The sequence below is a fragment of the Mustela erminea genome, chromosome 2 (assembly GCF_009829155.1).
Source record: "Mustela erminea isolate mMusErm1 chromosome 2, mMusErm1.Pri, whole genome shotgun sequence".
In the NCBI taxonomy this organism is placed as follows: Eukaryota; Metazoa; Chordata; class Mammalia; order Carnivora; family Mustelidae; genus Mustela; species Mustela erminea.
In genome coordinates this window covers 5,086,281-5,230,459 of record NC_045615.1, presented here as the reverse complement: position 1 = coordinate 5,230,459, position 144,179 = coordinate 5,086,281, and the positions used below count along the sequence as shown (strand labels likewise).

The window sequence follows — 144,179 nt, the reverse complement described above, 5'->3', positions numbered from 1 at the left end:
CTCCTCCTGCTACTCAGACTGCCCCTCGGTCTCCTGAAATGATTCTTTACTCTTCTTTCTGTACCTGAGGGCGCTTATTCCATTCTTATGACTTTAGTTGACATTGATACTCCATTGATTCTAGAATACGTAAGTTGTGTCTCAAAAGGATAACTACATTCTATTCCGTCAAAAAATAATGGGCTTAAAAAAAAAAAAAAAGTAATGGGCTAAATACCTACCTGTAGGAGATCCTGTTTGAAATGTGTGTATCTCCAGGTCAGTTTTCTTACCCAAAGCCCAGTGCTTAACTCCAAGAACCTATGAATTATTCCATTTGGAGTCTTCAGTTGTACCCCAGTCACATCAGACTGCATTCACTGCCTTTTCCACCAAACAGACCCAGTCTCTTTGGCCCCACTCTGTCCATGGTATCATCACTTTCAAGTTACTTAGATTTAATGATTTAAAACTGCCTATGATGTAATCCTCTTTGTCCTTCAAGTATCTCATGTCTCCTCCATTCCTGCCCTAATTCTTCAGGCTTCCTTACCACTTGCCCAGATTGCTGTGACTTCTGTGCTGGACGTGTCTTATCTGGACATGTCTATGTTTCTCTTCGTGTCACTTTCCTGGAAAGGAATTTTCAGGGTATCTGTATATATTATTGGTTCATTGCTTCATGTCCAAGCTTCTCAGTCCAATGTTTAAGGTCATCTGCCAACTTTTCTTTCTTTCTTTTTTTTTTTTTTTAAAGATTTTATTTATTTATTTGACAAAGAGAGCAATCACAAGTAGGCAGAGAGGCAGACAGAGACAGAGGGAGAAGCAGGCTCCCTGCTGAGCAGAGAGCCTGATTTGGGGCTCTATCCCAGGACCCTGAGATCATGACCTGAGCCGAAGGCAGAGGCTTACCCATTGAGCCACTCAGGCACCCCATCGACCAACTTTTCTAATGATGTTTTCCATTCTCCCTCAACTTGCATCACGCTACTTAATCAAATGGTCTTACTGTCCCACTAACTCCCCACACTCAGTTCTGCTTCCATGAATGTATACCATTATCTTCACCCAGAATGCCCTTTCTCTACCGTCCATCTAGCCAAATTATAGTTGTCATCTAAGATTTTGTTTGTGTGCAGCTTCTTCTATAAAATCTTTCATCCTTATCATCTAGAAAATCTGATTATTCCTACCCAATTTAGCATTGCTGCCACTGCAGTGAATCATGTAGTCATTCTCTGTCTTGTGTTAGGTAATCCTATCTTTCACTTTAGTTGCAGAATTATTATTTTTTTTAAGATTTTATTAATGTATTTGACAGAGAGAGAGAGACAGCAAGAGAGGGAATACAAGCAGATTGAGTGGGAGAGGGAGAAGCAGGCTTCCGGCTGAGCAGGGGACACCTCCCTCCCCCCCCCCCCCCCCCCCCCCCCCGCAATGCGGGCCTCTATCCCAGGACCCTGGGATCATGACCTGAGCTGAGCTGAAGAACGTAGAGGCTTAACGACTGACCTGTCCAGGTGCCCTTTGTTGTAGGACTCTTGTTGGAGGGATCTTTTACCTAGTTTCTACAGTCTCCGGGGAACTCAGCATTGTTTTGACAAATAACAGATATTCAATAAATACTACCTTGATTTACTCCTCCTTAATTTAGCAAATATTTATTTGAATAAATGTTTAGGTAAATAAATTAAAGATGGGCTGATTGATTGATTGTCTATTGATTTGGTTTGGTACTCAGCTCGCTTCTCTGAACTTTAATCTGAGTGATGAGGGACACCTAATATTTTATTCCCATCCACCTCCAATCAAATCCTGGAATAGACTCCATAAATAAACTGTTGGGATCAAGACATACCTTCAGTCACTTTCAGGTGCAATTATGGTGAAGAGAACGTTAGTATCTGAATGTTAATGACAAAATGAATCCCTGCCAAATGATTTTTTGCTTTGAAACATCAAAGAAACAATATAAATCTCATTTAAAAGGTAAATTAAACTGTGGTTCTTTTCCTAGAAGTGACACACTAAAAACAAGATTTTTCTTCCTAAATTAAAAAAAATAGTGTCTCAAAAATCATAACAAGAGGTACCTGAAATCTAGCTTCTATTTAGTACAAAGCATTTTTAGGGATTAAGTGAGACACGTAGTAACACTGTGGTTCTTACTCTGGAAGAATTCTGAGCACTAGCAAGTGTCAGTATCTTCTAGAACTCACTGTCCTTCAGTTAAATTTATACACCACTAATACATTTCAGCTTATCATTTAATTAGTTATATTATAATATAAGCATTGTTCTGGGCTGAATTGTGTCCTCCTCAAGTTCATCCGCTAAAGCCCTAACTCACCAGTAAATTTCAGAATGGGACTGTATTTGGAGGCTGGGTCTTTAAAGAGGTGATTATGAAAATGGGTCTGTTAAGGTGAGTCCTAATCCAATCTGCGTGGTGTCTTTGTAAGAAGAGGAAATTTGGACAAGAGGAGACACAAGGGACGCGTGCGCACAGAGGAACAACCACATGAAGAAACAACAAAGGGGTGAAAGGCAGAAAAGGCCCAGGGGAGGCCTCAGAGAAGACCAACCCTGTCAGCACCTTGATCTTGGACCTCTAGCCTCGAGAGCTGTGAGAAATAAATGTCTGCTGTTTAAGCCAACCAGTGGGTGATTTTTGCTATGGCAGCCGAAGCAAATGAACAGGCTATAAACTCCTTGAAAGCAGGGATCATATTTCATTCACAGTGTGATGCTTCAGACACAACTGATAATAAATGACCTTGCGCAGTGTCATGGAAATGAACTTGTAGTTTGTTTGCCTCATTAGGAAGCTCGTTCTTAGAATACTGGCTGAGTATCTACCGCGTGCTTAGTGCTGTTCTGGATATTCTGGTTGGTACTAAGATGAGTGAAGCAGAGACTATCTCTCCAATGAAAGCATTGGACCATTTGGCTCAAGAGACCATTATGGAAAGTCTGGAATTATCTGGAGACATGCCGCCATGACTATATGTACTGAGATGTGCAAATATTGCAAAATCCGTAAATGTTCAGTGGTTTGCCCCTTGTTCCATGCAACAGGTGTTTGCTTTATTCACTATTGTATCCCTAGGTCTTTTTTACCAGTTGGCATTAACTGATGCTTTTGTGTTTGAAAACCTTGGGCTCTGCTGGTGAAAGAAATGAAAAACATGAATTTTTCCTTCAAGACAATAAAAAAAAAATAGCCAGCCTTTCTTAATTTTCTTACCAGAGATTAGACTTAAATAGGCTATTACAGAATAAGCCTTTTTTTTTTTAAAGATTTTATTTATTTATTTGACAGACAGAGTTCACAAGTAGGCAGAGAGGCGGGCAGAGAGAGAGGAAGGGAAGCAGGCTCCCTGCTGAGCAGAGAGCCCGATGCGATGCAGGCCTCCATCCCAGAACCCTGGGATCATGACTTGAGCCGAAGGCAGAGGCTTTAACCCACTGAGCCACCCAGGTGCCCCCAGAATAAGCCTTTTAAAATTTGGTACAGTGCCATTAAACCATGGCTATTAGCAGTTATTGATATACTTGGTCCTAGGCTGGTCTTAACATATAGAGAATACTTCTAACATAATTTTGATTTTTAGGTGCTATGTGCAAAGAAAGTACTTTTAGAGAGACTTACCCAATGAAGTAAAGATTAAATTAAGGTACTAAGCACGTACCTTGCTCCCAAATCTCATGAAATTATTGAAAAGATGTATTTATCTGTCTACCTGTGCATCTGGCTGTCTTAACCTCTACAGGGAAACATAAATAATATAATCAATTGGCGAGAAATTTTGAAGAATTCTTAAAATATGGGAAGAGACAGAGAATCTGGTTGCAGAAAGTGAATATGTAGAACACAACAACAGCACGAAACACTGAAGGAGGAACTTTGTAGAGCTAAGGACAGTTTGGGGAAACTTAAGCTCAGACTAAGCAAGCAGAAGATCTAATGCCTGTGGAAATAGAATTCACAGAAGAGAAGGAAGAGCATTTTCGTGTATTTTTTAATTTATATTTTTAGAAAAATGTTGTATCTATGCTAACTAGAAACTCAACTAGACATTCACAAAAGAATATTTTAATCCTTTAATTAAAAATGTGAACAATTTTCTGGCTCCAGAGGTGTAGATGTAACTAACACCTTGCACTGCCTCATATAAAAAGCAGTTAAGGGCGCCTGGGTGGCTCAGTGGGTTAAGCCGCTGCCTTCGGCTCAGGTCATGATCTCAGGGTCCTGGGATCGAGTCCCGCATCGGGCTCTCTGCTCAGCAGGGAGCCTGCTTCTCTCTCTCTCTCTCTCTCTCTGCCTGCCTCTCTGCCTACTTGTGATCTCTCTGTGTCAAATGAATAAATAAAATCTTTAAAAAAAAAAAAAGCAGTTAATTTCTCCCTTGCTTATAAAAACCTGCTCTCGCACACTGGACCCACACTAGTTCAGGTTGCACTGGGCCATCATGGGTTGTTAACATTTGAACAATTCATAAACAATATTGGTAACATCACCTCTCCTTCTCTCCCCTCCCCCCAACATACAACCGCCACCATCACCACCACCAACTGTTAATGACTGACTGAATGGACATGTGAAAGACAAGTCGTGGAGTGCTGTTGGTGTGACAGTAATGGGAACATAAAGAAGGCAGAGTCTAAGAAGCAAACATGGGTGGCGTGTCTCTGGACTTGGAAGTGGAGGATAACAAGAGTGTCCAGTCTGTACTGGGGGTCATCTCTCCATCAGGCCATTTCAGCGTCATCACATGGGAGTCTTCCCACTGACACCCCCCTTCCTTCTAAGTATAATTTGACTTGCTGTGCAGCTTTGTTATCAGGGAAAGATACCCCTGTCATTTGCCTGGAATTTGAAAATTATAGGTTTTAGTGCAAATGAATCCATCAACAGTGTAGTTTTTACATACACATTTACATACACGTTTCTTTGATTTGGATTATCATCATCCAGAACTCCAGAGCCCCATCACCTCTGTGTGTACTAACCAGCAAATTTGCAAGCCTGTAGGACTCAGAGCCTCCTTCTGGAATGGGAGACTGAGCCCACTTTCCACGAGGACCTGTAAGAGATGCTCCTGAGGCAGAAACCTTTCCTGACTTAGCAGTTCCCTTCTGTAACCACTAGTTTAAACTAATGCCACTGACGAAAGGGGAAGCTTTGGATTCCATTTCTAGCATCTTCATCATCTAGGAAAAGTTGGTGGATTATCTCCCCTCATCTTATCTCCCTGCAATGAGGAACTGAAAAAGAAATATCATATGGAGTAAATAATCCCTAACCCATCTCTACTCCCACTGGATGGGGTCAGAAAATTGGTCTCTTGTGCCAAGAACTGAGTTAGTGACTAGCATATGAGGTGTACAGTCCAACTTTCAGTACTGAAGAAGGCTGAAGACAAGGTCCTTGATGAGAAATTGGAAGCTACATGGAGAATTAAGCCAAAACTCAGGGGAAAGTGGGGCAAACTTAGCAACTGGGTTGAGAACAAGGGCAGAGCAAGATGGGCATGTGAGTTCACCTAAGGCAGAATGGGCATCACTTTCAGGCTGGTGGATCCACATTGTTTGTAAATGCCTCTCCTGGTCTTGTCCATCTCAGGAATTGGAAGATCTAAGGATGCACAACTCTGCTTAGGGATCCAAGATCCAAAAGCTTAGATAATGGCATTTTAAGTCTAGGAAGTTAGAGAACTCCTAGCTAATTCTGGCACGAAAGAGTGGGAACCTAACATAGGTTGAAGGTTCTAGACCCCCAAAAAGCACAAGATCAGTAAAGTGTCACTGATGAGCAGAGACACCAAATTTTGATGCTAATATCGGCATATTAGCATCACTAATGGTGCTGTACCATTACCTAGCCAGGCTTTCTAGTACTGTTTAAGGATAATATATTTTGGGCTAATTTTGACCGAGATATCACCTGATCAGGGACTAGGGCTAGCCAGAAAGGACAGGATAAAAGACGCCTTAAGTAAAAGATAATAGAAATGATCAAGCAGGGGCGCCTGGGTGGCTCAGTGGGTTAAAGCCTCTGCCTTCTGCTCAGGTCATGATCTCAGGGTCCTGGGATCAAGCCCTGTGTTGGGCTCTCTGCTCAGCAGGTAGCCTGCTTCTTCCTATCTTTGCCTGCCTCTCTGCCTACTTGTGATCTCTGTCTGTCAAATAAATAAATAAAATCTTTAAAACAATTATATTAAAAAAAAGAAATGATCAAGCAATTACAGAAATTGGCATAAGTGGCATCTTTTGGATCTGATTTTATGATAACAATAATGATGGAATGATGATAATCATAACAGTGACAGTTACCACTTATGTTATTTATAATGTGCCAAAGTGTTGTACAGTGTTTTATATATATGATAATCCCTTAGACAAATATGATCAATAGGTATTATCATATCCATTTTACAGATGAAGAAATGAAGGTATAGAGAGATTATCTTGGCCAAAGTCATATAACTAATAAAAGGCAGAGGAAGCATATAAAACATATCTGATACATTACCTTCATTCATTCATTCATTCATTATGTTCAATTAGCCAGTATATAGTACATCATTTGTTTTTGATGTAGTGTTCAGTGCTTTATTAGTTGCATATAACACCCAGTGCTCATCACCATACACGCCCTCCTTAATACCCAACATACAATACCTATATTTTAAAATAAAGTTTTATTGGGACACAGTCACAGCCATTAGTTTTTGTACTGTCCATGGCTGCTCTCATTCTACCATGGCAGAGCTAAGTAGCTTGTGATAGAGACCACATGGTCCATAAAGTCCAAAGTATTTACAGTTGGACTTAAGCAGAAAGTTTGCTGTTCTCTGATTTAGACCATCAAAAGCCCATGCTCTTGACAATGCTGACTATAGGCTTCCAGGATCTCTGCTACCCTAATATAACAGTGCAGCTGTTGGTTATGTTCTACGGCTTTTCTGGCCACCATTTCAGACTATAGGCTTCCCATCTCCAATCTCCCCCCAAGAAAGACTTCTTATGACTCTAAGTCTGGGGCTAGACCAAGGCTCAGACATCACTAGTTACTACTATTGATGCTGACAGAAGGTGGGATGGCAAATAAAGAAGCTGATTTGGGGGATGAGGTGGAATTGGGAGACTGAAGCCAACCGAAAGGAAGGTGCATGGTAATGTGGGAGCTGGTCTCATACGCGGGTGGGGGGGGGGGGCGAACTGAGACTCCCAGAAGTGCTTACCTGAAAAGAGCAGAACACAGGAAAGGGGTTCTGGGATAAAACAGTCAAGGCCTTTCTCCCCCACTTCCTTTCCCAATTTAATTTAATTTCTTTAAAAAAATTTTAAAAAAATTATTGTGTTCAATTAGCCAGCATAGAGTAGATCATCAGTTTTTGATGTACTGTTCAAAGATTCATTAGTTGCATATAACACCCAGTGCTCATCACCCCATGTGCCCTCCTTAATATCCATCTCCAGGTTACTCCATCCCCCAGCCCCCTCCCTTCTGTAGCCAGTTTGGTTCCTGGAGTCCAGAGTTTCTCATGGTTTGTCTCCCTCTCTGATTTCTTCCCATTCAGTGTTCCCTCCCTTCCCCTGTGGTCCTCCAAGCTATTCCTTATGTTCCACCTATGAGGGAAACCATATGATAATTGTCTTTCTCTGCTTGACTCATTTCACTTAGCATAATCCCTTTCAGTTCTGTCCATGTCAATGCCAGTCAAGGCGTTTTGCTGGAGTTCAGTCAGAAGCCAAGAATCCAAAGAACAAGCAGAACAAATGGGCCGTAAATGGGCTTATCCCAGGCTTTGGCTTCCCTAGAAAAGCAATCCCACCACAGCCAGTTTTTTGGTCTATGGTTGGCTGCTGCTCTGATAGGGTGAGAATTCCTAGCTCTTGCTTCACCTCTACTCTCACCCTAAAATGCAGAAAAGCTTGGTTTCAAGATGCAATAGAGAGCCACATCTTCCCTTTGCTCATGGTAGCTTCTAAGAGGACACCCTCCATGCTTGCACACAGAAGAGCAGTTCTCAAACCCCTGATATACTGGGTCTGTAGCCTTAGCTCAGCTCATTAGCACATAGCATCATAATAGAAGTAAACATATCAGAACGTTCCCTGACCATATCATCCATTTTTATACATGGATCAGATCTATTTTCACTCTCTACAAACTGGAATATTGTTCCAGAGTTCTTGGCCTCTGGGGGAAAAAGAAAGAAGATTGTCCTCTTTTCTCTTTCTTTTTTCTTCAAAATTGCTTTGCAAAAACCTATGAATCTAATTTTCATTTCCCTTCCATTGTCTTCTTCAGCAAATAATTCCCAACAGACACAGAAATGTCAAGGTTACCTCATAAAGAAAGCAAAACTCTGGAAACCAAATAAATGAAAGCAAATATTTCTTGCAGCCTACCCAGTCTAGGACCAGGAGCTACGAGACTCGCTTTTGTTTAGGCTACATGCCATGTATGCTAGATCCTTTCCAAATATTTAAAACTCAGGGATGGAGATATTCATAAATAATGTATTTTATATAAGTCGCATCTGAATCAATGATGGAGGACAATGACTCTGTGATCCCCTGGTTGCAGAAAGTGCCCATGACTGGGATACAATCAACAGTCCCACATGGTGTGTGAGATAGCTCTTCTCTAATGTGAGCAGGAGCAGTAGCTCCAATAGGAAAGCATATGCCAAGTCCTCACTAATTTCACTCAAAACAGAAAGAAGTCCCAGGAATACGGCTTAGAGAGTGAGGGTATTTATAATGTGATCACATCTACACTGATTATGAGTCACGGTCAATGTCCAGGACACCATTCCATGTGGCTAAAACATCACTGAGAGTAATGAAACATATTTCCAGGGCTTCCAGGGAAATGCTAAAGCAACTGACATCCAGATCACAGGGTAGGAAACTGGTCCTTTGGAAGGAGGATACTATGAAGTGAGAACCAACTGTATCATGGTTTTGAATGGCATAAACCAAGCTTTTTAACCTCCCTTCCTTTTGGTAGAAACCTTAACTGAATGTCAAGAAGAAATAAAATACCTGAATTTGGGGGCGCCTGGGTGGCTCAGTGGGTTGAGGCCTCTGCCTTCGGCTCAGGTCATGATCCCAGGGTCCTGGGATCAAACCCCACATCGGGCTTTCTGCTCAGTGGGGAGCCTGCTTCCCCCTCTCTCTCTGCCTGCCTCTCTGCCTACTTGTGATCTCTGTAAAATGAATAAATAGAATCTTAAAAAAAAAAAAATAAAAAAATTGAAAAAAAAAAAAAAAACCCAACCCTGAATTTGTTTGTTAAAGGAAATAATCTAATTAACAACATCACAGAGAAACTGTAGGCTTTAGCCTTTTTTCTATAAACATAAATATATTGCCTTTACATAAAATGTTTTTACTGAAAAATTGTTTTAAAAATTAATGATAGAATACTACCAGTCTCAGAGAAATCATTTCAGAAGACAGAGGAAAATGGAATATTTCTCAATGCATTTTATGAGACCAGCACAATCCTGATATCAAAACCTGAGGAAGACATTGCAAGAAAATTAAAGTACCTCCCATGGATTTAGATTAAAAAAAAAAAAAAAAAAGGAGTTATCATCCAGTACTAGCAAATCAAGTCCATCAATAATATAAAGATAATACATGATGGTCAGATGAGGTTTATCTCAGGAATATAAATTGGCTTACCATTTGTAAATCAATCAATGTAATTTGCCATATCAACAGAATAAAGGGAAAGACATATGATCATCTTAATATGTGCAAGAAAATATGATAAAATTCAACAGATGTTCATCATTAAAATTCTTATCAAACAGGAAATAGAAGCTTCCTCAATCTGACAAAAAATGTCTATGAAAAACCTACAGTTAACATCTTAATAGTAAAATATTGAATGTTTTTCTCTAAGATCTAGAAAAAATAAATGATGTCTGCTGACAGTAGTTCTATTCAACATTGTATTAGAAGACCTAGCCAGTGGAAAAGTATAAAAAGAAATTTAAGGATCAATGGTTGAAAAGCAAGATGTAAAAATTATCTTTTACATGTCAGTTCAGATCTGACATGATGGCATGTTAGGAAGTCTCAAGGAATCTGCAAACTACTTTAACTAATACATAATTTAGGAAGGCTGAAGGAGGCACATTAATATCTACAAATCCATTATTTATTTACACTAGTAACAAAAAGTTAAAAAATGAAATTTAAAAAACAAACCATTTTAAAACTCCCCCATTATCTGGGACTACACTTAACAAAAGGAAGGCAAGACCTCTAGCTGAAAAGTACAAAACATTGTTGAGAGATAGTAAGGAAGATATAATAAGTGGAAAGACATAATCACTCACTGGAAACCTCAAATTGTTAAGATGTTAATTCTTATCAAATTGATTTACTGATGCATGCTATTCCAATTAAAATCAGTATTTGTAGAAGTTTATGAGCTGATTCCAAGATACATATGAAATGCAAAGGACATAAAATATTCAGGACAATCTTGAAGAAGAATGCAGTTAGAGGAATGAAAATTAGTGTAGCATGCATCCTAGACCTAGAAGTGGAAGTTAAATTTATATACTTTGTGGAAGAGAGCTTAGAAGAATATCTTCATGATCTATATGTAACAAAGATCACTTTGGACACAAAAAGCAGTAATCATTAAAAAAAAACAAATGATGAACTAGACTTCTCCAGACTTAGAAAACTTCTGCTTCTCAAAAAAAAAAAAAATGTTGGTGGCTGGTTGGCTCAGGTCTTGATCCTAGCTAGGGTCCTTGGATCGAGTCCTACATCGGGCTCCGTGCTCAGCAGAGAGCCTGCTTCTCCTTCTCCCCCTGCCTGCTGCTATGCCTGCTTGTGGTCTCTATCTCTCTGTCAAATAAATACATAAAATCTTAAAAAAAAATGCAACAAAAAACCAGACAGTGTTGGGAAAGTCAGATGGCAAGCCATAGACTGGGAGAAAATACTGAAATGCATATATTTAGCAAAAGATTTGTATTGAGAGTATATAAAGAATTCCTACAAGTCAAAAAACAACAATTCAATATGAAAATGAGCAAAATATTTGAAGAAATCCTCAACAAGTGAAGTCACCTGAAGGTAGACTGAGTATACAAATAGGTGTTTGGCATTCAACATCAGGTAAATCTCAAAGAAAAGCACAATGGATACATTTATTACTTTCAGGACAGCTAAAGAGGAAGACAATAGAAAAGTTGGTGAAGATGATGAGCAGCTGCTATACTTATATTTTCCGGGTGCAAGTATATGTTGGTACCACCAGTTTGGAAAACTCTTTGATGATTTCTAATAAAATTAAATATATACCTATACATACATATCTATGACCCAGCAATTCCACACCAAAATATTTCTGCAAGGGATAAAGGTATATGTCCACAAAATGACTTGCACAAAAATATGCAGCTGAATTTCAGTGACACCCAAATGTCCATCAGTAGGGAAATAAACAAGTTGTAGCATATTTCTACCATGGGATATTACACAAAAAGAACAGACTACTGATACATATAGCAACATGGACGAATCTCAAAAATATTACATTAAGTGAGAGAAGCCAAGCACAAAAGAGTATAGATACTGCATGATTTCATTCCAATAAATGAATCTGTTTCTGTGGGGTTAGGAATAGTCAAAATGGGGCACCTGGCTGGCTCAGGCAGGAGAGTGTATTACTACTCTTGATCTCGGGGTTGTGAGTTTGGGTCCCATGTTGGGTGTAGAGGTTACTTAAAAATAAAATCTTACAAAAAAAAAAGAATAGTCAAAATAATTTTTTTGAAGATTTCATTTATTTATTAGAGAGAGAGACAGCACAAGCAGGGGGAGGTGCAGGCGGAGGGAGAGGGAGAAGCAGTCTCCCCACTGAGCAGAGAGCTAGACGCAGGGCTCCATCCCAGGACCCTGAGATCATGACCTGAGTTGAAGGCAGCTGCTTAACTGACTAAGCCATCAAAGTGCCCCTAGTCAAAATAATTTTATGGTGTTTAGAATCAGAACAGTAGCTGCCAGGAGTGGGGGATGGATTAGACTGGGAAGGGGCAGGAAAGAGTTTATTGGGAAGATAAATGTTCTTTATGTTGATCAAAATATGATTACACATTTGTCAAAATTTATCAAATGATACACTTAAGGTTTATGAATTTTACTGTGTGTAGATGATGCCTCAGTAAAGTGCAAAACACAAAAAGCGGATAGTGAGTGGAACAAGACTGCTACAGACAGTGAGTGCTGCAGGAAATCGGAGGAGAGAAGCATGACTCACCAGGAAGGATGGATGAGTAAGCCCTCAGGGAGTAGGTAGAAAAGGAACTGAGCGCTGTTGGTTGGCCGGTATTCATAGGGAAGGGATGAAAGGGCTGCGGTGGGTGGTTTCACCTAGCCCAACCCCTGCAAAGAGCTTCTAGTAATTCCCTATCCCGGGTGCTCACACCAGCACTGTGGCTCCTGATGAGTCAGAATCACCAGAATGCGCCTTCATTAGAAGATCTCTTTTTGTAACTTACTGACAGATGGAAAGAAGGATAAGGCGTACTAAAAACTCTAGGCCAATCAAATAGCTTTGATGCTTGCAACAGCCCTACTCAATAATTTGTCAAGTTCTGAGCTTATTTTGAAATCATCTTTCTGCTTGGTTAAACAACACACAAAGTAATGAGTTGGGCAAACTGGAAACACCTCCAGAGCTTTTTGGAAGCTGATGAGCTATAAAATATAGATAGATAAGAAGGAAAATAAAACATCCCTCTTGGGTGTTAATTTTCTTATTTTAAAAAGAGACATTTGACATCATTTCCTAGGCCTCTTCTACTTCTAAGAACATTAAGGTAAAGCTATGATTTGCCGGGCGCCTGGGTGGCTCAGTAGGTTAAGCATCTGCCTTCGGCTCAGGACATGATCTCGGGGTCCTGGGATCCAGCCCTGCATCAGGCTCCCTGCTCCGTGGGGAGCCTGCTTCTCCCTCTCCATCTGCCTGATGCTCCCCCTGCTTGTACTCTCTGTCAAATAAATAACATCTTTAAAAATAAAACCCTATGATTTGCTAATTAACCTAATTATATTCTCTGTCAAATAAAATCTTTTAAAAACCGTATGATTTGGTAATTAATCTGATCATATTCTCTCTCTCTTTTTGTTTTAGAGAGAGAATGAGCTGGCGGGGGCGGGGGTGGCAGAGGGAGAGAGAGAATGTTAAGCAGGCTCCACACCAGTGCAGATCCCACCTCAGAGCTTGATCTCATGACCCTGACTCATGACTCAAGCTGAAATCAAAAGTCAGATCCACCCAGGCATTCCAATCTAATCATATTCTGAAATGGAAGGTCTTTTATAATATGACCCCAAGATCCTTTACCGTTGAAATCCTACCCAGACCCCCAATAACCACATCCTTCCTCAGACCTTGGTGCCTCTGAGCCCTCCTACTTCATTATGTCCTTCTGTGAAGAATGTGTTTCCATCCAAAATGCTCTGCCCACTGAATCCTTCCCACCCCTCCAGCCCACTTACTCAATAGCGATTCCTTTACTAGGGTTCCCCCTTCCCTGCATCCCTACAGTTTTTGGAATTACTATGATTTATTTGGCAAGTATCATCTTTTGCCTTGTGTTATCATTCACCCTTCAATGCATGTATGTTTTCTACCATCCCTAAATTTAAGGGGAATTAAGATAAAACTTACAAGGTATCTCTCCTCATCCCAATTTCCCATGGCCTCTAGATGTGTTATTTATAATAGATGTTCAACAAATACTAATGGTTAACCAGCTGGTTCATCCTGGTTAGGAAAGATCCCTCGGACACTACTCACATTTTAGAATTATATGATTTTGAAAAAACAGGAATCAAACATGTGCAAATGCCAGTCCCCCAAAGGGGGGCACATTTGCCTGGAAAGGAATGTTTTCACGAGAAGTCTGGGAAGCAGTGGCAGCTCCAGTCTCAAACCCTGAGACCTTATATTTCCAGTGAGGTTGATGAATTGGGATATGTTATCAACAAAGACAGACCAGCTAAATCACAGACGGAGAAGCATAATACACTTTGGCATCTAATACGCTTTGCTAAATTAAAGTTTAAAAAGGAAGACATGAATAAATAAAATAACTAGTTGAAGGCCAGACTATTAAATGAAAATGAATCCATGAAACCTCCAGAACAAACTATACGCCGCTTTGGATACCACTTAATCATGAGACTAAAAATATCCCTCAAACTCTCAGCTCACTTATAAGTTTGCTGAGGATGAATTAGACCGCAAGATGAGAGAATTGGTTGCAAAGGAAATTTGAAGTTCTTTAAAAATTCTAATCTGCTCATCATTACCAGGTAGGTGGAGACCACATAAATGGGGCGCTCTGGCGACATCAATACCCTCCTTATAACAGTTTAATGACTTTCCATGGCCCTTAATATAAAATTCAAAATCTCTCACACTCCACAAAGCCCTGCAAGTTAGGAGGACTTTCGTCCATATCTGCACTCTCATCCCGGTCAACTTGGGCTGCTAAAACAAAATCCCACAGGCTAGGTAGCTTATAAACAACAGGTACTTACTGCTCACAGTCGTGGAGACTGGGAAGTCCCAGATCAAGACATTAGAGCAGTCAGATGAAATCCCTCCTTCTGGGGCGCCTGGGTGGCTCAGTGCATTAAGCCTCTGCCTCTGGCTCAGGTTATGCTCTCAGGGTTCTGAGCCTGCATCGGGCTCTCTGCTTGGCAGGGCACCTGCTTCCCCTTCTCTCTCTCTGCCTGCCTCTCTGCCTACTGGTGATCTCTCTGTCAATTAAATAATAAATAAAGTCTTAAAAAAAAAAAAGGAAATCCCTCCTTTTGCCTGACAGCTGGTACCTTCTTGCTATGTCCTCATATGGTGGAAGGTTTGGGAACTCTCTGGAGCCTCTTTTACAAGAGCACTAATTCCATTCAGAAGAGCCCCGCCCTCATGATTTAAATGCCTCTCAAAGGCTCCACCCACTAATACTAGCACTTTTGGGGATTAGGATTTCAACATATGCATTCTAGGGAGACCCAAACATTCAGACCACAGCAACTCTCTTCTATTTCCCTCTTTCTCTGTACTCTAGTCCACTGGTTTTTTAGTTCTCCAAACACCGCACATTACTTTCTACCTCAGGGCCTTAGGACATGCATTTCTCTTCCACTTGGAGTACTCTCCCCTTCTTGCCTAGATACTTCCTGCTCATTCACTTCCCTCTGGCCTCATGGTTTTTTGTTGTTCGTTTGTTTTGTAGATTCATTTATTTATTTGAGAGAGAGAACATGAACAGAGGGGGAGAGTGAGTGGGAAAGGGAAAGAGAATCTTAAGCAGACTACCTCCTGAGTGGGAAGCCCGACACAGGGTTCAGTCTCATAACCCTGAGATCATAACCTGAGCCCAAATCGTAAGTTGGACGCTCAACTGACTGAGCCACTCAGGTGTCCCAGGCCTCATGTTTTCACGTAGAAGTGCTTGAACTGGAGTCATCCCCATGCCTGTCTATCTTTCCCTTCTGAGCTAGTTTCTTGGAGAGTTTCGGAGGAAGAACTAGGTATGCGTAGCTTAGCTCTTTGTTTTCCTGGTTTGCTGGCCAGAATGACATCTTGAACTGCTTGTGCCCTGGGTAAGAGACATATCCCTGAAGTAAGAAGGGAGGGCCTGCACTTGCCCAGCAGGGCCAGTGACTAAGTAACAGAAGATCCATGAAGATTAATCAATAATATTGCTGAAATTTTGATCTTTGTTTCTTTGCTTGCTATATTTAACTTGTAAAATACAAAACTCAAAAAGGGAAGAAAAAGATGCTGAAAATCCCTTTGGATTCTAAGCTTGTCTTATTCATCAAATATAACCCCAGCACGCAGCCCAGTTTCTGCAAATAGTGAATGTTCCATAAATATTTATCAAATGTATGAATTATTTAACCTCTCTGAGCCAGTTTTCTCAAATGTAAAATGATGATAAATCCTGCCAATCTGGCAACATTATATGAGTTTTCAAGATACTATGTTACAGCAATCAGTACAGTATCTGGAGCGTGGTTAAATGGGTAAATGAGCTGTGGCTGTTACTTTCTGGCTGCAACAATTGAGAATAATTCCTCTTTAAACTGTGCACTTCAAACAGCGTCAGTATAATATAGCCACAATGTCATTGTGGGGGCGCTGGGGTGACTCAGTGGGTTAAAGTCTCTGCCTTCGGCTCAGGTCATGATCCCAGGCTCCTGGGATTGAGGCCGGCATCGGGCTCCCTGCTCAGCGGGGAGCCTGATCCCCCCCACCCCCTCAACTCTCTCTCTCTGCCTGCCTCTCTGCCTACTTGTGATCTCTGTCTGTCAAATAAATAAATAAAATCTTTAAAAAAATCTTCACAATGTCATTGTGTCTACCTGACTGGTTCTGATATTGTTCATAAAAATAACATAAAGTTGGGGCACCTGGGTAGCTCAGTGGGTTAAGCCTCTGCCTTCGGTTCAAGTCATGGTCCCGGGGTCCTGGAATCAAGCCCCACATCGGGGACTCTCTGCTCAGCAGGGAACCTGCTTCCCCTCCTCTCTCTCGCTGCCTGCCTTTCTGCCGGCTTGTGATCTCTGTCAAATAAGTAAATAAAATCTTTAAAATTAAAAAAAATAACATAAAGTTGATTTTAACTTACATATACCAGAAAGATAATCTACAATATAGAATGGAATACCACTGATCTATTCAATGTGCACAGAGAGACTTAAAAGCAAATTACCCAAAATATGCAATAGTCTCCAATTATACTCTGATTCTGATGTCCCTTACAAATATTCCCAATCTAAGTTACTGAAAAAGCGCTTTTAAAATCATAGGGTAATACACCTTCTGGACCTAGTTTAAATCTGCTTCTTGTGTTATTCTGTGTGAACTGCACTGTCCACAGCATTCTGTCCCGGTCCATACCGCACCAGCCATTCTGGGTAACAAGACTGTTGTGCTAGCTGTGTCTAGCTGTCATTTTCTTGGTGTATGATTTCGCAGACCCAGTGCCTGCACATCGACCTTTTGTATCAGTTAAGCATTTCAGCAATACATGTGGTCAGGTGGTGCCTCCGGATGGAGATCAGAAGACAGGAAATGATGCATTATTACTGAGGGCCAGTGGGGTAAGAGAAAAAGACCTTTTGTATCTGATATCCGTTGGAAGTCACATTCTGATAAATATGGAGTGTCTCCAACTTCTTACATGACTTACTGATAATTTTGTCTCTTTGTATTAAAGATCTAAGTGACGTCTGCTTCCAGTTAGGATAGAGAAGAATGTGAAATACCTTTACTGCTGAGGTAACTACCAAAAAAAAAAAAAAAAAAAGAAACAGACCATAGAAAAATGATAGTTTGTTTAACGGAACTAGTGAAGGGCAGGAGACGCAAGCCAGGTAATTCTGATGAACTGATGTGTAGAGAAAAAACTCTCTTCTCACTGATGAGGGGGTAGAGTTTTCTCTACACATCAGTGAGAAGAGAGTTGTGGATCACCCATTCTTTTTTTTTTTTTTAAAGATTTTATTTATTTATTTGACAGACAGAGATCACAAGTAGGCAGAGAGGCAGGCAGAGAGTGAGAGAGGGAAGCAGGCTCCCCGCTGAGCAGAGAGCCCGATGTGGGACTCGATCCCAGGACTCTGAGATCATGACCTGAGCTGAAGGCAGCGGCTTAACCCACTGAGCCACCCAGGTGCCCTGGATCACCCATTCTTGAGGGTGGATGCCTGGTCCAGGGGAGATGAGAGCAGTCAGCCATGGATGAGAAGAAAGCACCAAAGTCTTGAACAATGGTGAGGGCTCACTGGATGAGCTGGACTTTGAAAGAGTCCCAAAGACGAAGTCAAATCACTTGGTCCAAAAAGCTACCTTGGCCCCCATTCCCCAACTAACACATTTGAACCCTGAATTTTGCAGAGAAAGCAGTAATGGCAAATGGATAGCAGAAAGATCACATTTGCAGAATTTTACTCTTATTCTGGGGCCCTGGGAAGCTGGAATTCAAAGATCAACCAAAATTATCTAAAACTGAAGTGCAACCTATTCCCAGTTCAAAATACTGATAAGAGGGCGCCTGGGTGGCTCAGTGGGTTAAGCCGCTGCCTTCGGCTCAGGTCATGATCTCAGGGTCCTGGGATCGAGTCCCGCATCGGGCTCTCTGCTCAGCAGGGAGCCTGCTTCCTCCTCTCTCTCTCTGCCTGCCTCTCTGCCTACTTGTGATCTCTGTCTGTCAAATAAATAAATAAAATCTTTAAAAAAAAAAAACAAAAAAAAAACAAAACAAAATACTGATAAGATCCAAAAGGATCATCCCTTGGGGGCAGTGGGCGTGGCACTGGAGGTTGGGCTCCTCAGCCTAGTTAAACATTTGGTCCTGCTCCAGCTCAGATGGATTCCAGGTGAAATCTAATGATCGGCAGTACCCTTCTTCCTCAACCTTACCCGCAGACAGAGGAGGATTTCCACTCTCTGGGGAGGAAAACAAAAATATAATACACCAATCTCTACTCTTTTTTATTTGTTTGTTTTTAATATACAACAAGACTGTTGGGTCTGCAGTTCTGGGAGTGCAGGAGAAACAATGGAAATGACTGCTGGCAGCAGACTTCCAGCCCCCTACCCACCCCCCCTTTCCTTAACCCTTGACTCTCCCGCCAAAAGGATGTATGCCCAGGTCACGTCTCCATAGGTAACCTGATACCTATGCAGGAAACAGAAGTATCAGGACCCCCACCCCATACCCTCTGATCACCAAATACCCTACCATATATGGATGTGAGCCCATGCCCTGCCTTGGCCTGATAAAAGATCCCACCCCCCAACTCCCTCCCAGTGCAACTTCCCCCACTTGTCGGAGGCAGGCCCCTGGCCAGGGCAGCCATTAAAAGATGGCGCCTGGCTAGTTGCCAGATGAGGATTGCCTCGTGAGACTAAGCGGAATGCCCAAAGAGGAAGTAAACAGCATTGGTTGCTAGCGAAGTTGTTCGTTTAGGTGCACAGCCTGATTCGCTCCCTCCTGTACCCTGCTCGCTGATTGGTCATGTAAGCGTATTTAAGTGTGTAGACTTGCGGAAATAAAGAGAGAGAAGATGCATCTGAACCAGGCTTCTTGTCATCCTTGCGGGGCGAGGGCGATACCCACTCCCCTTTCCGGAGTCGAGGAACCTCACCCAAGGGTGCCCACCTCCTCTGGGCACGTGATTTTCCTGGCTCCCCTTCTCCTGAGCCCTGAAACTTCGCCACAGAGTGCCTTTAATAAATCTTGCCTTGTGCCCACCTTGCCTGGTGTTGTCTTTACCTCGCCTGCCAAACTTTACAAAGAGTATCATAAAAAAATGTTCTGATACATTTCCTGAAGAAGCCAGAAAATGTGACCATTTATAAAGAGAAGGGCAGTCACAGGAAGCAAATCCAGTTAGAATTAACGATGACTTTAAACAACTTGAATCATTAAAACAACCATCAAACAAACATTAAGGAATTTCTAGGAAGAGATGGATGTAACAGGTAAAGAGATAGAGGCATTTTAGGAAAGAAATTGAAACTTTAAAAAAAGGACCAAAAGGGAATTGTGGAATTGAAAAATATAAAATCCAAAAGTAAAAAAAAAAAAAAAAAAAAACCAAAAAAACCCCATTACGAACAGATTGAAAGAACGTCTGGGTGGCTCAGTTGGTTAAGCATCTTCCTTTGGCTCAGGTCATGATCCGCGGGTTCCAGCCTCTAGGGAGCCCAGCATTATGCTCCCTGCTCAGTGCAGGGTCTGCTTCTCCTTCTGCCCCTCCCCCATCAAGTGCATGCGTTAATGACTTGTGGGGTAAGATAACGTGGTCCACGCGTAACTGGAATCCTGGAAGGAGAAACAAAGGAATGTCACCAGAAAAATCATTTGAAGAAATAAGGCCCAACATTTTCCCAAATTTGATGAAGAATATTAATTCACAGGTTCAAGAAGCTCAGCAAACCCTAATCAAAATCAGTACAAAGAGACCCACACCTGGGCATATTCAAACTATAGTCTAGCCCAGCTCAACTTCGCTCCAGAAGGAATCTGCTGGGTAGCAAGCCCCACCCCAACCTCACTAGCAAACCTTTGCTCTCTCAGAAATAAACAAAATGAAAAGATCATATCTAGTTATATTCCTAGTTTTCAAACTGCTGAAAATCAATAGTAATATCTTGAAATAGCCAGGGAGAAAAATAACTAGGAGAATTGTTATTCTGGACCTTAATCGAACAAATATATAGAGAGAGTAAATAATGGAAAGTTTGAGCAAAATGTTTATACAGTTTTGGAATCCATGAGAAACAGAAAAAATCTGGTGTGATTTTTGTTTCCAGAAGGTAGCAATGAAAATTGCAGGTAAGCATGGAAAAGAAGCTAACACGTGACGCTCTCACATGGGCATTTATGAATGTTCACTTGTGAGAAGTTTCCAGGAGGAAAGGTGTGTTTTTAAGAGAGACCAGAAGCCCACAATAGGTGAAAGAGACCCCCATTATGTTACAGGAGTACAAATCTTTTTGCCAAAAAACATTGTTTCCCAGAGCACTGAGAATACTTGCAAACTTTCCAAATTCCTATCCTGCAAGAATACATGGGCACTGCTGGTGTTTTTTATTAGTCTTGGAATCAGAAGAGCATAAGGATATTAGAGATGGACAAAATCTGTTTTGATTTTCAAAAGGGTAAAGAAGCTGCATTCTTAAAATGTTAGGTAAGTAGTTGGCATGGCCCTCCACAATTCAGAAATGTGGGATTACTTGATGAATCTTTGTTCTCACCTGGAAGTAGGAGCACTTAATTAAAAACATACAAAGCCGAGTTAACATCCCTTCCTTGAGGAGGGTAACAAGATTCATCAAATTGGAGCACAGCTGCTAACATAGTTCATCTGGAATTTAGCAAAGCATTCGGTAGTCTTTCATGAGGTTTTCGTGGAAACATTAGAGAAATATAGAATATATGTAAGAGTGAATAGGTAGGGGGCGCCTGGGTGGCTCAGTGGGTTAAAGCCTCTGCCTTCGGCTCAGGTCATGATCCCAGGGTCATGGGATCGAGCCCCGCATCGGGCTCTCTGCTCAGCAGGGAGCCTGCTTCTACTCCTCTCTCTCTCTGCCTACCTGTCTGCCTACTTGTAATCTCTGTCAAATAAATTAAATAAAAAAAAAAAAGAGTGACTAGGTAGTTTAGTAGCTGGTTGAAGAGTCATTCTCAGAATGGGATGATCCATGACAAATGTTAATCAGCATACAGAAATGTCTATGCCATCCATTCCCCTTCCTCACCTCTCAGTGCCACGTTAGCCCACGGTGACTCCGATCCTTCCCACATCACTCAATGGAACAACCCTTGCCAACTTTCCCAGTGACGGAGTAGTTTCTAAATACGATGAACATTTTATTTCATTTGCTTTCTCTGGGGCATTTGACACTTTGAATACATAATTCTTTTGAAAATCCTCCAAATTTGACTTTGAAGTTGCCACTACCCCTCGGTTTACATCCTATAGTTTTGCCCACCTCAACCTCACAGGGTTCTGACCCCCCACAAACCCTTCAAGGCTGGTGCCCTCCAGGGTTCTGTCCTAGACTCGCTGCTTTATTTTAATCATTTTCCTTGAGTTTTCTGATTCACATGGACTCACCCTATGTGCTCGCTGATAGTGCTCAGGTTTGTGTCTTCAGCCCAGCTCTGTCTGCGGGATGCCAGGCACATTCATCAGCCCTTGGATGTTCCACGGATGGCTCACAGTGTTGTAGACTGAACTTATGGCTGCTCTATCAAAAGCAGTCTTTGCCCCCTTCCTGTATTCTCGGTATCCGTGAATATACCCTGTCTGACTACGAGTGCAGTCTCATTCCTTCTTGCCGTATTCAGTGGGTCACGTTGTGCTCACCACCACACCCCCCTAACCCCTGTGCCCAATTCCTATGTTGAAGTCTCACGCTCCAATGTGACTACATTTGGAGATAGGGCTTATAGGAGGTGATTAAGGTTACGTGAGGTTAAGGGTTGTAAGGGTAGGGTCCTCATCTGATAAGATTGTTGACCTTAGATGAATGAGGAAGAGAAAGAAAGATTGTGTGAACCCGCAATGAGTAGGCAGTTGTCTATGAGCCAGGAAGGGGGCTCTAACCAGAACCCCACCATGCACACATCCCAATCTCAGACTGCCAGTCCCTACAACTGTGAGAAAATAAATTTCTCTTGTTTTTTTTTTTTTATTTTTTATTTTATTTATTTATTTATTTATTTATTTTATTTCCAGCATAACAGTATTCATTATTTTTGCACCACACCCCGTGCTCCATGCAATCCGTGCCCTCTATAATACCCACCACCTGGTACCCCAACCACCCAACCCCCGTCCCTTCAAAACCCTCAGATTGTTTTTCAGAGTCCATAGTCTCTCATGGTTCACCTCCGCTTCCAATTTCCCCCAACTCCCTTCTCCACTCTAAGTCCCCATGTCCTCCATGCTATTTGTTATGCTCCACAAATAAGTGAAACCATATGATAATTGACTCTCTCTGCTTGACTTATTTCACTCAGCATAGTCTCTTCCAGTCCCGTCCATGTTGCTACAAAAGTTGGGTATTCATCCTTTCTGATGGAGGCATAATACACTATCCCCAGGGGTACAGGTCTGTGAATCACCAGGTTTACACACTTCACAGCACTCACCAAAGCACATACCCTCCCCAATGTCCATAATCCCACCCCCTTCTCCCAAAACCCCTCCCCCCAGCAACCCTCAGTTTGTTTTGTGAGATTAAAAGTCACTTATGGTTTGTCTCCCTCCCAATCCCATCTTGTTTCATTGATTCTTCTCCTACCCACTTAAGCCCCCATGTTGCATCACCACTTCCTCATATCAGGGAGATCATATGATAGTTGTCTTTCTCTGCTTGACTTATTTCGCTAAGCATGATACGCTCTAGTTCCATCCATGTTGTCGCAAATGGCAAGATTTCATTTCTTTTGATGGCTGCATAGTATTCCATTGTGTATATATACCACATCTTCTTGATCCATTCATCTGTTGATGGACATCTAGGTTCTTTCCATAGTTTGGCTATTGTGGACATTGCTGCTATAAACATTCGGGTGCATGTGCCCCTTTGGATCACTACGTTTGTATCCTTAGGGTAAATACCCAATAGTGCAATTGCTGGGTCATAGGGCAGTTCTATTTTCAACATTTTGAGGAACCTCCATGCTGTTTTCCAGAGTGGCTGCACCAGCTTGCATTCCCACCAACAGTGTAGGAGGGTTCCCCTTTCTCCGCATCCTCGCCAGCATCTGTCATTTCCTGACTTGTTGATTTTAGCCATTCTGACTGGTGTGAGGTGATATCTCATTGTGGTTTTGATTTGTATTTCCCTGATGCCGAGTGATATGGAGCACTTTTTCATGTGTCTGTTGGCCATCTGGATGTCTTCTTTGCAGAAATGTCTGTTCATGTCCTCTGCCCATTTCTTGATTGGATTATTTGTTCTTTGGGTGTTGAGTTTGCTAAGTTCTTTATAGATTCTGGACACTAGTCCTTTATCTGATATGTCATTTGCAAATATCTTCTCCCATTCTGTCAGTTGTCTTTTGATTTTGTTAACTGTTTCCTTTGCTGTGCAAAAGCTTTTGATCTTGATGAAATCCCAATAGTTCATTTTTGCCCTTGCTTCCCTTGCTTTTTGCGTTGTTCCTAGGAAGATGTTGCTGCGGTTGAGTTCAAAGAGGTTGCTGCCTGTGTTCTCCTCAAGGATTTTGATGGATTCCTTTCGCACATTGAGGTCCTTCATCCATTTTGAGTCTATTTTTGTGTGTGGTGTAAGGAAATGGTCCAATTTCATTTTTCTGCATGTGGCTGTCCAATTTTCCCAGCACCATTTATTGAAGAGGCTGTCTTTTTGCCATTGGACATTCTTTCCTGCTTTGTCGAAGATTAGTTGACCATAGAGTTGAGGGTCTATTTCTGGGCTCTCTATTCTGTTCCATTGATCTATGTGTCTGTTTTTGTGCCAGTACCATGCTGTCTTGATGACGACAGCTTTGTAATAGAGCTTGAAGTCCGGAATTGTGATGCCACCAACGTTGGCTTTCTTTTTCAATATCCCTTTGGCTATTCGAGGTCTTTTCTGGTTCCATATAAATTTTAGCATTATTTGTTCCATTTCTTTGAAAAAGATGGATGGTACTTTGATAGGAATTGCATTAAATGTGTAGATTGCTTTAGGTAGCATAGACATTTTCACAATATTTATTCTTCCAATCCAGGAGCATGGAACATTTTTCCATTTCTTTGTGTCTTCCTCAATTTCTTTCATGAGTACTTTATAGTTTTCTGAGTATAGATTCTGTGTCTCTTTGGTTAGGTTTATTCCTAGGTATCTTATGGTTTTGGGTGCAATTGTAAATGGGATTGACTCCTTAATTTCTTTCTTCTGTCTTGCTGTTGGTGTAGAGAAATGCAACTGATTTCTGTGCATTGATTTTATATCCTGACACTTTACTGAATTCCTGTATAAGTTCTAGCAGTTTTGGAGTGGAGTCTTTTGGGTTTTCCACATATAGTATCATATCATCTGCGAAGAGTGATAATTTGACTTCTTCTTTGCCGATTTGGATGCCTTTAATTTCCTTTTGTTGTCTGATTGCTGAGGCTAGGACCTCTAGTACTATGTTGAATAGCAGTGGTGATAATGGACATCCTTGCCGTGTTCCTGACCTTAGCGGAAAAGCTTTCAGTTTTTCTCCATTGAGAATGATATTTGCGGTGGGTTTTTCATAGATGGCTTTGATGATATTGAGGTATGTGCCCTCTATCCCTACACTTTGAAGAGTTTTGATCAGGAAGGGATGCTGTACTTTGTCAAATGCTTTTTCAGCATCTATTGAGAGTATCATATGGTTCTTGTTCTTTCTTTTATTGATGTGTTGTATCACATTGACTGATTTGCGGATGTTGAACCAACCTTGCAGCCCTGGAATAAATCCCACTTGGTCGTGGTGAATAATCTTTTTAATGTACTGTTGAATCCTATTGGCTAGTATTTTGTTGAGTATTTTCGCATCTGTGTTCATCAAGGATATGGGTCTATAGCTCTCTTTTTTGGTGGGATCCTTGTCTGGTTTTGGGATCAAGGTGATGCTGGCCTCATAAAATGAGTTTGGAAGTTTTCCTTCCATTTCTATTATTTGGAACAGTTTCAGGAGAATAGGAATTAGTTCTTCTTTAAATGTTTGGTAGAATTCCCCCGGGAAGCCGTCTGGCCCTGGGCTTTTGTTTGTTTGGAGATTTTTAATGACTGTTTCAATCTCCTGACTGGTTATGGGTCTCTTCAGGCTTTCTATTTCTTCCTGGTTCAGTTGTGGTAGTTTATATGTTTCTAGGAATGCATCCATTTCTTCCAGATTGTCAAATTTATTGGCGTAGAGTTGCTCATAGTATGTTCTTATAATAGTTTGTATTTCTTTGGTGTTAGTTGTGATCTCTCCTCTTTCATTCATGATTTTATTTATTTGGGTCCTTTCTCTTTTCTTTTTGATAAGTCGGGCCAGGGGTTTATCAATTTTATTAATTCTTTCGAAGAACCAGCTCCTAGTTTCGTTGATTTGTTCTATTGTTTTTTTGGTTTCTATTTCATTGATTTCTGCTCTGATCTTTATGATTTCTCTCCTCCTGCTGGGCTTAGGGTTTCTTTCTTGTTCTTTCTCCAGCTCCTTTAGTTGTAGGGTTAGGTTGTGTACCTGAGACCTTTCTTGTTTCTTGAGAAAGGCTTGTACTGCTATATATTTTCCTCTCAGGACTGCCTTTGTTGTGTCCCACAGATTTTGAACCGTTGTATTTTCATTATCATTTGTTTCCATGATTTTTTTCAATTCTTCTTTAATTTCCCGGTTGACCCATTCATTCTTTAGAAGGATGCTGTTTAGTCTCCATGTATTTGGGTTCTTTCCAAACTTCCTTTTGTGGTTGAGTTCTAGCTTTAGAGCATTGTGGTCTGAAAATATGCAGGGAATGATCCCAATCTTTTGATACCGGTTGAGTCCTGATTTAGGACCGAGGATGTGATCTATTCTGGAGAATGTTCCATGTGCACTAGAGAAGAATGTGTATTCTGTTGCTTTGGGATGAAATATTCTGAAAATATCTGTGATGTCCATCTGGTCCAGTGTGTCGTTTAAGGCCTTTATTTCCTTGCTGATCTTTTGTTTGGATGATCTGTCCATTTCAGTGAGGGGAGTGTTAAAGTCCCCTACTATTATTGTATTATTGTTGATGTGTTTCTTTGATTTTGTTATTAATTGGTTTATATAGTTGGCTGCTCCCATGTTGGGGGCATAGATATTTAAAATTGTTAAATCTTCTTGTTGGACAGACCCTTTGAGTATGATATAGTGTCCTTCCTCATCTCTTATTATAGTCTTTGTCTTAAAATCTAATTGATCTGATATAAGGATTGCCACTCCTGCTTTCTTCTGATGTCCATTAGCATGGTAAATTCTTTTCCACCCCCTCACTTTAAATCTGGAGGTGTCTTCGGGCTTAAAATGAGTTTCTTGGAGGCAACATATAGATGGGTTTTGTTTTTTTATCCATTCTGATACCCTGTGTCTTTTGACAGGGGCATTTAGCCCATTAACATTCAGGGTAACTATTGAGAGATATGAATTTAGTGCCATTGTATTGCCTGTAAGTTGACTGTTACTGTATATGGTCTCTGTTCCTTTCTGATCTACCACTTGTAGGCTCTCTCTTTGCTTAGAGGACCCCTTTCAATATTTCCTGTAGAGCTGGTTTGGTATTTGCAAATTCTTTCAGTTTTTGTTTGTCCTGGAAGCTTTTAATCTCTCCTTCTATTTTCAATGATAGCCTAGCTGGATATAGTATTCTTGGCTGCATGTTTTTCTCGTTTAGTGCTCTGAAAATATCATGCCAGCTCTTTCTGGCCTGCCAGGTCTCTGTGGATAAGTCAGCTGCCAATCTAATATTTTTACCATTGTATGTTACAGACTTCTTTTCCCGGGCTGCTTTCAGGATTTTCTCTTTGTCACTGAGACTTGTAAATTTTACTATTAGGTGACGGGGTGTGGGCCTATTCCTATTGATTTTGAGGGGCGTTCTCTGAACCTCCTGAATTTTGATGCTCGTTCCCTTTGCCATATTGGGGAAATTCTCCCCAATAATTCTCTCCAGTATACCTTCTGCTCCCCTCTCTCTTTCTTCTTCTTCTGGAATCCCAATTATTCTAATGTTGTTTCGTCTTATGGTGTCACTTATCTCTCAAATTCTCCCCTCGTGGTCCAGTAGCTGTTTGTCCCTCTTTTGCTCAGCTTCTTTATTCTCTGTCATTTGGTCTTCTATATCACTAATTCTTTCTTCTGCCTCATTTATCCTAGCAGTGAGAGCCTCCATTTTTGATTGCACTTCATTAATAGCTTTTTTTATTTCAACTTGGTTAGATTTTAGTTCTTTTATTTCTCCAGAAAGGGCTTTTATATCTCTCGAGAGGGTTTCTCTAATATCTTCCATGCCTTTTTCGAGCCCGGCTAGAACCTTGAGAATTGTCATTCTGAACTCTAGATCTGACATATTACCAATGTCTGTATTGATTAGGTCCCTAGCCTTCGGTACTGCCTCTTGTTCTTTTTTTTGTGTTGAATTTTTCCGTCTTGTCATTTTGTCCAGATAAGAGTATATGAAGGGGCAAGTAAAATACTAAAAGGGTGGCAACAACCCCAGGAAAAAATGCTTTAACCAAATTAGAAGAGATCCAAAATCGTGAGGGGGGAGAAAGGGGATAAAAAGAGGTTAAAAAATGAACAAACAAAAAAAACAAAAAAAAAAAAAAGAAAACAAAAGAATTAAAAAAAAAAAGGAAAACACCTAAGAAAAATGTAAAAAAGAAAAAATATATATATTAGATAAACTAGTAAAAAATCGTTAAAAAAGAAAAAGGTAACAGTTAAAAAAAAAAAAGATTTTACCCGAAGGCGAGGAAAAAAAAATAAATGAAAAAGAAAAAAATTAAATTAACTGCAAGACTAAAAAAAAATCACAGGGAAAAAGCCATGAGTTCCGTGCTTGGCTTTCTCCTCCTCTGGAATTCTGCTGCTGTCCTTGGTATTGAAACCGCACTCCTTGGTAGGTGAACTTGGTCTCGGCTGGATTTCTTGTTGATCTTCTGGGGGAGGGGCCTGTTGTAGTGATTCTCAAGGGTCTTTGCCCCAGGCGGAATTACACCGCCCTTACCCGGGGCCGGGGTGAGTAATCCGCTCGGGTTTGCTTTCAGGAGCTTTTGTTCCCTGAGCGCTTTCCGTAGAGTTCCGGAGGACGGGAATACAAATGGCGGCCTCCTGGTCTCCGGCCCGGAGGAGCCGAGAGCCCGGGGCCCCACTCCTCAGCGCGCCCTTAGAGAACAGCGCCCGGTTACTCCTGTCTGCCTGACCTCCGGCCGCGCTCCGAGCTCTCCGAGCCTGCGGCCGGTTCAAGGTAACCCCGAGCTGCGAGCTTACTGTCGGCTCTGTCTCTGTAGCCGGCTTTCCCGTTCCAATACCCGCAAGCTCTGCGACAGTCAGACACCCCTGGTCCTTCTGTGACCCTGCGGGACCTGAGGCCACGCTGAACCCGCGTGGGCTTTGCCCGGGTTTAGCCTCTGGAGCGATGTCCCTCAGCGGAACAGACTTTTAAAAGTCCTGATTTTGTGCGCAGTTGCTCCGCCGCTTGCCGGGAGCCGGCCCCTCCCCCCCGGGGTCTATCTTCCCGTCGCTTTGGATTCACTTCTCCGCCGGTCCTACCTTTCAGAAAGTGGTTGTTTTTCTGTTTCCAGAATTGCTGTTCTTCTTCTCTTCGATCTGCCGATGGATTTTCAGGTGTTTGCAATCTTTAGATAAGCTATCTAGCTGATCTCCGGCTAGCTGAAGCAATCTCAGCCTGCTACTTCTCCGCCATCTTGACTCCTCCAGCCCTTTTTTTAAAGAATTTAATTATTTGACAGAGAAAGATCACAAGTAGGCAGAGAGGCAGGCAGAGAGAGAGAGAGAGAGGAGGAAGCAGGCTTTCTGCAGAGCAGAGAGCCCGATGTGGGACTCGATCCCAGGACCCTGAGATCATGACCTGAGCTAAAGGCAGTGGCTTAACCCACTGAGCCACCCAGGCGCCCCAAATTTCTCTTGTTTTAAGTCCACTAGCCTATGGTATTCTGTTCTGTCAGCCCCATCGGACTAAGATGCCATGAACAGAGTCAATGTCCTACCTACTCCATTTCCTTAACATATGCAGAATACTTTCCTACCTTAAAAATCTCAATCTCACTGACACAGAATCTCATTGTTTTTTGCCTTAATGACCTCCATGAGCTCTCCTGGTCTTCATTTTGTACCCACTTCCCTATTAATTCCTACCCTTAATGTCAGAACCACTCTTCTAAAAATATGAACGTGGCCATGTCATTCTCTGGCTTAAAATGTGTCATTTGATCTCAATTATTTTCAAGATAAAATCCAAATTTCTTAGCAACACAGCTGGGGTCCTTCCTGTTCTGACCCCTGTCTAATTCTCCATCCTTATCATCTCATTATTGACCCCTTCAGAGCTTACGTCCCATTCATACCCCCCAAAAGGTACATTTTCCCTAAACTTTAATATTCAAAATCTGGTATACTTTTCCACACTTTAATATCCCTGGGGACTCTGTTTCTTTGAGGAAATGGTAGGTTCAGACGAAGCATCCACTATAGGAGTTAGACAAGCTTCATACCCCTCTTATGAGGAAGACAAATAAATAGTTACATAATACAATATGATCAATTCATACTAGAGATTTGTTCAAAGGGTCATAGATCACAAAGGAAGAAAATAAGCAAAACAAAATATTGTGCCCAGTCCTCTGCCCAAGGCTGCAAGAGGCATTTTGCAAAGAGGAGCTGTTGCTTTTGCATGATAGAGATTCAACAGAATCTTCAAGGATGAGTAGAATTATCTCCTACCTGTTCTATACGCCTCTGTAAGAATAGCACCGTCATAGACGGGGCTGCACCCTCCCTACTGAATGTTTGATCATCTTAGTAAAAGTCTTGTCCACTTCCACCTAGCAAGGCCCTAGAACATCAGCGGGTACTGAGCATCCTTCCCCTTGACTAATGAACCATTTTATGAAAAAAACTGTAGGTGTGTCCCTGTATAGTAAGTGTCATTACAGTTCCGGCCAATAAAATAGCCATAACAGGAAGGATATTCACACAAGGCACTTTTAAATGACTGATCGTTGCACTTATGCAATGCCCTGAGAGGCCTATGCTGTGATTTCTTGGTAACAGTGTGGGAGACCGCAGACGCCGGGGATCATTTCTGTTGGGGATATTTGGGGGGAAAGGGTCTGATCTTCATCTGTGTGGTGATCTGTTTTTATCCACTGACACTGAAGGTTTTAAGCAATGGTTCTTTATGGTAATGGCTACACTGATGACGTTGGCGGTACTCCTGGGACCAAGACATCCCACAATGCTCTAGAAGGGGTCTTGATAATGGTAAACCGTGATTTTCATGCAGGCATCCTATTGATTTAATGGATGTTGTATAACGGTTGTTATATTTTGGCATAGGAAATCTATCCTAAATGTTAGAACTGGTTTGAGGGAACATAATAGGATATAGGATACATGTTCATGCTATTTTTGCTACCTTACTACAGGAGAAAAAAATACATCACTTACAAGATATCACCCCTTTCTTTCAAAACAGACCAAAAAAAAAAAAAATAGAGTAAGGGAAGTGAGAAAGGAGGAAGGTAACAAATATTCATCATCCGTGTCAGATATTTTTTACAAGTTATTGTGTGTAATCTTTTTTTTCAAAAATTATTTTTACTAACATATAATCTATTATTTGCCCCAGGGGTACATGTTTGTGAATTATCAGGCTTTGTGTAATCCTTTTTTAAAAAAAAGATTTTATTTATTTTAGAGAATGAGAGAGAGAAAGCGTGAGAGACAGAGAGAGTGAGGGCGCGCGGAAGCAGGGGGTGGGGAAGAGGGAGAGAAAGAAACAGGCTCCCCCCTGAGCAGGGAACCTGATGCAGGACTTAATCCCAGGACTCTGGGATCACGACCTGAGTCCAAGGCAGACACTTAACTGACTGAGCCACCCAGGCACCCCATATTTTGTGTAATCTTTTTGATAATTCTGCATGGTGAGGAAATTCTAGACGGAGAAACTGAGACTCAAAAAGGGAACTGGCCAGTGGCCAAACAGAGCTTAACTTGGCTGTGACACCAGGTCTGTGTACTTGCCAAACCCTCTACAAGCGTTGGTCCCTACTGCACCCAGACAGCAACGCACTGATAAGGCACAGGGCACACAGTTGAGGCAGCTTCGCTCTCCTCCGCCCCTCCGTCCTTCGGTGCTCCAGCCCTGCTCCCAAGCCTGTGTGCCTGTGTTCCGCAGGCAGGACAGCACAAAGGCGAAGTCATTAGGAAGGTCAGAATCAGGCCACCACCCCTCTTCCAGGCTCTGCAGCTCGCCAGAGGTAGGATCCGGAACAAGTATCCACACCTTCTTCCCCGGCCTCCTTTTTCCCTACGGCAAGATGAGTAAAGGAGCTTGGTTTCCGAGATTCCCACCAGCTCAGAACAGTCGGTGATTAGCAAGTGCCTGCTGGATTACGGATCCTCTTAGAGTCAATTACCCTAACAATGAGATCATTTACATAATCGGGGAGGTGGCCGGCTCCTGGCGAGCTAATGGCTGGCGCGTTGGCGGATGTACCTACCAACAGCCGCGAGCGGGCTCCTCGCTCCCGGGGACCGCGGAGCACGCTCAGCCGAGAGGACCTCACGCCGGCCGCAAGGACACCTGACTCCCAGCGGTCAGGACTGGGCTTCCCGGCCGAGGGCGGACCAAGCAGCCTCCAGATCAGGCTGCATTGAGCCGCCCGCTCCTTCTGTGCTTCTGATCCCCAAATAAACCACATTCCTGTTTCTCCTATTCATACAAAGTCAGGAAGGGAAATTTCCTTGGTTTTTTTTTTTTTTTTTGTTGTTGTTGTTGTTTTGTTTTTGTTGTTGTTGCTGTTTTGGTGTGGGAAAGAACAACAGTAAGAAAAACACCACTTGCAGCATAAATGGGAGAGAACGTTTGACCTTATAGAATCACCCAGTGCTGGGATGGAAGGTGATTTTTCACTAACTCCCTTGGTTGCAGATGGAGGGGCCAGGGGGCAGTGCCCCAGCCTAGACTAGAAGCCAGCTCCATGCCTCCTTTGCGAAAGATCTGGAAAGAGCATTTAGGAACTCTGTCTCCGCCTTGACACACTCCCCAGCTGTACCACCCCAGGGTCTCCCACCCCCCAAACTACCAGACATCTTTCCGGATGTACTGAGGAGGGGGTGTGGGAAATAAAAACGATAATTAAGACTCTGGAGGGTTTTTATGGTTTTGTTTGTTTGTTTTGGTTTGGTTGGTTTGGAAACTAAAGTTTTGAAAGTTATTTTTTGTGAAACAGTATAGAATGTTTACGATAGGTGAAAAGGAACACAGAAAATGAACAGCACTTTGTGCTTCTTAACAGTAAAAGAAAAACCCCTTGACCTCTTCTCTAAATTTCCCTTTAATCAATTTGCAAACCAAAATAAATGATGGAACTTGGAGGCATCCCATCCTCGGCTCTAAGGACGATTACAGTCCTCCCTGTTTTAGAAACAAGAGACTATTTATTAGTTGTATGTAGAAGGTTTGCCTTTAATGTGATTGCTCTGTCGGAGTACAAGCTATCTGACTGCTAATGTATAATTCTTCTTTTCTCAGAAACATGATTAGGCTTTTTATCTGGAATTTTTGCTCAAATTCCAGTAAATGCATATTCGCTTTTAAATTCTTTCAAAGAAGAAACAGGTATTATTAAAGGACCCTGGTCCCCATCATAAAACACTGAAATAAAGGCACAGTCATTGCCCAAAGGAGCAGTGGAAGAATTTTATATTGTTTTTCTTGCTCACTAGATGGTTTTGAACAGAAAGACCAGGGCTGGTTTTGAACAGAAAAACCATAGGAGTCTGATACACATGCTTATGAGGGTTATTAAATGGGAATCAACTGCAAGAAACAGCCATGTGTTACACGGTAAGAGGACACCCAGCTTCACGAAGTGCCTTTTCATTTTCGTGTTGCCTCTGAAGAGCCTTTTAATAAGCAAAGATCTTCTGTAAGAGCTTGAAAAGTAACTGAGAAGTTTTTTCCCTTACTGAGGAAGAATTTGCCCACCCTAGCCCTCCAGCTCCTGGGACTACGTGAGAACAAGGTTGGCCTCTGAGGTAGTGACCTTGGTTTCAGTCTGGGTGTAGCATTTCCTTTCAGTCAAGCTGGAATCATCCCAGCAGCTCTTTTGGTGGCGTAATAGGCCAGGGCATTTCTTTAGGATTCATGCTTTTGGAAAAATGTTAACCTTCAGGTAGTTGAATATTGACTCCAGGAGGCCATGGAGGGAATGAGAGAATGACCAAGTATTTCCTGCTGCAGCCACAGGTGGCACAGACAGGTGCAACCCACCAGTAAACCTCCCCCACCCCAGGCAGAAGAGGTGGGACTAGCCATCCACCCACAGCACCTCACCCTTCCATGATTTGCTCCACCCCTGTTCATAATGACCCCACCTCTTCTGGATGGATTAGGGAATAGGGTGAGGGTAGAGAGGTTAGGGAGAAGGGGTGTGGTTAACTCTGTGCGGGTACTGACAACAAGACTGTCTTCTCACCTTTTGTTCTTGGCTACATCTAAGTGAAAAGCAAAGAAATTCAACCTCCTCACTGTTGTACCTGCTGTCACAGTGGCTTCTGGGCCCCTTCTTACTCCTACCTTCTCACCATTTACAGGTTCACCCCCACCCTTGGTTTCTGGACGTAATCTGGACCTAACCTATAATCTAGGGTATTTAGGTCACTCTACCTCTGTGTTCTTGGACTCAGTACCAACCTTGGACCTCAAGGAGACAAACGACTTCTGCTGTCACTCCTGCCCCTATATTCCCATCTGTGCCGTCTGCTTGCAGAGCACCACATTCCTTTCTGAGGATGAATCCTACCTTACTTTTGCAGTTCCCTTTCCCAGCTGAACGGCCAGTGTCTGGTACACTGAACACTTCTCACTTTAGCCCAGTGGGTCTCAACAGGAGGCAGCATTTGGAAATCTGTTTCGGTGACGGGAAGAGGGGGGGCATTTTTGGTTGTCACAGGGACTGAAGAGTACTGCTAGCATTTAGAAGGTGGGGGACAGGGGCACTAAATAATTTGTCCTGCCTAAAATGCCAGGGGCACTGATGTTGAGGAACTGCTCCTGCCCCATGCGGATGCATGCCTGTCCTGCTCTGTCAAAGGTGCTTGAAGACCCTTAGTACCACCTGGAAACTTCTTGGTCTGCTTTCCCACTGTGGATCTTCTCTTCTCCCAACTTGGTTTTGTGAATTGGAAGTGCAATCAACTCCTTTATTCCCTCCTGGAAGATCAGCCTTTCCATGAGTTGGGCCTTAGAAAGGCCCAAATTTTCTTATCCTTGCCCACTGAAGCCTATTTCGCCAACTTGATATATATATATATATATATATATATATATATATATATATATATATATGAAATTTATTTGACAGAGACACAGTGAGAGAGGGAACACAAGGAGGAGGAGTGGGAGAGGGAGAAGCAGGCTTCCTACTGAGCAGGGAGCCTGATGTGGGGCTTGATCCCAGGACCCTGGGATCATGACCTGAGCCGAAGGCAGATGCTTAATGACTGAGCCATCCAGGTGCCCCCACAACTTGTTATATTAGCTTAAAGTATGTTTACTTTCCAGTTGCTAATTTTGACTCTACCCTCTTATTGAAATTCTGCTTTCTCTCTCTTGTTCTTGAGCCTGGGCAGGTGTGATCTTACAGGTATATGGTACCAACTCTAGCAACTCATCTGTCTTCTATCCTTATTTCCTTGGGCAGCCTGGCTTCAGGGGTCTTCCATACTAGTCAATGGAGAAAGACAACAAACAAATATTAGTTTGCTTGGGTTGCCATAACAAAGTACCACAAGCTGGATGACTTAAACAAGGAAATACATTGTCTAGCTATTACGGAGGCTAGAAGTCTGAGATCAAGCAGTGAGTGGGGCTGTGAGAGAAGATGTGTTCCATACTCCTCTCTTAACCTCTGGTGGCCTACCACCAATCTTTGGAGTTCCTTGGCCTACAGGACCATCACCCTGATCTCTGTCTTCATCTTGATGTGCATTTTCCTTGCACACAGGTCCCTCTATCCAAGTTTCCTCTTTTTATAAGGACACCAATCATATGGGATTAGGGACCATCCTATCTCAATATGACCTCATCTGAACTAATTTTATCCACAATGACCCTATTTTCAAATAAGGTCATATTCTGAGATAGTGGGGGCTAGGACTTCATATGAATTTGAAGAGGAACCTAAGTCAACTCATAAAAGTATATTAGATTGTGATAAGTACTAAGGAGAAGAGTAAAGCAGGGAAAGGGGTTTGGGGAGCATAGAAGCTGGGGAACATATTGTTTTTAAGGGGGGGTCAGGAAGAATGTCACTGATGAGATGATATTTGATCTGACCTGAAAGCAATGGAAGAGCCAGTTATCTGCATATTCGAGAGAAGAAAATTCTAGGCAGAAGGAAGGGCAAATGCAAAAGCCTTGGGGTGGGAGTGAGTGAACATGTCTGAGGAGCAGCAAGGTGGCCTTTGTGGCTGGATTGGAGAGTGACAGGACAGATGTAAAGAATGGGAGCAGAGCGAGCTAGGGGAACCAGACCATATGGGCCTTTGACGGCTTAGTAAGGCTCTTAAAACTATTTTCTCTTCAACTATCTGGACCTCTTATCCAGATAGTTTAGGCTGAATAAAATACCAATAGCTACCAGTTATTGAACATGTGCAAGTTACTAGCACCATGATGCGCTTATTTTAAATTTTTTAGCATATTTTTCCTCATTTCATCTTATTCTATAGATGAGAACACTAAGACTCAGAGAGATTCAGTGATCTGTCCGGTATCACATGCTCAAGTAAGTGAAGCAGATTGGACCCTTAGACTTCTTGGCTGTTTGACTTTAAAGTCCATGTACTTGACCTCCATGCTGTATGACTGTTATGGGTCAAACTGTATCCCACCCACATTCATAAGCTCAAGTCTTAACCTCCTAGCACCTCAAAATGTGACCTTATTGGAAATAGGGTCATTGCAGGTGTAATTAGCTAAGGTGAGCTCAAACTGGTGTGGGGTGGGCTCTTCATCTGGTACGACTATTGTCTTTATAAAGAAGGGATATTTGGACAAATGCAGACACAGATACACACGCAGGAAGAATGCCATGTGAAGATGAAGGTGGAGATTAGAGTGACGTTTCTATAAGCCAAAGAGTACCAAAGACCTCCAACAACCCACCAGGAGCTAGGTGAGGGGAATGGAACAGATTCTCTGCCACATCCCTCATAGGAACTAGCTTTGCTGACACATTGACCTTGGGCTTCTGGCCTCCAAAACTGTGGGATAATACATTTCTGTTGTTTAAGCCTCTTAGTTGGTGGGTGCTTTATTCTGGCAGCCCTAGCGGATGAAGGTAACGTCCATCCATGGTTATTTGTATTTACTCATTGTGGTGATTTATAGCTAAAGGCCTTTTCCATCTTCCACAAGACGTATGTTTCTAGAATATATCATCAGAGGTTTATGAATCAAAATTCCATAAATGTGGACTTACAAGTTTATAGATGTGGCTGGATCTTGGAGACAATCTTCTTGAAGATACAAAAATTGAGGCCCAGAGAGACGAAAGGACTCGCTCAAGGTCACAAAGGAAATTCCATTTGTTTGTTTCCTTACTCTTGCACTCTGTTCCAGGCCACCCCGACTTTTCTCCTTTTTGGCCTGTTTAGAGAAGCGTCTATCCTCCTCTCTTGCCAGGAGGCAGTATATGTTGGTCTTTGTGTTGGGACAAGCTCCTGCGCCCTTCTTCACCAGAATTTGCCAGAGTTCCTTGAGGTCAATAGACAACGCAGACCTCCTTATTCTAGCACCAGCTACAGTGGAGATTTGAAGATCACCGATCACATTTCCACACACTTTCCTCATCTGCTGTTCTAGGAGAAAACTCTCTGAACCTCTATGCTCTAAACCTTGAGGTCTGAAGGACTTTTGATTCTATGTGGTACCCGGTACACATTGCTTTACTCAGAATGTAGTAATTAGTCTTGGGGGAAGCATATGGAACTTCTTTGTCCAAGCATAACCTGAGAGTGTTTGATGATTTGCCTCCCTTCACCTTCTTGAGAATCTGCGAGCAGAACTAGTAGAGGTCTGGTTGTCTCCATCATGCAGTCCATCTTGCTGTGCTCTATTGAATATATCCAGGGGACTGGAGCAGCAGCTCTGTGGTCCTGGACTGCCAAAGTCAGCGAGCGGAGGTCCTAGAGGGAGAGTCAATCAATCTGGGATTGAGACACCTTGGGGAGCCTTGCTGGCTCCATGCTACCTTACAGGGTTACCTCACATGGTTGCCACATTACCAACAAATCATTTATGTAGGAGGAAGAGGAAATGGCTTCTCACAAGAGCTGATCACGCTTTTCCTCCTTTTCTACATCCCCTAGGGATAGCCTGGAACTCCAAATTTGAAGTCAAATATGTCATCCTGATTCAGCAAGATATGAACTGGGTGTGGGGGTTTAAAACTTCTTAAACATTGGCCTTGGATCAACAACTCATGGATTTCAGTTTATTTTTGAGACTCAGGAAAAACACATGTGCAAAAGCAAGCTTTTAGTCCAGTCTAGTGTAAGGAGGAACAGAGAGTCTTACTCGAAATTGTTGTCTGACTGTTGAAATGTCATCGTCATTGTTTCATCCATGTATTAAAAATGCACACACACTTACTTGGGGGAAAACCTTAATATCAGTTGCTACATCCTAATGTGATTCTGGGATCTGAGGGAGAGAAGGTTCTTTTAGCTGGAGCACAGCTAAGCCAGGCTGCTGCTGGGCCCATGCGTTCTGTTTAGTTCTCACTCCTGCATTCAACATTGATTTGGTGATAAGAGGCAACACGGACGAAGGGGATGTTGGAGGGTGAGAGATAATTATTTGCAATGGCACAACTTTACCACGGCCTGATGCGCAGTGAGAGGGAGGTGAGAAGTCTGGACCATCTCCCATCTCCCTACTGCCTCTCAAGCTTCAGGCCAACGAACCGGTGGGTTCTAGAACACAGGCCTAAGGACTATGTTCCATCAGTCATCAAATGTGCATTAAACATTGACACTGCACAGAACTCTATTACACAGTTTCGGTATAAGAATGAGTGTCTAGGGGCACCTGGGTGGCTCAGTGGGTTAAAGCCTCTGCCTTTGGCTCCGGTCATGATCTCAGGATCCTGGGATCGAGCCCCGCATCAGGCTCTCTGCTCAGCAGGGGGCCTGCTTCCCTTCCCCTCTCTCTGCCTACCTGTGATCTCTGTCAAATAAATAAATAAATAAGCTCTTTAAAAAAAAAAAAAAAGAATGAGCGTCCAATCTATGGTTTCTTCTCGTGAGGCACTTAGGCTCCAGTTAGGGAGATGGGATGTCTGCAGAAGGTCTCTCTCAGGTAACCTTCATGAAGCTGAGTGGTTCCTAGTGGCCCAAGAATGCATACATGTCTGGAAAGCCCTGGAATGGTCTCTACAGTGTCCCAAGTACTTTTCCAAACAAAGAAATCCCTAAGATCTGTCTGGAACTATCATCAGACTTGATCTGATGGATCATTCGATACCAAGGAACTCTAAAAAATTTTTTTCCATGTGGTCCAAACAAAGTTCTTCTCCGGCCCATCTACCCACTTAGAATGACCACATAATTTCTCTCTCCCTCCCCTTTTTTTTCTTTTGAGGGCTTGGTGGCTTGCAAATAAAGCCAGTTTGCTACTGATGTATGTTGGGAATTTTCTGTGCTTCTCTGAGTCCAGACTCTACCCAAAAGGGAAGAGACTCGGCTCCCTCCATGTGGCCTAGACACAGGTAGGAAAATTGAGAGACAGGAGCATGTCCAGAGCCAATGGGACTTCAGGCTGGCAAGGAGAATGCTGGACAGAGGAAGAAAGCTGAGAGATTGCTGCTTCACAGCTGGGCTCAACATCAGACCAAGACACATCCATTTCTACGCAGGCTGTCCATTCCCCATTTCCTTGGTATCATTTTTTCCCTGGTAACAAACTAATTATAACAGACCCATCACTCAGCAATTAAGAATAATTTATGTTCCTTTCTCAAGGGAGAATCAATCCAGTATCCCAGGCAGAATCCCTTAATCATTCTGTTAACTACAGAAGAAGCGGGAGCTCCTTTTATCCAAGCCACCTCCACTATTGTCTGGCCTGCTCTACCGCCGCAGGCAGTAAATACCCTGCATTTTGCACCAGATGCATTTTGAGTTCTCATTCTGTAATCTGAAAACAGAAAGAAAACAGAAAGAAATTTAATAGTAGCAGGAACAGACTGTGCTGCCCTTGCTTCACATTAAATTATTCCTTGCCTCCCGGCATTAAACAATAGCGGGCAATAAAGAAAACCCCAGGAGCCCAATATTCTTGGGATTGTATCAGGATGGAAGATTAAACTCCTAAACCATTCAAGATGTCTCCGCTTTGTCCCTCAACATAGAAGCCCTTATATCCCCACTGTTTCCGAATGAAATATATTTCTGCAGTGTTACACAGAATTTATGAGTAGCTCAAGGCCTCCTGTTTGAAGACACTTTCTTTCAAAAAGAGGCAAAGGAAAGAGAGAGAGAAAAAAATCCAGACCTGAAAATTAGAATACACTTGCTTTGTGTGATTTTATTTAAGAAAATTTGATACCTGAGTAAAACCTAGGTTGCCCATGTCGGTGTCTGAACTAGAGCAAAGAGAAATGTTCAGTAAAACTTCTAGTAAAGCAAAACTTTCATAGAATCAAAATTTAGGCTCTCTCTCTGAAGTGATGAGTCATTAAAATTTGGAAGCTGGGGTTCATTTTTCAGTGTAAGCAGGAAATTAGAACAATATCAAATACTCCAGCCTCATTTTCACTACAAAGTCAATTCCAATCAATCTGTTCTCAGCTCAAAACGACATGTCAGGTTTGGTAAAGGTATTTCCAAATCCGTTTTTCTTTGCTTTCATCTAAACTTAAAGCGAAAAGCTTTCAGGTTTTAAAACATTTTTTTTTTCTTTTGTCAGAGAGAGTGAGCACAGGCAGACAGAGTGGCAGGCAGAGGCAGAAGCAGGCTTCCTGCTGAGCAAGGAGCCCGATGTGGGACTCAATCCCAGGACACTAGGATCATGACCTGAGTCAAAGGCAGCCGCTTAACCAACTGAACCACCCAGGCGTCCCAAGTTTTCAGGCTTTAGATGATAGGTAAAACTCTTTTTTTTTTTTTTTTCAAAGATTTTATTTATTTATTTAACAGAGAGAGATCACAAGTAAGCAGAGAGGCAGGCAGAGAGAGAGAGAGGAGGAAGCAGGCTCCCTGTCGAGCAGAGAGCCCGATGCAGGACTCGATCCCAGGACCCTGAGATCATGACCTTAGCCGAAGGCAGCGGCTTAACCCACTGAGCCACCCAGGTGCCCCAAAAACTCTTGAAAGCTGGAAGGTAGGTGCTCCCGGGAACAGGAGCAGTTTGGAATGGGAGGGGGTGGTGGGGCTGCTGTGGGCAGGGGGAAGGAGGGCAACAGTATTAAATAAGCTTCGCAGGCATTCTAGGAGTCACCAACCACAGTCCTCCAGAAGGCGCCCCAAGTAGAAGGAGGAGGGCAAGGTGAAAATGTTTTAATTTCTACACAAATCCTATTCAGGTACACACACCAGGAAACTACCATAGTGGCTGTTTCCCAAATCAGAACACATGTGTAAGGGCCTATTTAGCCAGAGTGGCCCCACCTTGGTTGAGCAGCCATTTTGTTGTTTATTATGCAGTAAAACTTAAATTGACCCTCCCCCCCCCAACTTACTTAAAAAGAAAGTCGGGGAAACCAGTCCCAGGTAACAAAGTCCAAAGACAAGGGTGGGTCAGGTCAGGTGGAAACATCCAATCAGTGGAGCGTGCATACTATCTCCCCTAGCTACCAAGGAGTGTGGGCCCCACCTTTTGGGCGCAAATTCTGACCAAGAAGATAGACTAGTTCAAATAGCTACTATGGGGTGAATTATAATTCAATTGGCCACCCGTGTGTGACCTAGCATGACTGTGCAGCTTTCTCTCTGTGTTACAATCTCATTGGCCACCTGTGTGTGGCCAGGCCCAACCACATGGCCTTTGCTCTATAAAAGTTAGTCTGTGAGGCAGGGAGGGGTCGCCCTCCCTGTAAGAGGCGGCCCAACCGGTCCCTTTAATTCTCAATGCGTGGCTCGAAATAAAGCTTTGCTTGGCCTTCGCTTTATATCAGTGTCTCTCCTCTGATTACGGACCTAACACGTGGTTCCCTACTGGAGACCCCAGGTGCCATGATTCCATAATTTGTGAGCACAGCTGGCTCACAGAGACAGCCATTTATCCGATGTGCTGAAAGCACCAAGGACCCTTCTGCTCGGTATCCCCCCCAACTGCTGACCTTGGGACCCTCCCCATAGTATTGAAATTATCTGCATCTGAATTACTTCTGGTAACTAAAAAAAGAAAACCCAAGGCAGATGGGGTCTTACCATAAGACCAACAACAAAGTTGTTGACAATTCTCTAGCCCTTACAGAATCCATACTGTATTCTGGTTTGGAGGTTGTTACCTTTTGAAACTATGTCCCCTCTTTCCAGAAAAATGTATAAATACGTGGAAGCTTGTAATTAACCTAAATGGTTCTTAGACCTCCAGAAGACCCCACATGAAGCTCACCCAGCTCTGAATGTCCTCTCCTCCATTCATTCTCCACTCCTGTTCGATCTGTCATTCAGTCTCCTCCATGAAATGAAGTCTTCCATGGTTTTCCCCATCTGAAGCCCTATAACTCACACCCCTGCATTGCTGCTTTGTGTTGTCTTGGAAAGTGTGTTTTCTTCTCAATCACATATGTCTTGCCTTCCTGAATGGTTATCTGTTCCTTGGGAGCTGGTATGTTGAGTTCTTCAATTTTGTATCTCCAGACCACTGTGTGGGAAAGAGGCACTCTGCTATGCCTCTTACCCAATGCACGATTTCCCCCCACTATGATATATTTCGGATAAGTGCACAATTTCCCCTTAACATTAGAAAACAGCAACTGATACAGCGGCTACAAGTCCATCACTTGCCCTCCCTGCACACCCCTCCGCGGCACGTTTTGCTATTGTCCCATAAGTCCTTGGGTTTCTATTCACATTTTCTTCAATCTTTTTTCTCTTATTTCTTCAGACTGAAAAATTTCAGTTAATCCATTTTCAGGTTTACTGGTTCTCTTTCCTCGCCATGTCCAAAAAGCAATTAAGCCCAACAGTGAGGTTTTTTTTTCCCATTAAAATTATCAGTGAGTTTTTCACTTTAGTTCATTTAGTTGTACTTTTCAGTTCTAGAATTTTGATTTAGTTATATTTTTTAAAATTTTCATTTCTCATTGAGATTTTCTATCTCTTCACTCATTAGACCATACTTTTCCTCTCCAATTTTGCACATATTTTTATTTGATTCTTTGAACATATTTATTATAACTGATTTAAAACTGTTGTCTGCTCAGTCTAACATCTGAATTACCTCAGGTTCCATTACTATTGACTGCTTTCTTTTCTTGGCTATAAATCACATTTGTAATTTTTTTTTTTGGTGTGATTGTTTTATTGAATATTGGATATTTTGAATTGTATTTGTAAAGATTCCGAGTTCTGTTATCCTCCTCTAAAGAGTGCTAATTCCTGTTTTAGCAGGTGGTTCAGTTACCAGCTGATCCCCCGAACTTGTGTAAGCTGAGTGTAGTACTTCGTTATAATGTCTGTGGGAAGTCCAAGGTCATTTCCCAAGTTCTTCTACCTTGATGGTAGAAGAACTTCAAATCCTGTCCCCTGTCCCTGAGATTTGTCAGGGCTTAGTTTAGCCTTTGTTAATGCAGGTCTGGAATAGGTCTTATTCTAGAATGTTTGGTGATCCTTAGGCCAATCTTGCCTACCTCCCCAGCCCCCTGCCCCATTTTTGAGAGTAAAGTTTTGCTGAAACACAGCCATGCTATTCATTTACGTATTGTCTTCGGCTGGTTCTATGCTACAGTGGCAGAATTGTGTTGTTGCCATAGAGACTATATGGACTGCACAGACAAAAATATTTGCTACGTAAATAAAATCTTTAAAATAAAGGGGGGGGTGTGGGTGCCTGGGTGGCTCAGTTGGTTAGGCATCTGCTTCTCGGCTCACCTCATGATCCTGGGGTCCTGGGATTGAGCCTTGCATTGAGATCCTTGCTCAGGGGGAAGCTTGCATCTTCCCCTGCACATCTCCCCATGCTCACTTTCGCACTCTCTCTTTGAAATAAATAAATAAGATCTTTTAAAAAGTATTTACTACGTTGCCCTTTGCAGAAAAGTTTGCTGAACCCTATTCTAGACTATAGTCCTTATTCCTAAGGCAAAGCCTTCCTGGTGTCTTGGCTGGTTTCCAAGGAGTGTTTCTAAAATTCTACGGACACCTGTTGATTCTTTGGGGCTTAGTACTCCGAAGTCTTTGGGGACGGCTCTTCCTCCAGCATCGCTAGCATCTGTTCATTTTCAAGGCTAGGAGCCTCTAGCTGGTGAACCCAGGTGGTCCCTTCCTGCTCATTTATAGTCCAGGCCTCAGACTCGGTCTCACAGGGGAGCCCTCTCTGCATAGCTCCCTCCTTGCCCATGCCCTATTCAGCAGATTCCAGCCCTTTCAGCTGTGCTACACTCTGTTCTCTGTGTCAACTTCCACCCTGCCTGGACCTCAGTGCTCTACTTGGAGAACTGTCCCAGGCAGACAGACAGCTGGATACTTGTGGGTTTACCTTTAAGTTTTTCTCTCTCAGGGATAACAGTCTTGGGCTGCCTGTTGTCTGTCGACTGCCGGCAAACAGTCGCCTGAAAAATTTTCATCCAGTTTTATGGCTGTTTGCTGTGGGAGGACTAGCCTGGGGCCAGTTACCCCATCATGGCTGGAAGAATAAATTCTCCCGGTTCTTAAAGCCCCATCTCCCTCTTGGCAGATGATAGCTTTCATAGTCGGTGGCTGTTTCTCGTTTCTCACTTCTCCATTAACTCCCGGCTTCATGTATCTTCTCATTTTCAGAAAGGTACCAAGCTCTCCAAGGGCTCTGCTAGTCATTTTCTGTTTTCTCTCAAGAGGACATCTGCCCTTTACAGCCCATTTGCAAAATGAACCAACTAACATTCCCTCAGTGCAGTGACTAATACAGCCTTTGGGACTCGTAACTAGGCCCCCACAAGATCTTTCTCGACCTTTCTGGTTCCTTAGGATGATTCAGGACAATCTCCATCCCTCTCCCCCATTCATGGTTATGAGGTTTTAGAATTGTACTTTACAACATCAGTTTGTGTTAACATTAATATAAGTGCTCATTTCCAAGCATGGAAGATGAGAAGATGACCACAGTCTCCTCTACAAAATAATCGATAGACAACCCGGTTAATTCTCATCGTGACAAAGGAAAGGAGGAAAGTAAACCTTTATTTATTGGGAGACAATGATGAGTCAGGCACTCTGCTAAGCACTTTCACATATAAAATATCATTTAAGTCTTACAGCAACCTTGAAGAGATGGTGTTATTATCCCCATTTAAACAATTTTTAAATTTATTACTATTTAAATTCACTTAACATATAATGTATCAGAGGTAGTAGTCAGTGATTCTATTATCCCCATTTTGAATAAATGAAAAGTGGGAGGCTTTGAGAGATAAATAATTTGTGCCAGCTCCCAGTAGACCTGGAAGCTGTGTGGGTCTCTATGACTTTGGAACAATTTTCCAGACACCAGACAACTCAGTGAAGAACAAAACTGGCTTTTCCCTCCCTACATGCACAATTCATAAAACTGTAAGCTTTGTGACTTACTCTTCTAAATCTGTCCTTGGTTTAAACTGATTTTACTTGCATATGAATGCTGAGGAAAGGGAAATAGTCCACAGGATGATTTCCTCTCAATTGAAATTAGGCCTTCTGCCTCCAGAAGGACAAGTCGAGAATAGAAATAGTAGAAGTGTAGGTAGTTCAGGAAGCCAAATTTTCACTCCCCTTTCTTTAACCTCAATATTTATAAGATCGATTATCAATGAAGCACCTTCTGTTTGCCCCTGTGCTAAACCCTGCAAACCCCTCTGATTTCATCCCATCAGCAAACCTGTGAGGGTTGCGTTATGGCTAAGCTTTGTCTTCAGATTAAAGCAATAAAGTCTGGGGAAGTGAGTAGTTCCTAGTAGCCCATAATGAGCAGAATCAGAGTCTGACCTAAACGACAAGATTTTCTTCTGTGCTTCCAAACCGCTACACTGCACCCATTTCTAACTCCTTTTATCCTAAAAACTTTGATTCCATAATCTTAGATTTCCTGGAATTATAAACAACTCCTAATAGTCTTGATCGCTTAGCCTCCCTGCCCATAATTCTTTTCCTAGACCATGGAAAGATTTTAAAATAAGTTTGGGTTCAAATTCAGACCTTGGTACCCTCCCTGAAACTGAGGAAAATGATGCCTCTTATGCCAGAGCTCTGAGGGTTAAGAGCATGTGAACACAGAGAAAGGGCTCAAATGCCCATTACTTACTATTATGGTAATAAGCAAGTGCCCTGAAGATACAAGGATGACCCTCTATTTAATTTTATCTGCCTCGACTGGCAGGGCCGTGTGTCGCTGCTCACAAATAAAGCCTTCATGTATTATGGAATAACGCCGCCTAATCTCTCAAGAACAAAGATCAGGCAAGCAACCACACACCGCTAAATGAGTAGCCTTCTCCTCCACGATGCCAAAGTCAATAATACAATCTGCCCGCGGCATGTGCGAGACCCACAGGAAAAACCTAAAGTCAGTTGTGGAAATTTGATAAGAAAAGCGGGAAAAAAAACTGATTCCTGGACCAGGGAGAGGAGCTGTCAACAGTTGAAATGTGGCTCTCATTCCAAAGAGCTGAGAGGACGAGCCATTCATCCCGAGCCCTGTCCAATCGACCAGCAAAAACTGGCGTGAAGGCACGGGAGCCTGGAAGACTGGACCAGTTCAACAGAAATCAGAGTGGAGAACTGAGGTGGGGGTGGGGGGCAGGACTGGCAACGCGGGGACTGCAGGCTCCGTGCGTCCCCGCGCCCCAGCGCCGCCCCCGCCGGGGCAGCTCGCGCGCTCTTTCCTGTGGACAGCGCTCCCTGGTTCAAAGATTCCCGCTAATTTGGAGGGCTGGGCAGTTTGGCACACAGTGAGATCCGCACACACGGCCCGTGGGTACCCAAGGAGAGAGTGCTTACTCACAACCCGCTCAGAAAGCACAGTCGCCCCGATGCTCTGGCCTGGCGCCAGGCGGCGGCGTCCTCCGTAAGGGCGCGCCGTGCTCTGAGGTATAGGAGGTCTTTGGGACCGGCCTCCTCCAACCCCCGCGCAGCCGTCATCTCGCTGTTCTGCCTGGAGAAACCGCCAAGCGGAAGAGCAGAAACTTCACAAAGTTCCTTAAAAGCCTCATTACTAAGAGGTCCAGAAACGTGTGTATCTTTGTGTATCCAAAATTGTGGGCGGATTAGCACACGTTTCCCAGGACGCTGGCGGTGCCCGCGGCGTAACCAGGAGCCTGAGCCCGCCCGGCAAAAGGGTGGGGTGCCCTGAAAAGAAGAGAGGGCCTGGAAACGGGCAAAGGAATTCTCTCTGGGGAACTCGCAGGAATAACTTTAAAAGGGACGGGGAAGATGCTTCCTGCAAACCACGGAGCGTGGTCATTAGATGGGGAGACACAGAAGCCCAGGAATAAGTCAGTGTTAAAGTGCAAAAGCTACAGCAGCAAGGTTAGTGTAAGGCGCACCTGGGACCCCAGCTTGGGGGAAGCGCTTTCCCTCTCCGGGCGCCATTTCCCCAGCTGTAAAGCAAAGGGATTACTGCCCGGCTGAAAGTCTGAGCCCTCCTTCTGAGTCTAGAATGACTTTCAATTGCGATGAAAGGCCGGTAGTCTTTCCCCGAGAAAACCGCGCCTGTGCTCGAATATACATCAGGTGGGGTGCACTCTCAAAGGGTTCCTGCAAACCCCGCCCAAGGTGGCCTACGGGGTAGAGGCCAGACTCCGGCCGCCAACTGGAGCTCCTTTCCTGTGCCAGTCACAAGAGGATCCAGAGCGCTGCGGAGAAGGAATGACTCAGCATCCTTTGGCCGCATGGAACGGGGACGGGGGGTTGGGGGGACCCGCACGGCCCTGAGCCGGAGCTTCTCGAGGCTTGGCGTTTGGGGATGTCACCCCCAATCCTCATGTCTCCTTTGACCGTCTCTTCTTTCTTTGTCCCGGCATGCCACCGGCTCTGGGTGCGGTTCCCTGGCCATGCTCGCCGCGCCCCTGGATTCGTTCAGGTCCAGGGCACCCCCTAGCTGGCTCGCCCCAACCCGCAGCAGCTTGCACCCCCCGGGTCGCTGGCGGGCAGAAAGTCCACCTGCCCCTCCCATCCACGGGATTGCCCTTTAACCTCTCTGCGATGCCTTCTGACCTGCTCTCCCTCACCCGCCGGGTACTAGTGTTTTTTGTTTTTCCCCCCAGGCAAGGTGCAGCGGTACTGAACTTCTGCCCGAGGGACTCGGGGCGCGGCAACCTCCCTGAGCCCGCGCTGGAGAAGCCGGCTTGGGTGCGAGCGCGGGCCTCCCACTCTGGGGGAAGGGGCGGTTATGGAAAACAAAGACCTCCCGCACATACTCTGCATCAAACAGCTCAGTTATGGGGATCCGCTCCACCCCACCCCACTTCTGCTTTTACTGCAGGCGACGCCCTGGGAAGACTGTAGCCGCCCTGCTCCCTCTCACCAGCAGGGGCGCTGTCGGGGCAGGCAAACAGCGCACTCAGCAGTGGGCTGCTGGGGGTTGCCGAGGCGCCTTCTTCCAAAAGGAAGGCATTTGGCCTTTTAGAAAGACGGCCGTGCCCAGCATGGGACGTTCTTTGCACAGCTGCACAGGTTCATGGAAGAGGGGTCCCGGAAAGCTTTTACAAAAGAAAGACGTGAAAACTGTTTTTGTTTGTCTCCCATTGGTTGCAAGGCCAAAGGTCTCATTGGCTGTCAGCCTAATTAATAGAAAATATAAGTAAGGAAGCTGCCTTTCTTCCTTCTAAATTATGCCACTTTCTAGCTCAGCCTGCTTAAATATTTATCCCAGGGCCCACCCTTGATGCAGCCAAGGATCAAGAATTTATGGAAAAAGTCTATATCCCTCCTTTCCTACCCAGATCCATGAGTCCTCTGACTTCATTTCTTTTAGGCGGGGGTCCCAGGCCTCATGTCCCCCTTCCCTCTTCCAGGGCTTTGTATTGTGTCCATCACCTATGCCTAGCCAAGAAAGGGTGATTCATTCTTTCGTTTTTACATACAGCAAGCACTGCCTTTGCAGCCCATCCCCTCAAGCCCCCTTTTAAACAGAGAAATTTGGACCTTTCCTTTTCTGTCACTAACTTGGACATTTTATAGTTCTACCATTCTTTTCATTCTTTTCTGTCTTGAATTGGTTAATCGCAGACTCTTCTTTCCGGCATTGCTCTGAAACGATTGCCTAATGACATAGCAGAACCATAAACCAAATGGGCGTCCATGACAAAGCAGAAACTCTGTGTCTGGGAGACTCTTAATGAGACGCAACTTCGGCTTCTGGCGAGACCTGCGGATGAGATAATGTCTCTGGCAGAAACAGTGAACTAGGGCTGTAACCTGTTAATGGCCAGACCCATTCAGACCTTTGTGGACTCTCCCCAGCACCACTGTGAGGTGCACTGGTGTCTGTCTGCTTTCTTCTGCTGCAGTTCCGATTAAAACATGTGCCTTTTGAGGACAGTACAGTCAGGTTGCAAATTGGACCCACCAAAGTCTATACTGTTCATGAGAGACCGGGTACCTGGGTCTCAGGCAGGCATGTAAGTCATTTTCCAGTACTACACAGTAGAGACGAAGGTGCTGCAGAAAAGACTCTGTGCTTCCAATACTCCTCCCATTAACGGGAAACACGGCCCAGGACCTTGGAGAACGGATTCATCCTGTCCTTTGCCTAATAGGAAATGAAGAAGTTAAAAGGCTTCCTAACTTTAGAAACCAAGGCTCAGTTCTCTGTGCTGCATCTTTACGGCAGTTCAGTTCTTTCTTTTGCAATCAAGGCCCAGGATGATGCTCTTTTATCACACATACACACAAATGCACACCCAAGCACCTGCCTTTAGGAGGATCGATATACTAAGGCATTAATATCGTTTAATACTTTATTTATTTTTATTAAGATTTAATTAATTAATTTATTTGACAGACAGAGATCACAAGCAGGCAGAGAGGCAGGCAGAGAGAGAGGAGGAAGCAGTCTCCCCGCCGAGCACAGAGCCCGCTGAGCTGGGCTCGATCCAAGGACTCTGGGATCATGACCTGAGCCGAAGGCAGAGGCTTTAACCCACTGAGACCCCCAGGCGCCCCCGTTTACTATTTTAATAGTAAAAAAATGTGAATTCTTTCAGTATGACAGGTGAGGAAATTCATGTCTTGGAGGAAGAAAAGAGTTGCATGGAGAAGTGAGTGGGGGAAAAAAATTGCTGCAGTGAGGTCTCTTGGGGATGCAGTTGGCATGGGGATGGAGGAACCGGGGAAGCAGGGACGCTAAGGGGCAGCAAGGCAAGAGGAAATGGAAAAGAGTGTCCTGCCTAATATACAGTCTGGCTGGAAGACGGACGTGGCAGTCTTGGTTCCAGTCTGTGTGCCGCTCAGACAATTGCTTCGGACACCCCAAGATGTATTGTTTATGAGCCTTCAGCCACTTCGTCTTTCTTCCTGCCACTGAGGAGTGGAGCGGGGGAGTGGGGGGCCATTATGCAGCAGGGAGCTGCACACTTAAGTAAACACCCCTAGCTCTCAATTTAAACTGTCCCAGTGTCTGACATTTTGATCCATCTAAAAGCTTTCTTCCTAAGTGAGCCTGGTGCAGGCGGTGACTTGTCAGCTCTGAGGAGTGAGCTAAGCTAAGAGGCATTGCCCCAGTAAAGCAGTTGCATTTAGATTTGCAAAGTGGGAGCTATGCAGGGCAGCTGCGGTGGGGGGGGGGGGGGGGGAGCTGATGAGGAAAACGGCATATGGGCTTCAGATTCTCAATATTCATGCCAACTTTTTCCTCAGCAATTTACTTAGTCCTTTGTGTACTCTTACGGAGTTTCTATGCATCAGAGTTTTATGGGCAATAGTGCTACGCTTCTGTCAGCTCTGCGGCTTTATGGAATCAGAGGGACTGAGAGAGGCATGTATAGGATTTAAGAAATATGGGCGTCCTGACCATCTCTTACTTTTTCTTTTTCTTTTTCTTTAATAAGCATAAAGGCAGTACACCAATAATTCAAGGATATTTATCCCATAGTCATCACTTCCGTAGTTCCCTTGGGTCTTGTAATGTCACCCCTCTGGCTAAAGGAATCCATTTGCTCCTAAACGATGTCTTAAATTTTACCCTAATTCCATGCTTTATGTATAGGGTTTATTATGGGTGGAGGAGAGAAATAGATAAACCAGGTTTAATGTATAATATGGCCATTAAGTTTGTTCAGATTTTGCTTTGTCTAGAAATGTGGTTAAATATGAAGACCATTTGATGATTTTGTGTTTTCATGAAATGAGGGTCTGAGTATACTCAATCACCACAGTTTCCAGAAAGAACTTTTTTTTTTTCTCCCAGAAAGAACATTAAGGAATAGAGATGCGGCATCAGAAATGGCACAAAGTATTCAAATAACAAAATCCTCTTTCTATGTATTTCCATCTTCATAAAAATGGCTCTTTTAAGAAATGAAAGCTTTTAGTTAATGAGTTTAATTAAAGTTTGGATATCCTATTAATTAAGTGGAAAAACAAAAACCATTCAATTAAGGTAGAAATAGATTTTCTCTTCCTTATTAATTCTTAAACAGCAAATTGCCAACTTGGTTCTAATACATTCTAAAAAATGATACGTCCCATTCAGGACAGTTCAGAGCAAAAATGTGGAATCCTCAAAGTTTCTTGTTTTGGGGGTTTTCTGGCTCTGCCAATCTGCCCTTTCCCTGCCCTTTATCCTGTCACACTCCCTTCTCCTCCCCCAGCCAAACCCTTACTCAGGAAAGACTCTCCTATGAGTCACTTACACCTTCATGGGCCAAAACACATCAGAATAGAAGCCAGGAGCTGGCATTTTAAGACCTATCTGCTTTTGAAATGAAAAGGTTCAGATTCCAGGACTTAAAATATTCTGAATCATCAGAGGAGACAGAGAAGGTATTTGGGAGACAAAAATTCCTCACAGAGTACCTTGTAAATAGTTCTGCTGAGGATCAGACTGCTGGGCCAGGTACAGAGGTGTGATCTCATCTGATGACCAGTGATGGCCCACACGTGCCTACCGGTGCACGGCAGTATTCGTGAAGCTCTGAGAGTCTGGGAGACCCACACAGAGCCCCCTTGCGCACTCACTAGTTGCTTGCTTTCGGGCAAGAGTCCATCCTCCCATCTACAGTGCAGTGTTGGCAACAGTAGAGAAAGGATGAGATATAGCCACACGCAGTGTCCACCACGTGATTCCCCTCAATCAATCTGGACAGTATCATTTTTCTGTGAAAAATAAACACAAACCTAGGACACCAGGCTTCCTGTTTATATACTGGTTTTGCCTGGGTTTTCTTTCTTTAAGAATTTTCTCTTCAGGGGTGCCTGGGCGACTCAGTCGTTAAGCGTCTGCCTTTGGCAGGGGTCATGATCCTAGGGTTCTGGGATCGAACCCTGCATCATCAGGCTCCCTGCTCGGTGGGAAGCCTGCTTCTCCCTCTCCCACTCCCCCTGCTTGTGTTCCCTCTCTTGCTGTGTCTGTCTCTGTCAAGTAAATAAATAAAATCTTAAAAAAAAATAATTTTCTCTTCAAAAGTTTTCAAGTCACGTGGCAAACATATCATTCCAGTGTCCCCACATCTTGGGCCAGTTATTGCAGTAAATTACCCTCCAGGGAAGGACCTTCAGATTCCGGAAAGGGCCTTAATCTTGCCAGATTGGAAGTTAAAGCTTTGTAGCTGCCATTCATTTGCCCTCCCTTAAATTCAAATTCAGCCCACATTTATTGGCCTGTGTTTGCTGAGGGCTGTGCTGGGAACATGATCTTGTTAACCGTCACGACACCAGTGTAAAGTAGGGCTTATTGTCTGGATTTTATAAATCAGGAAGCCAAAGCTTCAAGAGGCGAAACCCTTGTCTAAAATCACACATTAGTATTTGGCTAAGACAGAGAACCGGGCACAATTTTTTTGAGATTCAAATCCGGGCCTCTATTTTTTAGGGTTCTTTTGAAGACCAGTTCTGCGTGTAGGACAATTGAGTTTTCTTTAATCTCTCAGTTTTCAAAAGGATGAAAATGGTTTCTCCTTGTATCACATCTCAAACAAGGACAGGAAAGAATGGATGGCAGAATGCGGGTTGGTATTAAGTTGGCTTCATAACATGAAAACACCTGCTGGCTTCACACACACACACACGCATGGGGGTGACTCAGCTAAGCCTCAGATGTGAGGAAAGAAAGGAGTTTATCCCAGCTTTCTTCAGAATGGGGAACAGGTTTCCCTCATTTGAAAGCAACCTCTAGATGTCAGAGAGCAAAGCAGAAATGAATACAAAAGGATTGGATTCACTGAATTCTGCACGCGTGGATTTCTTTTAATGGGTAGCCACAAAGACCTATCTTATCTCAGCACGAGGCAAGACTTCACGCATGTGAAAGCACTAAGAAGAATTTTGAAGGGAAAATCCTTGTCCGTTTATAAGTCAGTTATTTGCCACAAATATAAGAGAAACATTTGATGAGAAATTGATAAGACATAAACGATCCAAAAGAGAAGAAAGGAAAGGACATAAATGACCTATTTCCAGAAAAAGAGATAATGGCCAACAGACTAAAACAAAACACAACACAAAACTTAGCTCCCTAGTAATCATGGAACTACAAGTTCAAGCAGTGAGACTATAGACCTTGTCTACAAAAAACAAGGATTTAAATAATGATTATTTTTGATGTTAGGATTTGAAGAATTGGGCATTTTCATACTCTGCTGGTGGGAGTGTGAGCTTAAAAACTGTCCATATACACCAAATAAAATATAGAGACATATCCTGAGGAAAGAGTACAATATGGGACAGAAATTTATGTAATTTATGTATAAGGATATTTATTGCCATATTATTAATATTCATAAGAAACCTGAAATCTATTTGTATGCCCAACGAGATGGGATAAATTAAGCAACATGATGACTCATACATGTGAAAGAATATTAAGAAGTCTTTTAAATGAGTCATGGAATCTTTAATGACTTGAAAATATTCTTTAAAAATGTGTAATATTAAATTAGGGGTACCTGTGTGGCTCAGGTCATGATCCTGGAGTCTGGGGACGGAGCCTGCGTGGGATCCCTGCTCAGCGGGGAGTCTGCTTTTCCCTTTCCCTCTGCACCCCCCAGCTTGTGTTCTCTCTCTCACTCTCTCTCTCTTAAATAAAAACACAATAAAAATCTTTAAAAAAAAATAAACCATATTAAATTTAAAAAATAGGATATAATGTTAAATAGGGCATGATCTCAAGGCAAAATTTTGGATAAACATATATGTCTGTGTTGAAAAGTTTGGAAGGCGATACGCTGAGATATTAACAGGGAGTTTCTTTAGGCTTGAAGAATTTAACTTCTTTACGTTTTGAATTTTCTACGCTAGGCATGTAGGACTCTTCAGCCCCGCGCCCCCATCCCTCACCCTTTGTGAACTGAAGAGAGTTTCTGGTAGGATCATCACTGATCATTCATTCAGTTTTCATCAGACGTGTGTATGCCTGTGACTCAGAAACCAGAGTCGGACTCCAAGGCCTTATTCTTCAGATAGCGTCAGACAGGCTGCCTCTTTTCTTGTTGGTTTGGTGCTTCACGGAGGGGATTTTTATGGTCCAGATTTTTAATATTGGGCTTTCTAGACAAGAGGCCTGATAAAGACCATTTAGTGGGATTGTCTGGACGGGATGCATTTCGTCTGTCCTGAGTCTCTGGGGACGGAAAGCAAACGGCCGTTCAGCCACAGCTCACCCTGGCCGTCCTCTGCCCCTGAAGCCTTCCTTGGCTGCCGCTGTCTTGTGATCAGATGCACTGTGCTTTTCTTGCTTCTACCCCATTTACTGGGCGTGCGCTTTGCCGCATTGGCTGTGGACTGAAAGAAAGGCTTGTCACATCCTTCTTAGAACGGCCCAAACTGCGGCAAAGTACAAGGGATGAACAAACACAGTCTCTACAAAACACGTCTACAGGAAAGAAATAAAAACCTCCGGTTATACCCTTTTCTAAGGACCACACTCAGCCTAGACAAATACTCTCTTTGATGGAAAAAAAATGGGAATATAGTATTCATCTCTTCCTCCCTCCCTCTCCTCAGTTCGGTATCATTTGGATGGATGGAAACAGCAGGGGCGCCAATATAATTACTTTATGAATAATTAATAAGGTACTATTATTACTACTTAAAAAAAATCCCATTCTGCAATGTGTCTCTTGAGAGTAGCTGAAGTTTAATTTAGCCAAATAACTGTTCTGCATTAGCTGATGTGGCCCATTATTTTTAGGCTCAGAAGATATTTCCAGATGTACTGAGACGTGATGATCTGTTACTCTTTCTGGGGCCACTTTCTTGGTGTGCCAGTGACATATTTGGCTGTATTACTTTCCAACGTAATGGTGCTAAAAACAGTTTAATACTCTATTATCCAAATATCTGTACTAGAACTCATCTCATTCAAATCTGTGCTATCTGGTCTTCACAGAACTCGTGCTCTCAATACACTCCTTTTTCACACTTGCAATATGAAGTCCAGTGAAAAATACCACACACAGGTAGGTTGTACAGATTTAGCCATTTAAATATCTCTAGTTGATTATAAAGTACACGCATTTAAAGGAAACCTACCAAAATTAACCGTGATTGAGTGAAAATTTATTAAAACCATAATATTTGTTTTCTTCTGTATACATCTCTGTAGCTTCTATAATAGGCACAGGTAACTTTAATAATCAGAAAAAAAAAAGAGTTGGTTAAAAAAAGTGTGTCTTTTTGAGACCTTTGCCCTGATCTCACAGAACACATTATGAGACATTTCCACTGCATACAGAGGGATTTCAATTTGATGACGGGGCTCCTAGCATATCATCAAAAATAACTGACTGAAAATGCAATCCTGAGAGCTTTATTACCTCTTTCTTGGCATCTGCGGTTTACATCAGGAGTAATGAGAAGGCACCTGAGACCCTGATCCCAGGCACGCTGTCAGACTTGTTATACTGTGAGCAAGAGCCTGTCTAAATAAATCTGGCCAGAAGATCCAAAACCTACTCGAGTCTAAAGAACACAGAGGTTTTCCATTTTTTCTCAGAAGCGTCTTTAGTATTTACTCTGGAGACAGGAAGTCCCTATGGTGAAAATTATCACATCTCTGCTTCCATCTTGCCCACTGATTCAAAAGAAGCTCTTAAGCTAGCCCTCCACCACCCACGAACGTGGCTTGTAGCCACAGAATACTGACTTGCTTTAGATTAAAATGCCGCCCATCTCTTGGCCCAGATTGTTCCCAGACACTCATGGTATGAGCACTTTTGGAAGCCAGAAGCCCTTAGGACCAAGAGCAAGTCCCTCAGGACCTGGTCCAGAGGTTACCTGCAGTTCCTCTGTACCTCTCCTCATTCTACCCCCATAGCTGGGCTCTGGCACCCAGGAGCACTTTGCCCCCAGTTGAAAAAATAGGACCTGTTCTTTCTTGTCCCTTTGTCAAACAGGAATTCCAGTAAGGCGTTGCATTCCCAATGCATTTTTACTCTGACTTTTCAAAGCTACATCCCTAAGCTCCTAGCAAACCTTCTCAGTGTTAGAAAGCCTGTCTGGCACCAGACTCCCGTGTGGCCTTAATCTCTGATGCTCAAGCCCTTGGCTTCTGCTCTTACTTTGACTCCTAGCCCTTTTAGTACCAACCCCCTCAGAGGGATCTCTTCCCTTTTTACCTTAAAAGCTTTCTTTCTGGGACTTCTTTCTAATGATGGCATCTAGCCAGCTGCTCCAGCACAGCTTTTCCCACCTTTTCGCTAAAAATAGTCATTCACTTAAAGGTGCAAATATACCACTTAAGCTAACCTAAGCTAGCACAGATATCCAGCCGAATGCCAGAACGTGGGAGCAGGAGGAGAGAGAAGCTCAGACGGGTCAAGTACTCATGTCTGCCTTGCTCTTTTTTTGCATAGAGCGTATCTTACTGGTGATATTAATATTGAATTATGTTTATTCTACCACGAGTAAACTATAAATGTGGCACAGTACTATCATATGCCAACCCAACTATTTTTAACTTGACAAAATTCTTCGAAGAAGAATACATTTTTCTAGAAGAACAAGCACTTGATAATGACTAAAAATATTCTGGAAAAGGAAAATAATGATGGGTAATTATCATACCAGATTTTGAATCAGATAGATAACAGAGAATAGAAACACAATATAAACTCTAGTGTACACAATATTTTGGTGTAAGATAAAAAAATGGTAGTTCCAATCAGTTCAGGAAAAAATGCATTATTTCATAAATGATGTTGGGATGATTGGCTAACCATATGGTGTTTTTAACTATCTTCTACTTCAGGAAGAAAGCTTGCATTTCTGTGTTGTTTTTTGTTGAGGACATGAAGTACAATGTGGTGACTGTATTTATAATACTATATTGCATACTGAAATTTAAGACAGTAGATCTGAAAAGTTTTCATCACAAGAAAAAAATGTGAGTGTATGAGGTGATAGATGTTAACTAGGCTTACTCTGGTGATCATTTTGCAGTCTATATAAGTGGAATCCTGTTGTACACCTTAAATTTGCACAATTTTAAATGTCAGTTGTATCTGGAAAACAAAGATTTGTGACACATATTACGGACAGAAAGATGCCTAACATATTTTTGAAAACTAAATGCGTAAAGAACTTCAACAAGTGAAAACAAAAGCCTGAATAGAAAGTAACAAGGAACATTGTAATAGTTAGGGATTAAATGTAGCAGAAATCCAAATAACGATGACAAACAAGGTAAGGGTTTATTTTCTCTTGTAATGATAAGTCTGATGTTGTCAGGTGGTTGCTGACACAACTTCAACGCTTATAGATATCAGAGCTGAGTTTTCAGGAATTATCTTGACCTATTCCTCATGGTCACAAGATGGCTGCTACTTCTCCAGCATTGTGACTATTTTCCAAGCTGGAAGAGGAAGAACAACAAAGGGGCATATGCCAGCTGAGTTTCCTCCCTGTCTTTAAGGAGATTTCGCAGAAGCCTCAGCCTACAAATTCCAAGTCTACGTGTTTTGTGAGATTTTGCAATATGAGCATCCCTATTTATAGAGCAGCCTTTGTAATGTCATTTTTAGCCAGGTGCCATCTCCAATAGAATTAAGGTTGTTAGTGAACAAAGAAGGGGAGTACCCTGAGTAGCTAAGTAGCAATATCTACTGTAGTCAAGAACAGACAATTTATTAAAAGATAGATCTTGCTGGTAAATAAATAAGCATATATATTCATTAATAATCAAAATACAGTTTAAAGTGAAACTTGAAGGACAATGTATAGGCTTGGTAAGAACATGAAAAAACCGACATATTACTACTTACAACGCTGAGGAGGGCAGAACAGAGAAATAGAACAATTTTAGTATCTTCATCATTGTTGAGCTGCTAAAATCACAAACAAAAAGAACAAAAATTCTAACTCAACCACTTCTAGAGATTGTACCTAACAAAAATCTAGAGATTTTTGTTATTTGATATAATTTTTAATTGTTTATCAGGCTTGGTTTGGGGATATTTATTTACTTACTTATTTAGATTTTATTTATGTGAGAGAAAGAGAGATTATGACTTGGGGGAAGGAGCAGAGGGAGAGGGAGAAGCAGGCTCCTTCCTGAGCAGGGAGCCTGACGAAGGGATCATGACAGAGTCAAAGGCAGAGTCTCAATCCTCTGAGCCACCCAGGCTTCCCAGGATTTTTTTTTTTTTTTATTTTTTAAATTTTTTATTTTATTTTTAAAAGATTTTATTTATTTATTTGTCAGAGAGAGAGAGGAAAAAAAAGAGAGAGTGAGTACAAGCAGGGAGAACAGCAGGTAGAGGAAGAAGCAGGCTCCCCGCTGAGCAGGGAGCCCGATGTGGGACTCAGTTCCAGGACCCTGGGATCACGACCTGAGCCGAAGGCAGATGCTTAATGACGGAGCCACCCAGGCATCCCAGGGTTTTTCTTTTTAAATAAAAGAATGGGAAAACGATTAAGCCAAGAGCAGTAATATTTAATATTTATGTTGTCTCTTACAAATGGGAAGTCGAGGGCACCTGGGTAGCTCAGTCGGTTAAGTTTCTGACTCTTGGTTTTATGATCTCAGGGTTGTGAGATTGAGGCCCAGGTAGGGCTTGGCACTCAGGGAGGAGTCTGCTTGAGATCCTCTCTCTCTCTCTCCCTTCCCCTCTGACCTCTCCCCGTACGCATGTGTTCTCTCTCTTCTCTCTCAAATAAATGTATAAATAAAATCTTCAAACAGGGGGATTCCAAGTGCACACAATCCATATAGATAAATATGAACATATAGGTAAGGGTGTACAGAACTTGTCCACTGCCCTTCTCAAGTGCTTCCAAGCTTCTGTGGAACCTGTTAATTCTCCTACCTCCTCATCTTGGTCCCTAAATCCTCCTTCCTACCCCACCCTGTGAAGCCACTTGAGGAATATAATTTCTTAGGCTCAGGCTCTGTTGTTGTTGTTTTCTTTTCTTTTCATCCTTACAGATCCACAGCAGAGAAGAAAGCTAAGCAAACACGGCCTGAATATAATGTTTCGGCCAAGTGAAGGAAAGAAAGAAGTCCGTGAATCCTCAAACATTAATACTCATGCATCAAATATTTCCTGAGCACCTACTATAAGCCAGGCATTAAGCCAGGACCTATGTGTCAATGGTGAATAGACAACCATGATCCTTACACTCAGGAAGCATGGAATTATTGGGAAAAGACAACAGCAAGAAAAGGAAGTGGATAAAGCATGGAATTGCCAGTTGTGCAGGAAGCACACAGAGTGCTATGAGGGAAAATAACAGAGAGGAAGGGGAACTGACTCTTGATTGAACGGCCATCGACGTTTTCTGAGTGAAGTATTAATTTAAGCTGAGAATCGCTCAGGTGAACAGTGTGGCGAGTGATACCAAGTGTGATGGGAGCGGTGGCCTCCCAGGTTTCTGATGGGGCTAGAGTAGGTGGCAGGTCACTCACGGAGGTGAGGAGATCAAGGCTTAAACTTCAGAGATGTAAATTTTGGGGAAATCTAATTACAGATGTAAAGTGACCTTGCACTCAGAGAAGAAGTGTGGATGGGGGGGATATACATTTCAGATTTACTGCACAGGGATGATCTGTTAAGCCATGGAGGGGCTGAGATCCAGGGAGCAGGGATGAGAGAGAAGTGAGGCTGCTTGGGAGGTAGGAAGACTAGGGGAGGGGTGGGTCATGAAAGCCGAGAGAAGAGAGAATTTCAGAGTGGGTGAGCTCAGTGATTAGGAAAGAGCAGATGCTGGAACACTGATCTTGGATCTTTAAAGACGAGGGAAGGGTATTCCAGGAAAAGAACCCTGTTTGGGTGGGGAGGCACCTGGGTGGCTCCGTCATTAAGCATCTGCCTTTGGCTCAGGTCATGATCCCAGGTTCCTGGGATCAAGCCCCGCATCAGGTTCCCTGCTCTGCAGGGAGCCTGCTTCTCTCTCTCCCACTCCCCCTGCTTGCATTCCTTCTCTTGCTCTATATCTCTCTGTTAAATAAATAAATAAAATCTTTTAAAAAAAAAAAAGGACCCCTTTATGGGAAGAAACAGAGAAATCGGGAAGCACCACTGGGTGTGTTTGAGGCATAGGGGAAGTTTGGGACATTTTACAAAAGGCATTGAATGCAGGCTGAGAAGCAAGCCATGAAGAGGTGTTGAGTAATTTGAGCGGGGCTTCAAAGAACTTGCTCACTGCATTTAGGTTTCTACCTGACTACGGTATTGCCTGAGCACCTTGTCTAGAGCCCTCTTCTCTTTTTCTCATGGACTCTCTACCCTGCTTTAGCTTTCTTTTCAGTATTTGATGCCACACATCATCATTATATATTATGTGTTTACTTGATACTTTAATTCTAGAAAAGCAACCAGATGAGCACAGGGACTTTATTTAGTTTGCTGCAGTATTTCTAGTGATTGAACAGGACCTGCCTCCTGGCAGGTGCTTAATAAACGGTTGTTCAGGGGCACCTGGGTGACTCAATGGGTTAAAGCCTCTGCTTTCGGCTCAGGTCATGGTCCCAGGGTCCTGGGATCGAGCCCCACATCAGGCTCTCTGTTCAGCAGGGAGCCTGCTTCCCTTGCTCTCTCTGCCTACTTGTGATCTATCTGTCAAATAAATAAATAAAAACTTAAAAAAAATAAATGGTTGTTCATTAATAAATGCATTTATGCAATGCGAGAGAGTATCTGAAAGTGAGGAAAAATGGGTAGAGCATGGGTGGGAATTTTGAAGATTAAAGTAAGATTATGAAATGTTCGTCGGTGGAGAATGTGAGAACAAGTTTACTAAGGAACCATGTTGCAATGTCCGGTCCACGTTGAGTGCTCATTTGAGAAAGTAACAGTCTAGTTGTCTTCTCTTTAGTAACATTCAAGCAAACCAGAACTTGGGATCAAAAAGTCAGATATCTGGGTTTATCCACAGCTGGAATTTTGCTACCTTCACGATCACGCAGCAGAGAGAGAGGAGGACAGAGCTGAATGTGGTAGATTGTGGCAAATATACTAAATAAAGTGGACATCAAGACAGGAAAGTGGGGGTGCTTGTGTGGCTTAGTCAGTTAAATGACTGCCTTCAGCTCAGGTCATGGTCTCAGGGTCCTGGGATCAAGCCTCACATCGGGCTCCTTGTTCAGCGGGGAGCCTGCTTCTCCTTCTGCCTGCTGCTTGTGCTCTCTCTCTCATGCTCTCTCTCTCTCTCTATCTGTCAGCAGGGTATCTGCTTCTCTCTCTCCCTCTGCCTCTCCCTCCTGGCTTGGGTTCTCTATCTAGCTTACTCACTCTCTCTCTCAAGACAAGAGAGTGGGTTGATAGGAGAGGGAAAATTGTGGAGTCAGTGGTGCAGATGATGTTCAAGAATTTTAATAATTACATAGCACAGGAACTGAAGTGAGGGTCTGTTGTGTTTGGGGAGGGTGATGTTTGAGTTTGTGATTTAGTCTTTTTTTTTTTTTTAAGATTTTTACTTATTTATTTGAGAAAGAGAGAGAGACAGAAGATGAGCAGGGTCGGGGGGGTTGTGTAGTGCAGAGAGAAGGAGGGAGAAGCAGGGGAAACCTGATGTGGGGCTCCATCCAAGGACCCTGGGATCATGACCTGAACTAAAGGAAGACACTTAACCAACTGAGCCACCCAGGCACCCCTGAATTTGTGATTTTGTATTAATCTTTTTCCCCCCAATTAAGACATAGATACAATAAATTATGATATATGAATATAAATACATGTAATTATAATGAGATATTATATACACAAAGAACACTTAATAAGATACAAAGGTATTCCTGCTGTAAAAGTGATGAAAAGGAAACTACCAAATAATATAATACCATTTTAGGAGCTTGAGTGGAGTAAAGACTGGAGGAATGCATACTAACATGTTAAAGATTGATTATCTCTCAGATTATACATTATTTCAATTTTTATAGTTCCTAAATACTAAAAAATATATCAACTTGGACTCAGAATAAACCCTAATATTTTCAAGAATTACTGGTCTTCAGAGACTTCTTTTAACATGCAAAATTCCTGGGGCACCAGGCTGGCTCTTTCCATGGAGAGTGCGACTCTTCACCTCAAGGTTGTGAGCACAAGCGCCACAAAAATGCACATTTCATATAAAGTGGAAAAGATATGGTACTTAACAGTAAGTGTTTACACATTCTCAGTCGTAGGGGAGATTCTTACCCATGAGAGAGGCCATCTCTGTGATATTCAGATGTGGGCTCTGCAGGTGAGGAGAGCAGCTGTCTCTCCTCCACAGTTAGGGTTACTGGGCTAGTGGGGGGCACCCTCTGACCTCTCCAGTGCTCTTCCAGGCCCCCCCCCCCATGCTGACTATCCTGAGAACCACATCATGAGACCAAAGAAAGCAGGACCTTTCTCACCCTACAGGACATACTGTAGGAAACCACCTCAAGGTATTTGTAAGTATGTAAGTAAACAATGTCCTAGGAGGCCGCTTGGCAGAGGGAAATGGATTTTATTTTATTTTATTTTTTTAAATTTTATTTATTTATTTGACAGAGAGAGAGAGAGAGAGAGAGAGCTCACAGGTAGGCAGAGAGGCAGACAGAAAGACAGCAGGGGGGAAGCAGGCTCCCTGCTGAGCAGAGACACCCCCCCCCCATGTGGGGCTCGATCCAAGGACCCTGAGATCATGACCTGAGCCAAAGGCAGAGGCTTAACCCACTGAGCCACCCAGGCATCCCAGGAAATGGATTTTAGAAAGCATTTAATGGGCTGGGTCTATTTCCCCTCCTGGGTCACTTCTTGTGAAAGAATAGGTATTTCTGCCCCACTTTAAAATCAAATTTTCACATTTCATCCATTAGGAGATTATTGCAAAAACAAAAAATCAAAGTAACAAGTGTTGGTGAAGACCCAGAAAAATTGGAACCTTCGCGCACGGGTGGTGGGAATGGAAAATGGTGCAGATGATGTGGAAAACGGTAGGGTGGTTCCCCAAAAGAACTAAATATGGGATTACCATATGAGCCAGAACTTCTACTTCTGGGTGTCTATCCAAGAGAGTTGGAGGCAGGGGCTCAGGCAGGTATTTGAACACGAACGATCATAGCAGCATTATTCACAGCAGCCAAAGGGAGAAACAACCCAAATGTCCATGCACAGCTGAAAGGACATGCCCATGCACAGCTGAACGGACAAACACAATGTGGTCTCTCCATACAATGGAACATTCAGTCTTAGAAAGGAAGGGAATTCTGACACAGGCTACCACATGGCTGACCCTTGAGGACATCACACTGTGTGAAATAAGCCAGATACTAAAAGACACATGTTTTGATTCCACTTATGTGACGTACCCAGAACTGGCAAGTTCATAGAGACGGCAAGTAGAATAGTGGTTGACAGGGGCTGGGGGAGGGCTAGTGGGGAGTTATTGTTCGATGAGGACAGAGTTTCAGTTTGGGAAGATGAAAGCATTGTGGAAATAGAACCGTCAGAGTGGTGATAGTTACACAAGGTAGACGTACTGAATGTGCTGTACCCTCAAAAATGGTTAAAACAGGAAATATTGTTATGTATTTTTTACTAAACTTAAAAGAAGATTTAAGAGACATATAAAAAAATCAAGCAAAAATAATTTCCAAGTATTTCCCACATCTTTGTGAATGCAGTGGCTTTTACAGAACCCCATTACTTCCATAGCCAGTGATATGTTTTGAGTCCCCTAAAATGGCGGTGCCAAGGCGTACTAAGGTTGTAGTCTAGCGATGTTTAGGTCTTTAAGACCTACCAATGGGTCAAGCAAACTCATTCTTCAAGATGGAAGTCCAGGACATTTTAAACAAATGGTCCCTTTCACCTTGTTATACGTTAACTCATTGGCTGAGATCTGTTTTCTTCAATCCCCCATGGGAAGAGGGCTATAACCTTGGAGAGTCCTCCTGGTGACTCTCCATTCCTCCTCTCACTGTATTTCATCATTTGGGTGTTGATGTTCTTATGAACACAAGAGTATGCATCACAAGAACCCATGGTAGAAGTCAAGAACCTGATTCCATAAATGAATCCAAATACAAGGTGGAGGCTCCCAGGGTCCTCCAGTCCTTGGGGCAGAGCGCTCTCCCCCTGGTCTCTCTGCCTCGGTTTCTCCTCCCCACCAATTCCTGTCCAGCCCATCCCTTGGTGCCAGTGGACACTTCCTGGAACCCACCTACTCAAAAGTAGTCCTCCGATCTTTATTAAGCTTCTGTGAGCTGCTCCAAACCTGTGTGCTTTAACCAAACTACGCCGCGCTCCCAGATTTTCCAGTTCTGTCCCTCTCGCAGTGTTCCCCTTTCCTGGCCAGCCTTGCCGTCCTTCAAGGCCTAACACAAATGCTGGTTCTTCAAGGTACCTTTTTAGATTCCCTGACCAGAGATAATCTTTCTCAATCCTGGGAGCAACTTTAGCTTGTTGGTTCTCTCAGTCCTACAGTATTCACCGTTTTTCTCTTTTGACTTAAGATAATTTACTTACATGATATAATTCCTCTGCAGGTAAGGTTGCTGGTAGATGATAGGGATACCTGCTGTGTCATCTACAAGCCAGGAAATGGGCTCTGGCTCTCACCGCACACCAAACCTGCTGGCACCTTGATCTTGGACTTCCCAGCCTCCAAAACTGCAAAATGAACTGTGAAATAAATGTTTGTTGTTTAAGCCACTCAGTTTACGGTATTCTGTTATAGCAGCTCAAACCGGCTAGGTCAGTCTCTTATTAATACCCCTATTTTCCGGAAAGCCAGGCACATGGTAGTTGTTGATGGACACTGAGTGAATGTCGAACAGAAAGTGCAGAGATCCAATGACGTATTTCAGGAGTCACTTGCAGGGCATGTGCTCAATTTAAATCCTTGGCTGCAAGAATATTTTTAAAAAACTCAGAATGCTTCATAATTTTACTTTGTTGCCATTCTGCCATGTCCTTCCAGGTGATTCCTGCCTCCCACCCATCCCCGACCATGTCCTTCCGGGTGAGTCCTGCCTCCCACCCATCCCCGACCACTATTGGCTTAAAACGATAGCAGTGAGAGCTGAGCTCGAAGGATAGTGGAGGAACCACGCCCATGACTGTCAAAAAGGGAAAGTCGCTGTGGTGCCGACTGACAGCAGGTTGCCGCTTGACTGGGCTCAGCATGTCACAGACTGATTAGAGCTGGAGTGCAGTGTGGAGGTGATAACGCCCCTCCCTGCCCTTCTTGGCAGAGAAGTCCTTTGCGATGCTGGTTTGGGGGTGGGACCGGTGTTTGGACTCCTTCTCTGTGGAGTAGATGTGTTATGTGGGGTGGAGAGATCCAGATTGTAGCTGAAGCCTCATGGTTCCGTGATCACAATGTTTGCATTTATTGCAGTCTGACAACGTGCTACGTACTGTGACGGGCATTCTAAGTATCCCTGGCTCTCCCGACCACCCTTGCTGGGAGGCATTACAGTTAGCTCCAGTCATGGTCCTGGAAACCGAGGGTTGTGGCAGTTAAGTGACATGTTCTGGGTCAGAGCAAGGATCAGGGGATGAGACCGACTGTGAGCCAGCCTGGCTGCCGCCAAAGCCCAGGCTTCTTTCCCATCAGCAGGTCACACTCTCGGTCATGCAAAGCCCAGATGAGGGTCAAGACTCTGGCGTCTCCCAGCTTGGGCAAGGAATGGAAAAGTGCATTAACACAGAAACCTGTCAAAAATACCATTCTCAAAACGAGTGCTTCGGTGGTTCGATATTTTATTTTATTACTGTACTGCAATTTTGCAAATTGTATGTTTGGCTCTGATTGATCTTTCACACCATAATTAGTTCAAGTGACCGCTTTAATGTTTTCAGGCACACAAGGAGAGAAATACACCAGGAGTCCTGCAAACTCTCTTCTCTCCCAGCGCCCTTTTATGAGCAGGGTTTGCTAACCAGAGACATCTAATTAATCTCATTTCTTCCTCGAGCCTAAATGGGCCACCAGAAAAGCCAAGGTTCATAGCTTTAATGATAATACATGAGCGCTTTCAATCAGGCACCCGCTTAATTGCCACACCCATTCTGGCTTCTTTTCTCGGTACTCTCTCCAACACATCCCAAGCTCCCGCCAGACTGAGCCACACACTCCTCTTGCTGTCATCTCTGTGCTGGGTGCATGCTATCCCTTCTATCCAAAATACCTTTCCTTACTGCCTGACCATTGGATATGCATTCGTCAACACGCAGGTTGTTCCTGGCTTCCGGAGAAAGGCAGATCTGCAGCAGTATGGTGGCCAAGATCGCTGACTTGGATATCAGACAGACCTCACTCAGAATCCTGACCCTGTGACCTTGAGAGAGCACCCTAAATCCAGTAATCATCCATCTTCTCACCTGTTAAGGAGGAACAAGAGGAGAAGCCTCAACGTAGAGCAGCTGTTGGGATTAAATAGTTCATGTGACTCTTTACCATAATGAGTAGCAAGCACATAGTTAAGCACTAGGTGAGTTCTGGATCTGGTTGCTGGGGGTGGGGGGCAGGGCATTCCTGACACTTCCTTTCTCACCCTCAAGTTCAAGAAGCTGCCCCTTCTTTATGCCCTTAGCATAGCAGTTACTATAATAGTTATTATCAGTTTGTCTTTCTCTTCTAGGCAGTAAATACTTCAAGGACGGGGACTGTGAACTCAAATTCTTCAGTTTGAAGACCTGGTATATGCCTCATCTATAGTAAGCACTTAATAAGTAAAGGAATGATTGATCTTTTGTAGTTTATTTATTACCTTTTATTTACCATGATCTCAGTTGAGCGTCACAGGAGGTAGGCACTGCGGAAAAGCACATTTTATAGCTGAGGACAGAATGAAATGAGTTTTCCGAGGTTAACGGCAAATCACAGACACAGTTTAGATTCAAGTGATCCTCTGTTCAGTGCTCCTTCAAAAAAGGCAGGAGCACACAGGTTAAGATCATGGGCTTTGGAGGTCGCCAGACCCAATTTCAAAGTTCACCTCTCCTACTCACCAGCTGTGACCTGAGCCAAGTTACTTTTACATCCAGAACACCCATTTTCTTGTCTTTAAGTGCTAGTAACCAGAGTCCCTTTTTCCCAGGACAGCCCAGTACCAGGTGCACAGGCAGAGCTCAGTACACGATAGCCATTACCGTGAGGCTGAAACAGAGGTCCCGCATTACCATACAGAAGCCAAATCCCACAGGAGGCATCGTAATGCCCAACCAGCCCATCTAATACAGCAACGCAAACCTGGGAGGCGGGGTGGGCTGCATCCCAGGGCACTTTGCCTTGGAGAAAGCGAAGGGACAGTCTGTATCTCTCCCCACTACCTTCCCGCTCTGCCTACCGCTGAGTTCGGGTGCAGGAGCTGCTGGCTGCCTGCACTGCGGCATCGTTCACCGTCTGACCACTTAATTTATGCCAGTCACGGACCATTTCTCCAATATATCTCAAGATCGGCTCTTACGGCTCCATTTTAACTTGGAGAGGGCGTGGAGGGTGGATGGAAATCGTTTGTCAGGGATATGGGAGAATGAGACATCATACATTTTCCACTAAAGAGGGCGAAGCCCTGTTCTCCTCTCCTGCTGCAGCGGAGGATTGAAAGTGAACACAGGCCCTGTGAGAGGCTCCAAAAATTAAAGTCACTGGATCTCTGCCCTTTTTAAAAGATGTTTTACTCACTGATTTGCTCAACTCTTAGTAAATACCAGGCTTGGTGGTGAATTCAGAAGTGAAAGAGAAAAACAGTCAAGCCCTTGAGCAAACCTCTTTAAAAAAGGAAAATGAGACAAGTAAGGAAATTATTCTAAGCCACAATGGAAGGCTGTGGGGGCTGAGTTACTGCTGTTCAGAGGAGAGAAAGGAGCTGGCTTTTGAATTCAGTCTTGAAGGGTGGGGAGAAGGCAAGGCGGGGAACAGTGTTGGTGATGGCTGAGCAGAGAGTCGGACCACAGAGCTTGGTCTCAGTCTGGGGGATGCAAAGGGAGGTTGGGGGCACCTCCTGGGAGGGGGTAAGAGAAAACAATCAAAGGCCAAGGAGAATGCTGTTGAGTAGGGGCTGAGGACAATGCCAGATCTTTGCTTCAGTTTCCTTTGGTGACGGTGGGTGGCCTGAGATTGAGGGTAAATTGAGAAATGGAAATCTTTGGATACTTGTGTTTTGTCTGGTTTTGTTTTTTAGTGAGCTCTATGTCCAGTGTGGGGCTTGAATTCACTACCCCAAGATGAAGAGTCACATGCTATACCCACTGACTGAGCCAGCCAGATGCCCCTGAATAAGTGTATTTTTTGAAGAGTCAAAGGACCGTGGGTGCCTGTTCTCCCACAAGTAATTTGTACTCAGTTATGGAGCCACGTTCATAACTACACCATTGGGTCTTCTATTAAGCTATCCCGATGCTAATTTTAACATCAAAATTCAGATACAGAAAATTATTAGGCAAGCAATGAAATACCATATAAAGGCTGAGTCATGGCTCCTTGTCCTTGACCAACTGAAGCAAGAGATATCAAGCCAGAAAATGACAAAAACCTGATGAAACAGCCATTTGTTTAAATGTCCCCCTCCCCCATTTCTTCTTCTTCTTCTTCTTTTTTTTTTTTTTTTTTTGAGATTTTGTTTATTTATTTGACAGAAATTACAAGTAGGCAGAGAGGCAAGCAGAGAGAGAGGAGGGAAGGCAGGTTCCCTGCTGAGCAGAGAACCCGATGCGGGGCTCGATAACAAGACCCTGGGATCATGACCTGAGCAGAAGGCAGAGGCTTAACCCACTGAGCCACCCAGGTGCGCCACCCCATTTCTTCTTGATGGGTGGGCTGAACAAAGTACATATAATGAAGGCTAATGGGACCAGATGAGTGACAACCCTTGAACAATACCCAGCACTGTTTACTGAGAAGTGTCCCATTCTCCCAGTGTGGGGTGGGGATGGAGGTTGGTTTGAGACAGGGCAACAGAAGCCCACCAGTTCCCCATTAGAGGCAGGTCAGAGGCAACATTAGAAGTACAGCTTAGGAGGCGGCCGCGTAGACTTCATGGACCCTCCTATTCTGTTCCGGGAATGAATGGACAGACACATACATTTGGATGATATTACGCTTTCTTTAGAGGAAACCGGCAAGAGGCGGCCAGCTGGAGGATGAAGTTTGCATTTGGTTTGTAAGCCAGTAAGAGATATTATAACCTCCCACTGCTACTTAAACTGGCTTGGAATCTTATGATTGTCTGGCTCTGGCAGACTTTGTATTTATGACCAGGAGAGAAAAAGGGGCCTCAGGGAGCTGAGCAAAGAGAAGGGCTCTGAAAGAGGAGGAAGGTGGTAGGCAGCGGTCTCTGAGAACACGCTAGCATGACTGGGGCCCTTCAGATAGTCTCAGAGTTCCTATTCTACTCTGAATCTTCCCTTGCCCCAACAATTTTATGCATCAGAATAATAAGGATGCCGAGATGTAAGTGATGAGGAATGCTCCGCGTAAGTGCTCCTAATGAGCTTTATGGATTCAGAAGAAACAGATTTATTTACTAAGGCAGTCTGGTGGCAAAAATAATATATTAAGTAATTAACTACCTGGTTAGAAGCTAACTTTTGCATTAGAAGTTTATTTAAAGCAATAACAGCTCGACTGCATGGCCAAGAACATCAATAACAATTATCAGTGATATTGAAATCGTATCTTTTTCACTGGGTATAAAATTCCTCCAAGGTTTGGTAGAGCAACTTTCACCCTGGAGAGCTCTTAAAAATAAACTGGGAAATCATTTGCTGTTATCGTATAAATTAAATAGTACTAAAAAAGTCACCCTCATTCCCCACCCCCCACTGTATGTCCCTTATATCACAGTCAAATGCCTAGCCTTCTACCACTAATACTTTAGTCTTTGGGGTTACTCTCTAGGAATCCTGGTTTTTGAAAACAAATGCTTCTCTCAGGAAGAGACACAGACATTGGTGACAGTTATAAGCCTCAATTAATCCTGCAGTATATGTACTTCGCCACTAGATGTCGGTCTTGTTGTTTTGATACCTTTCAAAAGTTGTTTTGACCTCAGGAAATAATGTTAAAGATTCTTTTTAAAGATATAGAAAATTTCTGGGGTGCCTGGGTGGCTCAGTGGGTTAAGCCTCTGCCTTCGGCTCAGGTCATGATCCCAGGGTCCTGGGATCGAGCCCTGCATCGGGCTCTCTGCTCAGCGGGGAGGCTGCTTTCTCCTCTCTCTCTGCTTGTCTCTCTGCCTACTTGGGATCTCTCTCTCTGTGTCAAATAAATAAATAAAATCTTTTAAAAAAAGATATAGAAAATTTCTTGAAAAGATCCAACTAACCTAATTCATTCTTAATAGATCACATATAGATAAATGAACAGAAAAGTGTATGAAAATCAATCAAACAGATTGAAGCCAAGGCTTTCCCATCTAGTGCTGTCTAAAGCTGTACTTGAATCTTCATTCAGGGGTCTGTGATGTAATTGGATGATCTACTGTGGGTTTAACAGAATCTGGGCTACCGAGTCTTGTGGTTCTCCCTGGAGGCTAATACCTTCTGACTTGGTGGGATGGGGTTTACAGTAAGCTAACTGGCACTTCAGTTATCTGAATTAAATTGTTCTCAGTTCATTGGAGAAGCCTGCTTTTTGAATTTTTTTCCTGCTTCCTTTTAGCAACCAAGTTGAAGTAAGAAAATAAGTGAACTGTAAAATGGACCCATTCCTGGCTCCCTGTTGGTCTGAATGTTTACTCCATCAAGATCAAGCCTGAGCTATTACATCTGTGTAACGCCAGGAAGACTTAGCAAGCAGAGGGAAAGCAGAGGAAATTTTAACAGTCCAGTTTGAAAGAAGAGAACATAAATTATTCACAAACTTCCATTGCTTGATGTCTATCAGAAGATGACAGACAAGATTATAGCTGGAAACTGGTGCTGATGTCTTGTACCCAACATAAAAATGAATGATAAGTACTATACTAAATAAACAACGATATACCTTTACCCCCAGAGGAATCAAAAGATAAAGTCATTTTTAATTTAATGAGTCTTTTAGGATTCAAGATCAAGACTTTGAAAATAAAACAAGCCAACTGAGAAACTGCCAAAAATTAGTCATCTACTTATTACTATCCAAATACTGCGATGGTTCACATACACTAATTATCTTCCTTCACCTTCTAAACACATGAATAGCCATACTTGACTCTATGTCCAGATAAGAAAATTAAAACTCAGAAGTTTTTTCTTCAGGACCCTCCATTTAGTAAGTTGTGGGTCTGGGATAGGAATAGCAGACTTTGGACTTAAAATCCAGCATCTTTCTCCCAAGGTCTTGAAACTAAGTGGCTATTTTCATTGAGGAAATGATGAACACAAAGCCTGTTATGGCTGCCTGAATGGGCTGATGGAAAGGGGGGAGCTGATCGGCAACACTGGGTCCTTGGCAGTGACTAAATTTAGATTTCAGTGATTCCAACTTTCTGTTAGAGATAACATGTTTAAAATTGTTAAAACGGAAGAGAGAAAAAAGAAATTAAAAAATACCCAACTAATCCAAATGGAGGCAGGACAAGAGAAAAAATACAAGCATAGGAAAAGCAGCGTAAACAGCATAAAATAACATAGTAGAAATAAATCTAAGTATATTAGTAATGATAATAAATGATCGTCAGAGTAGATGAAAAGAACAAAATCTAGCTATCTGCTGTTTACAAAATATTACTTAGGAGTAAAGATTATAAGTACATAATGAAAAAAGCAACTATTTACCAGAAAGATGTAACAATTTTACACCTGTACGCATCCATCCATCCATCATCTATCTATCTGTCTGATTACAAGAATGTAAAGATAAGTTAACATTAGAAAACCTGTTACCAAGTGGTGCCTGGGTGGCTCAGTCAGTTGAGCATCTGCCTTAGACTCAGGTCATGGTCCGAGGGTCTTGGGTTTGAGCCCCACATGAGGCTCTCTGCTCAGCAGGAAGCCTGCTTCTCCTTTTCCGTCTGCTTGCCTCTCTGCCTACTTATGATCTCTCTCTTTGTGTCAAATAAATAAAAAAAAAAAAGAAAGAAAAAAAAGAAAGAGAAGAAAAGAAAAGAAAAGAAAACCTATTACCAAATCAAGGAAAAGAGCATATGCTTGTAGGGGTGCCTGGATGGCTCAGCCAGTTAAGCATCTGCCTCTTGATTTCAGCTCAGGTCCTAATCTCAGGGTCGTGAGTTCAAGCCCCACATTGGGCTCTGTGCTGGGTGTGAAGCCTGCTTCAGATTATCTCTCTCCTTTTCCCTCTGCCCCAACCACCCCCCCCCCCTGCATGTGCATGTGCGAGTGCTCTCTCACTTTCTCTCAAAAAAATAAAAAGAACATATAATTATATTTATTAGTGACCAGTATGTCTATATTATTATAGGTATACCCAGATTGCTTATAGATATGAATTTCAAAAACATACAAAGGAGTGAGTAATGCCAAACTCAGTGTACTGGTTGCCTCTGGGAGAGAAAGATGAGGATTCTGAGCAAAGGGACTGAGGAGAATTGAGCAGGGATCTTTGTGCTCATAGTTTCTTGTTGTAAGATCCTAAGTAAATCTGTCAAAAATATTAATACTTTACAGATAAGCAAGAGATAGATGGCGTTTTAAAAAATATTCTTTATATGTTTCTGTAAGCTATAATAAAAAAAAGATTTTTCCAGAAGCTGGTATGCCTGCTTAGAATTTCTTCAATAAAATTCTGTTATTCTTTTTTTTAAAAAAGATTTTATTTATTTATTTGACAGACAGAGATCACAAGTAGGCAGAGAAGCAGGCAGAGAGAGGAGGAAGCAGGCTCCCTGCTGAGCAGAGAGCCCAATGTGGGGCTTGATGTGGGGCTTGATGTGGGGCTTGATTTGGGGCTTGATCCCAGGACCCTGGGATCATGACCTGAGCCAAAGGCAGAGGCTTTAACCCACTGAGCCCCTAGGCGTCCCTGTTATTCATTTTTTTAAAAAGGCACATTACCATTGTGCAATCCTGAAAGAAACAGAGGGTACACAGGTATGGCTTTAAAATATAAATAGAAAATATGGCCCATGAAATACACACACATCTATACACACACCCACAGAGACACATATTTTTAGGCCCTTGATGCTTACTGCTTTTGATTATCAACTCATCTGACACTGGTCTTTAGATGGGGGCTGGCGGAAATGTGGAGAGACCGGATTTAAACGTTTGGTGGGTAAACTTTTTTCTACACGTGAGATGTAAAAACTGAATATGAAAGCTGCCCGACTCAAGATGTGAGCTGAGCATGTTCATCCTCTCTGCTGAGACACCATTAACATGATGATTGAGAAATTAAAATTTACATAATCTCACAACAGATTACGGGACAAAGAGAGTTCAACACAGCTAGGAAAGTCAGTTGCATGTGAAAGGGTTGTGACCTCTGAAGTGAAGTGAACAAAGCCAAGCCCCAATTCTGCAGGGAGCACCCCCAAACTTCCCACAGGAAGGAGGCTGCTGACCTGCTCAGAAAGGACTGGGGAGGGGCCCCAGTTGCAGAGACTGGAGATCAAACAGGGGGGCAGGCGTGCGGGAGGTCACAGATCCCTGAGACTGATGGGCGGTCTTCTGGAATGTTAGACCTCTTCCCTGAGCCCTAACTCCTGTTACCAGCCTCAAGCAGGACTGTGGCCATTCAGGCATGTGGACCACGTCCCCTCCCCGAGCCTCATCTCATGACATAAAATACTAGGGGGAAAGGAAAGGTTTTCTGGAGAAATTGACCAACCTGTGTAGGGAGAACTACACAAGCGTGGGTATTAGCACCTCAGAATGAAATTGTCTGCATTTTTGGCAGTGGTGGTGCTAAGCAACTTACAGAAGCCAAATCTCATCCTGTCACAAAAATCATTCAAACTCCACCCAGATCTACAGGTCTCCCAGAAAGTGCCTCCATTTTATTAGTCTTAAATATGAATAAACAATCATGGATTGTTGAAAGCAGACTTTTGAAGAAACCCTTGTAAAGAGAAGAAAACCAAGGAAATGGAATCATGGGAAACAGTAATCCAGTAAAACCGAAGTCAGCTTCTTTTTTAACTTTATTACTGTTCATAAAGAAATTAAAGACTAATTACGCCTGTAAGACAAGAATCAGTACTGCCATAAAGGCAGAATAAGAGGCGTCCTGGGTGACTCGGTGGGTTCAGGTGTCAGACTCTTGGTTTCAGCTCCAGTCTCGGGGTTGTGAGATTCAGCTCCAGCTGGGGCTCTGTGCTCAGCAGTGGAGCTTCTGGAGATGATTTCCCCTCTTCCTCCCTCTCTGCTACCGCACCCTTCTCCCCTTCTGCCCCTCCTCCCTGCTCCTCCCCTGTGCCTCTCCCCCTCTACTCCTCCCCTCTGCCTCTCCCCCTGCTCAAGCTCCTGGATACAAGCATTCTCTCTCTCTCTCTCTCTCTCTCTCAAATAAATAAAGTCCTTTTTAAAAAGAAGAGATAATAAGAAAGTACTCTTAGAAATACAAGTGAATGTACAAATACAAATAAATCAGTGAAAATATTTAAATACTCAGGGAAAGTGACATTGCAGTAAGAGGGCAAACACACCTTTTCAGACACACAGGGATTCAGGAAGTTTACCTCCTGATTCTCACTTGTTTCACAGAAACAAATTTTTATTTTATTTTATTTTAAAGATTTTATTTATTTACTTAGGAAAGAGAAGGAGAAAGTGAGCGAGAGAGAGCATGAACAGGGATGGTGGCAGAGGCAGGGGGAAAAGCAGATGCCTCGCTGAGCAGGGAGCCTAGTCCTGAGCTGAAGGCAGATGGGGGTGGTGGTGGGAATTGAGCCATCATGCACTCCAAAAACAAAATTTCAAATAGAGAAAGAAGAAAACAGGTGACCCAGGAATGGATGCAAACCAGGACTGAAAATAAAGAAACCCGGGATGCCTGGGTTCGTGGAAGACCATCAGTCAGACTGCAGCAAGGGAGTAAAGGGGCTCTGAGACTAAAGAAATCTTCTTGTCCCTGTACTGTGATAAGGAAACTGGACGAACGGAGGGCATGAGAAAGGCCACGACTAAAGAAAAACAGAGAAGTGAAATGAGAAACTCCAAAGAGATCGAGAAGATGATCAAGGAAAGAAATATAGCATATCTTTTCTCTGCAGAGAACAATATTTACATAGTTATAAGAATCTAAACATCACAGCTTGGTTTCTGACTTTTGGAATCATCATAGACAAAGCACAGAACACTATTTTCGGGGGTGCCTGGGTGGCTCAGTGGGTTAAAACCTCTGCCTGTGGCTCAGGTCATGATCTCAGGGTCCTGGGATCGAGCCCCGCATCGGGCTCTCTGCTCCGTGGAGAGCCTGCTTCCTCCTCTCTCTCTGCCTGCCTCTCTGCCTACTTGTGATCTCTGTCTGTGAAATAAATAAATAGAATCTTAAAAAAAAAAAAAAAAAGAACACTATTTTCGGTTAATATAGAACGCAGTATAAAGGTTCCCGCCTTAACAATGTTCAAGTAGAAGTACAGATAGCAAAGTTGCGGGGGAGGGGGAGAGACCAAAGTGAAGAGCACAGACTTTAATATTAATATTTTCATATTAAAAGATGGAGCTCTTCATCGTCTCTATCTGATAAACCAGTAGAGGTTTACGTATAGTATTCAAACTTAAAAATGTAGCCAATTGAAGAACTTAAAAGTGTTGTATGTTGTGAGAAGGTAAGATGGTCCTGATAAAGACACACACCGTCACTTACAATAGAGTCTCGAGTTAGCATATCAAGAAATAGGTGTAAAAAAAAATGATTCACAGATACGAAGGTACATACTTTGTCAGGGAGAAGAGACATTCCAGATATGGGTGGCAAGTTTGTTTTGGGGAATGTCCTTAGAACATGTGATAAATCCCAGTATTTTGAAAATTATCGGTAGTGGCCCATTTTATCTTTTGCTTTTTGGAAATGGTCAAAGTCACGCAGGATCCAAACTAAAAATAAAGTCATAGCTGAGACTGGGTAGCACTATAAGAAGAGCTCGATGGAACTGTAAGGTAAAGGTAACTGGTTTCTCTGTTTCTTACCTCCTGCTTCTAAACCAACAATAACCAAAGTCAAGCAATGACTTCTAAAGGGATCCTGGCATGACGGCCCTCCCGTATATAATCTTCTGACTCCTTGTTTTATGAGACACAAATTCAAAAAATGTATGTTCAATGCATCCTAAACTTAAATTGGAATTTATGAATTTACTTCTTTGTATTCAGTTGAGAGGCCGACAAAAACAGCTATCTTTGTAGTGTTTGCAGAAAGACTGAGAATTAATTGCTTGTCTCTTTCCTGTCTCCTACTCCTGGATGCATTATAAACAAATTGTTCTCCTTTCCAGTGCTGATAATCTGTTGGAAAATCCAACCCAGTCTATTGGTGGAGGGCAGCAGAAAGAAATGGTGTAAATCCCTTCATGTAAAAGAGAATGCTGTTGAGCTCCGGTGGCTGCTTTCAGCTCTGACCATAGAAGAGACACCTGGATATGAACGATAAAATCTATAACCTTGACCTTAAAACATGAAGCATTGGGACTAACCGTCTGTAGAAGGCTCTGCCCAGTTCTGCCCTGGGCTGAACTCTATGCTGGGCCAGTTGGCTTTCCTGGACACCTTACCAGTGTGGAGGGACAGGGAAATTGTCTCATTCTTCCCCTCATGCTCTCAAAGAGTTTGATCAATTCCCTTTGTCTCCAAGCAAACGAAGTAAATATAATGAAAGAACATTCATTTACTCTTTTAACCAGTATGTCTATATGTATGTATGTATTGCATTTGTGGTGTTTTAAAAAAGCTTTACTGAGATATAATTTACACGAAATAAAGTTCTGCAGTTTCACATGTCAAACTTAAAAGTTTTGAGTGTATTTATGCAGTTATGCAATGATCACCACAATCTAGGAGTAGATTGAACTGCTGGATCATATGGTAGTTCTGTTGGGCATTTTCTGAGAAACTGCCAAACTGTTTTCCAAGGTGGTTGCACCATTTAGCATTCCTTCCAGTAATATTTGAAGGCTCCAATTTCTCCACATCCTTGCCAACACTTGTTAGTGTCTGTCCTTTTTATTATATTCATTCTAGTGAGAGCTCATGGTGGTTTTGGTTTGCATTTTGCTAATCACCAATGATGTTGAGCGTCTTTTCATGTGTTTATCAGTCATTCATTTATCTTCTTTGGGGAAAATGTCTACTCAAATATTTTGCCCAAGTCAGTGTTTTTCAAACATTTTTATTCACACAGCCCCTAGAAGAATTTTGGAAATCTGTGTAATCCTTTTTTTTTTTTTAATTTTAAATTGATATCTACAACTTTTCATTGTAAGTTCATATCATGGCAACATCTAACTTCCAATGTATTTTAAGTGTAGGCATTTCAAAATAAAATTAAGTTACCCTTTTAAATCTATCAAGTGGAATCTAAATACAATACTAACAAGTTACTCATCATCATTCATTTAAAAAATGCATGAATTGGGCTCCTGGTGGCTCAGTCAGTTAAGCATCTGTCTTCAGCTCAGGTCATGATCCCAGGGTCCTGGGACTGAGTCTCACATAGGGCTCCCTCTCAGTGGGGAGTCTGGTTCTCCCTCTCCCTCTATCCCTCTGTCCGGCTCATGCTCTCTTTCTCATATAAATAAATAAAATCTTTTAAATAAAATTCATGAATAAGCTCTTCTTTACCCTTCACCAATTTTGTAGCTCTTTTTTCTCTTTCAACTCTTATTTCTGTTGCTCTTTTCCACATTATTTTACCCCCAAATAATATATTTTATGCTTGTAAATCTTGTATTAAATCCTATTGTTCTTTTTTCTTACACAGATAGGTATTAGCACGTAAATGAAATATTGTATTTCATGTAACCATAAGCATCTAAATATTATAAAATTTTCTGGATTGAATTAGGAGTGTGAATACTAATAGTACACAATAGTTCAAAACATGGCCATCTTACAAATTTCAGTAAGTAATAATTAAAATAAAGACTAAACTTTTATTTACAATGCATCGCTTAATTAATCCATGTATGCCTGAATGAATATTACTGATTTTGAGAATAAATGATAAAGCAATTCTGTTCTTTCTTTTCATAAAATACAAACATGTGCATATATATACATGTATACAAACTATGAAATTGCTGAGAAATCTTATTTACCTAAATAAGTATAAAAGTATACAATTATACACAAAAGTATGTGAGCATGAGTAAACAGGAATTCAAGTTTTTATGTTGTTTTATATCGTTACAGCAATGTTAATTAATATTTGAAATCTTTCCAGATTTTAAGCCAAAAGCACATATTGACCCATTATAAAAAATATTTTGATGATCTATCAATTAATCAATTAAGTTCTCCCTTAATTTTGTTAAAAGCAAAGACTTTTGTTAAAACCAATCACCTAACTTGCATATGAGTTTATCTCTAGTTGATTAAAGTAATTTCCTCACTTCATTTCTGGGAACTATACCAAAAGACGCTTCACCAAGCCTCTTGGTAATAGTTAACCAAATAACTATGAATTATACTTGTTTATTTTTCACTTAGAGGCAACTTATTTAACTGATTATACTTACAAAGGGTTGGAATAGGAATGCTTTTCGTTTCAACACATTTTTATCAATACGATGTTGAAAATAAAATTATTTTTATCATTCTATGTGACTTAAATGCATATTTGTCAAAAACTTATTGCTGAAGATTTAGCTCATTCATCTTATGGTGATAGTGGGGAGAGAGAATTAGCACATGTTTGCAAGCAAATAGATCTTACAAGAGACTGCACAGGGCCATCAGGGGTCTACAGATAGATTCCCTTAGTACTATCTATGCCTGTGCATCCCCCGGAAAGTCCTCCAACCCCTCCAGGGGAAGATGTGGCCGAGTCTGAAGACAGTTGTGCTCAATTAGTGATAGAGCTAGATCTAGATTAGATACCTCAACCTCAAGTCTAGTGCATTTTCCATTCTTTTATGTTGTTTCCCCAAACTGTGTGGACTTTCAAAATTATCTGTAAAACATCATGTACAAAACATTCAGTTATCTGGAAAAGATGATCCTTGTGGCATTTTGCTGAATTAGATGGTTGCCCCTCTATTTTGAAGTAACAGCAGGCTGTACTCATCATCTAGGAGGGTTGCCATAGTGATACCCAGAGATTTTTTCCATGTCCTCTCTCCAATCCTGGATTGCACACTCTACTATTCCCTGAGGATTGAGTTTAAATTTTGAGGCTCCTTTCTTCAAAAGGAAACTAGCAGTACACAAATTTCCGGAAGATATAAAGAACCAAAGACTTCAGAGAGAGAGAATGAGAGAGACAGAGATGGAGAGACAGAAAGAGATGGGATCTGTTTTTCATGTGAAGGTTTAGGTCCTAGGAGAAAAATGTAGATGGACCTAATACTTGCTCTTTTTCAACATTTAATTCAGAAGTAACAGTAGGAGAAGCATCTGCTTTTTTCTCCTTTTTTTTTTTTTTTAATCGTCAACCCATGAAAGGAAATGATCAGAAGTGAGAAAAAAATGAATTCTATTGTGTTAGGTGAATGGGAACCAATTCAACTGATAAAAATACTCACAGTTGTTCAGCTGTTTATTATTAGCTCTATTCTGTTCTATTCTATTCTCTATTAGCTCTCATCTACTCTGGAAAGATGAATTTAATGCAAATAAAGCAAATAAGTATTCCTCCAAACTTCAATATGTAACCCTATCTTTCTTCCCTCAAAAATCTCATTCTATTGGCATTTGCTCATATTTTGTCTTTGGCTCATATCCGGACTAAGTTATTAGCAGGTCCCAGTTTGGGGAGTAATGCTACGCTTTTAGACTCTTATTCATGATCACAGTGAGATGTGAATGCTCCCCAATCCAAGCTTATCTGGTGCTTTTCACCTTTTCGAGTATTTTAGAATCAGAGAATCTCAGGTTGGCAGAGGAACTGAGAGGCCATCGAGAGCCAAGGTCAGCTCAGAGGTGGAGTGATTCGCTTTTGAACTGCTATTGCTTTGCACCTAGAATAGTTTCTTTCACCTTTGGACAGCTCTGGATTTTATATAGAGCTGACCTTTCCACCCGTCTGCACATTTAAGTGTTAGGACAGACCTGTGTGCCTTACTTAAGTCATTTTTCTAAATTGGGGGATTGATTTAGAAGAAAATTTTAATTTGGATAACTTTTTTTTTTTTTTAGAATTTATTTATTTATTTGACAGACAGAGATCACAAGTAGGCAGAGAGAGAGGGGGAGAGGGGAAAGCAGGCTCCCCGCTGAGCAGAGAGCCTGATGTGGGTCTCCATCCCAGGACCCTGGGATCATGACCTGAGCCGAAGGCAGAGGCTTTAGTCCACTGAGCCACCCAGGTGCACCAATTTGGATAACCTTTAAATGTACTTTTTTTTTTTTAAAAAAAGATTTTATTTATTTATTTATTTGACAGAGAGAGATCACAAGTAGGCAGAGAGTTAGGCAGAGAGAGAAGGGGAAGCAGGCTCCCCACTGAGCAGAGAGCCCGATGCGGGGCTCGATCCCAGGACACTGAGATCATGACCCGAGCTGAAGGCAGCGGCTCAATCCACTGAGCCACCCAGGCACCCCTTGGATAACCTTTAAACTAAGTATTAATGTAATGGGCAAAACTTTTTTTGGCATAAGAAAAAGAAAACACTTTGCAAATTGAAACATCTCAGATCTATTCAAAAGCATGTCTGTTATCTAATGTGATTTGGTAGTGTAGTTTATTAAATTTGTCTGATAAAGTGATATTGAAGGATGAGGGGAATCATTTTTAGTGTGTGTTTTTCTCTCCCAGACAATATAATAATAAAAGGGATTGCTAGTTAGCAATAGGCATTAAGCCTGTATCTGGAAAGAGATGTTCAAGTGCAGTTTGGTTCTTATAAGTTATTGCAGTGATGGATGTCTATTTTTGGAATCTGCTAATAGAGCAGAGCTTTGGCTTATTTGGTTTCTGTCTGTGGTGTTCTGCCTAGATGACCAGTATATGGGTTCCTTCACTTGTATGTGATTCTAGCATCCTTGACCCTGATTATGGCAGTATTTTCTTGCATCACTATGCAAATTTAAACTTCACGGGGGGAAAAAAAAAGGTAAGAGCTCTTCTTTGCATAGCACCTCTCAAGAACAGCCTTACACTTCGGTCATAGCAGGAAGTGAGAGAATTAAGACAGACTTTGACCCTGCTGTGTGACCTTGACCAACATTCTTGAACTGTCTGAACCCCATTCTCCTCCTTATAGATGAAAATAATACTTCCTTCGTTAAAGTTCTGTTAGGGTTAATGACACAAGACTGTTGAGTTCTCTAGGCATAGAGTTTAGGCTCTAGTTTAAACCTTAGTTGTCTGCATGTTTAAAATGAGGGTGCTTTCATACCCAACTCATCTGGACTTTGTGATGATTAATGAAATTATCCAACTAAATGAATTTGCACAGTGTCTGACATAAAGCTATTATTAATATTATTGTACACAATTATACTCACTAAATGCACATTTTCCTTTCCCTTCAGCTCTTATAGAATTATGATTTCATTTTATATCAGTTCTCCTCAGGTTTGGTTACCTGATAGGTGGCATATTCTGCCATTTTGCTGTTTCTCTCTTGGTTCCATTTGGCCCTTTCTGCTTGGCGAGCCCTTTCATCGAGTATGTAGGAGCCAAGAAGCCCGGACTAACTCAAGTGCAGTTTGGTTCTTATAAGTTATTGCAGTGATGGATGTCTATTTTTGGAACCTGCTAATAGAGCAGAGCTTTGGCTTCTTTGGTTTGTGTGTCTGGTGTTCTGCCTAGATGACCAGTATATGGGTTTCTCCTGCACAGAATTTCCTTGGACAAAGTTCAGATGGGAGAAGACAACCCAAAATAAAGCTTTGGGAGTCTTCCCCAATTTAAACACATCTTGGCCATCCCAGGATTAATTTGTTTTAACTAAAATGGGCTATATCCCAGTCAAATCATATCACGGGAGAAGAGGCTCTCCTTAGGCATGGTAAACTTAAAGTCTACGAAAAATGTTTTGTTGCCAGTCCTGCCACCACATTCTCTGACCATCGCCTCATTGTCATAGCGCTTACTGTTCTTTCCCCCACCCCACACTGTGCTCTCTGCTCGAGGCCTTCAAACTTTTGCTCTTTCTGTCCTTCTCTTCTTTCAGAAGCTGTTACCAATCTCAGGTACAATCTTAGGAACAAAAGACTTTAATCAGCTTTCACTCTGACCTCTTCCGTTGATATTAGCATTTTAACCGTGATCACAGCAAATAAGATGGGGCTATAATATTTGTAGTTATGCACAGATACCCAATCTGAAGGTAAGAAGCAGTCAAGCCTTCCCTATCTTTTTGGAATGGCGCCAAGAAGGGATCCGAAAAAGGATAGGCCTGGTATGTAGGAAGCTGTGAGATGGCAGGGAAAATTCCCATTGAATTTGATGACAGGAACCCCGGGGTATAGCCCTGGTTCCACTGTTAAAGCAGGAATGGTTTGGGGTACATCACTCTCCCTCTGCGGACCTCTCAGCATCCTCATCCAGAAAGTGGGGCTGGTAACGCCTGCCAGTCTGCGTCTGCCTCACAGGATTGCTGCAGGGACCCAGTGATATGATACAGAAATGCCTGGGAACCTTTGCTTCCCATGTAAATATCACCCCTATCGACTCTGCTCTGCGAGGATGCCATGAGAGTCACACAGAAAAGAAGTCCGAATGGCCTAAGAAATGGAAAGTGAAAAACCAGAACTCATTCTTGGGGGCCAAAGCCTCAACCTCCCCGGGGAATTTATGCTCTGTTGAGAAGTAATGTCCAGTGGCTGAAGTGCGGAGGGAGGTGATCCACTCTGCAGAAGGGAGGGCCAGAGAGAAGGTGATGAGCTGCTGAGGACAGAGCTAGTGGATTTAAGTGGAAAATTTGAAATCACTTCCCAGTCCCAAAAGCCTATGAAGCATAGCATATAGAACATATTTCTAATGGTGTTGATTTAAGAAAAAATTGGGAAATTCATTCTTACTGAATTTGACATAAAGTTAGGAGGTTTTAAAACCATGACAGCAGATTTGAACAACTGTCCAAAAATGTTTATATTAAAGATTAGATTTTATAATAAAGATATATTAAAGATTAGATTTATATTAAAGATTAGATTAGGGGCGCCTGGGTGTCTCAGTGGGATGAGCGTCTGGCTTGGATCATGATCCCAGGGTCCTAGGATTGAGCCCCACATCCTGATCCCTGCTCAGCGGGAAGCCTGCTTCCCTCTCCCTCTATCTGCTGCTTCTCCTGCTTGTGCTCTCTCCCTCTCTCTCTGGCATATAAATAAATAAAATATTTTTTTAAAAGATTAGATTTAAAGAAAATAAATGAAAGTCACATTTTTATTTTTATACTTTTTAAACAGACACAGTATAAAGTAGTCACCATAGCTTTCTAAGTTTTTTTTTTTTTTATGTCCATACAAATTCAATGTAAGCAATGTGAGATTGCTAACATATTTAGTGCGGTGTTGGAATGAACTAATAGAAATACAATAACTCATCTTTAGAACAATGATAAGAACATCCACTCCACAGAACTGCTGTGTGGATTAAACAGGATACTCATGCAAAACATCTAGCACAGTAACTAGCCACAGAAATGTTGATTCATTCCATTGCTTGACCTCTCCCCCGTCTAAAGTCTAAAATCACAGCAGCTACTGCTTGTACTGTTCTTCTCTTCCTCGTGACACCTCTTAGCTGTTGGGCTTTTATTATTTAACTTTTGCATAGTACTTTGAGTTTCACGGACATGGGTTTTATCCGTTTAGCTATTTTTTTTTTTAAAGTGATTGGTTATATGGATATGCAATTTATAGTTTTTTCTCCTGGTGTAAAATTTGCATTCAGCACAAAATCCTGTTACATTCTGCGTTCAGACAAAGGCACGCACTTGCATAATCCAAACTCTGAGATCTGGAACAATACCTTCACCCCAGAAAGTGCACTGGTGCCGACGCCCAGTCATTCCCCAACTTGCCCCCTCTGAGAAGACCACTGTTCTGATTTTCTGTCCATCACAGATGAGTTTGCCTGCTCTTGAGTTTTATATAAACGGAGTTATACAGTATGTTCCCTCCCCTGGCATCAGTACACCATTTTTGAGATTCATTCACATTGTGTGTAACGGTAGCTGGTCTTTTTATTGTGCTCTGGTGTTTTCCAAGCCCTTTGGAGGCAGGGACCGTGCCGTAACTACTTATACCCCCATCCCCTGGCCCATGGCCCTTGTACAGAACTGTGCACATTGTAAGTGTTCTGCTGACATTTGGTGATTCAATGGATGAATGAACATATGAGTTATTTAATCAATCAACAAGCCATTTAGACACAATCAAGTTTTACTCTTCTATCCCAGACAGTCTCTTATGTGCTCAACTTACCAAACAGCAGTGTTTCGTGTCCCGGGGTGAGCAGCCTCCCTGCTTTACTGTAGGAATCCAGGGATCCGCCCATTTGCAATCGCACTGCAGTGTTTGCTGCATTCATTCGCGCAGCATCGAGATGCTGGCGAGAAAGTGAACTGCTGTCCTGGATGGGCTCCAGCAGGGCTGTGAGACAGAGCCAACCTCAGTGCTTTGTCTCCTGCAGGTAGAAATGCTTATCCTCTATCTTTGCAAACTGTAAACCTCACATTTCTCCACCTGATTTATTAAATCACCGGAAAGGTCAGCAGAGAGAGCCAGGTGCCGCATGGGATGTTTCCGTGGCTGGTTAGTACCCAAACCACAGCAGCGCCGTGCATTCCCCTGTAGCTATGGCTGAACAAACAGGGTTAGTACTGTGGGATTCTGCCGGAGATAGCTATGACCTGCCTGAAATGACTACCAATTAAGCCCTTCAACGTTGCCAGCATATCCTCTTACCTCTGTGTCCGGTGACTGTGATTAAGGGCAAGACACCGTGGAGCAGGCCGCAGGGGAGGAAATACATTACCTTCGCTAGTTCTGTGGAGCAAGCATTTAGGGTTTGATCCTATCACCATCATTTCTGCTTGGACAGCAGCAAGTTCCTGTCATTTTGACTATTGCACGTGTTTTGAATACAAACCTGCTTTTCATCCTTAAGCTATTCAAATGACATTGCTTTCCTGCTGCCATATAAATTTTATATAGCTGCATAGCACACTTTATGATGCATTACTTCACAACGTGATGCTATGAAATGAGGCACATTTTGTCACAATGGGGCAAGTTTTCTTTCAAATATATTGTCCAGAAGATGGGGAGATTCATGAATGGTAATTCCTATGGTGAGCATAACAGATAAAGAAATAAACTGGTGACAAGAAACAGAAGAAATCTATGTGTGGCTTCCCCAAACTAGACATTTTGTTGATTTTATTCATGTTTCTCTTTAAAAAGCTTAAGATCTATAGAAAGCATGATACACTCCAGTAAGAGATTAAGTGCCAGCATTTTTTTCTTATTCTTTATAGCAATATTTGAAGTCACTTTATCAAACAAACCCTATTTATAAGGGCAGAAAATGAAAGGATTTTAAATAGAAAAAAGGCACAAGTCACAACATGGTCATATTAAGGAGCTTAGATCAGTGGAGTGGTATTATATAGCTCATTAATCCCAGGAGAGGTGTTCTGTAAACCGATGTTTACAGCAGTGCCGAAGAGGGGACATCACCAGTTATGGGTCCACTGGTAGCCTCCGGTTTGTTTTACGTGGGAACACTTAAGAAATCTACAATAATCATAGATGATTGCCATCACGAGCTGTCCCAAGGAAACGTTCTCTTTAACAGTCTTCCTGGTGTCAATCAGTTCAGATTGGTGTCCTGAAAACACGAGAGGTTTACGACATGCACACACTGCAGATTGTGGCACGCGATTATCAAATTCCACGGAGACATATGGAAGCAGCAAATGCTGCGGGCTGCAGTGTGTGTTACGAGTAGAGCACTATTCAGGCTGGAAGCTGATCGAGCTTCGGTCTGAAGGAACTGTGTGAGTTGGCAAATTATCTAACCTCTCTGGGCCTCAGCTGTTTGCTGAAGAACGACCACGATCTCAGGGGGATTTGGTAACTATTAAATTGGTATATATCAAAGGCCTGTCCTAGGGTCGGGGTCCTGCATGTTTGCCTGTGTTGATTTCCTTCTTCCCTCCTGGCTTCCAAAGGATGCTGACATTGGTGTGCCTACATGATGGTGAGGTGGCTGGGACCCCACTGCTATTCTGTACCAGGACTATTCCCATAGCTTCTGGTGGCAGGAGAATTTTGCTCACTTGCCCCACCTGCCCCCCAGACTGTTGCTTTTCTGAGACCTGCCTCCTAAGAATTTCAGTCTAAATTTCAGACTGTGCTTTTCAAAACAAATGCCATTACAGAACTTCCTGTTGTCCCAGAGTTTTAGTGTAATGCAATCAAAAGTGACCAGGTCCTGCCCACCCGGAGCTATCTGAGTCTATTGGCCCTGGAGAAGCAACATTTTCTCAGTGGTTCTAAGAGTTATATTTTATGAGCTCTGTGGCAACAGGAATATATTTTACTTTTTAACTAAATTACCTCAAACAGTTTTTGAGGGGATTATGGATAGAATTCTATTAATGAGTTTAGTCCACATACTTCTACATTTGCTTTTAAAATAACTTGTATCTTCTAAGAGTGTGTTTTATTGGCAGCCCTCAACCCATTTCATGTTGTGGAGAATATGCTTAAAGGAAAATAAATGCTCAAGCGTGTATCAAGACCCAAAAGCCTTCTTCTGAAGAAATAACAACACCGTTCCAAACAACACTAATGCAGAAACATTGGTAGGGGAAGGAAAAGTCAAGATCCTTTTTTCTAAATAGATTTTCTAAAGCTGCTGCTTTTACCTTTGCTTTGACACAGAGCAAACACCACATGGGCCCTCAGAGCAAAATGCTGGGAAGAGGATTTTAAAAGGAGGATGACTGGACAGAATATTTAAAAAGAGGCAGGCGCCTCGCTGAGGAAGGCTGAAAGTAGGCTAACCAAAACCCAGACACAGGCTGGGTTCAGGAACCCCCAGAAAGCAGGCTGTAGTGGAGACTGAGGTGGCTATGCCAGGAGCTATTTAAAAAAGGCTTGAGATCTACATTCAGAAATACCACTGTTGTGTCCTTCTCCTGACTCCCTGTTCACCAGGTCTCAGCCAGGGCAAGGGCTGCCCCTCTCCACTCCAGTGCACCTCTCTTGTCAGCCACCCAAAGGATGGCAGCAGGTGCCCCACAGGTTTCTTCCCTACAAGGCATTCCAGGGGCACTGAAGCATCCATCATCCATCGGCTGCCTCCTTGCTCTTGGGGCAGCATTTGTCCTCCGCAGTCAAAGGCTTCAGCCAGGAGCTTTGGCAAAAAAGCTGATGGACTTAAGATCTCAGAGAGTGACCTGAAACTCAGAGGGAAGGGCGCTGGCAGAAAGAAAATGAATTCATGAATACCTAAGAGTGTGGTGTCTGTAGGCAGCCTCACACACAGTGCGTGTGACACAGTGTGGCTTCTGTGGGGCACAGTAAAACAAATCCATTCTGCCACTTTTCAGCCACTCTGGGTAATTAGGACCAGGCAAAACTATGATGTATCTAGGTTCTTTCCCTCACCCCCTCCCTCTCCCCAGAGAAGCTTTTCCCACTGTTGGATCACCTATGAATGTGAAGGCCAAGGACTGTGGGCTATAGAAAGTCATCAGAATAAGGGCCCTAACATATCTGTTAGAGCCAAGCCAAACCCCAGAGACAGTAACGGCTCAGCCTTTAAATCCTAGAATGATTGATGTGGATGGACCTCTTGGTAGATTAAACTACAAACGTTCATGTTTCTAAAGTTGTATTATTTGAGAGTAGGTTGTTTAGAAGCCCCATGCAAGGTCTCTAATGCAGTCTTTCTCTCTACCACCAAGGGCATGGGGTATCAGAAACGCAGGTTTTTTTTTTTTTTTTGAGCTGCAAAGAACCCCAAAGGTTAAGTCTCATCCCACACTCTTGGCAGGCGAGGAGCGCAGTACTTGCGGGAGCAACTGTGTGGTACGGGCTCCAAGCACTTCACCGTCTCAGCCTCACGGGGAAAGTGGCGGCGGCGTTTCTGTTGGAAAACTGTTAGCATGGTTTCCCTTAGTTTGCTATTAAAAAAATTAGTAAGTTGTACGTCAAAGGCTCCCCTCAAACAAATTAAGCAGAAACTAAGTGCTTGTGTAGAAAAATCTTAGTTATCCCGTGGAAATCTCTGCAATCCCCCCTGGAAGCCAGGACTCCCTAGAAATGTTCTGCAAACCTCAGGATGCTATCAATGTGCATCAGGGCGTGCACAGTTTCGGGTATCGGGTGCTTCCTAAACAAAATCCATGGATGTCTGACTGTATCTGTAATCTAATTATTAGAGTGAACCGGGTGGAAGAATCACGCGGCTATTCGCTGTCCGCTCCAGAAAGAGAAGTCTCTCGGATCTGAGTTCTCCTCCCGGGAGACCGCCCTCGGCGCTCTCCGGGCTGGCAGCAGCAGCTTCCCTCAGACAACCGGCCACCTGCCTGGCTTGTGGAAATCATCAGGTTGGACGCTACAAGAGGTCAGAAGATGGAAAGGGGCTTTTACTGTGTCGGAGTTGGTGGAGTCCAAGCAGGGATTTAGTTGGATGAAGACGACACAGGCAGCGTGGATCAGTCTGGAGGACCCGGCTGCAGAGCTCGAGGCTGCCTTTGCAAGGCGGTTCCCACCCCCGACCCTCCCCGGGTTAGTTTCAAACTCATTCTCGGCTCTCCCGCTCACCCCCACCTACATGCCTCAACATGCTAAAAACACCCGCGGCTTCATTCTCCAGAAATAAATGGTAAAATCTAGGAACACTGAAAGGCTTATAATAACTGCTCTAAGGGTTAGAAATGCAAAAACCAACCCCTGCAGTGCCGCAGTTTCGTGTGTGTTTGAGTGCGCAGAAGCAGCTCATTAAAGAAAAAAGAAAAATCACTAGAAAAAAGGTGCCAGGAACACTTAAAGAAAGTGCCAGAAACAGCTACAACGAAATATAAAACTTTGCTCCCATACAGGCCTTATACACGCAAGCTTAAACTTTTCACTTTAATCTCGAAAGCCCTAGAGGCACTGCCTTGGCACCTTAAACCCCCAACGGGGATGCTGGCAGAGGCCCCGGGTGGGGAAGGGGCGAGTTTGGGGGGAGAGTGTCTCCGAGGTACTAGGGATACAGAAATCTAAGGTGCCAGTGGGGAGTGAGAAGAACCTATTATTGGGGACACGGCGTCCGCGTGGTACTGGGTCAAGGGAGTAGCTATGATGTGGGGGGAAGGGCTGGGGAAGGAAATGAGTGAGGGGTAAGGGGTCGCAGGGAAAAATCCGGGCCTCGGGGACAAGCGGAAAGGAGGAGCGCAGCAGCACCGAAGCTGCTCGTCTCTCGCCCCCGCCTTCCCTTTTGCGCAGAATCCTCCCCTTGGCTGCAGCAGCGCGCTGCCCCCACTGGCCCGGCGCGCCGTGATCGATCGCAGGCTGCGTCAGAATGCTCCCCGCGTATAAATAGGGGTGGCAGGACCGCGCCGAGCCGCACACAGCCATCCACCTTCCCCTCTCCCTCTCTCCCTCGTTCTTCTCTCTCTGTAGGCCCCCATCTCCGCCGCGAGCCAGAGGGGCTCGGACCGCCACCATGAGTTCCTTCAGCTACGATCCGTACTACTCGACCTCCTACAAGCGGCGCTACGTGGAGACGCCCCGGGTGCACATCTCCAGCGTGCGCAGCGGCTACAGCACCGCGCGCTCCGCTTACTCCAGCTACTCCGCGCCGGTCTCCTCCTCGCTGTCTGTGCGCCGAAGCTACTCCTCCAGCTCCAGCTCCTTGATGCCCAGTCTCGAGAACCTCGACCTGAGCCAGGTAGCCGCCATCAGCAACGACCTTAAGTCGATCCGCACCCAGGAGAAGGCGCAGCTGCAGGACCTCAACGACCGCTTCGCCAGCTTCATCGAGCGCGTGCACGAGCTGGAGCAGCAGAACAAGGTGCTGGAAGCCGAGCTGCTGGTGCTGCGCCAGAAGCACTCCGAGCCCTCCCGCTTCCGGGCGCTGTACGAGCAGGAGATCCGCGACCTGCGCCTGGCGGCGGAAGACGCCACCAACGAGAAGCAGGCGCTCCAGGGCGAGCGCGAAGGGCTGGAGGAGACTTTGCGCAACCTGCAGGCGCGCTATGAAGAGGAGGTGCTGAGCCGCGAGGACGCCGAGGGCCGCCTGATGGAGGCGCGCAAAGGAGCCGACGAGGCCGCTCTCGCCCGCGCCGAGCTCGAAAAACGCATCGACAGCCTGATGGACGAAATCGCCTTTCTGAAGAAAGTGCACGAAGAGGAGATCGCCGAGCTGCAGGCTCAGATCCAGTACGCTCAGATCTCCGTGGAGATGGACGTGTCCTCCAAGCCCGACCTCTCCGCCGCGCTCAAGGACATCCGTGCTCAGTACGAGAAGCTGGCTGCCAAGAACATGCAGAACGCCGAAGAGTGGTTCAAGAGCCGCTTCACCGTGCTGACCGAGAGCGCCGCCAAGAACACCGACGCGGTGCGCGCAGCCAAGGACGAGGTGTCCGAGAGCCGCCGTCTGCTCAAGGCCAAGACCCTGGAGATAGAAGCATGTCGGGGCATGAACGAAGCGCTGGAGAAGCAGTTGCAGGAGCTGGAGGACAAGCAGAACGCCGATATCAGTGCTATGCAGGTAGGGCACCCCGCAAAACACAGTGGGGGGCAGGGAGGGAGCTGCTGGAGCAAGTTGTGGGGGTGGAGTGGGGGAGGGTGGAGAGCTGAGGGCGCGCCCAGAAAGTGGAGACGGGAGATGGAGCATCCGCATGCAGGCTATTAGGGAGTGGAACTTGGCTCCTCCGAGACGGGGTGGGAGGGGTGGGGCACTTGGAGGGCGGGGGTGGGGGCGCCACTGCAGACTGAGGGGACGTGCTTGGTGCAGCAGAATCTAGATCCGCATTAAAGCTGCCCAGCCCTGCAGTGGTGGGGTGGGGTGGGGTGGGGTGAGGTGGGGTGTGGTGGGTGAAGGGGTGGGAACTGGGCGTTGCCCCTGGCCTGCCTCCCTAATGTCCTTTATTAAGAAGTCCTTTTGCAGTACAGATTGGACCATCTGCTTAATTAATACAGCAGAGAGGTTCTGAAGGATAAAACCTGTGACCCAGCAGACTCAAGACTAGTTTTATCAACCACTCCTTGCCCTTAGGTAGACAGGAATGCAGTCAAAATTGTAGCAGATGATGATGATGTTTGCAAGATGACATTTCTTTTTAAGACTCTCCATTTTCTGGGGAGGAGAAAAAAGAATAACACAATTACATAGAAAATATTTTGGTACAATTACTGCTATATTTTAGTCTAAAAAGTTATATAGGTACATACAAAATATTTTAGATACAATTATTACTATTTTTTTAATCTAGCTACTTCCTATTCTTGTAAATGGAGTAATTTCTTGCCCGTGACTTGGATAAAGTTAACTAATGACTATGAAACAAAGTTTTTTGTAATCAATTAAAAATTTTTGCAGGTATTTTATGATTATTAGACTGTATAAATTCAAAGAAAAAATTTCTTCTATCCATTTTTATTAACTTTTTTTTGTTTAAAGCTGGTTTTTTTTTTTTTTTTTTTTTTTGTAATGCAAAGAAGGAGAGGTTAAAAAAGAGAAGGCTGTTGCTTTAGGGGAGATTTTATCCCAGGGGTGCTCTTTGGTGTTAAGTTGGTTAGGCCTTTGCAGCTGTATTACAGTTATGGTTGGATTTTTTCCCCCTGTCCTCCAATAGGACACAATCAACAAATTAGAAAATGAACTGAGAACCACAAAGAGTGAAATGGCACGATACCTTAAAGAATACCAAGACCTCCTCAACGTGAAGATGGCTTTGGACATTGAGATTGCAGCTTATAGGTAAGGACAGAGTGGGTGGTAGGAGTTATTCAGGCTTAGGAAGAAAATCAGCTTTTATTTATATTGAGTCTGAAACCTTGAAGAATAGTCCTTTGAAATAATTGTTCGCTTTTTGGCTTTTTCTAAGAAGGCAAACATTTTTTAGAATGTTGAGAAGGTATTTAGACAAATGCAGAAGATCTGACTCTGTGTCGCAAAGCGTCATATTCTTAGTTTCTCATTACATTTTAAATCAAATAGGGCTATTTTAAGTTTGTTTTTCTGTCTTTTTGTTTTTGTTTTCCTGGTGCCAGGCACAATATCCCCAGTCATGAAGTTTTGATAATTCCCAGCCCTGTTCTGGCTCTCCTTTTTCCTTTAGGGGTGGCATTAGGGAAGGAGTATGAGTGGTGGGCTCAAAGCAGACAAATTGTTCAACACACTTCCTGTGTTTCTCATTAATCCCATCCTCCCCTGCCTTCCCAGGAAACTCTTGGAAGGTGAGGAGACCCGACTCAGTTTCACCAGCGTTGGAAGCATAACCAGCGGCTACTCCCAGAGCTCTCAGGTCTTTGGCCGATCTGCCTATGGTGGGTTACAGACCAGCTCCTACTTGATGTCTGCCCGCTCCTTCCCGTCTTACTACACCAGCCACGTCCAGGAGGAGCAGATCGAGGTGGAGGAGACCATCGAGGCTGCGAAGGCCGAGGAAGCCAAGGACGAACCCCCCTCTGAAGGAGAAGCCGAGGAGGAGGAGAAGGAGAAGGAAGAGGCTGCTGAAGAGGAAGGAGCTGAAGAGGAAGAAGGTATGGTAAAAAGGAAATTCCTACAAGGTCAAGTGCAGTCAGGGCATGGGTGTTTGTTAGTTAGGAGATGGCTAAGAGAAGCCTTGCTTGTGCCAAGGAACTTTTCTTCATAGATGACTTTAGAATCTTAATTGATACCTTTAGTTACTCCACAAGCCTTTCATAAGTGCCCAGTTTCTCAAATTGGCTGTCCCCTCTGCTTAGCTTGGTAGCTTTTTGAAGATAACATTTCAAAAATATTCTCTTCTTGCTGTCTTTTTATTCTTATTATTAAACTTAAAAAAAATGCATTTGTCCCAGCAGTTGGGTGACCTTAAGAACAAAAATAGTTTATTTTTTGTTTTTTTTTTTTTAAATAATTGTTTGCTTTTTGGCTTTCTTCTGAGAGAGCATTGAATTCAGTGGCCGGCATCATCAGTTGAATGAGTGTTGGGGAATGGAGCCGAGAAGGTTGGGGGGAGCTTTCTGACAGTTGGAGTTCCACACAAACCTTAGCAGAAATGTTTGGAATGACTTGCCCTGGATTTGGAGCTTGCACGTTTTCTTTTTATGTCAAAGCTGCCAAGGAAGAATCCGAAGAGGCCAAGGAGGAGGAGGAAGGAGGTGAAGGAGAAGGAGAAGAAACCAAAGAAGCCGAGGAGGAGGAGAAAAAAGACGAAGGTGCTAGGGAGGAGCAAGCAACTAAGAAGAAAGATTGAGCCCCTCTGTCCTTAAGCCTTCCCGGAAGAATTCTCCCGAAATCAGGTCAACCCCATCACCAACCAACCAGATGAGTTGCAGATACTATATGAATTAAGAAGTCAACATATGTATAATTCAGAGATGACTTAGGTTGGACATTCAGTGTTGTGCTATGACTTTCCTCCTTATGCAGAGCATCTGTCTGCTTGCAGAGTGGCTTCCTGGCTTGCTGCCAGCCTGTGCATGGTCCATGCTTATGAGTTCAGGATCTATGGCAATGTGAATAATTCAGATGTTTACAATAAAAAAAATGAATAAACGAATTCACTAATGTTAATGTTAAACTTCATGGTACACATAGTCCTTTGAACCTTTGGTGGTTAGAAATTAAAGACCTCGAATCATGTGCAATAAATGGTAAATAAAGTTACACTGAATGACATTTCTTGCTGTGGTTGTTGACTTAATTAAAATATCTTAAAGTACCAATAGAAGCCAACTGGACTGTCGACCTCCAAATTTTAAGTCCCCAGTTTTAACAATTACAATGGATTTTTCCCCCCTAATTGGTAATTCTGAGGGATACCTTTAGGTCATGACCAGTCATGAAATCTCTCCCCTCCAAAATTTCGCTGATAATAAACTTGAGTAAATGGGAGACTCTGGGATTCTTCTTTTATTAGCAATATATTCTGTCCCATACAAGGTACTATGTAATGTTGGAAATGGCTTTCTTGGAGGCAGTGGTGTAATATGAAAAATACACCTTTTGTGGTAAATAGGTGACCTAGTAATGCAATGTGGCCAGAATATGAATCCCACCCGTCTGTTACTATAAGCACATTATTTTAATATAGTCCAAATACCATGGGCAGAAGTGGATATCCAAGCAATTGATATAATTAGAAGGAATATCTTTCTTCCATGTGTAATTTCGGATGGAGGGAGTGAGAATATCAAAGATGATTTGCCCTTGCAAACATCATGTTGCCTGCAATCCTGAGCTCATGTCGGTGTGTTAGTAGCTTGATTCTGTTGCCTCAAGTAAATGACATTTAATGCTACCCACTTTAAACTTTTTTAAAAACTACAGATAACAGATAATGAAATTGTTACCAGTCAGTAAAGGGAGGAGATTATATACCTGTATGTTGCATTGTTCTGCATGTCTTTATTGGGAAATATTTGGATTTCAGTGATAGCTCTAACTGGTTGGACATTGCATCAGCTACACACCCCATTCATCCTCTCTGTTCACTGTAAAGTCATGAAAGCTCTTGCACTTGCACTTGATGTGGAATGTAGAAGAAATTACTGATTATCTGCTGTTCTGCCTTTGTTCTTACATAATTGCTTTGTCAGCTAATTTCGTTCAACCTTTGTTCTTTAGACAACTTTCAAAAAAGTCGGCAAATTTAACCTGAAAGTAGAGTGGTCTCCCATTTAAGTTTATCTGATTCTTCGTACTACCTATTTCTAGTTAAATATATGTCACCACACAAATAGGTAAAGTCATTTATTTATCATGATGCTGTGAGTTTGAACTATGAAGATTCTTAGTATATTGGCTTCTGTAAAGATGAGTCTCCTCAGAAACCAAGCTTTTCACGTTTATGTTCATTAAATATGGGATGCTACATCTGAGAAGTCTAAGATACGAATTACATGTAAAAAAAGAAAAAGTAACTTTAGCCAAATGGAAATGGTTGGTTTCAGAATTACTTGAAGTGACAACACTGTACCATATTCTATCCTGTGTGCCATAATAAAATACTAAAAAAAAAAACCCTAAACTAAATGGATTTGAAGTCTTTAAAAACATTTCCTTACATTTGGGACCTAGCTCGGTAGCTCTGTCTCTTCTGCCTCCCCCACATCTCCAGTTCTGTGTTTCAGTATCCCCTCTCCCAGTTGACGACAGCATTCCCTAGTCAGCCAATTCTGCAAACCGGAGACTGGACAGGCATGACCTCATGCTTCCCATTTCCTCTCCTCAGTTCCTCTGGTTTAATCTAACCAAGTTTTACTGATTTTATTGCCTATATATCTTGAATCTATCCATCCACACTTCTCCATTTACCCTGACACCACCCTAGGAACCTTCCAGTGTCTGTCTACGAGTGTCTTCCTTTGATCAGCACACTACAGTAAACCATCCTTTAAAAAAGACATTTTGATTATGTCATCCCTTTGACTAAAACCCTCCGATAGTTTCCCATTTTTAAAAAGATTATTTATTTATTTATTAGAGAGGGCACAAGCAGAAGCAGGGAGAGCAGCAGGCAGAGGGAGACAGAAGCAGGCTCCCCGCTAAGCAAGGAGCCTGATGGACACGGGACTTCGTCCCAGGACCCTGATATCATGACCTGAGCTGAAGGCAGATGCTCAATTGACTGAACCACCCAGGCACCCCAGTTTCCCATTTCTTTTAAGATAAAAATCAGAATCTTTAAACTCATCTTGAAGGACTGCATTGACCTGAGCCCAAGCTCCTTCTCTGATCTCATCTTCTCTGTATCCTTACTCTGTATTCCTTACTTCCCATTATTCAGTCACCCCGGCCCTCTGTTTTTTCACCTGTTACAAGAGTTTTGCTGATTTTTCCATCTGAAGCGCTCTTCTTTCCTTCCCTCATTCTTGCCCAGCTGAAGTTCAGTTGCCATTCCCTTGGGAAGCCTTTCCTTCCTGGGCTAAATTCCTCTACTAAATGCGTTCTTAAGACCATGTAGACTTTGCAGACATTTACACACTTGTAATCAGCATCTGTGTCCAGGATCGTTTGATAAATGTCTGCATTCCCTGCTAGAGTTTGATCTTCCGAAGCATGGTAATCAGACTCCCTGCCACCATTTCATCCCAAGCATCTAGCATTGTTTCTACCATAGTAGAACCCAAAGAAATAGTGAATTGATAACTTCTTGACAGATGAGAATGCCTAGAAAACCAAGAGTATTCCTTTAATCAGTCCCAGTTCCAACACCTTGCAATCCAAGAATTTATTCTGGATTCTAGTGTTCTTATTTTGAAACCGTGGCCATATATCCCCATCCCCACCCCAACCCCAGCCTCAACTGTTTTAGCTGCATATAGGTTCAATGGTTGATGTGTCAGATCCTTTCTAGATTTGTGATTCAAAATTCCTGAAAAACATGTGGAAGTTTAGGCTAAATGGGAAATATACATAGAATTATGATTTCCACACTAAAATCCATCACTTAAAGGGAATTGCCAACTTAGTGTAAAGGTTCATTCCTAGCATGAAGCTGGTAAGTAGTCAATTTGATTACTTCCTTTTCCCCACATGGAGCTTCTGATGCTGTCAGAATAGTCACTGTGTCCCAGGCACTGATCTAAAGGCATTATATGTATTAACTCATCAATTCCTTTCTTATGTCAATATTCTCAGTCCTATGATTATCATGCCCATTATACAGATGAGAAACAACAATTAGGTAAGCTGACCAAGGTCACACAGCTAGTTTGTGGAAGGGCTGGGATTCAGCCTCAGCTCTAAAGTCCATGCTCTTAACCAGTACATCACGCTGCCTTTCCTTGGCAGTCAGGTTGAGATGCATCTTTGTGGAATCAGAGCAGATCTTCACAGGTGTGTGTTGTGACAGTGGTGGCCAGGGAATTTGCACACAATTATTGGAATTCTCACGGTGCAATTCTTGTACCAGTAAAGGGGCAGTGTCCCATTGTTGTTCCTTAGGATGCTCAAGCTTTTCTTTAATTTCTTTGATTATTTATGTCCATATCTTAATTCCTCTGCTTAACTGTAAGCTGTTGGAAGGCAGGAATTGGGTTTTATAAACAGAGATCAGTTTGAAGTTTATTTTTAACAATCATCAACTTTCAGGGATGTTGGTTCTCGGGGTGTTGTTATTCTATTTGGTTATAGCTTTCTAGTTTTGTTCATATTTCATTGGCTCTATTGCTTTTTCTCTTTCTGTTCTTCCTCTTCTTCATCCTCCTTCCTCTTTCTTCTTTCATGTCTTCTTCTTGTAAGCTATTCTAAGTCATTTTGGAAAGTGGATAAATGTTGACTAAATAAATAAATGTCTTGATTTCCTTCTACAACATCCAACAAAGTGCTTTGCATTTAGTGGGCATCTGAATAAATACTTCTAGAATGGCAAAGGTTTAATGTGTATAAGAACTTTCCATAAATATGGCCAGGATGAAGAATTTCTTCTTTCTTTCTTTTTTTTTTTAATATTTTATTTATTTATTTGACAGTGAGAGATCACAAGTAGGCAGAGAGGCGGGCAGAGAGAGAGGAAGGGAAGCAGGCTACCGGCTGAGCAGAAAGCCCGATGTGGGGCTTGATCCCAGGACCCTGAGATCATGACCTGAACTGAAGGCAGCGGCTTAACCCACTGAGCCACCCACGCGCCCCTCTTCTTTCTTTCTTGGAAACAGAGTGTGAGATACCAGAATTGGTTCAGCCTCGGTTCATGTTTGAAAGGGGGTTCCATTGGACAATTCCGAGTATTTTCCTCTTTGGAAAATGTCCAGCAGATTGGAGCACAGTGAATTACACAGACTATGCATGGGGCCCATTTTCAGTTACGGTCTTCTAGAAAATTCCCAGTGAAGGTCTTATATGAGAGCTAGAAAGTCAAAAGGTAAAGCATCATGAGTAAAGAAAATTTCAGCAGCCCAAGACCATAACTATTGGTAGCCTTTTAATCCTACTTCAATGTAGATAATTATTTGTAGGGAGGGTTTAAAAAACATAACAACAGTATTCAAACAAGCTTAAATGGAAAAAATCATATTTCCTCCATTCAAACACCATTGTTTTCATTGATATATTCTTCTTTAGTCCTTGCTTCTAATTATGCATATTTAGACATAGCATGTCCATTCATTTCACTCATATTAATCATGTGACAGGCAGTGTTCTAAGTACAAGGAGTACGACAGACAATATCCCTGCTTTCAGGGACTGTGGTGGGGTATGTGTGTGCAAAAATGGACAATAAACAAGTAAATTAGTTAATAGGGTGACACTGGATTTGGACCAGGCAGGCAATGATCTGGGGAAAGACTGTTCCAGTTAGGGGGAACAGCAAGTGCAAAATCTTGGCTTGAACCCAGAAAAATGCCTTCAGCTCATTGCTGAGCACTATGAATGGACAAGAGAGTAAAACAGGATGGAAAGTAAAAAAGCAAAGGCCAGATTATATAGGGGCTTATAGACCAAGGAGTCTCAGTTTTATTCCTTGTGCAACAAGAACATTCTGAAGGGGTTAAGCAGGGGAAGGTGGTGTGATCTGATTGCTACTTCATGAGGACCACTTTGACTCCTGCAGAGAGAATGGATTTTAGGAAAGCAAGAATCAAAGTAGAGTGACTAACTAGATGGCCATTTTAGTCCAGATGAGAGAAGGTGGTGTGATGTCCCAGCAGAAGGTGCAGTAGGAGACATAGCATGATGTGGAATGATTTAGGAAGTTCTTACGGTAATATTTTATTGACAGAGTGAATGCATGGAGAGGGAAAGTAGTAAGCGGTATCTTATTTTCGATAAGTATATAATATTCATCAAATTAATATGCAGTAAGTATTAGCTATAATATTCATCAAATTAATATGCAGTAAGTATTAGCTATGGATTTCTGTGTAGCAAATCACTCCAAAACTTAGTGGCTTAAAACAATGCCAACCTCCCATTATTTCTTAGTCTTTGCAGATCAGGAGTTTGGGAGTTTGCTCCGTTGGGGTGTTCTGACTTTGGATCTCCAGTGCGGTTGCAGCCAGATGTTGGCTGAGGTTACTGTTATCTGCAGGTTTAACTAGGCCTGCAGAATCTACTCCAAGGTGGTTCACTGACTTGGCTTGCAATTTCTGTTCCACGTGGGGCTCTCCATAGGAGCTTACAATATGGCAGCTGGCCTCCCCCAAAGCAAGGATTCCTGGAAACCAAGGTAGAAGTTGCACTGTCTTTATGACTTAGTCTTCAAAGTCACACACCATCATTTCCACTGTATTCTTTTGGTCACAGAAACCAGCCTTTCTGATTCAGTGGGAGAAAGAACTACAAAATGGCATACACATACATCAAGAGGTGAAGATCATGGGAGGTCACCACAAGATAGTGGGCATGTGATGATTTCTTTCATGAATAATCATCTATCCAGCTTCAAATATTCTTCTTTTTCTCATCAGAGTTCTTAATCCATCAGTTGTGCCAACTTAAGTTTAAAAATATGTTCATGAAAAGTATAGGCAGCTTGGCAATGAATATCTTTATCAATAGATTTCTTCACAGTTGCCCTTCTATGTAAGTATTTCTTTAGTAATTCCCCTAGGGGGATTATGTGTTAAAAGGGTATTATGCACATCCAAATAGCTCCTCATATGTATCCCCATATTATTTTTCTATAAAGCTTGATCGTTATACTTTAAAGCCTTAGCTTTCCTGTATGAATTCATTTGAAATGAAATATGTATTATTTTAGTTAATTAGGAAAAATATGGTAGCAACTAACAGGTGACCTATGGTATATTGTGACAGGAAAATAAAACTGTTTCTTGCTTTGTGAGGTGGTCAAACCTATCTCAGTTGACCTCAGATTCTTTTTTTTTTTTTTTAATACCTGAGATTCTGATATAGGACACACAGAATTTTAAATGAAACACTTCTAATAAACAAAAGTTATGTTGATCTCAGCTAGTCTTAAATATGAAGTGGCTTTAGAAAAAACCTCAGAGGCTGTGGATGAGACTCAGGTTTCTTGTAGCTATTAAAGACATTTTCATTTGTGTATCGATGGCCATTGATCCCTTAGCTCTTAGCTAAATGCCTCTCTCTTAATCTATAGCTACCCACATCTGTATAATTTCATAGAGACTACAGGCCATTTCCTGATAGGACCACTAAAAAGTAAACAAAGAAACAAAAGAAAAGAAAACAAAACCCTAGCAGGATGCTTCCCTGCAGCAAAACTAACATTCCTTTGTTACTTCGTATCTCCCCTATTACTAAAGACAGAAACCCTATATTAAAACTCTGAGTTTCACCTAATCATCTCTTGTTTGAGAGGGAGGAATGATCTGCTCATTCTGAGCTGTTAATGTATTTCTAATTATTTAGTCCCTGGAAAATCCCACCTTTCTACTGCAGAGGTTAAAACACACAGGCATCCATGCTCACACCCACTGGAGAGAACCTCTGGCTTTCTCCTTCTTCTCCCCCACCTAGGCACACTCCCGGGAGCCTATGTGTGAAAGAGAATCTTAAGTGTAAGCCACCAATCGTTCACACAGTTTAAGACAGAAGAATTGGTGTCAGACATGTGAAATCAGAGGGCGATTTTGAGGCGAGAATAAAATGCGTCACCTTCCCCAGACACAGATTTGTGTTGGTTCCGGGGACTGGCCGGGTTCTGAAGACGCCGAGTCCTGGGGATGCTGGGAGTGCGGGAATGTGTGTGCAGCCGCCAACCGGCCTTAGTGACTTTAGTGACTTAGTCGCAGCACTTGAGAAAGATAAAGGAGCCAGAGACACCTTGTTCTCTATTCCCCCCTGTAACTTCTTGTCTGTCCCCAATGCCTTCCGGTCTCATGGAAGGGTGGAAATTAGAAAATGGCCAGGGTGCCTCGGGAGAGAGCTGTAGCCATCCAGAACTCGGCCGAAGTCTCCAGAAACGAGGAGTGGAGGCTGACTGCGGCTTCTCCAGCACTGCGGCACGTTTCCCGGGGTGACACACAGCTCTTCAACAAAGCCCACCCCTCCCACCCCCTGTCACGCAAAGCAATCCACTCCTGGTATTTCTCGGGGGGAGGGGTGTTATTTGGGCACTCACCCCTGAGTTTGTTATTCTGAGACGGGGTGAGGCAGGCGTCTCTCAGTTCAAGTCGCAGAAGCCAGGAGCCTCTGCGGCCCTGCACCGCCCCCTGCACCTCCTCCCTGCCCGCCTGTGAAACAACACTTTGCTCAAACTCAGGGATCGTTTAAGCAAGATGAGTAGAACCGTCCTTTCGCCCAACGGTAGGGCGTCCTTGCTGAGGACCTGAAGGTCTAATTGTAGATTCAGAATCTTTCCTTCCCGTCTGCCCGGGACCAGCAAGACTCTCTCCCGACACCCCGGCCCCGCGCTGTGGCAGAAGGAAGTCGGCGAGGCGGGATCCGGGAGCCTGCGCCGGGACCTTCTGTGTTTCTAGACAGAACGGAGCGCATTTGATGGTGTTTTAGAATTACACCGAAAACATGTAGCGTTCTCATACTTCTAAAAGTAATTTGAACAATACACCTCCGTGACCTGTTAGAATCTAATGAGCTGAGATGAAAGTCTTTGAAAAATCAAAATGTTCTCTAAAAAGGCCAAATGTCACTTTTTTTTTTTTTTTTTTTTTTAAACCCTCACTCACTGTAAGCCGCCGGGTCCCCTCAGCGCCACCCGACTCTGGTCGCCGCTGGTCACAGCTCTTTTCTTTTTTTTTTCTTTTTTTCCATCTTAGCAGAAGAGACCCAGAGCACCGGGTCCAGCCCAGGGGTGGGCGGGGGGCGGGGGGAGCTTAACTTGCTGCTTCTGTCCGCGCAGCGAATGGGCAGAGCCCAGGAAGTCGGCGTGGCGCGGGGACCCGGTGCAGCCTCTGCCCCCCAGGGAGCGCGATCCCTGCAAAAGTGCAGAATGCGGCCGCGGCAAATTCTCTAACGACTGGGACCCCCGCCCCCACCCCACCCCGCACACGGCGGAGTTCCAACACTTGAATGTTTTAGAGCAGATTGGGTGATACACATTTTCGGCAGGAAGCCCAGTCATTTGGGGGTGGGGCGGAGAAGGGAAGGGGGTGGGGGAGGCGCTCGGAATCCTCCTCTTGCTGGATCTTTCTCCAGGTCGCCGCGCCTGGACGACACCCCGGAAAGGTCCGCAGCGGCACTGCCCTCACTGCGGTCGCCGGGCGGGCGCGACCCGGCGTCTGGCCAGAAATGCAGCCTCTCGGGAAACCTCTCACCAGTCAGTCTCAGCAAGCTCAGAGGTGTCTCAGCCACGGCGGGGGCGGCTCCGGGAGCCCAGGCTGGAACAGGCGAAGGTGGGGGCAACCGCAGTCTTACGAGGCTATGCCTCTTCCCTCAGAGGCCTGGCCTGAAGCTTAAGCCGCTCAGGAATCGGATTTTAATGTAAAGAAACCGGACTCTGAGGCTTCGGCAGTGCTGCGGTGGGGGTAGGAGCTGGAGGGAGGGGGACCAGACCCGGAGAAAGCAGCTCAGCCGCAGGCGGGCTTGGTGCGATTACTTTCCGATTTCGTGGTGGGGGTGCACCAGATGCGTTTGCATCACATGGGTGCTTGTTAGACATGCAGAGCCTTGGCCCCACCCCAAGCCTATTGAATTAGACCCTGCATTTTAACCCGCACTCAGAGGGTTCAGGTGCACATTAAGCTTGAGAAGCCCTAGTAAAGAAAAGAACCAGTTTAGAGCTGCAGCTCACCCCCACTTTTGGCGGGGGGCGGTGCAGAAAGGGGAGGCGGAGAAGGTAGTAGGCCTTTCTGCATATCACAAGGGAGGCAGGTAGAGGCTCAGCTTTCTCCCTTTGCATGTTACAAGCTAAGCACTAGCCAATGGCTAGACATTAATTTCATGTGTTTTCTTCTAAACATTCACTTATTATCCTGGACAGTTTTGGTGAAAGAACCAGCACTCACTTCCATTTGGAGGCCTGCAGAAGTAGGGCCATTCCCTACCTCCCTTTGTGCTGTTCTGAGGCTTTCATCCCCCAGACCCTTTGAGGGTGCCCAGGCCCTTGTGGGAAACTTAAAAAGAACCCAAGTGAAAATTACTATTATATTATTCTCTTGTTCTCTTCCCCCCCACCCCCGGGTGTTTAGTGGTTAGAAAACGTGCACTGGAAATTTCTATGGACCTCATATCTGCCCCAGGGACAGCTTTAGCCTGGCGTGGGACCAGGAAGAGTGAGCACTGGTGTATGGGAGACCCAACAGAAGGGAGAAGGCAAAGTGCAGAAGAGGGTTCAAGGCCTCTGAGCCCATATGTTGGGGGCAGTCTTTGTCCTGGGGGTAGATGCCACGTTCCGGGGCTCACTGTAGGCCACATCTGCTGGTAAGGGTTCCGGGAAGTTTATATCATTCATTCATTCAACAGATAATTTACAAGTACCTGTTATAGGCCAGATACTGTACTTCAGCCCTGGGGGACTCAGCATTTAAAATAAAAATGTCCTATTTTCATAGAGGCAAATGCGTTTTAAAAAACATACATGTTATCTCCAGTGATATGGGTAATAATGAAAAGTGAAGTAAGGTACACGGGATAGAGTCTGATCAGAAGGTGTACTTTTATGTTGGTTGATTAGGGAACGTTTCTCTGTTAAGGTGACATTGCTTGGAGACTTGAAACAAGTGAGAGAGAAAGCAGATAAATGGGGGGCCCTGAGGTGGAAGCCTGCTCAGTGTGTTGGAATAAGAATAAAGAGGTCAAGGCAAGAAGTGGTGCGAGGTGAGGTCAGGAGAAGTAGTGGGTGAGTGAGGTGGGGCTTTGCAACGGAGCCAGGACTTTTGATTTTACAGTGTTGGAGATGTTAAGCCATGGGAAGTCTTTGGAGGGTTTCCAGTCAGAGCAATGTCATGGTGTGACTTGTGCATTAAGAGTCACTCTGGCTGTGTGTTGAGGATGAGTGAAGGGGGCAAGTGTGGAGGTTCCTGACAGTTGGTGAGTAATGATGATGATTTGTTCGTGGATCCTTGTGTTGGGGGTACAATAGAACACTCCTGGGTTGGGGTAGAATTCTGCATAGATTTTGGAAGTAGAGCCTGTGGAATTTGCTGGAAGAAAGGATGTGGGAGAATGAGTGGAGTCAAGGATGACTCCAAATTTTTAATCTGAAGAAGTCGGAGAATGAAGTTTTTCCTGAAAGAAATGGGGGAAGATGCAGCAGGTTTTGGAGCAGGAGCAACATCAAGGGTAGGTTTTGTCCGTGATATATGTGAGGCCGCCATCAGATATGGGTGTTTGAAGTTCAGTGCTTGGGGTACAAATCTTGCTAGTATTTCGAAGCGCTCTTCCTCCATACCATTAGCCCTTCAAAGAAAGAGCTCCACAGAGTGCAAGATTTCATCAAATGACAGAGCTCCAAAGTGAGAAGCTACCTAAGATATTTCCTGTTTTACATACAAGGAAACAGATTCAGAGGAATAAAGTGACTTTCATGATGCAACTGGTTATAACAGAGCTGGAACTGGAGTCTAAGACTCCAGTGTATTTCCCTGCACCATACAGTGCTGTCTCATCAAAAATAATGTCATTTTTTGGGCACTTGGGTGGCTCAGTCATTGAACGTCTGCCTTTCGCTCAGGTCATGATGCCAGATGGAGCCCCACGTTAGGCTCCATGCTTGGTGGGAAGCCTGCTTCTCCTTCTCCCACTCATCCTGCTTGTGTTCCCTCTCTTCCTGTGTCTCTCTCTTCCAAATAAATAAATAAAATCTTAAAAAAATGTTATTGTTATTCTTGTTCTTTAGTTGATTATGTTGTAGTTTCGTTCAGTTACAGCAACACTGGCTGAACAGTGGAGAGATCCATGTTGTTTAACGTGGAATTTTCTCTCCCTCTCCCCTTTTCTCCCCCTCTGGGATTTTTTACTTTGGTACTGATCATTTGCTGTCTAACACATGAAACAGTTCTATCAGGGGTCGCCTCTTGCCTTGGAAATAAGTGTATATATAATTCAGACAAGCTCAAGGTGTTTGACTCATCTGTCTTCTTTGGTTCTTCAGATCGACAGTGAGTTGTTCATGTGAAAAAACATACAGTTTGAGAAACCACTGGAAATTTTCTTTTTAAACAGACACTTTCCTGTGAAATAAGCAAACTGAATTTAAGTGCTTAGTTTTCAGTTCAGTGAACTAGTTGCGTAACTCAGACTTGACACTCTGAGGATTTGCTTTGTGCTCTGTCCCCTGGAAGAGCATTGTGGTAATACCCACACACTGCTGTCGTCTTGGAAGGATGTGACTGTCACCCCAGCAACATGGGGTCTGGGGCTCTGTCTGTTCTAAGAGTTCTTTCTCCCAAGGCACGCACGTGGGACATGAAGTTGAAGCATGAGGCTAAAGGACCGGAAAATAAAGCCAGCCATTTTGTTTTAAAGCAAGCAAATTGCAAATCATAATTCCTGGGGAATAAAAGCAGACCTTTTTGGCCAGGAATGACTTGACTCTGAAATAGCATAATAAGAAAATTGCTCTGAAAGGCTTCAGTGATCCCCTGGCGATTGCAAGCTGCCCATGTATACCATCATGGCCAAGGCCAGAGTACACGGTTAAGCCAACACATTCATTTTACATCTATGTCATCAGGCTCGTTTTCTCCTTTGTCCCCATCCTACTATCCATATGGGGATAAATTTCCCATCTGTGCATTCCTTTCATTCTTCGCTGCTGAGATTTTAATTTCAATGATTATAAAAATGATCCCCATCATCAGGTTTAGGTTTGGTAGTGTGTTTTACTTTTGACAGCACTTCTACTTTTTCTCATAACATTGAGGACTAGGAGGACACGCATCGTACACATTTTACAGGTAAAATAAGGGCACAGAGTTTATGGCACTTGGTTTCCTTTGAGATGCCATCTCCACTTTAATGTCTTATGGGCAGTCCACTTCCCATGACAAGGCCTATGTCCCATTTCCCTTCCTCTTCCTTAAACCCACCCTCTTCTAAAGTCTTCTCCTTTTGTTCCCATATTAACAGGGAAACTCCGTGCTCCCTGTTTCCCAGGCCAAACACTCTGGAGTCACTTTCAATTTCTTTTTTCTTCTACTCTCTCTAATCCTCCATTGACAAATCTTACAGACTTTACTTTCAAAATATGACCCGTGACCTGATACTTCTCACCATCACTAATGCTACCTCTTTGATTCCAAGTTTGATACCAAACTTGCAGTAGTTTTCTGACTGGCCCTTTTGTCATTAGCTCTTCCTGTTTCCCATCTTTACTCAACATGGTAACCAGAGGGATTCTTTAAAAAATGCACCCATGTCATTCCTTTGCTCAAAACCCCCGAAAGCTTTGCACTTTGTCCTGCACTGAATAGTGCAGGCTGAATAGTCAAGAATGAAGTAGGCATCAAAGAGATGTCTACTTCATTCTTGACTATTCTGTTCCCATCACTTGGGCCTTCTCCATCACTCTTCAAACGTGCCAAATAAGGTTTCACTTAGAACCTTTGCATTTGATGTTCTTTTGTCCTGGAATGGATTCTCTCTTTTGTACCTGTACCTTTACCATAGATAGTTGCATCTTATCTCTTTAATATGTCCTAGGTATTAGAAAGACCTTTCTTAACTATCTTCTATACAATAGCAACCCTTTCTCCCCATTCAATGCTTCCTAATCTCCTTACACTACTTCCCTTTTCTCCAAAGCATTTATCTCACTCTGAATCCTTTATATTTGCTTTTTGTTTTTTCCCTTCTTCCTCCTACAGGAATATAAGGTCCACAAGACAAGGATTTAATTTACCCACTGCTATATTCCTTGGGCCTGGAGCTATGCTGGTCCCATAAAATGTTTGTGCTTACAAATATTTGTTGAATGACTGAATGAGTCAATGTGTTTGGAGCTGAGTCAATGTGTTTGGAGCTCTTCAGGATGGAATGGACTGCTTGGTAGACAGTAGGCCTCATCACTGGGGGCTTTCCAATATTGGCAGGCTGTTATAAAGTGGACTTAAGGATCACAGGGGTAGGACTAAACTCAATGTCCTTTCAAGAACAGTGTTTTGGATTAGAGAGCACGTATCTGAGAGAACTGGTCTCAGTCTTTTCTCTGAGACTTACTGGTTCTGTGACACTGGATGGTTTCTCTCGTCCATTATCTTCAACTCCTTATCTATTATGATAAGGTTCTCGTAGGGTGGTTATGACCCTGAAATTAAACAAAGTCATTCATGTAAAGCTTTCATCCTGTTTCTTGACACCTCTAAATGCATAACAAACATAAACATAACTGTGATGATAATGTTGTTTCCATCCTTGGGATTCTGAGAATCTCTGAAGAGACCTGTCCAAGGCCTCCCAAGAGATAAGTGGACTTTTTATTTATTTTTAAAAAAATATTTTATTTATTTACTTATTTGACATAGAGAGAGATCACAAGTAGGCAAAATAGGAAAGGGAGAAGCAGACTCCCTGCTGAGAAGGGAACCCCATAGAGGGCTCTATCCTATGACTCTGGGATCATGACCTGAGCCGAAGGGAGACCATTAACTGACTGAGCCATCAAGGTGCCTCATAAGTGTATTTTTAAACTATTAGTTAGGTCATGCTTTCCCCACCAAACAATATTGTCAGTTCTTTCTCTTCAAGCTTTCTTCAGCTCTGGTAAGATTCCTGCCTCTCCTGATCCTCCCTTCCTTGTTCTTTTGAATTACTGTCTTTTTGAATTCTTTTTCTCACACCTATTCTACCTACATTGTGACCCTGGCTACTGATATTTATTTTGCTTAATGCCATTTTTTTCCCTAAAGATTTTATTTATCTATTTGACACAGAGAGTGATCACAAGTAGGCAGAGAGAGAGGGAGAAGCAGGCTCCCCACTGAGCAGAGAGCCTGATGTAGGGCTTGATCCCAGGACCCTGAGATTATGACCTGAGTCAAAGGCAGAGGCTTAACCCACTGATTCACCCAGGCCCTCTGCTTAATGCCATTTTTTAAGCCAAAAGCAACCTTACCACAAATTTCTTACCCTGCATCATATTCAAGTCAGATGAATCAAATACAATTTCTCACTTCCATTGCTGATATGACACCACCCCCCATGACCTGGAAGCTCAATAAACATCTGTGGATTATAAGTTGGTAGTTTGAGCTTTAAGAAAAGGCCGAGTATAGTAGTAGCAGTAGTAGTAGTAGTAGTAGTAGTAGTAGTAGTAGTAGTAATAGTATTATTATTATTATTTTTATCAACCAAATCTGTTTATTTTCATAATCAATACAGTTTGGGGTTGTAGTATTGTGGCTTTGAATTGTTGAATGAACTAGAATAAATAGATTACAGTGACCACAGACAGGGGAGTTGTTTGGAGAAGGTTGGTGGGATACGACAAATACTGCATCCATGTAATATCTAGTCATGGTGATGAATTTAAAATAAAATGAATAAACGTTTATAATATATTGAAAAGATATTACTGAATTTGTTCTTGAAAATGTGGGTTACTTAATGATATTTTCAGAATAATCACATCCATCCATATCAAATTTGTACATAGGAAGAAGTTGGAAATGTGCTGAAATATAACAGTTATCTAAGATGGCAGGCATATGGAGGAATATTCTACCATGCCAATATTCTGCAATGAAAAAGTCACTACACTGGGATGTGAAAGTTAAATATCCTTTCTTTTAAGACATGTTCTAGGAGTGCATGTGCTAGGGCCCACTGGTGATTCTCCTTATACGTATAGATAAATCACTTCCCTGAGCTTCCATTTCCACAGACTGAGAACAGAGATCACAATATCTGTCCTACATATTGTGAGGCCTTAAACAGGGTGCTCTCTCTGAAGCTACTTTCTAAACTATAGGGAAATAGACAAATTTTAGGTGTTTTAATTATTGGTATTGCTGTAGAGACAGATGTGACCAGCTATCTTTGGTATGACTCTTCTCCAGTTTACTTTCTGACCTTCTGTCTTTTTTGGGGGCACAAACATAGCCAGACCTCATGTGCTTCTTCGGTGACTCTGCTGGACATGCTTATGTCCAGCTCCAAAGGAGGGTAGGCCTGGAAGAAGAAAACACTATTGGTTGCAACAAGATCTTGGTGTTGCTGGCAGCTGACTTGTGAAATGATTCCTGCTTGAGCACTGTTTTCAAGTAGGTAAAAACTAGATTTTGAATCTGTTAACTATAGACCTTCTGTCCCTAAGACCCAGCTGTGTCTGATTATTTTATGCAATGTATCCAAAGCCTACCACTGTTTTAGTTCCAAAGCTGATCAAATGCTCTTACCTTGATTCCTGTGAGAAATACCCCATGCCTTCCTCTGGGCAGCTTTGTAGGTAGCATTTGGGCCTCCTTTGGCCCAAAACGTACAATTTTTCCAGGAAGTGAGATGCAAGGAAGTTGAGATCCAATCAATCTGTTAACTTTACTGCACTGTATCCTCCTAGTTGGGAAGGATGTGACCCCGGCAGAATGATACGGCTTTCCCCTGGACAAGCAGTTCATGCTGAGGGAGTCACCTACTGACTGACACCCAGAGCCATTATTTGTCTCTTAGAGACAAAGGACATCTGGTAACACCCTCGTTCCTGAGTAAGATGAGTCATTCCATAAAGAAAATGATCTATATAAAGAGCCTACACATTCCCTTGGTCTAAAACTAGAAATGAGGAAGAATCTGAATGGATTGATGATTCATTGGTTTTGATCCATTGATCCAATGATTAATGATTTTAATTATTACACACAACCTTGGAACTTTTGGGCAAGGGGGGAAGAGAAAGACAGGGTTTCAAATGGAAGTATCTAAGAAGGAGAAAAGAAGTAGACAGCAGGAAGGAAGCTAGGATGGGCATTCTGCAGTTGTTTTAACCTTCCTAGACGTTTTGCTTTAAAGATAGCTTGGCCTCTGCCTTCGCCTCAGGTCATGATCCCAGTACCCTGGGATCGAGCCCCGCATCAGGCTCTGTGCTCAGCAGGGAGCCTTCTTCCTCCTCTCTCTCTGCCTGCCTCTCTGCCTACTTGTGATCTGTCAAATAAATAATAAATCTTTAAAAAAAAAATAAAGATAGCTTGGTTCAAGACAACATTTGGATTTTCCTGGTTTATTGACTAGTTCTCTTGACCATAGCTTCCTGATTGTTCAAAGTCATTGTTAAGATAAACTAAAATAAACATATGTCCTCTGACTAATGATAAATCACATTTTTTGAGCTCTTATCATGGGGTAGAGAATTTACTCTGACCTAAGTGCTTCATAAGAATTATGTTTCTTAATCCACAAATAACTCTTTTATTGGCCCTGTTTTTCAGATGAAGGAACTGATGTTCAGAAAAGAGATGTGCCCAAGGTCATACAGTGAGTGTGCCAGTCATCTGTCAGTTTGTGCTCAGCTCCATATCTCATCTTGACCTTGCTCTGCTCTGCAGGAGAGGGAACTACATATCCCAGGCTCCCTTGCTAGGTAGCTTTCAAGGAGTATTGGCCAATGGGAGGTACTAGTAAAAGAGTAGAGGACTGGCAGAGAGGAGAATCAGAGGACTTTCCTGGCATTCCTGGCCCTGTGTTAGGCAACCTGTCTAGTGGTGCTTGCACCTCTCTTTTGAGTCTGACTTCCACTGGAGAATACCTTCCTTCATAGTCTCAGTTCTCACCAGGCTGCCTCTGCTGCCATGGGTCTAAGCTTCTGCCAGATGGCCCTGGCTTCTGGATTCTAAGAACAACATCTGCTTGTGTCACTCCAATCCCAGAGATGACAATGGCTCCTTTATCTTACTAATTTCTGGTTGCCTCATTGTCCCCTGCTATGGACTAAATTGTGTCCCCCTCAAAATCATAGACTGGAGCCCTAACCCCTCCATATGGTTATATTTGGAGAGAGGGCCATTATGGAAATGGTTAAGGGTAAACAAAGTCTTAAGGATGGGGCCCAGATCTGATAGAATTTGTGTCTTTATAAGAAGAAAAATGAAAGATCTAGCTCTCTCTCTCTCAGCCACATAAAGACACAGTGAGAATGTAGCTGTCTAGAAGCCAGAAAGAGAACTTTCCAGAACCTGACCATACTGACATTTTCATCTTGAGCTTTCAGCCTTAGAACTATGAGAATACAAATTCTATTGTTTAAGCCACCAGTCTATGAGATTTTGTTGTGGCAGCCAGAGCTGACTAATACACCCCATTTTGCTTCTTAACCTTGCCTTAACTTTGTGGTACCATTTCTCTGCATTAATTTCTATTCTTTTCGAAACCCTTAGAATTTTTTTTTTCTTCTCTTGACTGGCTTCTGACTTAGTAACTCAGCTAAGAAGTTCAGATCTGAGACACCCAACCAAAACCTGTGTTTTTAAAAGCTATGTTATATTTCTTAGATCTATTTTTGTTGTCTGCAGAGATTTTGGGGAAAAGCCAAGTAAATAATTAGAAACCAAGGCTCTGTTTGACCAGTGCCACCAAAAAGGATGGAAATAGGAAAAGAAGTTTCAAGTTTTGAGAAGTTCTCAATATGACATTTCAGACACAGCCTTTGTAGTTAATGGCAGAGGTTGGGAGTATATGCAGAGATAGAATATTCTTGTTAGTGGCCTCACTCCAGTGCTGTAACAAGAGGGGTAGGGATATTGTAGCTGCAAAATGTGGAAATTGATATTCCTTGCCAACATCATGAAATGTATCATATGATGAAATGCCAAGCGTGGAACTGATCAGAGTGTTAGAGTGGCAGTTAATTATATAGTTTTTTCTTTTCTGATAACATATGAAATTATAGAATATTAATGTGGGCAAGGTATAAGTCTCTATGTTATTTTATCATCCTTTGACAAGTCTTTCTCCTCTCTCCAGTAAGAGTTCTTTCTTTCTTTTTTTTTTTTTTTTAAAGATTTCATTTATTTGTTTGTTAGAGAGAGAGGGAGGGAAAGAGAGAGCACAAGCAGGGGGAGCCGCAGGCAGAGGGAGAAGCAGGCTTCCCTGCTAAGCAAGAAACCAGATGCAGAATTCGATGCCAGAAGCCTGAGATAACGACCTGAACCATAGGCAGATGCTTAACTCACTGAGGCACCCAGGTGTCCTAAGTTCACTTCTTTTTACTAAGTTTGAGGAGGAAAGAAATACTTTGAAAGATCTCTTTCACTTTTTCCCCCCAGACCTTATATTTTTCATCTTTTGATGAGACTATTGGGATCCATGTCTCTTCCTCAGAACTGTATGCATAACCCTCACCAAGGATATGAGGCAAAGTAGTTTGCTAATTGCCAATGAGAAAGTGAAAGCTCTAGGAATGTTGGTGGCTATTTCACAGGTAGCTGATGAAGAATGGAGATGGGCATCAGCCCTCCAGATGTCAACACTACATGATTTGTTTCTATTTATAAAGTTCATTCTAATATGTCAAGAGAATGAACCTAGTGGATGGGCACAGTTAACGTCTTTCACAAAGATACGATGATTAGTAAGAAGGGCAATAATGCCTGGCAAAGGAAATTTCATCTTAAGTTATGATAATAAATTATGAGAATGGGTTATGGAAGTGAAATATCAAAATTTGTCCAAATTTCTAACACGTTACATTCAAGATATACTTTATTAGAAGGGTCCAAACCTACTCAATGGTAGATACACAGAAATAATTTCACTTGATACGTAGTCACTTTAATTCAATCAAAATACTTTTCCTTCTTGGTATCTCTAAGGAAAACATTGTTGATCAAAGATGATAGGCAGGTACAGTTGCTGTACCTACAGAATCACTTGTGTTATAGGTGAGTAACTAATAGAAGAAACATTCATTTGTTTGCTCATTGCCTTCTTTAGAGTCTGAGAAATGGAAAAATAAGGACGTGAGGTGTTTCATGTACCGATCAGAACCTTAATATACTTTATTTGGTAAAGAGGATTCCACAAAGTAAATTTACATATTCAGGCAGAGGATAGTGGAGCCTGATAATGGAACCAGAGGATAATGGAATTGATTATGGTTGTGATGTTTTTTTGCCATTTATACATCAATGACTTATAAAAGAACACTCCAGGAGGCCAGTTAATTCCTCCATAAACTAAAAAAAATGATCAATGGATACTGCTTAGGGCAGGCTGGGCCCAGTGGGCAAAGGTTCATTCCAGAGGTAAACAACCATGGAGTATATATTTGTTATCTTTTCTATGAATGTATATAATGGAAAAGGTATGGGTTTTACATGAGAAAAGCCTGAGTTCTAATACTTAGGCCCAAACTTCTGCAAAAAGTGACAATGAAAATAATTCTTGCACATGTATTTCTTATGAGGATTTAATGATTTGTTACAGGTAAGGTGCTTGGCATATAACAAACATCACAGTTATTATTGTGATGAGTTATTTGGATTTGGGCCTGGGCCTTCACCTTCCTGAAGGTCCATTCTAGGAAAAAGGGAATCGAAATTTATATAACTCCTCAGAACTTGCACTGGTGGGTATAAGTTGTAGTGGGTCAGATACTGGAATGTCAGAGACAAGGCTTTGCAAACAGTTAAAACTGCATGATGCACGCCTCAGGACAAAGTAAATTTTCCTGTCACTGTAGGTTCTCCATTATAGGATAGGCAACTACTTTTCAGGCATGAAAAAGGGGAGTTCAGCATCAGAAGTCAATCCAACTTTTAGGATTCTGTGATTCTAAATAACAAATGGTAAATAGAGTTCAAAGATATCCAGCTCTTCTCGAAGGTTTGCTATAGATTGAATTTTTATGTGCATTGCTTGCAAATGTGATGATTTAATACATGCAACTACTTTAATTAATACTTTTTAAACTAATTATAATTATAACAAGGAGAATTTACCATTTACTAGGCACCTACAATTTATCAGAGATGGTTATTCACTGCGATTTTTAAATTTGTAATTTTAATTGCGCCACTCTGAAGTTCAGTTCAGAAACAACTGGGCAGTCTGAATTAGAAAGAAATCTGGAGAAAAGGATAGACAGATTGCCCCCCCCAGATATTCACATATTAAATATGTAAGTGGATATAAATTAATAACTTTAAGCTTTTTATCCTTCTAAATATTAGCACACACTATTTCAAGTATAAAGTTTTCTTTAGCTGAAATATTTTTTCTGGCTATGAGTAAATTTTTGACATCTGAATTGAGAAAAGTTCAAAAACATTATCTCAGTATTCAAACTATCCTTGCGGTTTTCAAGTTGAAATGGGAGGTGTGTAGATACTGTGACTTATGGTGAGTTCCAGGCTTCCAAGTCCAAGGGCATAGAACTATATTATTCTGTGTTTGTGCTCTATTACTCTGTTTTCAACCAATCTGTGTTTTTTGGGAGGAGATTATAAATAGTTAAAATTAAGGGCATTTAGAAGTCCTAATGTGAACAGGCAATTTTACCATTTTCACCAAAATTCCCTTAAGAGATGAGAACCAGGTGGTGCCTGGGTGTCTTAGCTGGTTGAACATCCAGCTCCTGATCTCAGCTCAGGTCTTGATCTCAGTCAGGGTTGTGAGTTTAAGCCTTCATTGGGCTCCAATGAGACAAGGAGGTTAATTTGATTGACATCTCTTTTTTCATGGCATCATCATGGCCTACTCTCTCATGAATGTGAGCAAGCCCAAAGATAGAGCCTATAATATTTGCAGTTAGCCTCCAACTTGTGATCCTATGATTTTAATTCAGAATCGGAAACCTCCTGTGTCTGCCTTCTGAAAACAATATTGTCACTTCAAGTTCTTGGACCCTTGATTCCTTTCTCTTAACCCTCTTCCTCTCCTATCTCCCCATACTTCCAAAGCAAGACCGGAGGCATGGGGGTGGGCCTGTATAAGTGGTCTAACATCCTACTTAGGTCTGTGGAATGATTACCCTTCCCTTAAATATTATGAAGAAGGGCTTTTGATCTAATCAACTGCTCATTTTTTTCAACTATGGTTTCCTCTAAAATAAGAATGCTAACTAGAATTAAGGAATACTACCTAATTAATAACCTGGAAGATGTAATGTGATTATTTTTCAAAATACCTCAGATAAGAAGTAGAAGAGAACTCTGAGAGCCTTGCGTTACAGTGTGGAGTGTCATCAGTATGGATTTGGGGATTTAAAGTTGTCTTCATAGGCCTAGCCCGAAATTATTTCTTTAATTCTCAATACTGTTTTAAATAATTTGCATCAGGAAACCTTTAAGCCCCATGATTATGTAGATGGGTTATTGGGTATTTAAGCCGCTTCTATGGTTTATTGCAGTGAAAAATGCAATTATTTTCTACTTATTTTTCTTTATGGAAAATGAATATATTACAGTGTATTATACACTGTATTATCAGTGTACACTGATGAAAAAATGTATGTGTTTATGTATGCATGTATGTTTATACTGTATACTTATTCTGGTAAACTCATTGTAATTATAATCTGCATTGAAATGATATATAAGGAAATTAATGTTCCAGTCAATTTCTTATGACAACATTAAATAAATTCTATATTTATAGCTTTGATTCACCTTAAAATTCAATATATTCAGCAATGATTTTGATCAGCTACCACGTATCTTTTACGGTGCTAGGTACTTTCACAGATATCATCACATTTAATTACCTCAGCAGCCCTTTGAAGAGTATGTTAGTGCCCTATTTTACCAATAAATAAGTGGAAGCTGTCTTTGTCTGTTCTGGCTGCTATAACAAAATGTCAGACCCGGTGGCTTATGAACAACAGAATTTATTTCTCACAGTTCTGGAAGCTGGGAAGTCCAAGATCAAGGCACCATGATTCAGTGTCTGGTGAGAACCTGCTTCCCGGTTGAAAGATGGCTCTCTTCTCAGCGTCCTCACATGGTGGAAGGGAGAGGGAGTCTCCTTGAGTTTTCTTTTATAAGGACACTAATCCCAGTCATGAGGGCCCCATCCTCAGCACATAAGCACCTCCCAGAAGGCCCGCCTCCAATGCCATCATATTGGATGTTCAGACTTCACATACAAATCTGCAGGACACAAACATCTGGTCTCTAGCAGAAGCTTAGAGGGATAAAATGCAATGGACTCAAGACACACAATATAACTATCCACAGACCCAGGATGTGAACTCTAATCCAGTGTTTTTGCCAAAGCTTTATTCTTCTAAGGCTAGAGGAGCCCTGGAAGTAGACAAATTTTGGGCAGAGCCAATAAAATAATTCACTGAAAAATAGCTCCTGTTTTCCTTTGGGAAAATTACATAAACCAACAGGAAGCACTAACTTGCTCCAAACTGGAACAACCAATGTATTTGTTGTGGGAATGAATATCCCAATGTTTTAATACTGTCTCTGCACTGACTGGCAATAGAAGACAGTGTGCTAGAAGTAACACTTTCCTTTTCCATTGAACATTAAAGTTGTCATAAGAAAAGTGTTTGCCACATTTTTGTACACTGCAAGCTGTTGTGGTAGAAGGAATCACTGCTTAATTTGTATCAGGATGTTTTATTCTTCTCATGATGCAAACAGTGACACCGAGAAGTGATACGGCATCCTTTTTTTTTTTTTTTTTAATGTAAAGAGATCTATAGGTATATTAAATGAAAGACTCTAGGCATAGATCTGTTTTCTTTCTTGCAGTCTGAAGAGAAATAAAGAACTGGAATCACCTTATAAATTGAGATGTGTCGCTCTCGACCCGCAAGAACGACCCGTAGGCGAGGTGAGTGGCAAACTTCTTTATTCACAATCTTCAGCCGGGGACCCCTGACCCGTCTAAGACCCCCAAGTATATCTCCACCAAGTGCGAACTATATCCAATCAGAGTATACCACGACTAACAAAACTACCAATCAGAAGGACTATCTATGTGCACGCATCGTGCTCGTGAGCACGTACGTGACTCCATAGGTTTTCTTTGTTCTACAGATCATGCGCCTTTCCCTTGACTCCTGGTATCTATCAAACGTCACCCGCGAATGCACTCACAGTCCTTGGGTTAATCTCTCACTCCTCCCACTCTTCAGGCCTCGCTTAGTACGTGACTCCCTGCTCCTGCTGCATGGCTCTCCACAGAGATGGCCACAATGGAGGGATTTGAGGGGCAGTGCACTGCAAGGGGTTAAGCATAGACGCTCTGGAGACAGGATATCTGCTGTGTGACCCCGAGAAAGTTAAAATTTTTTTTTCTGTGCCTCAATTTCCGATTTGAAATTTAATTAGCTTTGGTACTTCTTTCAACCTTTAAAATAAAGGACTATATCTCTAAGGCAAACTCCTGAAAAGAAGAAGTTCTATTTATCAATGGTTTAGTGACGTGGTAGCGTTGGACTGATTATAGTTAAGGAAAAACCATTGTAACTTCATAAATCCTTGGAGGTTTATGGTGAGTTTTAAATATAGTCTCTCCCTGTCACTGAGCATATCTGGAAACATGAATTTCACATTGCTTTCTCTTTAAATAGTAGTATAACAATTGGCATTGCCAGTAGAATTAGTGAATTCTAGGAAAGAAGGTCATTGTATTCCCAGGCCCTAGCTCATGATAAATATTTGCTGAATTAATGATAGGACCAAGCAGTCTGATACCTTTAGACATGTTGGTGTGGCTTATCTAAGATATATTCTATTATTATTATTATTATTTTTAAAGGTTTTATTTATTTAAGTCAGAGAGAGAAGTAGGCAGAGGGAGAAGATGCCACCGAGCAGGGAGCCGGATGCTGGACTCGATCTCAGGACCCCAGGATCATGGCCTGAACCAAAGGCAGAAAACTGACTGGGCCACCCAGGCACCCTTCTAGTCCCACTTCGTATAAGAGTTCCGATACTCTTCCCTGGGGAAATGCTGCTGCATCATGGGTGCCTGTCTTGGTTGGACTATTAATCAAGATGCTTCTTGAGTTGCTGGCCAAGGCATGGGACAAAAATATGCTATGTTTCTAACCTTCCAATGGAGTGATACAAGTTTTGAGTTTAGTCAGCACTGTGACTACATGATGATTCCTACCCCTAGTCCTCTGGCTGTCTTAGCTGGTCTTCCCAACGCCCACCTGCTCTGCTCATTCTTCCAACCTAGGAGTTGTCTCGAGTTTTTCCAATGTACTCTTTTTAATTTTTCAATTCTGTGTAACTAGAGTGAGTTTTTTGTTGATTTTACTTAAAAATTCTTTTACCGTGGATGGCATGGATATTATTACTTTAGAAAAATTAGTGTTCTAACATTAAACATGAGTTTTTAAAGGAAAATGTAAATACACGGTGCAAATGATATGCAGTTACAGCAAAAATTACAGCAAAAAATACTGGCAAAAGGCTAATGATTGGGAAACACCATTGCAAATATTGATGTTAGCAATGAGCTTCCTGGGTGCATTTAGGAGTTAAAATTGGGGTATCTTGAAAAACCATTAAAAAGAGCACTGATGGGGCGCCTGGATGGCTCAGTGGGTTAAAGCCTCTGCCTTCAGCTCAGGTCATGATCCCAGGGTTCTGGGATCAAGCCCCGCATCAGGCTCTCTGCTTAGTGGGGAGCCTGCTTCCCCCTCTCTGTCTCTGCCCACTTGTGATCTGTCTGTCAAATAAATAAATTAAAAAAAATCTGATCTGATTGATAAGAAAAATATTGACTTGAAACAAATAATACATTAATTAATAAGTTAATAATGGTCTTAAAAGTCTAGAACAGATATGTATTGAAAAGGGAGTGGTATTTTTTCCTTGTTTAAGATCAGGCTTTTTTTTTTTCCCCCAAATCTAAAAACACTTCTTTGCCTATATCAGAGAAAACTGTTTTTCTTTATTTTTGACATTATTTTTCCCCAATAAATAAAACACCAAAAAGTATAAATCTCGGTCAACCAAGAATCAATGCTGCAGAAAAGGTATGTGTGTGTGTATGTGTGTGTGTGTGTATGTATGTTTGTGTTTGATAGTTCTTGTTAGGACGATTAATGATTTCAGTCCCGCTTTTTCTAGACACATTGCTATAAGCGCCATGATTTTCTTTGTGTCGCAACTCCAAGAAACAAGTTATGGCTCCACTGTCCTCCCTCTCACTTTCATGTTCTCTGAGTTTTGGGTAGGGTCAAAACATTTGGAAAGGAAGACTTTTATCCCATGAATGTTGCTTTTTTTTTAATCTGATGCTTTAATTTTTATTTGAACTGTTGAGGTGAATGTTGGGCTAAATAAAGATTTTGACGCCTAAAAACGTTTTTCGGTGATTATGTTTTCTCAGTGATCAGGAAAATAATGATAAGAAATGCAGGTCACTTGTAACTCCTCCTTTCCCCCCACCAAATAACCTACTGTAGGAAAAGAAAGGGTCAGATAGTGGAGATCACACTTTCAAATGACAGGACACCATGCAATCGACTATGTTTCCAATATGACCTTTATTGAGCAAGTACTGCTGTGACATTGAACATCATACAACGAAAGGTTGCAAACTGTGCATGTCAACGAGGTTCTCCCATGAACAAAAGTCCTTTTTAAATGCACCAGTGAGGTAAACATAATTATTCATATATAGCTTTCTTAAGGCTAAGAGAGTTCTGTGTTTCATTTATTATTTTTGGCTCAGTTGGTTCTTTGCATAATACATCTCAAGACATCCCGCCCACCCCGGAGTGCCCTCCTTCCAACAGCTTAGGAAATCAGCCAATTCCCCAGGTACATACAATATCATGCATTTCAATCACCCAAAGACTGAGGAGGGAGCACCCTGCGCTTGCATGCATTTCCCTCGTATTGCACAAAGCAAAATACAATGTCTGGAGCCCCCATGGGAGAACCCGTTCTGTTTTGAAGCTGTCAATCACATGCATATTAAAATTGTCATATGGCTTAACCTTTTGCAATGGACTCAAATATTAGTCACTCTGGGTGACTTCCTTTACTATGGCGTGTGAAGTGACCTTCTCTACCTTTTTGGTAGATACTAGCTTCTCCTCAAAGGTCTCTTCATGCTCTTCGACCTTTTGAGTGACGGTTACAGATTTAGTGATGTATTTGGTAGCACCATCGCCCCCCTCACTGGTGATTTTTTCTATCTTTTTGGTCACCACCACTTTTTCCTCACTTCTGTCTCCCCCCTTCTTTTCGTCTGCGGGGCTCAAGTCTAGCCCATTGGTGACAACCCCTTTCTCCTCTTCTCCCCCACTGCCTTTCTCCTTTGTTTCCTGCTCTTCCTCCTTTCCTTCTACCTCCCCATTTACCGCTATGTCTTCTTTCCTGGATTCCTTGGAACCCTGATCACCGCCTTCCTCCTCACCTCCCCCCTCCTCTTCTGCCTTCTCCTTCTCCTTCGGCTGTGGCTTCTCCTCTTTGGCATCTTTCTCCAAGCTCACCTTTACGGATTTGGTGACGGTGCTCACCTCCACCACTTCCTCCTTTACCGGGGACTCTGCCTTCTTCTTCTCTGGCACATCTTTCGGCTTCTCCTCCTTTTTCTCCACTTTCTCTTCCTTCGGAGATTCCTTTACTTCTTTCTTTTCTTCCTCCACTTTCTCTTCTTCCTTTTTCTGCTCGGCTTTCTCAGCTCCTTTCTCATCTGCCTTCGGTTTCACCTCTTCCACCGGTGACTTTGGCACGGGAGACTTGGCCTTCTCTGGCTTTTCTGCCTTGGCTTCTGCCACCAGCTCTTCCTTGGGAGCAACCTCTTCACGCTTTTCTTCTGTTTTCTTTTCATCCTCAGCTTCAGCTTCTTCTCCTTCACCTTCGGCCTCCGTTTCCCCTTCTTCTTCCTGTTCCCCCTCCTCTTTTTCACTAGAACCTTCCTTCTCGGATCCTCCTTCTTCGGCTTGGTCTGACTTAGCACCCTCCTCTTCTTCCTCTTCTTCCTCTTGGCCTTCCTCTTCCTCCTTTTCTCCTTCCTCCTCCTCTTTCAGTTCAGGCGCAGCCGCTTTCACTGGAGACTTTTTGGTAGCCACGACTTCTTCTTCTTCAGCTTGCCCCTCTTCCTTTTCTTCTGCCTCTTCTTCCTTCTCCTCTTTCATGGACGCTGCCCTCTCCTCTGCAATGGCTATCAGGGCCTCTTCCATTTCTGATTTCTCATCTTCCACTTTGGTTTCTTCTATGATCTCCTCGACGAATTTGTGTTGGACCTTTAGCTTAGGAGCCTCTACCTTGGTTTTCTGAATCTTACTGGATATTGTGACTGAGGGTTGTCGGTGTGGATACAGTGGCCCAGTGATGCTTCCTGCAAATGTGCTAAATCTGGTCTCTTCACCCTCCAGTAGTTTTCTGAGGACCGAATAAAAAAAGACAAGACATAATTAAAATCTTGGTGGCCTTCTGAGTTTCATTACGTTATGGGTAATGCAGCAGATACCTTTCAACAAACAGAATCAGACAGATAAAAGATTCTGTCAAACCAGTGTGATACCTGCTATCATTTCGCTGGTCTACAGCGTCTTATCTGGAGATTCTCATGGACCACCAGCCAATCACTTGCTGCAGTAGCTGACCACACCCAACAGTCCACTAACACACCCAGACGCCAAATCTCAGCTCTGCGGCAGTCTATTCGTTGCCCTGTGAATATGCTGAAAAGCTCCCTCATGGCAAAAAAACCTTAGTGACCTTCTTGAGCACGTGGACTTTAAGGATGTACACTAAATTTCCTTTTGCAAATATGATGTTCAACAAATCTAGAAAACCATTTAGCATGTATCAGAATTTGGCATATATCAAGTTGTAAATTGGTCTGCAATTTTAATCATAAGGCGTCTACTGAATATAGTTATTCAGCTTTCCTGAAGAGAGAGAGCTCTGAATGCAATTTATTCCTGTAATGTTATGATGATGACCTTTTGGTAGTAGAGAGTGTGTTTAGTCAAGGATTTTCTCCTATGAACTTAGTCATCAGTAAGGTGACATCAGTTAGCAGACCTATAATCTTTTTTCTTTTCTTTCTCTGGTCCTGTATCTAGGTCTGTAGATATAAATCTAAATAAAATAGGATATACATATTTTCTCTCTCCATTCTATCTAATATATCTAATATATTCTGTCTAATATATGTGTATATATCTATCCTATCAATCTATAGCTGTTCTCAGCCAGATGATGGCAATAGTAAGCTGTAACGGAGAAACAGAAATTGAATGTCCTGGAATTTGCCCTTGACATTATAAAATCAAAAAGCTGAAACCACGATATGAAATATTAAAAACTAAAATTCCGTTTTTGCTTCAAACAGTTGGAAAACACTTTTCACTAAAATGAAAAAGTTAAAGCAAAAGCACTGAAATCAATCAGCGCTGTCCCTCAAAACATTTTATTTAAATACTCATTTTAACTAATGTTTACTCTTTTAAAGCTGTGTGGAGAGGTAAAACCACATTTACAATTCTTCCGAATATTTTTTTTTTAAATTAAGAAGAGAAAGCCAGGCACTGATTTAAGATTCCTGCCACCTGCTTGCTTTAACTTAAGTGATGGGGGTTGTGCCACAACAGCCTCCGCAGTGCGGTAAGTATTTCCGACCGGTCCGTAGTGAGCACGGTACCTGTACGCAGCGATCTCAATATCCAGAGCCATCTTGACGTTGAGGAGGTCCTGGTATTCTCGCAAATGACGAGCCATTTCCCACTTTGTGCCCCGGAGCTCATTTTCCAACTGCTGGATCGTGTCCTGAAATAGACACAGGCATAGGCTCGTCCAACAGCAACTTCTTTCACAAACCACTTGCTACCCCTCCCTCTACTTCCCTCCAGTTCTGTAAACGCTGTAGCTTCCAGTCCCTTAAAACTAAAATAAAAACAGAAAAAACGAAGGAACTATTAAATAAACAGGATCAATTAGACAATATGAGATTTCCTGGGCACACCATGCATTGAGACCAGTGGATCTAGAATTTGTCTCAGCAGGAAAAAAAAAAAAAAAAAAGTTCGGGAAAACCCCTCGGGCGACCTGGCCCTTCCCATCTGAGCTTTTTTGGGTGAAGCCAATTTTAAGTGTTCTTCTGATCAGGGCGGTAAAAGTTGAGAATATATGAGTTTCTGCACAAGCTATCCTAAACTTGCTGCTCTGTCAACTACCCGAATATGTATCTCCTACTTTAAAACGACACCTCCCGAGAAAAAAAGCAGGTTTAGTAAAATGTCAGGGATCTTAAGAACTGGAGACGGTGGGTGCGGGAGGAGTGAAGAAGGATGGGGAGGGGCGAGGACGCTTTGCGCATAGAACTCGCTCCGTGCAGCGCGAGCGCACTGGCCAGCGGCCACCAGGGAGCGCGGCGGAGAGCGCGCCGGGTCGCGTGCCTGAGCGTCGGGGGCGCGCGGCGCTGGCGCTGGCGCAGGCTGGCCGCGCAGCCGCGTTTCCTACCTGGTAGCTGCTGAGGTCGTGGTTATGGCGCTCCTCGATGTCGCTGAGCTGCCGCTCCAGGGATTCCTTGGTACCGCGCACTGACTCGAGCTCGATGCTCTTGGACTGCAGCTGGCGCCGATACTCGGCGATCTCTTCCTTGGCGGAGCGGATAGCCTCCTTGTTTTGCTCGGCCGCCTCCGTGAGCTTGGCGTAGCGGCACTTAAACCACTCTTCCGCCTGGTGCATGTTCTGGTCGGAGTGGCATTCGAGCTGGGAGCGGATCTCTTTCAGCGCCGACGAGATGTCTGTCTTCAGGTAGTCTTTGCGCTCCACCGTGATGTGCGACGCCTGGATCTGGGCCAGCAGGTCGGCCACCTCCTCCTCGTGATTGCTCCGCAGGAAGGCCACCTCATCCTGCAGCGACTGCACCTTCTTGTCCAGCTCCACCTTGACCAGCGACGCCTCCTCGATGTCTTTGCGCAGCGCGCGGATAGCCGCCTCGGTGTCGTCGCGCAGCCGTGCCTCCTCCTCGAAGCGCTCCTTGAGCCGGTGGATGTCTTCTTCCAGGTGATCCGAGTCCAGCTGCACCTGAGCCTTCTCGTGATTCACCAGCTCGAGGGTGGCGCGCAGCTCGCGGATCTCCTGGTCGTACGCGTCGCCCAGCTGGGCGTGCGAGGCCTGTTTCTGCCGCAGCGCCTGGATCTCTGCCTCGATCTCCTTGTTCTGCTGCTCTAGGTAGTGCACCTTCTCGATGTATCCCGCGAAGCGGTCGTTCAGCCCCTGCAGCTGCTCCTTCTCGTTGGAGCGGGACAGCTTGTAGTCGCCCCCCGGCCCGGAGCCGCCGTTGAGCAGCGACGAAGACTGGCTGAAATCGAGGCTGCTCTCGGCAGAGCTGAGCATGGCCGAGCTGTAGGTGAGGCGCGGGCCAAGCGCACTGCGCTTGTAGGAGGAGGACACGGTGCTGGGCGAGCCGCGGGACCACGACTGCGAGCGGAAGCCGCTGGACGGGGAGCCACTGACGCGGCTGAAGCTCGAGCGGGTCTCGGTGACCCGCCGGTAGGCGGACGGGTTACCCAGCGAGTCCAAAGTGTAGCTCATCTTGGAGGCCTCGGGGCGTGTGGCTGTCACAGCGTTGTGCCGGTCTCGCCGCAGCCCATTTATAGCCGCGGCGGCTGGTCCCGGGCCAGGGCCCCGCCCCGTGGAGGCGGCGGCCGAGGAGGCGGGGACTGCGGGCACCGGGCCGGGGGAGATGAGGGGGGTAAAGACAGCCTAGCAGTGATTCAGCGCCGGCTCCACGTGGGCCCGCGCCGCATCGGACCCCGGACTTTGCAGCCTGGTCCCGGCCCCTCCCCCAACTCTTCTCTCGGTCCCAGGCCACTTGTAGCCCCCCGAGACCCCTGTCTCCATTTCTCTTCGCCTTCGGATAGCCTTTTAAAGCCTCGGTGCGAGTATTCACCCAACGCCTTTTCTTTGTCTCGTCACTCTTCTACCCGTCGGGCAGCTTTTCTCCCGACCCCCTGACCACCTTGCTCTTTTCTTATACCCGCGGCTTTCTTTTCTTTTGCCTTTTCTCCATTACTTTTTTCTTTACCCATCTTCTGTGATGAATCTCCTCCCCTTCTTTTGGGCATCTCTTTGCTCTCCCACTTTAGCCTTCTTTAGTCCCACTCACTCCGCCCTTCTGAGTCCCTTCCTCCTGGGCCCTCTTCTTCCCACCCTTACCTTCTCTCCTACTCCTTCCTCCCCTCCCCCTTCTTTCCTGCCCTCCCCCTACTCTCCTCCCCTCCCCCATCCTCAATCCCCTCGCCTCCCTCCCCTTCCCCCACACCTCTTTTTAAAGCAGTCCGAGTTGAGCGCAAGCCCAGAGTTGGGTCTAGAAGAAAAAAAACAAAAAGACTTTGAAGAACTGTCGGGCAGAAGGCTTCGGGAAGGGGACAAAGAGGATGGGCCTGGGTAGTTATTTGTATTAAAAGTGGGATGTGGCGCTACATTCTGCTTAACGTTTGGGAAACGTCCGCAGCTTCCGCAGGGGCAGAAGGTAAGGCGCTTGTGATCGCTATGGCGCCGGCAGCACCAAGGACAGCGCCCAGGCGGGCGAGCGGGGAGACTTCGCTGCCCTGGGGGCTTGTCACCCAGCTGGGCTTGTCAGGTCGGCGAGGGTTTCCTTCCTCCTCTTCTCCCGGAGTAAATACAATTAAAGCCTGTTTGTAGTGACTCTGTTTGCAGGAGCCAAGCTGGAATCGAACACTAAGATTTCTCTGCAATGCAGAGTTGGCACAATGAACCGATTGCAGATTTTGAAAACAACTAAAATTCATTAAAGTCAGGTAACAGAAATAATATACTTGTAGCCCCGTTTGAGTTTTCTAACGTATGATAGATGCAAGAAATCAAGAGATAAAGGGACTGAAATTTGAAGGTCAAATATTCCTTGGAAAGGGGAATTTGAAATCTGCTGAGGTGAAAGTCCAGGGGAGTATAGTTTATGAGAAGTTTGAACACAAACAATTGCTTTGTCATCATTCTGTTCAGTACTCCCTGTATGTATCCGCAGTGATTGAAAAGCACCTGAATTAATTTAAAAGTTGCCAAACAGATTCATCACAACCTTGAATTAAACCAGATTTTTTCCCCCTCCATTTAAGATAATTTTCCTCCATTTAAGATAAATTTCCTCATTTAGATATTAATGACTGATTTGGAATAGATTTTCCATATCTTTTAACATGTTTATTTTAACAAGGCATCTACATAGACTTCTGATGTCTGGTGCACTGTTAACTGGTAAAATGCTCCTTTATTTTACATAGTGCTTTGGGGTAATTCAGGGTAAAAAAGTTCAGAATCCTGCAAGACAAAGTGAAGAGTAGAGTGTAAGACTGATGACCAAGTTTTCTGAGGCCATAGGCACAAGTGATTGCCTGTGAAATGCTTGGTATGGCTGAAAAGAACCACTGCTTGTGAAAAGCAGACACCCAGACTTAAATATTTTCCTTTCACAACATGCTTTCTTTATGGCGTGTGGTTTTCTTTTCTTTTCTTTCTTTCTTTCTTTTTTTTTTAAAATGATGTGGTCATGCCAATCAGTAAGTTTCTAGAGGTTTATTATTATTATTTTTATTTTCATGAGATCTCTTGGCCCATTTGTATTTTAAAATAGAAGGGGTTAATGTAGGGAGTTACTTTTAGCTCATTAATGTGAAACTGCAGCATTGCGGGCTGTGTGGGGGAAGGATGTTCTAGTTTGCTGAGTGACAGGTTATCTTTCAGGCAAGGAGAGCCCATGTCTCAAGCTGTTAGGAAAGGCATTTGACGAGTGAGGGGATCAATTTGGGACTATTGGAGAAAAAAGGGGGGGGAAGGAATTTTTGCTTTGATGGATACAAAAAGGAAAAGAGAAAGAAAATTTTCTGCCTTTCTGTAAAGTGCTGCCAATCTCCAGGTTGGAAGGGTGACATCAGATAAGGCCAAATGCTAGTTATGTGGTAATTATACCTTAGTTACTTATTACTTTCTGCTTTTGTTAAAAAATTTAAAAAGCCCTTGGGGGCTTCACGTTGCCTTTGCTGTGGAAGGACTTTCTGCAGTGAGAGCAAATGGTTAACAGGCAGACTGCTGCTGTTAGTTTTCTTCAGGGTTTTTAAAAATGAGATGACTCTGCAGAGAGACATTTACAAGGAAACACATGTCTAACTTCACAATTAGCCCGTTTTGACTTGTATCTAAACTAGCTCAGAAATTGTTAAGCTTCCAACTGGTTGCAGAAGGAGGAAAGCATTGCGTACAAACAAAATACTGGCCAATTATTCAGGCTAAATTCAGTTAGTGACTATAGGTTACAATTGTAACTTTGGTGTCACATGAAGTATTGTTCAGTCTGGTCACAATAGGATAACCCGGAGAATTATATCAGTCACCTCTTTCAGGGAGAAAAGTTCCCATGGCTTAAAAAATGATTGGTCCAATTTCAGACTGACTGAGATGTTTTATTTTATATTAAACTTTTTACTTTATTCACTCTTTCTGAAGGTGACTTGAAGGTTATGCTCATCAATGAATTTAGTATAGAATCTTATTAAAGAAAGCCATAGCATTCATTTTTCCATCTTTGTCTTATTTTAAAAGAACATTTACCATCCTCATATTTTCCACAGAAAAAAATATAGTTTTGTATTTTTACCCTAATGACACTAAGGCTATGACTCTTCTGAAAATATTAACAAGAAAGAAAAAAAACCATGAGGATTCATCTGAATTTGCAACACTGTTCAGTTTGACTATTAATTCTACTTTTAGAATTTATCCTAAATAGGGAAGTTACAGATATGATTTGGATGTAAGACGTTTTTAATTAAATTGTCTCTAGATTGTTGTACCATAAGCTACAGTGTGTTTTTAATCACTTCATAGGGATATACAGAACAGGCTCTGTGTTCCTTCAGTAAGTAAAGTGCAAAGATTAACTTTGTAGTTAAGAGATAGCTATCCTGAGGGCTTATCTAATGATAATGGGAGAAATACCCTTTGTATAAAGCATTTATTCATTGACTCAAAAAATAAGGTTGGAAAAAATGAGGAGTTGAGTATTTTCTTCCTTCTTTCCATATTTCTTTCCATTTAAAAGAATACTTTTTGATGCACAAGAATGAGAGGAGGATGGGCTATGGGAATGAAGGAGCCAGCAAGATGCTCTAGATGGAAGATACCACTGTCAGATTGGTAGGCTGAATCTATCTAAGATTAATAAAATAATCCGTACTTTCTTCCATCCTGCTGCGATGTCTTGAACTTGGTCATTTTGCCTGGGATCTGATTCTAGAAGTAGTGACAAATAATTGTTTAAAAATTGTCCTTTTCTAATTATTTAAGGCATTGTTGGTGTAGGAAGGTCCTGACTGAGTACTCTGGAGTGAGGACAGAAAGAAAATGAGAACTGTAAGAATTCTTTCTATTTTAGCCTTGGGATGTCAAACTTTAGAAGCAGCTTTGACTCTGGTCTTTTTATTTCAGATATTGAAAGCAAAATAAAAATATCCTTGGGAAAAAGCTGTTTCTTGTCAGGAAAATGGGATGTACATGCCCCTATTGTCTTTAATTAAACAAATTCACTGAACCACAGTGTCCTTTTTCTAACATTAGACCCTGAAATGGTGTTTGGTTCCATTGCCAAATATTGTTATTCATTAAATATTGTCTTCTATTTCTGTCAGTGACTGTTTTTATGGAGAGTTAATTGAAGCATTAAAAAAATTAAAAAAATATTTTACATCTTTCTGTTGTTCCAAATATAAGCTTAATCATCTTCAAAATTTTGTATTTAGAAATTTAGTATTTTATGGGGGAAAGGTTTACCTTTGGCTTTAAGGTAGATTGCTGAGTTTTTTGCTGTGTAATGCCTTCACCCCACCACCGAGAATCAGTCCTGTGGAAGCCAGAGGAGGAGGACATAGAATTTTTAAAAAGTATTTAAGTTACCCTTGCTAAAAGTGATTCTAAAAATAAAGTCCAATAGATGCAAAATAAAAATACTGTATTAATTTCCAGCAATTTTTTAAATTCGACATATTGGCTTTACTTGTAAAGTGGATGCCATGCACTTGAATTTTTCAAACCCTGCATTGCACGTAACTTTGCATCAGGACAGCCATGTAATATTTATGACATATTTTATCCCAAGCTTACCCAGGCCTTAGCAAGAGACATAATTCTTTTATTAGAAACTCTTAATTAAAATGAGCTTTGTAAAACTAGAGCAGATCAATGATCTATTATCTTTGGACCAAATTTCTGAGTAGAGCTGAACCTAGGGATATAAAACAAAGTCAGAAAGATGCCCCACCTAAGAATGAAGTCTCATCAGCCCAGGACTGGTTCTTACCTCAGAATCTCTGTGATTCTCCAAAGCAGTCTTCTTTCATAAGCCTCAGAAAATAAGCACACTATCATATCTATTTCTTTTCACCACAGTTGCCAAGAGAACATATATTTTAGAATACTTTCACTCACCTTTTTGGGTTAAAGTTAACAAATACTTAAGTATAGAAATCTACAAACAGCAGAGAAACAATTTAAATATTCTCTGCCATCTTCTTCCCTATAATTTAAACATCAGTGGGATCTTTCTGTTATATAATTCCCTACCCTGCTTTGTAAAACAAATGTATGAATATGTAATTTGGTATCTTAGAGGAAAGAATGCTATATTGTATACCAGGCATCTTGGCTTCTTGTCAACTATATGATTTTTAATTTCCTCTTAAAAAAACCCCCAACACTTTTATGGGCCTTATAGATCAAGAATGATAACATAATAAAGACAATATAATAGTAATGATAACAGATCAGGAATATCTAATTAGGTCTGAGTATTAATTTCTCTCTTTCTTTCTGTCTGCCTTTCTTTCTTCTTGCTGGTTGAGAGGAGTGCCATCATGAAGTTGAAGGTGGTTATTTGACAATCAGAGTGGTGCCCCATAATCTGGCCTAGTCAGACCTGAGTATTATATTCTTTTACACTTAATGGTGCCCTCAATCCCAAAGCCGCCATCATCATCATCATCACCACCATTGGATTTTACGTGTGAATAACGTTTTACATAAAAGAAGCAAAACAAAACTTTGTTATCTCATCTGGAATGAGCAAGGGGTTGGGGCAGGTGTGTGTGTATGTGTGCGTGTGTGTGTATGTAAATAAGGTAGAACCTGAATTACTTTTCCAATTTTATAGTTGGTGGGATCCATTAAGAGATTTGCCCAAGGTCACACATCTGGTAAGTGGTGGGGCCAGGACCAGAATTCAGAATTTTTGATACTAGTGCTAACATTAAAAAACAAAAACAAAACCAAAAGCCTTAAATGCTCTCAGTACGTCCAATCCAGGCTCCATCGGTATGAAAAAATTAAAAATAGGCAGGTATTAGTCATCTCAGTAACTGGTATTTTTGAGTGCTTATTAGGTGCTGAGCACTGTGCCAAGACTTCATTGGATTATCTCATTTAACTATCACAACAACCCTGCGTGGTGACACAATTATTTATTATTTTTTAAAGATTTATGTATTCATTTGAGAGAGAGAGAGTAGGGGGGAGGAGCAGAGGCAGAAAGAGAGAATCCCAAGCAGATTCCCCGCTGAGTGCAGAACCCCACAGGGGCCGAGCGCGATCCCAGGACCCTGAGATCCTAACCTGAGCTGAAATCAAGAGTTGGATGCTCAACCCACTGAGCCACCCCAGTGCCCTAGGTGATGATATTATTATCTCCATTTTGTAGAAAAAGCAACCGAGCATGTAGGCACCCAGAGGCTAAGCACTACACACAGCTAGGCAATCGTGGAACTGAGATACGGATCCAGGAACGTCAGCCTCCGGAGGGAGGATGGCCGTCACCACAAAGTCACATAGACTTGAAGGCCAGGCAGTCCATCTCAAGGATCTCATTTAAAAGCTATGGTGTAACTGTCAGATCATGTTATGAAAATCTAGGACACACACTCTACATTCTTTTGCAGACTTTTTTCCTATTTATACAGAAATAAAATATTTCCGTATTTTCCCAGATGAACACTGTTTCTTGGTTTGTGACTATTAAAGATATTAAAAATGAAAACTTATGAATTACTTGTCTTTTTTATTTTTTTCCCCCTCTTAGTTAATTTTCCACATAATCTGAAGGATATCTATTTCATTCTAGTCCGTGATCCGTGGCTAATATCCCTAATCATTTGATCCATTATTTTACCCGATATCTATCATTCATCTTTACATGCACTTTTGGATTAGTTTCTAGGAGATTTTAATTCATACTATACATTAATTTATCATCATTCTCATTCACTTACTAATATATATTTATATGCATTCAAATTAAAAAGAAAAAAATAATCATTCTGTAGTCACAGTTTTTTTGTAAGTATCACTCTTTAACCTAAATTTACGTTGAGAGATCCAATAATGAACACTTGAGTCTTGGCAGAAGGAAGCACTTGGCCTGCAGTCTTCACCAGCGAAGGTTTACAACGGGATGGCTGGTGAGGAAGCAGCTTTTCAAATCTATTAAAGCGAGAAGAGATAGCCATGAATAATTTTAAGTGAGTCTCTTGATCATCTATTTTATATACAAAAATCAGGGTTATATGACTGTATTGATATAGGTTGCCTAGAGACAAGTCAACCTTAATCCATTTTCGTTATTTATGGGATAAAGTCCTCTGACTCACCCTATTTTCATTTATATAAATCTGCTTGGCTTCTGCTTTATCAGATAGGGTCAAGGAAGAGAATTGTTTCTCATTTTTCCTGAACAAAAGTTGACCTTGAAAAGAAACAGCATGTATTCTGTATTAGTCATTAGCAGTCTGCTTCTGGATTTGGATTACATAAAATTATTAGGAAGTGAATGCCTAATGATGAAAATTCTTCTTCAGCCACTGTGAGTCATTTAATACAATTTGCTGTTTTTTCTTGTCCCCTGTTAGCCTACATGATCCTTTCCTTCAGTCAGATTCAATGTGCCTTGGAAATTTGATGCCTCCTTGGAAACTCCAAAGAGTGACACAGGAATACCTTTTTGAACAAGAGGCATGTTCATGTCATGATGAAGCCATGAGGTGTTTATTGAAGATCCCACATCACATTAATGAGAGCTTTCTGCTTCTGGCTTGCCAGTCTTCTTTGGGCTCCCATGATCTGGTTCTAGTGAAACTCCCAATTCTCCAAATCCTTTCCATTGTTTTCAGGTATGAATGCTTCCTCTCAGGAAGCTCAGGGTTTATGGTCTAGTAAGGTGCTACCACCTGCTGGACATTTAAATAACATCTCAACACTGACAAATTTAATAATTCTAAGTAGCAGATATCAAGTCTTACACATTATTTGTGCATCTCCCAGTGTTTTACAGATAGTGAGTCCCCAGTGAATATCTGTTGCATGATATCAAGTCTTACACATTATTTGTGCACCTCCCAGTGTTTTACAGATAGTGAGTCCCCAATGAATATCTGTTGCATGAATAAGTAAATGAGGTTCTACCTCTTGTCCTAAGACTTTCTTTCAACAAACGCTGGTGTCTTCAGTATCAGGCATTGTACTGGACACGGGGGAATTATATGAAAGATACCATTCCAGCCTGGAATGGTAAGAAGACTTCTTTCTTCTTTCTACATCTTTCTACTGTGGGGGAAGTATGGGGCCACTAGCTCTGCTATGTTAGAGATAAAGAGAGCGTGTTATGGGAGCATGGAGCATGAACAACTAAACCAACTGGTGATAAAGGTGGAAGAGCCTCAGGGAGAGCTTTCTGGAGGAGGTGACACCTGAGGTAAGCTTTGACGTATAAGTAAGAGGTGACCAGGTGAAGAAAGGAGAAAAACAACCAAAGGCATCAACGTGAGGGCAAGCACAGGGTGCTCAGAGAGATGCCAGTGACTAGACTAAGGGGAACCATATAGCTCTGGGCTGAAGACGAGTGTCTGTTGCCAGGAATAGAGAGATGGGACCATGTAGCATGGGCTGGAGAGAGAAGGACATACCGTTCCGCTGGAGAGAGGGGAACACGTAGCCTGGGATAGGAAGATGGCCCGCAGCCAGGGTTGATGAGACAGGAGACATGCAGCCTAGGTTGGATGTGGATGCGGAGAAGAGACCATGGAAAGCTTCCTATGCCATACCGGGACCTTCGCATTTACCTCATAGCTGGTCATAAGGCAGTTAAAACATTAAAGAAAAATTTTAGAAAAATCACATTGAGGGGCGCCTCTGTGGCTCAGTTGGTTAAGGGTCTGCCTTGGGCTCAGGTCATGATCTCAAGGGTCCTGGAATTGAGCCCCACGTCTGGCTCACTGCTTGGTGAGGAGTCTGCTTCTCCCCCGGCCTCTGCCCCTTCGCCCTGACCCCCAACACCCTGCTTGTGTGTGTGTGCACTCTCTCTCAAATAAATAAATAAATAAATAAATATATATATATATATATATATATATATATATATATATATATATATTTTAAGATTTTATTTATTTATTTGTCAGAGAGAGAGCGCGAGCGAGCACAGGCAGAGTGGAAGGCAGAGTCAGAGGGAGAAGCAAGCTCCCTGCGGAGCAAGGAGCCCGATGTGGGACTCGATCCCAGGATGCTGGGATCATGACCTGAGCCGAAGGCAGCCGCTTAACCAACTGAGCCACCCAGGTGTCCCATATAAATATATTTTTTTAAAAAAGGAAAATTACTTTGGCAGAAGGAAGCAGAGTTGTTCAGAGGTTGAAAGGGCAGGGATAAACCTTTTGGAGGCTACGGCAATAATCCAGATGAGACTGTTGGAAGATGTGAATCCAGAAAGGTGGGTAAGGAGAGTCAGGGACTGCAAGAGAAAGGACAGAATTTGGAGGAACAGGTGAATGGTGATGTCATCCACTGTTCCCCATGGCTGCTGTAACAAATTGCTACAAACTTGGTGACTGAAAAGAACACAGATTTATTATCTTACAGTTCTGGAGGTCAGAAGTCTAAAATCAGTCTCAAGTGGGCTAAAATCAAGGGATTGCCCCAGCTGTGCTCCTTCTGGAAGCTCTAGTGGAGAGTCCAATTCCTTGTCTTTCCTAGGTTTTAGAGACTGCCTGCATTCCCTGACACATGGCTCCTTCCTCTGTTTTCAAGACCAGCAGTGATGCATCTTTTCTCTTCTCTGACCTCTGCTCCATCTCACATTTCCTTCTTCTCACACTCTGACCCTTCTGCCTTCTTCTTGTAAGACCTTTGTGATCATAAGCCCTCACCGCCGTGCCCCTCCCAGATCATCTCCCTATTTTAGGAGCTGTTCTAGTTTGTTAGGTCTGCCATAACAGAAACCACAGACTGGTTGGCTTAAACAACAGAAACTTATTTTCTCATAGTTCTGGAGGCCGGAAGTGTGAGACTGAAGTGTTGGCATCGGAGGTCTCTCTCGTCGGCTTGCAGATGGCTGCCTTCTTCCTGCGTCCTCACATGGGCTTCCCTCTGTGTGTGCACATGTCCAGTGTCTGGTGTCTCTTTTATGTGTCCTCATCTTCCCTTCTTACAAGGATACCAGTCAGATTGGATTAGGGCCCCGTCTAACAACCCCATTTATTTTAACTTAATTACCAACTTAAAGGCCCTGTCTTGAAAGATGTCATATTCTGAGGTACTTGGGGTTAGAGCTTCGACATACCAATTTTACGAGGACAGAGTTTAGTACATAATAGGATCCCTAAGTTAATCACATTGGCAAAGTCTCTTTTGCCATGTAAGGTAAAGTAATCACAGGAGCAGGGACCAGGACGTGGACATATATGGTGAGGAGCCATTATTCAGTCTAACACAATCTGCATGATATTAAGTATAGGAGGAAACCAGGTTTAAGGGTAAGGAGAAGTTGGACTGCACAGTACACATTGAATCTGGGGTATCTGTGAGGTAACTAAGTGAAGAATCTTCCAGGTGTTTGAGCTTTCTTGTCTGGTAGCGAAGGCCCTACTCTATATGACCCATAAGACACCTATTAGACCAATAGCCATGTCAGGCTTCTTCATTTGTAAAGCAGTGATAATACTGTTAGCTATTTCATAGAGTGGTTTGAAGACTAAATAAAATAGTGTATTTAGAGTTCTTAATAAATGATAATTTATTTGTCTTCAATAAATGGCATTATTACTACTATTATTATAATGATGACTAACATCACCTCCGAAGTGCTTGGTAGAGCAGCGGACATGGGGTAGGCGCTCCCCATGTGCTAGGAAAGATTAAAGACAAGTAGATCACGTAACCTTCCATCAGAGAGTTTAAAGATTTGTCAGAGAGGCAAGATTTTGCCCCGGGTAAAAGGGAAGTCATTGATGTGCTTTAGCTCACCAGGTTTGGCACTAAAAAAGAATCAAGATGATCATAAATCCATTTAATCAGAATGTTGTTGGGGGTTTGATTTCAGGCACATAGTACAATGTCAAGATAACAGAAAAAATTATTTTCCCAAATGATTATGTGAATGTGTTTAACAAGACATCCCTCCCACTCTCCCACAAAATTTTCTTGCTTATAGACGTGACAGAAAGAGAAAGTTGCCTGATTAGGGTAATACACATAATAAATCATACAGAGCTGATTACTCTCACTTTGCTTTCTTTTTGATTTCCATTTCTCATTACCAGTTTTAAAAGCTATATGTTGATGTGTAATTTTGTGAATATGCATTTAGCCTTTAATATAAGTCGTATCTTTTTAATTAAGTTTTATCTTAATTCCAGTATAGTTAACACAGAGTGTTATATTAAGTTTCTGATTTACAATACGGTGACTCAGTACCTCCTCCCAACACCCTGTGCTCATCACAAGGGCCCTCCTTCATCCGCATACCTAATTCACCCTTCCCCTACATACTTCCCCTCTGGTAACCATCAGTTTTTTCTCTCTAGTTAAGAGTCTGTTTCTGGGTTTGTCCCTCTGTCTCTCTTTATTTTTGTTCATTTGTTTTGTTTCTTAAATTTCAGATATGAATGAAATCATATGGTATTCCTTTCTCTGACTGACTTATTTTGTTTAACATTATACTCTCTAGCCTCAACCATGTTGTTGCAGATAGCAAGATTTCATCTTTTTTTTTTTATGGCTGAGCAATATTGCATTGTGTGTGTATATACATACATGGATGCACACATATATACAACATACACACACACACAAACACATATATGGTATATATATGTGTATATATACCACATTTTCTTTACAAATCAGATCTTTTTACTTAGAGTTTTCATTTATTTAAGTAATCTCTACACCCAGTGTGGGGCTTGAACTCATGACCTTTGGAGATGAAGAGTTGCACGCTCTTCCAACGGAGCCAGCAGGCGCTCCACCAATCAAATCTTTTATCTCAGGGCCACCAATGATGTATCAAGAAAAGCACAGATCAGAAGTTCCATCAGTTTAGGTACATGAGAGGTCATCTTTTCATGGGGAGAGGTACAATAGCCTGGTACCTGCTTCCCAGGAACTGTCTGTCAACAAGAAGGCCCGACCCCCATCTTTGCCTGCCCCCATGACCTTGGACCCGAAGGATCACTTTACCAGTGTTCACCAGTGTTCCCCTGAGCCCCACAAGTGTGTAGTTGTTAGGCTGGGGAAGCAGGCCTGGTCAATAAACTACTACTTCTGGAACCCTTAAACACACACACACACACACACACACACACACACACCCCTAGAGAATCTGGATCCGTGAGTTCAAATCCTACCTTCACCAATTCCCAGCTGTGCTGATTTAGACTGCTGATTTAGACAGAGCCACCAATACCTTTTATTCATTAGTTTCTTTAATGGTGGGGATAATACCAATATACTCTCATAGAGTTGTCTTAGAGCGGTGTTCAATAAATGGTAGCTACTTTAGATTAGACTTTTCTCCATATTTAGGCTTTAACAATTTGATAAGCATTCATTAAGCTCCAATTGTATGCTGGTCATATTTCTGTAAATATCTTACTTAATATTCACATCAGCCAAGTGAGATGATACTATTTTCTTTTTTAATATTATTGTTATTATTAAAGATTTTATTTATTTGAAAGAAAGAGAGAGAGCGTGAGAGGGGGTAGGGTCAGAGGGAGAAGCAGACTCCCCACCGAGCAGGGAGCCTAATGCAGGACTCCATCTGGGGACTCCAGGATCATGACTGGGCTGGAGGCAGACAGACGCTTAATGACTGAGCCACCCAAGCGCCCATTATTTTCTTTTTTAAAACGGGAAACCAAGACAGAGAACAGAATCCCTGACTGAGGTCTTTGAGGTGGTATAGTGAGAAGGACATCCTACAAATCCAGTGTCTTTTCACCACAATACAGGTGTTGCATATAATCAATGAAAAAGTTTTTTCAATAACCCTAAATCCTAATTTCCTTGCTAATGTAATATTTGGATTTTTATCCATTTTGAGTATTTAGGTTTATGCCTTTCAAATCTTTATTTATAGGCAGATCCTATGAATAGGTGAGAATCAGAGGAAGCTTATAAATACATTTGAGCAAAAATAATGTGGGGTGAAAACAGTTATTTATCACAGCATGCTTCTTTATTAAAATATCCGACAGACAGCTTATTATTTTCTTGGCAAACTGCTAAGCTTCCAGAAAAGGATTAGAAAGTCCTTTTTCCCAATGCCATTTGTCTAAAATATTAATTGTCAGAACACTCAAAAACCTTCTGTGCTTGCCAGAGTTTTTATTTTTTATTTTTATAATCAGAAAAAAATACTGTAATGTGCAAATCTGAATGCAAATTGCCTCCTGTTTAATTACATTATGGGTGTAAATTGCCCCCAATGCCAAACGTTTCTGCCCTGGATTCCAGAACTCTGTGTTGCAATTACATTTTCCAGTGCTCCTTGAAATTTTACAGTGGTAACAAATGTATAATAGCAATAATTATGAAAAGTACTTGCAGCGTGCAGCTTAATTTAAAATCGAGTCTCATGATTCTATATTTGAAATGTAATATCCAGTCTTGTCAAATTTCATCAACACCTAAATTAGAACGATTCTTCTGTTCACAACCTCAGGAATGAGAATTGACAAAGTTGTTACATCCAAAGACTGAGGCTCTGGAATCAGTGGCAGGATAGCACTGACAGGTCAGGTGACCTTGGACTTTCCTTGGTTTTAATTTGCTCATCTGCCAAATGGGAATAATATTGGCTCCACCTGAAAGAGCCTATTGTTTCAAAGAATGAGAGAGCTTGCACGAGTTAGGTGGAAAGGCTAAGCTGATGTAATAAGAGACCCATGATGAGAGTGACTAAAATAACAGGAACTTCTTCTTTTCTGTACTCATCCTGGAGGGTAGGTGACCTGCTCTGGTCCATGTAGTCATTTTCAGGGGTTCTAAGCTTTTTGCATCTTATTTCTTTGCTACACTCTAAGGCAATGTCCTCATCTCTGTGGTCAGAGTTGGGTTTTAGGCAAATCCATGTTTTAACTCACAGGAAGAAGACAGAGTGAGAGGCTCTTGTTTCAAGCCTGGGCCTGGAAGAGACACACATCTCTCCTGCTTAGGTACAACTGGTGGGAACAAAGTCACACAGATCAAGCAGCTGCCAGGGCTGCTGGCAAGTGCTGTCTTTGGATTGGCGGCCATAGGCCCAGCTACAATTCTACTACTATAGGATGAAAGAATAGATTTTTGTGCATAAAGAGCAGTCTGCTGTTTAATGTTGATATGAGAGGACTGCTAATGTGCTTCTAAGATGAAAGTAAACAAATGTTATTTGAACTTCTTCTATGAACTAGCCCTGTATACACCTTGTTGTATTATCTCAGTAGACCTACAAAGTAGATAATATTATCCTACGTAAGAAAGTAGAGCTTCAAAGATGTTTTGCAACCTAGCCAAGTTTGGAGGGTTCGTAGTGGCACAGCTGGGATTCAAAGTACACTTATCTGACGCCAAAGCAAGGTATTCTCTACTGTACCAGGGTTCCAATTCATTTTAATGCATTGGTTGGGCCAGAGGGCACAAAGCTTAGAATTTTCTTATTATAGTGTTCTGTTCCTCCTGCATGGTTTATACATGACTCAACTCCTATCCAAATTCTGTCTACTGGGTGACAGCTCAACTTTACCTTCTCATGAAGACTGCTGCCTTTTTTCTCCTCTTCTTTAAGTTTCTTCAGCACCATGGTTGGTATCACAAAATTTAGGGATTATCCTGGCTCCTATTGTTTTCATTGTTTTATACTGCACATGGGAAAAAATCTTGTTCCTACAGTGGAAGTTTCTACTCATTAAAGTCACCTCTCTCAAGACCTGTCCTTAGTTCTGCTTTATTCTCCCCACTCCTCCTCCACCCCTTGCTAGTGCACAGAATAGTAAGTAACAGGAAATGCTTTATAAATAGACATACTGAATTAAACAAAAGCAAAGAGAGCTCCCGAGTTAAAATTTCCCAGACTCCGAGGAAACGGGGTTTTGACTTGTCTTTTTCTTGCCTCCTGATTGGCAACTTCCTTAAAAGTTTGCTTAAATTTAGATTTTGACTTCTTAATCTTTGGTCATTCATTTAAGAACTCCTTTCGAAAGCCAAGTATATAGGTCAAGCAAAATCAAAACCAAATTGGCAAGAGCCAAGAATTATGGCCGTTTCAGATGCCTGCTTTGCACGAATGATAACTGGCAAGCAATGGAACTCCTGACTTCTCCTCATACTTCTGTTTGTCTCCTGTGTTTATCAAGATGGCATAGAGCCACATCATCTTTCTCAAGTAAATTTTAATTGGGAAATGGGGAAAAATGACAGGAATGATTATGCATTTCAGAATTTTATATACATAGTAATTGGCCAAAGAGCGGTTGGTGACCAGGTGGTAAACAGGAAAGTGAGTGAAGAAAAAAAAAATATTTCTTTTTCCATTGATTTCTTTTAATCAATATGCAGAAAGCAGTTGATGTTGATCTTTTGGATCCCAAAGGAAAATCCTTACCTTGAGCTGCTATATATACCACATGCTGGGCACTATGGACACTCATCAACTTCATTGATCGCCCTTTTGATTTTGCTTGTTGCTGATCTTCAGCTATTGTCATGCGTTTATATAAGTGGATCTGCATAGAGGAGGAGAAAAGGGAAGAAGAGCCCTCTGGGGACTGTTGATCCTGTTGGGGACAGTCGCTGGGAGCCAGAACCTCCTATTTTTAGAAGAGGTCTCTTAAGAGGAGAGGCCTTCCAAACCAATCTTGTTGCTGTTATTTTTAAAGGAGTCTACTCTATCCCTGGGCGTCAGGAACCACTGTAATGAGTCCAAGTGTGTATTGCTTCAGAAATCAAAGTTTAGCACTCAATATCTTGGCTTGGGTTGCTTCTTGGCTTCTAACACAGTTATTTAAAACAACAACAACTGTGTGTGGGTTCTTGTTAGAAAGGTAATAAAAACAGCGACTGTAACACATGTCATTTTTAAAAATTAAGCATTTATACCACAGTTTATATTTCCAAAGTGATCTGAAAGCACCCATATTTGTTGTCAGCAAATGCTTTTGTGAGCCATATTTGTGAAAGTACTGAACTCTGCTTTGGGAGAGGGATTAACAGTATTGTACGTATTAGTGAACAAGGGTTGGGAGCCGTTCTTCTGCCTTACTTTTTGTTAGTCCCTGGTTTGTGGTCATCTTACTGATGGAACAAAATGGTAGAGTCTAGGGATTGAGAAGTTTTTGAAAGCTTGAATCTGGCATAATTGCAACAAAATGGTCTGAGGTAGGTCGAAATTAGCTTACTCTAAACAACCCTACCAAGAGGAAAGTCCTCTTTGAGTTACAATAAAGTAGTTTCTTAAGTGGGTGAATAAAGACTAGTAAAAATGTAGGAGCATCTTTTGGGGTCATGCTAAATACCTCATTAAAATTCACAACATAAAAAAGTCATTCCCAGAAATACTGATATCTTTTTCTCTGGAATCTAGTGAAAGGTCCAGAAATACTATACAATTTGTTAGTTATCGCATTATTTTCCACCCAGTTTATAAGATAATTATTACCTCCTAAGAGAATTATTACCTTTAGCTTACTGCTCCTCTGGCTCCCTTTTGGTAACTGTTCACCATAATCTGTGATAATGTGTACTTCTCATAATTAAAAATTTCCTTCATCCTTCAGTGCCCTAGACTCTTTCTTTGCCTGGTACTAATTAGGTCATGAAAATAAAGAAAAATCTCTTCAATCCAGGGTTATTGGCAATTTGAGCCACATTAATTGCTCAACTTCTTTCTTAAATGATTTTGGTCAATTTCATCTTTATAAACTGACCCACAGAACTGTGTTCGTTCATTCATTCATTCATTTACTTATTCATTCATTCATTTGACTAGTCAAGTTATCATACATTTGGATTCTATAATGATTAAAATATTGGGTTAGGAGCCACGAGTTTTCGCCATTGGCCTCAGGCATAGAGCTAGAAATGGGTCCAGCTTAGAGCTGAATATTGTCAGACATTTTTTGATGATAAATGAAGGCTTGCCTCAGAATGTAACAGCGACTAAGAATAGAGCCCTCCTACAGTTCAACTGTTATCCCATTTTCATTTACAATGTGCCAGACACTGTGGTCTTCCTGGAAAATCAGAAACAAATAAGATTAGGCCTATGTTCTGAGGAAACCACAGTGAAGGCAGACACTGAAATTATGGCAAATAGAGTACTCCGTACCTGGGAGCAGTCGTATACAAAGGTCAGTTGTATTCTGCACATTATGTACATTAGCTTTAATTCTCCAAACGACACTATAAGGTCAATATTGTTCTCGCTGTATAGATTAAAAACTGAGGTTCCAAGGAGTGTCATAGCTACTAAAGCGATGTTCTTTCCAGAATATACTTTTTCTCATGCAGATTCCTCAGGTTATACCCATCTGGGTAGTACTATAGAGTTCTTATGACAGTAGATAGAGGTGGGAGTTTCTGGATTATCTGTATATGTCTTGAGCCTCAGTCAACTTCTAAGTCTTTCTATCTGGATCAAATGATGTGATCAAATTGGGAATGTGTGTGATTTTCACAATATTTGTTCTTCCAATCCATGAGCATGGAACGTTTTTCCATTTCCTTGTGTCTTCCTCAATTCCTTTCATGAGTACTTTAAAGTTTTCTGAGTACAGATTCTTTGCTCCTTTAGTTAGGTTTATTCTTAGGTATCTTATGGTTTTGGGTGCAATTGTAAATAGGATCGACTCCTTAATTTCTCTTTCTTCTGTCTTGTCTTCTGTCTTGTTGTTGGTGCGTATGAGGGTGGGCTGGGAAGTGTGTGGGTATTTTACCTTGTTACTGAATTCTACCTTCATCCATTCATTTACTGAAGAATATCCATTGCTTTTTTTTTTTTTAAACTAGGTATTTTATTTATTTTTAAATTAATTATTTTTACTAACATATAATGTATTATTAATCCCAGGAGTACAGGTCTGTGAATTGTCAGACTTACATACTTCATAGCACTCACCATATCATATACCTTCCCCAATGCACATAACCCAACCACCCTCTCCATACCCTCCCTCCCCTCAGCAACCCTCTGTCTGTTTTGTAAGATTAAGAGTCTCTTATGGTTTGTCTCCCTCCTGATCCCATCTTGTTGCATTTTTTTATTCCCGAACCCCTAACCCCCCACTCTGCCTCTCAAAATTCTCACATCAGGGAGATTATATGATAACTGTCTTTCTCTGATTGACTTATTTCACTCAGCATAATAGCCTCAAGTTCTAATCACGTCATTGCAAATGGCAAGATTTCATTTCTTTTGATGGTTGCATAGTATTCCATTATATATATATGTATATATATACACCTCTTCTTCTTTATCTGTTCATCTTTTGATGGACATCTAGGTTCTTTCCATAGTTTGGCTATCATGGACATTGCTGCTCTAAATATTTGACTGCACATGCCCCTCAGATCACTACATTTGTATCTTTAGGGTAAATACCCAGTAGTGCAATTGCTGGATCATAGGGTATCTCTATTTTGAGGAACCTCCATGCTGTTTTCCAGAGTGACTACACTAGCTTGCATTCCCACCAGCAGTGTAGGAGGTTCCCCTTTCTCCACATCCTCTCTAATGTCTGTCATTTCCTAACTTGTTAATTTTAGCCATTCTGACTGGTGTGAGGTGGTATCTCATTGTGGTTTTGATTTGTGTTTCCCTGATGCTGAGTGATGTTCATGTGTCTGTTGGCTATCTGGATGTCTTCTTTGCAGAAATATCTGTTCATGTCCTCTGTCCATTTCTTGATTGGATTATTTGTTCTTTGGGTGTTGAGTTTGATAATTTCTTTATAGATTTTGGATACTAGCTCTTTATCTGATATGTCATTTGTGAATATCTTCTCCCATTCTGTCAGTTGTCTTTTGGTTTTGTTGACTATTTCCTTTGCTATGTAAAAGCTTTTGATCTTGATGAAATCCCAATAGTTCATTTTTGCCCTTGCTTCCCTTGCTTTTGGCGATGTTTCTAGGAAGAAATTGCTGTGGCTGAGTCAAAGAGGTTGCTCCTCCAACATTTTGATGGGTTCCTTTCTCACATTGAGGTCCTTCATCCATTTTGAGTCTATTTTTATGTGTGGTGTAAGGCAATGGTCCAGTTTCATTTTTCTGTATGTGGCCATCCAATTTTTCCAACACTATTTGTTGAAAAGACTGTCATTTTTCCATTGGACACTATTTCCTGCTTTGTCAAAGATTAGTTGACCATCGAGTTGAGGGTCTATTTCTGGGTTCTCTGTTCTGTTCCACTGATCTATTTGTCTGTTTTTGTGCTGGTACCATACTGTCTTGATGATGACAGCTTTGTAATAGAGCTTGAAGTCTGGAGTTGTGATGCCACCAACTTTGGCTTTATTTGTCAACATTCCTTTGGCTATTCAGGATCTTTTTTGGATCCATATAAATTTTAGGATTATTTGTTCCATTTTTTTGAAAAAAAATTGATGGTATTTTGATAGGGATTGCATTAAATATGTATATTGCTTTAGGTAGCATAGACATTTTCACAATATTTGTTCTTCCAATCCATGAGCATGGAACATTTTTCCATTTCCTTGTGTCTTCCTCAATTCCTTCCATGAGTATTTTATAATTTTCTGAGTACAGATTCTTTGCCTCTTTAGTTAGGTTTATTCCTAGGTATCTTATGGTTTTGGGTGTAATTGTAAATAGGATCGACTCCTTAATT

The 144,179-nt window shown here is 42.5% G+C and overlaps 2 protein-coding genes across 2 annotated transcripts; one reads left to right on the top strand and one right to left on the bottom strand.

The window, feature by feature from the left end:
- Positions 1-89,661: 89,661 nt before the first annotated feature.
- Positions 89,662-95,289, top strand: NEFL (neurofilament light). The gene is made up of 4 exons (XM_032332191.1): positions 89,662-90,827; positions 91,915-92,039; positions 92,505-92,824; positions 93,383-95,289. Exons 1-4 carry the CDS (start codon positions 89,781-89,783, stop codon positions 93,520-93,522), a joined length of 1,632 nt encoding a protein of 543 aa, XP_032188082.1. The 5' UTR covers positions 89,662-89,780; the 3' UTR covers positions 93,523-95,289.
- Positions 95,290-119,525: 24,236 nt separating this feature from the next.
- NEFM (neurofilament medium) lies at positions 119,526-124,622 on the bottom strand. Its single transcript, XM_032332190.1, has 3 exons — positions 123,479-124,622; positions 122,661-122,785; positions 119,526-121,393 (listed from the first exon to the last, which is right to left on the bottom strand). The coding sequence occupies exons 1-3, from the start codon at positions 124,556-124,558 to the stop codon at positions 120,022-120,024; spliced, it is 2,577 nt and encodes an 858-aa protein (XP_032188081.1). The 5' UTR covers positions 124,559-124,622; the 3' UTR covers positions 119,526-120,021.
- Positions 124,623-144,179: the final 19,557 nt, after the last annotated feature.

Excerpts from the sequence above, each read along its gene's own strand:
- NEFL (XM_032332191.1), top strand. The coding sequence starts at position 89,781 with ATGAGTTCCTTCAGCTACGATCCGTACTACTCGACCTCCTACAAGCGG. Across the intron at positions 90,828-91,914 it reads CCGATATCAGTGCTATGCAG|GACACAATCAACAAATTAGA; the intron begins GTAGGGCACCCC and ends GTCCTCCAATAG. Across the intron at positions 92,040-92,504 it reads ATTGAGATTGCAGCTTATAG|GAAACTCTTGGAAGGTGAGG; the intron begins GTAAGGACAGAG and ends CTGCCTTCCCAG.
- NEFM (XM_032332190.1), bottom strand. The coding sequence starts at position 124,558 with ATGAGCTACACTTTGGACTCGCTGGGTAACCCGTCCGCCTACCGGCGG. Across the intron at positions 122,786-123,478 it reads ACGACCTCAGCAGCTACCAG|GACACGATCCAGCAGTTGGA; the intron begins GTAGGAAACGCG and ends TGTCTATTTCAG. Across the intron at positions 121,394-122,660 it reads ATTGAGATCGCTGCGTACAG|AAAACTACTGGAGGGTGAAG; the intron begins GTACCGTGCTCA and ends TTCGGTCCTCAG.